Raw genomic sequence first — 119,759 nt, 5'->3', positions numbered from 1 at the left:
GAGATGTGGTTAAGCGGCAGCTGCGGTATGCCCCAGAGCGTGAGGGTGAGATGTTGTTATAAGCGGTGGCTGCGGTATGCCCCAGAGCGTGAGGGTGAGATGTGGTTAAGCGGCGGCTGCGGTATGCCCCAGAGCGTGAGGGTGAGATGTGGTTAAGCGGCAGCTGCGGTATGCCCCAGAGCGTGAGGGTGAGATGTTGTTATAAGCGGTGGCTGCGGTATGCCCCAGAGCGTGAGGGTGAGATGTGGTTAAGCGGCGGCTGCGGTATGCCCCAGAGCGTGAGGGTGAGATGTGGTTAAGCGGCGGCTGCGGTATGCCCCAGAGCGTGAGGGTGAGATGTGGTTAAGCGGTGGCTGCGGTATGCCCCAGAGCGTGAGATGTGGTTAAGCGGCGGCTGCGGTATGCCCCAGAGCGTGAGGGTGAGATGTTGTTATAAGCGGTGGCTGCGGTATGCCCCAGAGCGTGAGGGTGAGATGTGGTTAAGCGGCGGCTGCGGTATGCCCCAGAGCGTGAGGGTGAGATGTGGTTAAGCGGCAGCTGCGGTATGCCCCAGAGCGTGAGGGTGAGATGTTGTTATAAGCGGTGGCTGCGGTATGCCCCAGAGCGTGAGGGTGAGATGTGGTTAAGCGGCGGCTGCGGTATGCCCCAGAGCGTGAGGGTGAGATGTGGTTAAGCGGCGGCTGCGGTATGCCCCAGAGCGTGAGGGTGAGATGTGGTTAAGCGGTGGCTGCGGTATGCCCCAGAGCGTGAGATGTGGTTAAGCGGCGGCTGCGGTATGCCCCAGAGCGTGAGGGTGAGATGTGGTTAAGCGGCGGCTGCGATATGCCCCAGAGCGTGAGGGTGAGATGTGGTTAAGCAGCGGCTGCGGTATGCCCCAGAGCGTGAGGGTGAGATGTGGTTAAGCGGTGGCTGCGGTATGCCCCAGAGCGTGAGATGTGGTTAAGCGGCGGCTGCGGTATGCCCCAGAGCGTGAGGGTGAGATGTGGTTAAGCGGCGGCTGCGGTATGCCCCAGAGCGTGAGGGTGAGATGTGGTTAAGCGGCGGCTGCGGTATGCCCCAGAGCGTGAGGGTGAGATGTGGTTAAGCGGCGGCTGCGGTATGCCCCAGAGCGTGAGGGTGAGATGTGGTTAAGCGCCGGCTGCGATATGCCCCAGAGCGTGAGGGTGCGATGTGGTTAAGCGGCGGCTGCGATATGCCCCAGAGCGTGAGGGTGAGATGTGGTTAAGCGGCGGCTGCGGTATGCCCCAGAGCGTGAGGGTGAGATGTGGTTAAGCGGCGGCTGCGATATGCCCCAGAGCGTGAGGGTGAGATGTGGTTAAGCGGCGGCTGCGGTATGCCCCAGAGCGTGAGCGTGAGATGTGGTTAAGCGGCGGCTGCGGTATGCCCCAGAGCGTGAGGGTGAGATGTGGTTAAGCGGCGGCTGCGATATGCCCCAGAGCGTGAGGGTGAGATGTGGTTAAGCGGTGGCTGCGGTATGCCCCAGAGCGTGAGGGTGCGATGTGGTTAAGCGGCGGCTGCGGTATGCCCCAGAGCGTGAGCGTGGCAAGCAGTGCAAACCTTCACAGCCTTAAGACACTTGTTGCACTTTTTAAAATTTATTTTTATATTATTTTATTTTTGATGTTTTGTTTGGCATTTTACTAAAAAGCAGGCAGGTGAATATGTTGTTTAGGTTTTTGACATGAGTGCAACAAATAAAGGTTAAGTTTCCTTATTACATGGTTACATGGTTTTGAGTGTAGAGTTTGTTTTTGACCTGAAAAGTGGAAGTTTCATTCGTTGAGTGAGCAGTTAAGGATTTGTGTTTAGAGTTTTGGGAAATTGAGGCCCAATTTCAAGAAATGTGTTTTAGCAATAGAGAAAAACTGTAATAAATATGGTTATGAAATAAGTAATGAAATAAATGTTATGTTCTTACGTTCTTAAATACATGCTACAAAAAATAGCTGCGTGACTTTAGCTTGGAGTAATATGTGTGTCCCAGAGATCACCTTACATTCATTAGGCTTACATTTACTCAGGTAAAGTCCCTTGTAGAGTAGATCATTTACAGTGGATTGCATAGGCAAGGTGTCACTAAAATATACAGAGTACTTGCAATAAAACAGCCAATTGTGGGCTTTAAAAAAATAAAAATACAGCTGAAAAATATTTCATATATAAGACAGATAGATAACACCTATAAAATATTTCTCATTATTATTGTCAATCAGTCTCATATGTTTTGTACGGAAGAGGATTAGGGCCACCAAAAAATATTATTTGAATTCTGACTTTTTTCTCAAAAAAACTTTAATGTTAGAATTTTGACTTTAATCTCATAATTCTGACTTTTTTTCTCAGAATTCTAACTTTAATCTCAGAATTCTGAGTTTAGAAAAAAAAGTCAGAATTCTGAGATTAAAGTCAAAATTCTAACATTAAAGTCAGAATTCAAATAATATTTTCATGGTGGCCCTAATCCTCTTCCGTAGTTTTGACAGATACATGGTTATCTGAATATTTTTAAATGTAGGTACTGACAAACGGGTGAGGGCTGTTTACAAACAATGGATTTTATGTTTATAAACAGACATGTCGCAATTGACGCATGCCGCGTAGACAGATCACGTGGCATAGAAAGAAACCCATACAACGTTATCTAATCACGGGGTGCGTTTGAGGTGTGTCTGCAGCTGGCGTGACATGGACCGCAACCGCATTGCTGAGCTTCTCGAAGGCTCTTTTGTTTACGTCCGTTGGAATCCGCATTTTACCCTCACTCCTGACAAACATGCAATTATTGTGGCATTTGTTTAATTGTGTATTTTACTGGCAATTTCAATTTAAGTCACACAGCATTTTCTGCCATCAAAAAAATGGCAGAAAACTCTTGGAAATATATTGGATGACTCTTCTGATTGGTACATATTTTAATGGTGTGGGTGTTGTGTTTGATTACCAGTCCTGTCCTTGGATGATTAATATATGCAGAAAGGTGTTAGGACAGTTGTGATACCCTTTTCTGTGCAGCTCCTGGTACCGCCCACTCCACTGTAGACCAATGGTACTGGATGTATATTTGCATAGCATGACACAGTACTGTTTTTGATTTAACAGATTATTTTTTTTTAAAATCTACCACGGTTGTGATGAATAGGGCAAGAAAACAAAAAAAACCACAGAAATGGTTCTTGTGTGTTATCTTCTACGGTGTAAGTTGGAGAGAAATTGCTTGAGAGGAATTTTTTTTTTTTTTGTTCATTCTCCAAGCTTGGGCTTTCTAGGAAAAGCATCCAGACCTGTACAATTGAGAAGATTTCTTTGTGGTTACACATATATAGGAACAAATGCACTACTCAGAGCAATTAACATACAACAACACAGGAAATCTGGAGAAACTAAGAGCAACAGGTATTAAATACTAATATCAGTGCCATACCATCTTCAATGGTGGTGGATTTCTAAATGAAACTGAATATTTAATGAGCAAAGTCATTTGATTTGTTCTTCTAGCCCAAGTTGTGGTCTAAAAGCAATAAGGCCACCAATCATTATATCTGCTTTAGCAGAAATGCACTCCTTCCACCATTAAGATAGCTCTCACCTTTTCTCAGTTCTGCTAAATAATTATGATATGCACTCTAACAGAATCTAGCTTTGTAATCCATGTTTAGTGACTGGTGCAATACATTTTAGGCACTTTTACACCACATGCAGTTCTCAGGTGAGCATGACTGGCTCTTAACCTGATTGAAGAAACCTTTTCCATTTTGCTTAAATGAGAAAAGGCTATGTTGGTCTGAGTCTTTCTTATTATGGTGGGTTAGTAAAACACAGCAGCTAAATGCCCAAATGAGTTCAAATGAGTGCACATTAAAATGGGGCAGATATGGGCCACCCATTTTGGGCTTGCAATTTGGGAAGAGGTTGAGACACATTGTCTTAACACTCTATGGCAGGGGTATCAAACTGCAGTCCTGGAGAGCCAGAGCTCTGTGTTGCTTAGTTCTTTTCCAGTTTCACCATAAACGATACAGCTTAAGAGCTGTGTGGTAATTAGCACAAGGAGTTGAATCAAGTGTGTTACATGAGGGTAACTCAAAAACTGTGCAGGGCTCCGGCCCTCCAGGACTGGAGTTTGACACCTGTGTATTAGATTGACTACTTTAAGTTGAACTGCCTTGAAAAAATTAAGTGTGAAAAAAAGAAGTAATACTTTAAGTTGATCCAATGTTTCATTTTTTTCAGTGCAGTGGTATCTCGGTATACGTCCGCTTTGGAATAAGTCCAGCTTTTGGATGCGAAAAATTTGGCTTGGTATACGACCTGCTTGTAATACGACACGCGTCAAAGATCGACCCGCCCTGCTGCCAGTGTTACCGACAACACGGAGCCCCATCTTCCCTACACATTTACCCCCCGCTCTCCTCAATGTCTTCACCGGCGACCGAACTAATATCGGCGACGGGCACAACTCGTCCCCCACTTTCAGCCAGTGAAAAAGGAACGCTGTGTTAAACACTCACGCTTCCTATTCCACACCGTCCCGAAACCCCCCTCCCCCAGTCTGTCTCAGTATCCTTTAAGACATTCCTGAAAACATTCAGCTCGATCGTCAGTTACCGGAGGGCAGGTACTTTCCACACCCCCACCGTAGTACGAAGCTATAATTCCCTGTCTGTAAATGAAAGTGAAAGATTTAAAGCCAGAGTCACCATTTCAGCAAGGAACACAAATAAGATTCTGGAATAATATAAAGGTATTTGCATTGCAAGGTAAGATTATAGTTAACAGATACATCTAATACTAAAATAAGTGTTTTACCTGAGACGTCGGCAATTATTTTTGATTAGGGTGGCCATCAGAGACCAGTTATATATATGGGGGTTTAATACTTCCCAGCATAACTAGATGTTTATTGTAGTTCGATACACTGTAACTAAGTGCATGGAATAAATGTCATATTTTGTCGAATGTTAAGTGAATTAACACGTTTATATTGACTTATATTTAATAACTGATGCCCAAATATGAGTTCGTCTTAAATACAGTGTTGCCTAAACATGGAGCGTGGGACACTACAGGAATTAACAAGATAGTATTTTGAAGCTGGACGGCAAGGAGCCCCTAAAGTTCCATAGGGTGATTTTTTTTATCTTGTGCGCAAAAGTTATTTATCTTGATGGAACAAGATAACTTGTGCGCACAAGATAATTTACTATAAATTCGACTTCAGATACACTCAGACACCATGTAAGCGAATCAAGTTTTATTTTCACATTGCAACGCCAGGCAATGAAATTCTCGCTGGTCTTGTATGGGGCGCCAATTAAGTGTTAAGCGCTCGTTTTCATGTACTATATAAAAAGCATTTTGTACCACAAAAAACATTATTTCATGACGAAATTATTTTGTGAAAGAAATGCGTTCCGTGGTGCCTTTGCTGATTCAACAAAAAACCTAAATGCATTTAGTCGTAATACAAAAACATTGCGTGATTCCACAGAATCAATTTCGTCCACGAAAATTCATGACATCCATGTCACCAAAATGATTTCCGTTCACTCAGGAAATGCATTTTGTAAGCAAAATTAATTTACGTAGTTCACAAAGTGTATTTCGTCCACAAAATGACTTTCTTTCACTCAGGAAATGCATTTTGTACACAAAATGAATTTAGTTAGATGATAAAGTGCATTTTGTGAATGAAATTACTTTCTTCTGTACACGAAATGCAAGGTGCTGATATCCATGCTGTGCACAAAATGTATTCTACCTATTATATGGTCTCTGTATATGTATCTGAAGTTGTAAGAGATGCATATGAATTTATAGTAAATTATCTTTTGTGCACAAGTTATCTTGTTCCCACATGATAATTAACTTGTGCACACAACACCAATTTTTTATTATTATTATTATTATTATTATTAATAATAATAATAATAATAAATAATAAAAGTTGGCGATAACAGCTAGCGTGCCGAAGAACCCGGGTTCCAGCCTCTAGCCTAAGGTTTCCAGCTCCTGTGCTGGAGAGCTACTATCCAGTAGGTTCTCTATCCTGCCTGGCTTCTGATGAGCCACACCTGTTCTCAGGTAAATACCACGAACAGGTATTTCAGGTATAACAGGTTTGGAGGAATTTACCTGAGAACAGTTGTGGCTCATCAGAAGCCATGTACACTGTAAAACCTAATAGTACTTCTTAATGATAGAAGTAAGTTAATATAACTTAATTTTTCCTGAAAGTTGGATTCACTCAATTTGACTTTACTCAAAAATTAATTGTTGGAGTAGTAACTCAGTTCTTTTGAGTGTACTTAGATTTTTAAGTTGGGGTGATATAATTCCAGTTTGTTGCAGTAATTCTTTTTCTCTGAGTTGACTTTATGATCACTACTAAAACAATGAATCAGTCCAAATAATTATGTTCCTTTAAAATTATATTAATTTAATAGTCTTGTCTGTAATCATTTAACTGATTACTCAACCCACACATAATTAATCAGCATAAAGTCAGCGTGGACGTTGCATGATGTGGGCGGAGTCTGCGTGGGGGGGGGGGGGAAACAAACTGCAATGTTGTGAAAAAATGTGCAAAAAATCTGACAAACGTATTTCGGTCTGATGTGAATTCATGCTGGATCATCGGCGTGGCCAGACCCATTTTACTGGGGCACATTCAAAATATAAGGTGCACATTCTGCACAGCAAATGTGCCAGTGTTAAATTAACACTGCATGGTGTCTATATGGGTCCACACCATTCAGTGTTGCGTTTAACACTTTACAGTGTGCAGTGAGTGTTGTTTTTGCAGTATTTATTTACAGTATTTATTAACTCTTATAGTGTTCAATTTACAACATAGAGTGTTAAGACAATGTGTCTCCACCACTTCCCAACTTGCAAGCCGATATGGGTGACACACAAGCAGAGGCGCATCTTGTCATCAGGCAGGGCAGGCAGCTGCTTGGGGCCCCCAAGCCACTAGATGGCGAATGAGAGCTGACACTTTAAACTACGGTAGTGGCAATTATGTTTTGAACGTTCATTCCTATGAACTTTATCAGAGAATTTATTAACCTGCAAAACGTGCACATTATTATCAGTTATCAAAACAATTTACAAAGGCTGGTTTTGTTTTAAATTATTTTGCTATCTGCTATTCATCCTACAGTTTTCACAAACTTTAAAATGGTTTCATATTTTAAAGTCCATTAACTTGTTGAAAATGGTAACTTGTGAAATAAAAAAAGTTTACTGTTCACAATTTTTTGTTAATGTCAGATTATTTATTAAAATGATGACAAAAACTGGTTAGACGGGGGGCCCCCAGTGAATTTTTGCTTGGGGCCCCAACAGACCCTAGGATCGCCTCTGCACACAAGTACAAAAAGGGTAGCCCATATCTGCCCCATTTTAATGTACTCTCATTTGAACTCATTTGGGCATTCAGCTGCAGTGTTTTACTAACCCACCATAATAAGAAAGACTCCGACCAACATAGCCTTTTCTCTTTTTATGCAAGTCTTTAGTTTGGTTCTTGATAACCACAGTGCTGTGTTTATGTAGCTTAGAGAGCATTGAAAAGCTGTTGTTATAATAATATTTATTTAAGCATGAATGCGATAGCTTTCTTCAAGCAGACTAAGAAAGCACCAGTAAAGCTCTCCTGAGAACTGCCTGTGGTATTGAAGTGAGTGAAGAATATGGCACCAGTCACCAAACACAGATTATGTAGCTAGACTTTGTTAGACTGCATAACATAATTATTTAGCAGTGCTGAAAAAAGGTGAGAGCTATCTTAATGGTTGAAGGAGTGCATTTCCGCTAAAGCAGATATAATGGGTGGTGGCCTTATTGCTTTTAGACCACAACTTGGGATAGGAGAACAAATCAAATCACCTTGCTTATTTAATATTCAGATTTTTATTAAGCTTAATTTTTGAAACCCACCACGAGCGAGGCTGGTATGGCACTGATATTAGTCTGTACCATGTGTTAGCATTAATTTTTCTGGGTTTACGGATTGTAGTTGGTCTGAGTAGTGTAGTTCTTGTATATGTGCATTCCCAAAGAAATCTCCTCGGTTGTGGAAGTATATATGGTCTGAATGTTTTTCATAGAGAGTATACACTGAGAAAAAACCAACACCTTCTCTAGTTAAACTATAGAGAATGAACAATTATGCCTAGTCACTGGCTAGCATGCAAAAGCCATTCATCACAAATGCGGTGGGTTAAAAAACAAAAACGATTAAGTCAAAAACTGTACTGTGTCATGCTATGCAAATATACATCCAGCACCATTGGTCAACAGGGGAGTGGGCGGTACCAGGAGCTGCACAGAAAAGGGTATGACACCTATAACACTTTTACAGACATATGTTAATCATCCCAGGACAGGACTGGCAATCAAACATAGCCCAACACCATTAAAACATAAACCACTCAGAGGATGAGTCCCGTAAATCTCCAAGAGGTTTTCTTCTAACTTGATGTCAGCATCCTGTAAAATCACATACCAGGAAAAACAACACCAGGAACACAGCGCTCCAATCTTCAACATCACTCAGAACTTAATCAACAAAGCTTCAAAATAAAATAATAAAAAGCTGTAAGGTCCTTTTTGGTCAGAGTCTTTCTCATGATGGTGGATAAATCTGGGCTGGCTCTTCTGATCCTCATGACTTCTTGTGCGCATATTAAAATGGGGCAGATATGTGGAGGTGGAGACTCATTGACAACACCCTATGGTGTAAATTGAACACTATTGGAGTTAATAAAGATTAACACTGGAAAAACAAAACTCACTGCACACTGTAGAGTGTTAAAGTTAACACTCAATGTGGACCCATTTAAACACCATGCAGTGTTAATTTAACACTGGCACATTTGCTGTGTAAGGTTCAAGGCAATGAGTTTCTTTAAATGGACTGAGTAGCCACAACTAAGTTAACTAGAATGTAATAATAAATCTTAAAGGAAGAAAACTGAGTAAATAAAACTTAAATAGTAGCATTCACATAAGGAGGATGCATTTAAGTTATTGTTACTCAACTCATTTAAATCAAACTAATGAATGCAGCTGATGCTCTTAACTTGATTTAACTAAGTTGCTTAAATTATGAATAATTAAGTTACTTTTACTCAATACAAAAAATATTTTTACTTGAATTGTTTGAGTTCATAAACTTCAATGATTTAAGGCAATCGGTTTTCTCAAACAGCTTGAGTTGAACTAACTAGTCAGGTTTTACAGTGTAGGACAGAGAACCTACTGGATAGTAGCTCTCTGGGACTGGAGTTGGAGACCTCTGGTGTAGCTGGTCTGCGTGAGGTCTGTGATTCAGCAGGTCAGAACTCTTTTTTGTAAAAAAAAAAGAGAAGAAAACTGGCACGCTGTAGTTGCCAAAATAATTCTGTAAAAAATATGGCAAAACTGTAATCACCATTATGGAGCAATGTGTAAATTTAACAGTATAAAAATATATAAAGAACAGTTTAAACCAGTAACTTCAACATTGACAATTATGCTATTAAACCTGTTCTTTCAGTAAGATTTACCTCCAGTTATCATATCATGTGCATCGAATTCCTTTGAGTTTCACTGAAAAAGACCAAACATGCCATGATAGAATGTGTCCTTTGCATTTAACGTACATGCAACACAGCAGGGAACAGCTATTATTTACCACGCTGGGAGCAGTACATGAGGACGGTACCATACTCGGGGTACTTTGATGGTGGGGGATTTGAACCAATAGCCTTCCAATCACAAATGCACATCCCTAACCATTAGGCCACCACTGGCACTGTTTAACAGGAAAAGCCTCATTATAAGACTGTCATTTAACAGATTTTTTCTGTATGTGTTTCTTTCATGTTCACAGAGGTCTCAGCAGGAATCATCTGCTCTGTATCAACACCAAAAAATGGAGGAACCTGCTTCTGAAATGAGCCCCCCTGTGGGATATAAGGAGAGTGGAGCTGCATCTGAAATGACCCCCCCTGTGGAGTGTAAATCAAAGGGGCCTGAGAGGTAACAGTGTTACAGCCACTAGCATGCATGTCTCTGTGGGTCTATAGTTAGGCCATAAGGTAAAAGCAAACAGGGTTCCTAGCTAAGGCTGGGGGGCACATTAATATTTGTAGTTTAATAATAAAATACCTCAGCATTTTCTTTTTTTCCCCTTTGCTCCAAAATCAGCCAGTTATGCTATTTTAGAGGCAACCATCACATCATTCCTCCTACCCAAAATCACCACATATCGTTAAGTGGTAGAGAACAAATAAATATACAAACTTGAAAAAAGGAACAACAACCAAGTCTAGTGATGGAGGCTGTAACAGTGATAACCAAACCTTTCATATAGGAATCTTAATTTTAGTTTACACAGTTTATTTCACATGAAATCTAACTGTAAACAAGCCTGTTTGCATGAAGAGCTTCACAGCAGGTTAAGCAACTGAAGATGTAACATGATACTGCTCACATTATATGAATTATATTTATATAATGAGGATTTGTTTCCTCTCTGTCCACAGTGTCCTGATGGAGAGAGCAGGCTCACCTGCACCCAGCTGTGTTTCCATGAAGAGTGACCAGTCAATGGAGCCCCCACTCCTCTTCAGAAAGGGACATTTTCCTACAGATCAAAGGTAAATATGCATTTAAGGAAACACTCAGACTCTCAGCCAAAAGGCATGCAGGCAAATACAAAGAAGAAAAGTCATTTTATAATTAATGCATTGTTTTTGAATTTTCACAAATCCAATTGTTTTTAAGAATTTAAGTTTAGTCTGTATTCTATATAAATTGCATCTGAGGTAAAAGGATGAGGACTTCTGTACAAAGACTTGACCTCCTGTGAGCTGGAATTTAAAGTTAATGAATTGAAAATTGCATTTAAAATTTCAATTCTCAGCATAACGCTTAAAAAAGGAGGCTGACCTGCACACTGCTGTATATCAATTAAGAAAGACTGGACAACAAATTGTCTTCTTCTGGGACCTATGTTTGTGTTTTAGTTGTTTGATGTCCAGTATAGTTCTTTATGATGTGACAATTACACATGGTGCTGACATAACTGTGTAATTAATATTACATCCATTAACTGTTGTTGGAGGTATTAGCTTATTTTAGTTGTACCAGTTTGATTTTATCAGGCCAAAAGTATAGCATTTAGATGTGATTACTTCAATTAGTCATTAAAGTTTTTGACAAACTCAAAAGTGCTATTGTAATCAATTACGTAAGAGTTTTTAATTGGAAGGAGGAAATATTTTTACATTGCATCCGTAATTTAAGCATGGACATAAGATAAACACTCTTGTCTCGTTTCCACCAACGCAATCCAGAACTGGTTCCACCACAAAAAACTAACCCTGGGCCAGAAAAACGGCTCCAACATGGTACCGCAAAAAAGCTGGTCTCAGAATTTGGAACCGTAACGTCAGCGAAAGTGGGTCGGTCTATTGTGTCTGAACCTTCCGCAAACCCAGAAAATTTAGCCCATAACTGATATAGTTTTGTCTAACATCACCAGTGCAACATGAAACATCTTGGTTAATTATTAGCAGAATAACGTTACATCTTTTTTTTTAATTTATAGAAACGAAAGATCCATCTGCTGACCAGATTTAATAACAAATTATAAACATGTTGCAGGTCTAATAAAATATTGTGCCGCTCGAGTGGCAATGAGATCATGACAGTGGCAGTTCTAGCCTCCTTAGACCCAAGGGAAAAAAGTGTCCTTCAAATTTAGGTTATTTGTCTTTGGAGGAAATAAGACATCTTACAATTTAGATTTTTTCAAATTTATTTTTATTTTAAATTTCACAGCATGTCCTCTTTAGTGCACAATAGGAATAAATATGTTTCCTTACATCAGTTAAAAGATAGATGCAAAAACAAAATGTCCACTACAATAGACATAAATGAATGGGTGGGGTCTCAGGAGGCTAGACGGGGGGCCAGAGTAGTGCCAGTTGTTCTGTTGGGGTGGCAGATGCATTTAATTTTAATGTCCTCCAGTAATTACTTACGCTAGATTACCAGCATTAAGAAGCAAAAGGCAATTTTGAAAAAACCGATGTTATGCAATGATTTGCAGTCACATTTTGCGTTTTTTACAAATATGTAACTCATTCTGATTTCTTGATGAGACTGTCTTGCTTCAAGAAACCTGATTTTTTTTCTGATGTTAACTTTGCTTTTCACCAAGTGAAGCATGTCGCTCACCCAGCATTCCCATGTTAAGAGTCCGTCAAAAAAAATGTGCTTACATTTCTGTTTTACCTGTTCCCAGTGCACAGAATTTTAGTTTACATATTAGGTAAATAATAATAATAATAATAATTATTATTATTATTATTATTATGAATTTATTTGAGACCCAAATAACATGTATTTAGGGGGGCCATGGGGGAAACAAAAGTGGACACAGGCAGTAGAGACAGAGCGCAACAAGTCATGCTCTGAAAACATTTTTTGCAGTTCGGTAGCTTATAAAAACTCAAAATCCAAAACAGATCAAAATAAAAAGAAAACTGAATTCATATGAACCTTAACTTTACTCTCACTTCCGCATTCGTAACATTTCTGTTCCATTCTTATTTTGAAACTGGTGGAAACACTGGCAGCTTCTCAAAATGCACCAAGCAAGAACCTGCCCAGCATCGGCGCCAGCATTGACTCCGTGTTGGTGGAAACAAACATATTTTGCATCTTTTTAAGGTTTATTGTTGCTGTTCTTATACTCCAGGCTAGTGTATACCTCACTGTCAAAATGTGTTTGTGAAAATGCTGATATTGAGCTTCCTGTCAAAGACCATCATAAATTCAGGCTATTTGCACAGTTTGTTGACTAGGGATGTTGAATCAAATGCTGTTAGTTAGCTCTGCTAATCAAGCTGAAATCTGTTTCAAAATCAAAATCAAGTCACTGGATACCAAAGGCTACATATCAAACTGTCTGTCCTGCCTGCTGTATCTCATTGTGGTGGAGCAGGATATCACTGGTTCTCTTCTGCTGTTAGGAGACGATTGCTGTTATGAAGCTGCCCCAAATGAATAAAGCTTAAAAAGGCATCTTACGTCTTTTCAAATTAAAATACATCACTAGGTTATTCTGTGTTGGCAGCAAGAGCACTTTTATTGGGGACCATTACACACTTTCTGTTACACTTGTTTAGATGATCTGAGGTCTTCATATTTCTGTCTTATTCACAGAGACCAAATGAAAGAATGCAGTTCAGATCTACAGGAGAAACCGGTTTTATCTTCCATATTGAAGGTTTGTATTCATTGCTGATATATATTTTCTGAAGTGTTGTGTGAACTGGCTTACATTTTATACAGATGTACAATAAGAAACTAATCATGTTAAAGGAAAGATATTCAAACCTATGACACTCAAATGAACCTATGAAAAGGTTTGGTGCAAGCAGTAATAATGAACTGTGACTGTGGATTTTAGTTACTAGAGGAAAATGCTGTAAGGTTCCTGAAGGATGAGCTGAAGAAGATCACGAGGTACCTAGATCAGAATTACCCAGAATGCTCTGAGCCTCAGCTGGAGGAGGACAATGACCTGGACAGTGATGGTCAGATGCAGAAGACCTGTGGTAGAGAAGGAGCTCTGAAGATCACACTGTACATCCTGAGGACCATGGAGCAAAATGATCTCGCTGACCTACTGGAGAAAAGTAAGAGCTGAATCTCATTCTGTGTGTGTTTGTTTTGCCCCTAAAAAATATTATATGACATAAATAGTGTTCTAAATTTCAGTTTAACATTTAATTTGATTTAGGTTTGCTTGTGTGAGTGAAAAAATGTTTTTTGCATTTACCTCTCATTTCATTTCAGGGCATCTTCTGTCACAATGTCAGCGCAGAATCAAACATACCCTAAGGAAGAAATGTGAGTGTGTATTTGAAGGGAAAGCTAAGGAAGGACAGCCAACATTTCTCAATGAGATTTACACAGAACTCTACATAACTGAAGGTGGGACTGGAGGAGTCAATGATGAACATGAAGTGAGACAGATTGAAACAGCATCCAAGAAAAGGCAAACAGAAGATACTACAGTCAAGTGCAATGACATATTTAAACCCTCATGTGAGCGTGAGACACCTATCAGAACTGTACTCACTAAAGGGGTTGCAGGTATCGGGAAAACAGTCTCTGTCAAGAAATTTATTCTAGACTGGGCAGAAGGAAAAGCAAACCAGGATGTTCACTTCATATTTGCTTTTCCATTCCGGGACCTGAATTTGATTAAGGATGAATACAGTCTGATTGAACTGCTTCACCACTTTGTCCCTGATCTGAAATCATTTGAATCCACTGAGCTGTTTAGGTTCAAAATCTTGTTCATCTTTGATGGTCTAGATGAGTGTCGCCTTCCTGTAGATTTTCAGAACAATGAGAGCTGGTTTGATGTAACAAAGAAAACGTCATTGGATGTGCTGTTGACTAACCTCATTAAGGGGAATCTGCTTCCATCCGCTCTCCTCTGGATAACCTCCCGGCCAGCAGCAGCCAGTCAGATACCTTCTGAGTACGTCCACCAGGTGACAGAGATAAGAGGGTTCAGTGATGCCCAGAAGGAGGAGTATTTCAGGAGGAGATTCAGCGATCAGAGCCTGGCCAGTAGGATTATCACCCATGTGAAATCAACAAGGAGCCTCTTCATCATGTGCCACATACCTGTGTTCTGCTGGATTTCAGCCACTGTCCTTGAGAGGCTTTTTAGTGAGACTGACAGGGGAGAAATTCCAAGGACTCTGACTGAAATGTACACACACTTCCTGATGTTTCAGACAGATTTAAAAAATGACAAGTACATGAAAAACAGTGAACCTAAGCTTAATAAATGCTTTGAATCTGGTAAGGAATTCTTGTTAAAACTTGGTAAGCTGGCTTTAGACAACCTCGAGAAAGGCAATCTCATATTTTATGATCAAGATATGACAGAGAATGGCATTGATGTCACTGAAGCTTCAGTTTACTCTGGAGTGTGTACAGAAGTCTTTATGGAGGAATATGGGCTGTATCAGGAGAAGGTGTACTGCTTTGTGCATCTGAGCATCCAGGAGTATCTCGCTGCTTTTTACGTGTTTCTATCAAACTCAACAGCTGACCTGCTGAAGATTGCAGTGGATCAGGCATTAATGAGCAAGAATGGACACTTGGACCTCTACCTCCGCTTCCTCCTGGGCCTCTCAACAGACTCCAGTAAGACTCTGTTACAAAGGCTACTGGGAGAGACAAGAACCAGCTCACATAACATTAAAGAAACAGACAAATACATCAAGGAGAAAATACAGGAGAATTTATCTCCAGAAAGGACCATCAACCTGTTCCACTGTCTGAATGAATTGGGTGACAATTCTCTAGTAGAGAAAGTACAAAGATACCTGAATTCAGGACGTCTTTCAGCAGAATACCTCTCACCTGCACAGTATTCAGCTCTGGCCTTTCTGTTACTGATGTCAGATGAGGAGCTGGACGTATTTGATCTGAAGAAATTCATCCGATCTGATATGGAGCATTGGAGGCTGCTGACTGTGGTCAAGACATCTAGGACAGCTCTGTAAGTGATGATATGAAAATGTATATTACCTTGCAGTGACGCATTAACATTTTAAACAGTTTAAAATATTAACAGTTTAAAATTAATTAAACATGCAGTATATTCCTCCTCATGGGTTAATAACCAGGCTGGATTTGTTTTTTGATAATCTGGGACCGAGATTTTATAATGACTGAGGGTAGTGATGTAGTTAAAAAAACAAAAAGTTACATTTCCATTACCATCCAGTGTGCATCCTAAGCTGCTATAGAAATAAAGGGGGCTCTTTATCTGTAGGGATTATAAATGAAATGATTCTTCATTTTCACAAGTACAGATACAATGGAATGGTTTCTCTTCTCACTCTCCATGAGAGACACAGACACATTTACAGGTGACACCAAGCTTAGGGTCACAGCACAGGATCGGCTGGCATCCAGCAGCCCTGGAGCTGGGGGTTAAGGGCCTCGATCAAGGGCCCACAGACATTTGACTGTTCTGCTGAGTGTCTAACCAGCGATGCTCCAACCACAGGCACAGAGGCTTAGCCTGCTGAGCCACACACCAGCCCCATGGAAACAGTGTGTGAGTGTTATTGTCAGCAGGTGTGTCCATGTGATGGACCCCAGAGCTGGAAGCTTCCAGAAGACTGCTGTCTCTGGCTGCTCACTGACGCCCTCTGCTGGCCTCGGGTGCTCCTGGCTGAGGATGTGACAACACATCTAGTCTGGCAGTAATAGATTAACATTGTTTTAAGTAAATAATGAAGCTGTATAAATATACTAGGGCTGGGCGATATCAAATCGCGATTAAATCGCGCATGCGCAATAATCACTAGTACTTCAGATGACAGGTGCAACATTTGGTGGTGCGCCAGCTTTTCTGTGCTATACGGACATTTATTTACGGCCACAATATAAGCAGCTTAGTATGGCTAAATTATTAATGAGGCTTTGTATCAGAGCATGTGAGCGGAGTAGAGCTCACGAGGCTGTTGGCTCCGCCCGCTTCTCCACTCTAATTCCCACTAAGCCGCTCCGCTCAACACCGCTCCTCACTCCACTAAAATTTCCTCCCGCTCCAGTCATATCGCTTCACGCTCGCTCCAATTTAAAAGAGGGACAAATATTCTGCATGCCTAACAAATGTCACCTTAAACCGAAGCCTTATATAAAGAAATATGAGCAATGGTAACATTGCCACTCAGAAAATATTTATTTTTAAGCAACATATAGGCAACAACGGACAGGTTTGGCAATAGCATTCCACACAAAAATAGGCTTAACAATAAAGGAATCAGTGGGCTTAATAGCCTAAAGAATATACAGGCTAAGCATCCACGTTTTAAATTCCTCAATTTTTTTCTGTTGATGCTGCTGCTGCGTCTCTACAAAATAAAATTTCACTGACAGCGTTACGTGAAATTTAAAAAATCCTATTAGACCTACTTTGAATGACAAAACGAATTTATTTGATTAGCAATATTTACTTTATAGGCTTTTATACTTTAATTTACTTTATAGACTTGATATGCTACAACCATATAAAACTTGCTCAGGTTTTGCTTGCTTCCGCCTGTTCGCGTACACTGTAAAAAAATCTATCGTAAAATGTCAGTCAAAAGTCTGGCAGGTCCTGAAGACCAATAGTCCTGATGTATATTTGCATAGCATGACAGGGTGCTGCCTTTGTTTAAACTTTTTACCATGACGGTGTTGTATAGGGCAACAGTATAAATTCCCCAGCCACGGTACAAAATAATTTCTGCCACAACAGTAGATTCTCGTAAGATCTTTATGGGTGACAGTCGTAAAGACTTTTGAAGACAGTAATTAATGGAAAAATCTTCTCAATGCTTATTTTGATGCAGGTTATGAAGTCTGTTATTCTCTGCAGCTTCTGAACCTGCCCATTCTCATAAAGACCAATAGTACTGATGTACATTTGGTGAAAATGTTTTTCACCGTTAATAGGTTTTGTCTAGCACTTCTGCTGCCAGACTTTTGACTGTTATTTTACAGCAGATTTTTGCGGTGTGTGGCAGCCTCATTGCTTTTAGATCACAAGTTGGGACAGAAGAACAAATCAAATCGCCCAGCCCTAAAATATACCATTCATTAACATATAACATAACATTTCCCCTCTTGGATTAATAACCAGGCTGGATTTTTTTTTTGGAACCCCAATTTTATATTGACTGAAGGTAGTGATGTCATTAAAAAATACAGGTTTTCCATGACCATCCTTTGTGTAATGAACCACCAAGAGCCTGAATGTTCCAGTTTGCCTTAATACTGGGAAAACTACTCAGAAGTTAATTTTGGTTGTGGATACTGGAGGAAGAATTTCTGTAAATACTGGGAGTGGTATGTGACTCTGCGGGTTTGGACTCCGTGCCTATGAGTGGAAGGGTGCTGGTTCATATCTCCTGGCCAGCAGAGTGATGTCATCACTAGGCCCTTGAACAAGGCCCTTAATGCCAATCACTGCAGGGGTGCTGGATGCTGGCCAACCCTGTACGTGTCTTTGTGTTTTATGAAGAGTTAGACGGGATAGGCAAAAAGGCAATTTCCCCATGAATATACAGTACATCAATATTATGAAACTGCCTAATCCCATCTGGGGTTGTGGGGGGGACCAGAGTCTACTCCAGGAATAATGGGTGCAGGTGAGAACCAAACATGGGCAGTCACCAACACACCGCAGGGTGCACACACTCACACAGGGCCAATTTAGACTTATCAATCAACCTATCCTGCATGCTTTTGGACCATGGGAAGAAACCAGAGCCCCCAGCAAAAATCCACGTAAACACAGGGAGGGCGTGCGAACTCCACACAGAAAGGACCTAGGACCAAACCCAGGACCTTCTTGCCATGAGACAACAGCACCAACCCCTGCACCACCACCCCCATGAATATGAATGAATGAATTATCACAATTTATAAATATTTATTTTAAACAAATATGAAATCTGAAAGGATTGGTATTTCTGTGACTAGTGTGCAGGTAATTTTACAAGTTCCCAGGTACCGCAATACAGAAAAAAGGATTTCGTTCATGGGATCAGGAATTTAAGTGTAATTTAAAAAAATTAAGCTCCTCTGGACATCTTTCAAATCCCACATAAACACACACACACACACACACACACACACACACATATATAATCCCACGCAGGAACTGAACTCGAAACCCTACATGGTCGGCTGTAGTACTGATCACTGAGTCACAGAGCTGCTCAGAGCTTTATGAGATACAGTCGAACTTCGTTACAACGTACCTAGGGGGACATTAAGAATTTGTACGTTATAACTAGTGCTGTCAAACGATAATTTTTTTTTTATCAGATTAATCACAGGGTTGCTGTGGATTAATTTAGATTAATCACGATTAAATATCATTCATTTTTAATCTATATTAATCGCATTTCATTTTGCATGAGCAAACAGACTCAAAAAAAAAGGGAATATATATGAACTTAACGTGTTTATTGAACATCTTGAACACGAGTCGGATGCATTCCATCTGCCACAGAAGTGCAATACCATGGACCCATATCAAAAAGCAAGATTTTCTGCTTAGCCGGACAACTTGTTGGATTTAAGGTACCTCAGTTTAAATGGTCTTTATCTTCATTCACTTACAATTAGCCCGAACTACCGTAAATCCGACAAATAATACAACTAATCATGAAATCCAATTCAACCCGGTTAATTGCCATTGTTAGCAATATCAGTCGATAACACATTACGTGCTTTACGTATAAAACTCTGTAGCAACATGTCCACAGATAAGTTGGACGGTTTAGTGTGTGTGACCGATTTAATGAGCCACAAATGAGAAGTAGTGCTTAAACAGTATAAAACTACAACTTTCCCTTCTGTTGATAAATAATAATAATAATAATAATAATACATTTTATTTAAAAGCGCCTTTCAAGACACTCAAGGACACTATACACAAAAAGCAAACAATTTACATAATCTATATAAAACAATTCAAATTAAAAGGATAGAATAAAAGAAAGGTTATGTTGGAAAAGCAAATTTAAACAAGTGAGTTTTGAGTCTGGATTTAAAAAGAGAAAGTGAAGTAATGTTTCTAATGTCTGGAGGAAGCGAATTCCAAAGCCGGGGAGCAGAGCAGCAGAAAGCTCTGCTCCCCATGGTGGCAAGATGGTGAGAAGGGACAGAGAGAAGAAGAGAGGAAGAGGATCTGAGGCAGCGTGATGGAGTGGCGACCTGAACCAAATCAGACAAATATGGAGGGGAGAGGTGGTGGATGGCCTTAAATGTATACAGAAGGATTTTGAAATTGATGCGATCTTTAACCGGGAGCCAGTGAAGCTGCTGCAGAACAGGGGTGATGTGGTGGATAGAGGTGGTCTTGGTGATAATACGAGCAGCAGAGTTCTGGACAAGTTGTAGCTTATGGATGGATTTTTTAGGGAGACCAAATAAAAGTGAATTACAGTAATCGATCCGGGAAGTGACAAGGCTATGGACAAGAATGGCGGTGGCTTTTGGGGTGAGTGATGAACGGAGACGATTAATGTTGCGCAGATGAAAATATGCGGACCGAATGATATTATTGAGATGTGAATTAAAAGATAAAGTGCTGTCAAGGATGACACCAAGACTTTTCACATTTGGGGACGCAGAAACTAAAGAATTATCTATAGTAATAGAAAAATAATCAATTTTGGATAGTGTTGATTTAGAGCCAACTAGAAGAAACTCTGTTTTATTACTATTAAGTTTGAGAAAGTTTGAAGAAAACCAAGATTTAAGTTCAGCTAAACAGAGGCTAAGGGAAGGTGGAGGAAGAGTGAAGTTAGGTTTAGTGGACAAATAAAACTGGGTGTCATCGGCATAACAGTGAAAATGAATATTATATTTACCGAAAATATGACCAAGAGGAAGAAGGTAGATAATGAAGAGAAGGGGCCCCAGGACAGATCCCTGTGGCACACCAGTGACAACAGGAGAAGGCTGTGAAGTGAATGATTTAAGCTGGATAAACTGAGTGCGTTCAGGCAAATACGATTTAAACCAGTGTAATGGTGTACCAGAGAGACCAATGGAGGTTAACCTACTAAGAAGAACAGAGTGAGAGATAGTATCAAAGGCTGCACTCAGATCCAGAAGAATAAGAATGGTAAGAAAACCAGAGTCAGCTGCCATAAGAAGGTCATTGGTTATTTTTATGAGGGCTGTTTCAGTGCTATGGAGGGGGCGAAAACCAGACTGAAACTGTTCATACAAATGATTATTAGTTAAGTGAGAATGGATCTGTGTTGCAACTATTTTTTCAAGAATTTTTGAAAGGAATGGTAAATTTGAAATAGGGCGGAAATTATCAAAATTATTAGGATCAAGACCAGTTTTTTTCAATATTGGGGTGATAGCAGCAGTTTTGAAAGAGACAGGGACAGTTCCAGTGGTAAGTGAAGAGTGAATGATTGCAAAGATAAGGGGAAGCAAAGAGGGTAGACAATCTTTTACTATAGCTGTTGGAATAGGATCTAACTGACAGGTGGAGGATTTTGACTTACAGATGAGATCTGAAATATCAGAAACAGAGGGGAGCTGAAAAGCAGTAAAACAATGTGTTGGCAAGATAATTTCGAGGGAGGTACTACAAGATTCATCAGAAGCCAACTCCTGTGAATTTTGTGAATTTTCTCAGTAAAAAATTGCATTAGAGAGTCACAGAAGGAAGATGAATATAGGTGAACAGGTAGAAAATCCGGTGGCATGAAAGTAGAGTTAAGCAGTGAAAACAGTGATTTAGTGGAATCTTCATTAGAACAGATAATATTAGTAAAATAAGTGGATTTGCTTTGGTTAATGCATTCCTTATAATATGAAATATGATTATTATACATTTGTTTATGGATTGTGAGACCAGTTCTCTTATAAAGACGTTCAAGCCGTCGACCTTTTGCTTTCATAAGCCTGAGTTCAGCTGTAAACCATGGTGCTGACTGAGAAAATAATACAGATTTAGTTTTTAATGGAGCAACAGAGTTTAAAATACTATTAAGACTACTGTTATAATGGGAAACCAGATCATCTAAGGTGAGTAAGTTGTTGAAATCTGAAAGTCTTGAAAAAGCAACAGAAAGGGTGTTAGGATTAATTTTTTTGACATTACGGAAGGAGATGGTGCGAGGATTCTTGGATATAGAAAGGGTAATTTTAACATTAAAAGAGAGTAGCAGATGATCAAAGATTGGCAGTTCATCAGCCTTGCAGTTGAAGGGAGTTAGTCCAGAGCAGCAAACTAAGTCCAAAGTATGGCCCTTAGTATGAGTGGGAAAGTTTATATATTGATGAAAACTAAAGCTATCGAGGCAGGATGAAAAGTTTTTGGTGAGTGGATGATTACTGTTGTCCATATGTATGTTAAAATCTCCCAGAAGTATTATATTAGGAGATACAGTAGCCAAGTGGGTCAGCAAATCAGCAAAGTCTCCTATAAAATCAGAATTAGACTTTGGAGGGCGGTAGATAGCAGCTACAACAGTTGGAACAGGTCCCGAGAGTTGACAAACAACAGATTCAAAAGAACTGAATACAGGTACAGACAACGACAGAACTTTCCAATTCTCGCGATAAATTACCTCGAGACCTCCACCACGGCCGTACTCCCGAGGTTGACAGGTATAAACAAACCCCGGGGGAGTGGAGTCGTTGAGCTGGGAAAAATCTTTGGGCTGTTGCCACGTTTCAGTCAAACAGAAAAAATCAAACTTACGGTCGGTTAGGAGATCTTGGACGAGATGTCCCTTGCTCGTGAGCGAGCGGATGTTGAGCAGACCGAAGTTGACATTAGTGCTATTAGACTTGGCAAAAGTGTTAGTGTTAGCCGACCTGGTCAGGCTGGCTAATACACTGTGGTCAACAGCCCGGTCGGAGTTCTGTGGAGAACAGCGAGAAGTGGACCAGAATGACTGTATTGGTTTGGATTTGTCATGAAGAAAATCCTGGCGAGAGCCCCGATGAATATACTTTCGGCGAGGGAGGAATGCGATGTCTGTGTGAAGATGAAGCGCAGCCGGCGGTGGAGCAGCCAGATGAAAACGAAGTTGGAGGAGCTCGTCAGCTGTATACTGGTAAAGTCCAAAACCGGGTTGAAGGACCAACGACAGGAGAGTCCAGACAAATACGAACAGTACACCGATCCTACCAGACAACATCGCAGAGGAAGACGCCGGAAAACCAAATATAAAAATAGAAAAAGATACAGGTAGATAAAGATAAAGGGCGCAGGCATCTTGGATTCTTAACTCGGGATCCTCTGTGCTGCTCCGAGATATTTCTTGGATCTCCAAGAAACGGGAGCATGCATGTCGTCACTTCCAGCTTCAAAACTCGGAATTCGACTTTTACAATACAAGTTCCTAGGGCAAATGGAATGCACCAAAACTGGCCGAAATGGGTTGACAGAAACATTTCAGGGATTTTGACTCATTCTGTGCTGCAGATGGGTTAATTGCATTAAAACTTTTAATCAGATTAATCATGATGATGGATTAATCCGCGTTAACCCGTTAATTTTGACAGCTCTAGTTATAACCATAGTACGTTGTAACCAAGTCCCTCAAAATGAATGACAGAACACAAAATGTATATAAAAAAACTTTTATAAATCACCCTTCAAGTTGACACTATGACATACAGCTTGTGTAGTTTGAAGAATATAGTTCCTATTCTGAATAGGAACTATATTCTTCAAACTAGGTTAATATCAGTTACTCATAGACAGCCGACATAACGCAAAATCCACTGCCGGCTTATCATTCAAATCGCCTTACTGTAACCTAATGTCAAACCGAAATTATGCACCTGTATGATTCAATTGGCTGAAATAAATTTCGATACATGTGTTAGACATCTGTCTTTTGTTAATTTCTTTCACTATATGTCACACAATTACCCCAATAACCACACAGTTTCAGAACTTAGTTCGCGTCAGCAGTATAAGGCTGCCATGTATAATTCTGAATTATTTCCACCTTGTCGGTCAGCGAAATCCGTTTCCTTTTAGCAGGCATCTTGCTTGATATGCGGCAGCATGACACCATGCAAAACCATGAAAAAACGGGGGCTGCATGCAAGGAGTCCGGCCGGCGTGGAATGCTTCGTGAGGATAGGTTCATACAGTTAGGCGTTGCTAAGCGATGTAGATGGCCGGCAACAGCCGATTCTGAATTGTGCGCACACTCGGAAGATGAGGCTGTACGTTGTAACGAAGGTCAGTTTGCCTATTTTCCTCTGAAAATCATATGTTATATAGAAGTTTACGCTGTAAAGGTGTACGTTCTAAGCGATACCGGCAAATGGAATAATGCATTACGCGAATTCAGGACATCGAAATTTGAACGTTGTATTGGTGTAAACGTTATAAACGGGGTACGTTGTAACGAGGTTCGACTGTACTTATGCAGATATTAAAGGGTCTCTCAGTAATACCAGAACATTATGAAGGAATATGGTCTATTTCAGGGTTCACCAGCTCCAGTCCTGGAGGGCTACTATCCAGTAAGTTTTCTATCCTACCTGGCTTCTGATGAGTCACACCTGCTCCTGGTATTTACCTGAGAACTAGTGTGGCTCATCAGAAGCCAGGTAGGATATAAAACTTACTGGATAGTAGCCCTCTAGGACCGGAGTTGGTGACCCCTGGTCTATTTGATATGTATAGTGATGGGCAGGGTTCTGCTAATCTGCTAACCATTAATTAGTTTAACTTTTTTAATAAAAACTTTGAAAACCATTAACAGATCATTTAGCTTCTACTAAACTTAGTTCTAACTGTAAATCCACTATTATTTTGCAGGTAAAGTGAAGTCTAATGGTCAAAAACTTTTGTAAACGTACCTGCAGCAGTTCACTTGTCATGCTGTTAGCTGACTGCTTGTGAATACAGGATGTCATTGTTTGATAACTTGGTTTAAGGTTTTTAAAGTTGTCTGGGCTAAATGTAAGTGAATGAAGATAAAGTCCCTTTAAACTGGGGTATCCTGAACTCGAAGAACAGGTGCCTGTATCACACAGCTGGATTTCTTTCTTAGCTGAATTACAGAAACTCAGCCATGAAGTGGCAGACCATGTAATGTAACAGAGTGGGGTTGCCGAGTGTCAAAGGCACATAGTGCATGAAAATCACCAATACTCTGCTGACTCAATGACTGCAGAGCTACAGACTTCCTCTGGCATTAACCGCAGAGCACAAACTGTGCACCGTGAGCTTCATGGAATGGGCTTCCATGGTCGAGTAGCTGCATGCAAGCCTCACATCACTAAGCATAATGCCAAGCATTGGATGGACAGCTGTAAAGCATGCTGCCACTGGTTCCGAAGCAGTGGGAATGTGTTCTGTGGAATGACGGCAGTCTGGGTTTGGCAGACGCCATAAGGATGTTTTCTGCCTGACTGCACTGTGCCAACTGTAAAGTTTGGTGAATTTAAAGTTTGAGAAGGGATAATGGTATGGGGTTGTTTTTCAGGGGTTGGGCTAGGCCCCAGTGAAGGCCCGTAGTTCCAGTGAAGGAAACAGATATTTTGGACAATTCTATGTTTCAAACTATGTGGGAACAGTTAGAGGGAGGCCCTTTTCTGTTTCAGCATGACTGTGCCCCAGTGCACATATGAAGGTCCATAAAGACGATTATGTGAATTTGTTGTGGAAGAACTTGACTGGCTCACACAGAGCCCTGACCTCAACCCCACTGAACACCTTTGAGATGAATTAGAACAGAAATTATGAGCCAGGTCTTCACATCCAATGTCAGTGCCAGACCTCATAAATCCTCTTCTGGATGAATGGGCAAAAAGTCCCACAGACACACTCCAGAATCCAGCCTTTCCCGAAAAGTGGCAGCTGTTATAGCTGCACAGGGGGGACCAACTCCATATTGATTCCTATGGATTTATAATGGGATGTCATGAAAGTTCCTGTAGGTGTAATGGCCAGGTGTCCCAATACTTTTGTCCATGTAGTATATTCTGGTCTGAGTGTGTATAATAACACGGCTCCTTTTTCAGGCTGAACAGCTGTAATCTCACAGAGAAATACTGTGAGGCACTGGCTTCAGCTCTCAGATCAAACTCCTCACACCTGCGAGAGCTGGACCTGAGTGACAATGACCTGCAGGATTCAGGAGTGAAGCTCCTCTCTGCTGGACTGGGGGATTCACACTGTAAACTGGAGATACTGAGGTCAGTATTACTGGGTATTCCACACTGTAAACTGTAATTATTGAAAGGAGTCACATTTACTTAAAAGTAATTCTTGCATCGGTGAGGTGATCTTATATATTGTAGAGTTTTTGTCTGTCACTCTGCAGGCTGTCAGGCTGTAGAGTCACAGAAGAAGGCTGTTCTTCCCTGGCTTCAGCTCTGAGGTCAAACCCCTCACACCTGAGAGAGCTGGATCTGAGCTACAATCACCCAGGAGACTCAGGAGTGAAGCTGCTCTCTGCTGTACTGGAGGATCCCAGCTGTAAACTGGAGAAGCTGAAGTGAGTAGAGAGTGTGTCTGACACGCTTCAGATACTTATGCATGTATGTGAAGAAGAGGCACAAATAAATGGATACAGCAGTACTACAGTATGTCATTCTGCTTCTCCTGTAGTGTGGACCATAGTGGAGAGTGCAGGACCAGACCAGGCTTACAGAAATGTAAGTCTGTTTGCATGTTTTTATTAATAATACTATTATTCATACAGTTATTGTGATGAGTGTGTTTTTTGCACTGTATTTAGATGTATTTCAATCTTTGAGTTTCTGTGTGTGTGTCATTTAGAACATTCAAAAAAGAAAAACAAAATAAACATCACCAAAAACACTATTAATTCATTTATCAGTTTTTTTTAAACAAACTACCACTCAATATTTTCACAAGCTTCACAAAGTAGCGTATGCATTCGTTATTATGAACCATTGTATTTAACCCGAATTTTTAATAGAACAGGCTGTATGGCAGTCTGTTTGTAAGTACGAGCTGTCCGTAAGTCAGGCGTTCTTAACTCTGGGGCTTCCTGTACCTGAATTCCCTCAGGGGAAGCTGTGCTGTTTTTGTACGGTACAGGAAAAATTAATTACAGTGCTGCTCTGCCTGATGATCTTAGCGGCTCTTCCTCCTGCCTACAGACTCCTGCCAGCTGACACTGGACCCCAACACAGCACACAGACGCCTGTCTCTGTCAGAGGCAAACAGGAAGGTGACATGGGAGGCAGAGGAGCCATATGCTGATCATCCAGAGAGATTTGACCGTTGTTACCAAGTTCTGTGCAGAGAGAGTCTGACTGGTCGGTGCTATTGGGAGGCTGAGTGGGGTGGAGCTGGAGGCAGGATAGGAGTGACTTATAAAGGAATTGGGAGGAAAGGACAGAGTGCAGACTGTGCACTAGGAGCCAATGACAAGTCATGGATTCTGATCTGTGATCCTCACAGTTACTCTGTCCTGCACAATAATAAACAGACTGTCATGCTCATAGTGCCCTCAGGTTCCCGCAGAGTAGGAGTGTATCTGGACTGGGGGGCTGGTGCTCTGTCCTTCTACAGAGTCTCCTCTGATGGACTGACCCTCCTGCACAGGGTCACCTCCTCATTCACTGAACCCCTCTGTCCAGGGTTTGGGCTTTATATAAACTGCTCAGTATCACTGTGCATACTGGAATAGCTCACTGTGTGCTTGAGGAATAATTTCTTACTATATGACAGCGTGACGTGTTGCTGGTTCTCCAAGGTAAATGTCTGATTTTTAACATGAATAATCCCATTTTACTCTGAAATATATGTTAGACAAAAATAAATGACTGGGTTTAGTGAGTATGCAAAATAAACATTCAAAATAACTGGTTATCTTTCTGAGTAAAATGAACCAGCAAAATATAATCCTGATGCGTGGGGGGCTTTTCCCCTCCCCTGTATATGTTCCTTTTATACATTTAGGTATATATATTGTATTTCCTACCAGGATAAGGCGATCTATTGTATCTTATTGATGTCCTAGTTCAGCGGTGTCCAAAGCATAACTGTGTAACATAATCGAAGTGCTTTCTCTGGTAAATTAAAATAATAAATTCACTTTACTACTTACAACTGAAAATAATTAATTAGTCAACATATGTAATAATCGTTTAACAGGTGATATAACTGCGAAAGAAAGAAAAAACTGTAGAGTTGTTAACAAAAGAAAAACACATTAGATTCTATGAGCAAATTACAAGCAGGAATAACAATTTCCTAACTAAATCAGTGAACTGTTGTGTCATGTGGAATGAAAAAGCTTAAGTTGACTTAAATGTTGTACTTGAAAACCGACAACCTAATTAGCAAACGGCCATCATCTCACTCACTCATTTTAAAACACAGGGAAAGGATAATTAAAATGAACTATATTCCTCACTACGAAAAATGATGCCAAACAAACAAAACAGAACATCTTTACTATAGAGTTTAACCTGAGAAAGCAGAACTCGGCCCATGCACCCAACAACAGCTCTGCGGTGACTGATGGTTTCCGGCCGGACGCAGGATGTGAGACACCGTGTTCCCTCAATTACCCTCCCCATCGCAACACGGCAGAAACAGGAAATATGTACCATCTTTTTTTAATGTACCATTAAGCATCGAACTCATAAATACAGTATTATTGTAAAATTAAAGTACTACAAATAAAATTCGGTGAAGTTACAAAAATCCTTTTTAGCTTTGCTACATGATACATGCAAGACCATGACTCAAAACATACCTCCAGGCTATGTCAGAACTACATTTAGAGCAGGGGTGGCCAATCTTATCCGCAAAGGGCCGGTGTGTATGCAGGTTTTTGGGATAACCTGTAGGTCAGCTGTTAAAACCCTGGTGTGAGGACTCTTCAGCCAATCAGTCCTCTAATTAATGACCTAATTAGGGAGTTGCAGCGAAAACCTGCATACACACCGGCCCTTTGCAGATAAGATTGGACACCTCTGATTTTGAGAAATGAAGGTGGTACTCTTAAAAACATGGAGTGGCTAGCAGTCTCCAGACTAACTATGAGAATGGTCTTAGTTTGCTATTCTGACTGCAACTTTTCTATTTTTTATTGTTGTTTTATTTATCATTTATGTTTTGCTTATAAGACCAATATGAATAACTTTCTGATTTCACATGTTTGATCATCAGTGATGCACTGAATGTGATTCCAAATTACAAAAAATTGCATTTCTTCTCTTTTTTGGGAATCCTGATTTATTCCATATTGAGTTTATTTATTTTTTTTAATCCACTCAATTTAAGAATACACAGCAAATTTGCCAGTGTTAAATTAACACTGCATGGTGTTTATATAATTCTCACCAAATCAGTGTTACATTTAAGACTTTCAAGACTTCAAGACTTTTTATTGTCATTGTACAGTTGCCTGGACAACGAAATTAGCTGGCAAGACCACAAAGATGCAAGAAAGTGACAGCGTCAGTCCAAGATATAAGAACAATATAAAAACACAATATACACAATGTATGGTACAAGAGACATTGGGGGGGTATATGCAAAGGTATCATAAATATAATAAATAAGGGGGGAAGGGCTTTAGTCAATAAGAATAAGTGAAACTATTGGGTAGGTTGGTAATTGCACATTTGCTAAGATATTGCACAGAGCCATAGTCAATAGCAGCAGTGAGATGACTGTATGGAAGAAATCTACACACACACACACACAGACACACACACACACACACTGTGGGATTCAATAGAATTATTGTCGGAGAGAGTGATCAGCCCCCCCCGGCTGCTGGCCCACAGAGTATGAGACACGCGCTGTTTTACTTGCAAGGGTGCACACCGCAGTGTAGCTACAAGGGTGTGGCACCACGAGAGGGTTTATTTATACTTTAAGGTGATCAGGTTACATTGTGGGTGTGAACAACATTTCAAGTGGGATAGAATGGGATGTGGAAGTGGGAGTGGAAATAGGAACAACAGAATGTACAGCAGAGGTGGGCTCGTCTGCTGCACGTGATAGAAAATTACTGTTAAGCACTTACACAGTTGCCATATAAAACAAGTTATACATTCATAAGAATACACATGAGTGATAATATATACACAATCTCAACCCAACAATTATAAAGAACATACAATGAATAGAGGAAAATGAGAATATAGCTTAAAGCAGGGCATGATGAAAAGGGGGGGGGGGTTCATTCTAAAAAATGCAGTTAACTGAAACAAGAACTGACTGGCTCCGGCAGGACAGGGGGACCTAATCGGAACAGATAGAGGGAGCGACAGAAAACGTCAGCGGCCCCTTTATCTTTTAGCCTTCCAGAAGGACAAGTACTAACCGACTAACTAGAGCAAATGTCAAACATGTGGTTGTCACGTAGACGGAAGGTACCGAGAGAGGGGGGGAGATGCCCAAAGGGCTTTAAAAGGGATACAGCTGATACATATGGCAGAGCTTCCTCCTGTACATGCTGAATGTATGTCAGATGGTCGCTCCCTGATTATAATCAGTCAAGAGAATAAACCAGTGATTTGCAACTTCTCCCCGTGTCAGCGGTGAATCTCTTCTCATCCACGGACCCGGTGGAGATGGCATACTCCAACAATTTGGGGGCTCGTCCGGGATCACCAGGAGATTCGCAAGATTCGGCTAAGTGTTCACGCAGCCTACTTGGACACAGAGAACTGCAGGGCCCAACCAGAAGAGGTAAGCAGAGCCTGTTATATCTAAATCTGCACATTGGATATGCCAAATTGAGCAGTTTGAAGTGTCCAGTGGCCTGTCGGTAAATTACACTTTGGGTTATTTTGGTAACCCAGCGCTGGGTAAAAAAGGGACTAACCCAACGCTGGGTTATTTTGACCCAACAAGTTGGGTTACACGTTTAACCCACACTGTAACAAATTGATGTAAATTTACAGGATTTTTTTTACAGTTTCCTACTGTTTTTTTGAAATACTGCACATTACTGTAAAAGAAACAGCATCACTGTGATTTACAATATGTAACTGTAAATATTGTATTTACAGTTTAATACACCACAGTATACAGTATTTAACTGTAAATCGCAAAGGCTTTTGGTATTTTCTCTACACTGAAAAAAATTAAACATTGGATCAACTTAAAATATTAAAATAACACTCTATGGCAAGGGTGTCAAACTGCAGTCCTGGAGGGTCAGAGCCCTGTGTAGCTTAGTCCCTTCCCTGTTCCACCATAAATGATTCAGCTCAAGAACTGTGTGGTAATTAGCACAAGGAGTTGAATCAGGTGTGTTAAATGAGGGGAAACCCAAAAATGTGCAGGGCTCCGGTCCTCCAGGACTGGAGTTTGACACCTGTGTATTAGATTGACTACTTTAAGTTGAACTGACTTGAAAAAATTAAGTGAGAAAAAATGAAGTAATATTTTAAGTTGATCCAATGTTTCATTTTTTTCAGTGTACTTAGGATATGGAATGCTATGCTGTTTTGTTCATCATCTATTTTTTGTGGAATCCACAATCATCAGGTATTGTAAACATTCTATTTATGCAGCATTCGCCTTTTTCAGATGTAAATTAGATAATCAACACACTTTTGAAAACAAAACCGTTCTGTCGCACTTTATTGCGTTTGGTTAAAAAAAAAAATACAGTAAACAGTACAAAATCACAGTAATAAACTGTATATCAAAATACAGCAATGTACTGTAGTCTATTTCTACAGTACAAATACTGTAATAAAACAGCATTTTACTGGCAAAACTGCTGCCAGTAATTTACTGTAATTTTACATGACAAAATTTTACAGTGCAGCATGCTGGGTTGTGATTTTTAACCCAACTATTAGTTAAAAATGACTACACTGCTGGGTTGAATGTAACCAAAAATGGGTCAGAAATTTAATCTAGAAACTTTGGTGATTAAAATTACTAAAATAAAAACAATTCTACAGCAATACATACTTCAGTAATGGAATTTTATTTATGACAAAACATGTAAAAAATGTGTCCATATGAATTTAAGACATTTTTCCCATCTCCACCTCAGCATTAAGACAATTTCTATTAAAATGTATCAAACTATCACAGAAACACTGTGACTGAAGTCAGTAACAATGCATCAGACTGAAGTCAGACAAATTAACTTTAGAAAAACACAATTTGAAATATGAAAACTTTTCATAACATTTACATCATGCATAAACATTAATATATCCTGAGATATACAGGAATCATCAGTAAGAATCAATTGCAATGTAATTGCAGAGTAGAGGAAAAATAAAAGTATGTAGAAGTAATAATGAAAAAGCATCTAACTGACTGAAGTCAGAAAGATTAACTTTAAAATACAAATTTGTGCATAAACATTGACATATCCTGATATATATAAATCATCAACTGCAATGTAGAAAAAAAAAATATGTAGAAGTAATAATGAAACGGCATCAAACTGACTGAAAAAACAAACAAACAAAAAAAACTTAAGAAAATACAAATTTAAGATTAGGAAAAAATAGGAAAACATTTTATAACTTTCCCATTAACAATTATGTGCAAACATCAATATATCCTGAGATATAAAGTGACTGAAGTCAAATTTACTTCCAAGAAAATACAGTATGTATTTAAAATATGAAAACATTTCAAACGTCCACTGCAGCAAGTAATGTACTTTGCTCAAATGCTGTGCCATTTATTATAGCAAAGGGTTGAAAGCAGTGGTTGTCTCCAAGCATGAGAACATAAGAAAATTCAATGGACTCTTCTGAACGAAGGTACTCAGCCATATTGGTCCCAATCTGAAAAAAGGAAAAATAAATAAAAAAGAAATGGTATAGATTCATTAAGAACTCAAAAATGTGTAAAAGTTAAATATCCTTAGAGCTACCTTCAGAACACCTAAAAAACCTTTAGGAGCATTAAAGACCATAACACACCAAGCTATCAGCATTAGTTAACCACTGACCATGGCCTTAGCACTATGCTTAGAAAATGTCCGTCGAACATGCTTAGTTTCAAGCCTCCTTTAGCCTGAGCTGAGCTCAGACATTCCCGCCTGCATCAAACCATTTACAGGATTAAAGAAATTACATGTTTGTAGTAAATTAACATCGTTTGCTGTCGAATGTACAACTAAGTCAAACGAATTGAACGAAATGTACCTTACAAGCAGAGCGGGAAATTTATGTGGATGTGCTGACAAAATCAAATTAGTTAAGTAAACTCCGCTATATCAAAACCGTATCTAACACAGTAAATCATTAATAATAAACAAAGTAGATTTAACATATACAAAAGTAATATTTAAAAATTTTACGTTATCCTTTCCAAGCTCCCTCCGATGACGATGTCACGCGCGCTTTCCCGTCCACTGAGCAAGAGATCGGCCGTCGCTTAGTCGTTAGGTAATCTCAGTTCAACTGACCGAAAGCCTAAAATTTGCGTGTATATATATTATACAGTAAAGCAAATGTTTTATTTATTATGAACATTGTTAAATACACACTGAATAACTTACGTTTCAGACAGAATTTCACTGGCTTCCCTCTAAAGACGGCGCAAAACTCTGTCAACTCTCGCTGATGTCCCTGGATGTTGACGTGACGTGCGTGCTCTCTTTCACGTCCGCGTTCCCAACCCAGCACTGCTGGGTTATAGATCAAGACCGATTTTCAACCCAAATTGGGTTAAATCAACCCAACTTTGTTACCCAGCAGTCTCAACCCAGCATTTGGGTTGAAAAAACAACCCAGCGTTTTTTAGAGTGTAAGACGGAGGAGAGGTTGCACGCACTGTGTTTATATATTGGGTATGTCTATGTATTGTGTATGCATTGTGTCTAGGGATTGTGTGCAGGCATCGTGTGTGAGGAAGTAGAACGGGTACGGGACCCCCACAGGGAAATAGAACTTTAAGGAGCGGAGGGTACGGGACCCCCGCATTGTCCTTGGTGTGGCAAAGCCACTACTTGCTGACGAGCGGTAGAAAAGCTGGGCTAGAGGCCCGGGGAATTCAGGACCCCCAAATCACTAATTTGGCAAGAGGGAAAAAGGTCCCCCTCTTTAAAACGGGTTGGAGTCCCTGGAGTAAAGTCCCAAAAGTACCGGGTTGGAGTCCCTGGGTTAGAAACCCAAAAGTACCGGGTTGGAATCCCGAGACGAGGAGTCTCAAAACTATTTGTGTGTAGTTGTACTGATTTGTGTGTGAGCAACGTTGTGGGTTCTTCCTGTCCTGGGTGCTTATCACTCGCTCTCTGTTGGTTGAACTTGCCCGTGGCTCTGCTGTCACTGCTTGCGATCTTACAGTTTGTCAGAACCGAAGGGGAGTTCTCAGCAATTGGATGCCCAAAAGCGTGCCAGCCCGGCCGCACCCGCTGACTCAGTACGGGCAGGGCCGACAGGTACCTCGGGCGTTCATTACAACTGCCGAGCAGGACCTCGCCTAGGGTGAGTTCTAAGAACACCCCTAGCTTGGACTCTCGGGAGGGTGGGTGACGCCTAAAGGCTATTTTGCCGGCCCTGGTCGAGTCAGACCGGTAGTGCGGTCGATAAGCTGACTCCCACCTGGGTTGTCTCAGTTGTGCGTACAGAACACCCCCTTCCAAGTTGACATTGCTGGGGATCAGGGGGGTTTCGGCTGGGAGCGGGCCTGTCTGACTGGGATTGAGCTCGTGGGGCATGCCCTGTTCAGGAGGGACACCACAGTAAACTGCTTTGAATATAGTCTTATTGTTTTAGAAGTTGTTGATTTATGTATTGGTGGTGTTTGTTAGTAGGACATTCGACTAGGATAAGGAGGTGTACTAAGTGTAGGTACGCGACTATCCAGCGCTGCGCTGACCTAATCATGACGCCAGATCCGTGTGACGCTAAAAATAGATTTTAGCTGAGCGCTGTTTTTGAACGTGTTAGAAAACTTGCTCTCTTATTAGCTGGGAATGGGAAATCACCTCGGGAATCCCCTTATAACGTAGATGATTCACCCACGATCAGCCTCTTTTTCGAATTTTTTCCAATGGAAATAAGATGAACCATTTTACTAACAGCTTGAAGTTGTGATCCGAAATTTAGCCAAAAAAACGCGCAAAATTTGGGATGAAGGTGGGCACAAATGTTTTTTAGACTTATATAAATCAAATCTATAGGTATTTGTGCATATGTATGCTAATTTTGAAGGCCATACGAAGATTCCGAAGCTATGAAATTGATTGCGGAAAATGTTCTGTCGAACCAGAAATTTTCAAGATGGCGAAGTGGTCAGAACTGACATTGCAGACTGTTATTACACTTTCTGCATACAAAGACCACAAAATAGTATCAAAAATAGTAGACCTGCTTATTATATTTTGATAATCTATTACTAGAATGACATTGTGCTGAGTAGGGGTGTTGAAATTAATCTCATAATCGATGCATTGCGATGCAGACGTGGACGATTCTGCATCGATGCAGTGAGAACATAATCGATTATATCATAATGACATTGCTTGGTGATTTTCTGCCGGCGGCATAAAAATTCTAGTTAAAAAGTAGTCCTGGCTAAATCCGTAATCTGTCTTCTCTTCAAAACGTCCATTGTCGGAAGTATTAAAGTTTTTTTAATTAGGTTAAATCGGCAAAAAAGTAAACCATGTCATCTAACTTTGTTTTACCTGCATCGGGGGCGTGTAGTACCGCTGTCACCCGAAGATCGCTATTCAAATTTCTTTTGGTAAAAATTTCATTTGAATATTCCAAATATTAAGGAAGTTATGGCCATTTTTGTAAAACAATTGTGCGTGGATAAATCGCGCCTAATTGATCAATCTATCAATTAATTAAATTAATTAATTGATAATTAACTAATTAATTATTATTATCTTATTGTGCTTTCAATTAGCTACAAAGTGATACCAACCTTTTAGATGTCTGCCAGTTTTTAAGGGAACTGTGACCTTTTTAAGTGTGCACTTAGTTATTTGACATAGAAAAGTGATCACACTCATTTCTATTGTTTTCCATTAAAACGAAGGGGTCAAAACTGAGCCGACTTTCTAATCTTCAAAATATCATAACTTCCTTAATATTTGGGCTAGAACCAAAATTCAAAGACCATTTTTTTGCTTATTTCATGCTCTTTCCAGTAATGCCAGTTTTCTTACAGCTCCAGGAAGTCTCATTTTTTAGTCACATACCTACTAAGTGTGGGTGGCTGAACCCACATCTGGAGGCAGAAGGGCTGCTAGACAAGGGATCTAAACAGTCAGGACAGATTAAAAATGGACCGTGAGTTTGATTGGGAGCTAGATGACGGGGGATGGGCACCCCCGGAAAATGCAGTGTGGAAGCCACTAGTAAGGCAGATCCAGGTGGTGAAGGAAGCCATAGAAGGGGCAAGTGCTGAAGGAGATAAGGAGAAGGAGGTAGCTGATGCCGGGGAGCGTATGTGTGGGGCGGTTCGAAGCGCCGGGTGTCGAGTAGAGGATAAGCGCTCACTGGGAGAATTACTGTGGAAAAAGGAGAGAGAGCATGCTAGTCAGAGGGACGAAGCAGCACGCCAGAGAGCGAGCGCTAATTTGATGCAGAAGTGGGGAAAATAATTACGTATGCAGTTTTGGGCTAAATCAGGGGAAGCCCACGTATATGTTCAACGGATAAGTTGCAAGTAAAGATGTATAAAGCAGAAATAAGTACAAAGTAGAAGAGATCAAGTTAGCAGGGGTCTGGATAGAGCATTTGTGCATTTCCATAAAACGTCATTGACAGTAGTGGAAGTGCGGGTTGGTAAATTTAGAACTTTGATAAATCTTAAAATAATGTATTTGAATAAAATATTGTGATTAATAGATTTTATGGATTATAGAGACTAAGTTTAAAGATAAAGGGTATTAAAGCACATCTTTGTGAGAAAAATAACAGTTTATAGACAAGAGGTTTTAGTATATGTGTGCCCGTAGATAATTGGGTGCAGTGTTAGGGATTTTAGTTAGGAGAGGAAATAAGTAGAAAATAAATAATAATAATAATAAAAATAATAATAAATAATTTAGAGCCACACATCAAGGTGAAGTAGCTACAGTCAGGGAGAGAATTAAAAAAAAAAAAGAATAGAGCACGGGTTGACTGTGAGGAAAACAGTTCAAGTGACAGTAGAGTGCAGAAAAGCATTAAAATGCAGGCCCCGGTAAAGGCAGCAGAAACACCAGTACAGCGGCTGGGGAGAGAGCACCCCCTGCTTAAAGCGAGGATAGAAAAGATGTCTAAAAAGTGGGGGAATAGAACAAAGGCCCTGGTAACTAAGTGGCCTAAAGGGGGCACATGGGATGTGGCAGTGTGTGAGGAGATGGAGACTCTGATAAAGTATCATAAGGCTAATAAGAACACAGAAAGGCGTAAAAAGAAAAGGAGTGAGGAACTGGAGGTACTGAGGTTATTTAAAGCAAAGGGAGAGGCCTGGAGAAGGGAGCAGAAAGCCATGAGAAAGGCACTAAATGAGAAGAAGGGGGGTGAGAAAGAAGAGATGAGGCAGGAATAAATATGGCCACTGTCATATCAAAGTCAGTGTCCGTTAGTGGAAGCCCCCCCCCCCCCCTTCATACAAGCGTCAGTTTCCAGTAATAGAGGGGAAGGTAGAATTCAGAGGTGAGGTGACACAGAAGGATGAAGGAAGTAGGGAGCAGAACGGAACGGCAAGTTGTTTAGATGGATACAGGGAAGTGAGTGCATTGCTGCGGCAGGCAGTGCAGGAAGTACTGCGACGGAGTGAGAGAAGAACAGAAGGCCAGGCATGTGGGTCTGAGAAACAAGGGAGTGAGATAAAGGTGGGGTACGGGTGGTTCGGAGGGGGCGGTGGGGGTAGCCTCTGACTCGCCTGGTGCATTTGCTGGACAACCCTAACCCTCCATCTAAAGGATGGAGTCAGTTTCAGGAGAAGGAGACAGAAACAGAGAGTAAGGAAGGAGTAGAGGAGGATAATGCAGATCATAGAATAGTGAGAAGCAGGAGAGCTGTGAAGCCCCCCACCAGGTACACTCCGATGCTTCCGCTGAGGGTGAACGGAGCACAGACACAGTAGGTGCCGTGGGCAGGACAGGATCTGGAGGGCCTGATTCTCAGACTCCCAGTCCTGGCAGAAGGGGCCGGAAAATGGATAAAAGCATTTGAGAAGGAAACTATGGGTCGGCTCCTGGCGATTGGGGACATAAAGGCGGTTCTGGCTTGCGTTTTGGGGGTAGACGGAATGGAGAGACTGCTGCAAAGCAGTGGCCTGGCAGCGGCGACAGGGACTCCTGTGAATGATGCATGTCACTTTGACGGTTACCGTGCTAACTGCTGGCATCAGCTGCGACTAATGTTTCCTCCATGGCTGAATGTGGTTGAAATGAAGGTGGAGCCCATCAAGGAGGGGGAGAGCCCAGCTGCCTATCTGCAAGCTCAAGAAAAGCGGTGGCCCACTGAGACAGAGCAGGACCTGCAGAATCCGGCATTTAGGGGTCTGTACTGGAGGGCACTGCAGGACGCGCTCCCTAAGCCAGTGAGAAGCAGGCTAAGGCAGGTTGTGGGGCTCGTTACTATGCCTGAGGAGCAGTACCGTGAGCAGCTGATCCATACTATTGACTTGTACAGAGAGGAGGAGGACTGTGCTAAAGAGCGTGAGAGGGAACTGGCAAAGAAATGGAATCAGATGCAGCTGGAGGAGGTGACCGGAAAAAAGAAAAAAGTCCAGGCACCAGTGGTCTCTCCAAGCCCCGGGGGCAGCCTGTGGACAGCCGACAGTCTCCTGTCGCTGGGGCCCCCCAGGACACTAATTGGCCTCCGGTCCCTAATTGTAACAGAGTGAGTAGATACAATGGATGGGGGTTTCCTCAAAGGGCACCCATTTACCCACAAATTTGATGATCCCAGACTCTGGAGAGACTGGGGAACAGGCTGGTTCAGCTGGTGTGCTGGAGCTGTGATCAGCCAGGACACACCTGTATGTTCCAAAATCTTGTTTAGTGGAAGTTCAGATAGGTTACAAACATGTAAATATGCCCATACTAATATTAGAGCATATCCCAGTGAATTTGTCAGGCAGAGATGCTTTGTGTCAGCTGCAGATAGACATAAAATGTACAGAGGGGGGCGTAGAGGTGCTCAGTGGACAGAACAGCCTTCTGCGACAAAATTTGTTGTTCAATAGGGGACAGCATAGTTCATGGATTGAAGATGTTACTGATAAAGTTGGGGAAATTCTAGAACAGTGGGGCCCGTTTATACAGGAACAATATAGCAATAGGCTGAATTGGACATAGAACAAACATACTTGTTTGTTGCGATGGAGAGATTTCAGTGTGATGGAATGCAGGCTGCTACCGAAGGTGAGTTGGTGAGAGTCAGTTGAGTGCAGAGTATGTAGGAGACTTAAGAGGTTTGTGGCTGTGGAGCATGATAGGAGTGCAGTGTGAAGGGAAATAAAGTGTAGAGGAATGTTGGCAGCAGGCAAAATGTGGAGGTTAGTTTATGATTTGTGTGCAGCGAAATAGTTAGTGGAGGATCAATCAGTGGGAGATCCCAGTCCTCACACCCTGCTAACAGATGTGCCACCCAGTGCAGAGTGGTTCACAGTTGTGGATTTGTAGATGGCATTTTTCAGGGTGTCCCTAACACAACAGTCACAGTGTTTGTTTGCGATCACCTATAGGGGTCAGCAGTTCATCCACGCGAGGATACTGCAAGGATGTGAACACATGCTTAGGGCAGATTTGGATGGATTGAATTTAAGAAGCACAGGCACCAGGGCATCCCATCCCACCCTCGCCCTCACTCTGCCTGCTTGGGGACCTCATTAACATTAATATGGACACGAATAAATCTTGCATGCTTCTCACAGTACTGACCGTTGCCAAGAAAACAATCCTTCTGAACTGGAAGTCAAAGGAGAATTTAAACATAAATCTGTTCAAAAATCTACTCTTGGATTATGTTTCCATGGAGAGGATGTCTACCTGTAAGAAAAATCATTTGATCGATTTTGAAGATAGTTGGACTCCAATAATTAATTTTTTAATGTAATGTCATCAGGGGTGGTGGGGCCTTGCCGTCACCGTCCCGGGTTGGGGGCTGGGTTGTTGGGGTCCTCTGGTGTTTCTCTTGGCTGAGGGCGCGTGGTCAGTGTCTCTGGGTGGGCGCTGGCCTGGCCTGTTGGGGGTGGCGCGGGGGATGGGGGGTTCTGCCCCCGCAGGGTGGGTGTCGCGCTGGGGGGGGACCGGGGGGTGGGGCCTCTGGGTTCCGCCTGGGCCGCTGCACTGGGGTGCGTGGGTTTGGGGGCATGGGTTCTCATCTGCTGTGGCCGATGCTCCGGCTCCTGGGCGGATGGTCGCCCGCATGCTGGGGGGCCTGGTCTGCCCGGGCCCGTTGTCTGGTGGGGGTGCGTCGTTGTCTGCCGTTGGCGATTCCGGCGCGGGGCCCTCGGGCGCTGTGGGGTGGTTCGGGGGGGGCGGTGGGGGTAGCCTCTGCCTCGCCTGGGGTGGCCGGGGGTCACCCTGCCTGGCTGGACCGGCTCCCCGTTTGCCGGAGGGTCTGGGGTTGTCCTGTCCTTGGCTGCTAGCTGGGGTCTCATCGGGCGGGGTGGGGTGGGTCTCTCCCGGTCTGCGCCTGGGGGGGGGGGGGGGGCGGTTCCCTGCTGCCGGGCTGCCTGTGGCGCCCCGCCCCTGAACACCTCGGTTGGCCGTCCCTGCCGGCTGTGCGGGGTCGGGGATGGGGACTAATCGGGGCCAGTCGGGGATCTGACCTCGGTGCCGGGGGGGGCCCACTCCTGGCACGCCCTTATTGCGCCCCTGGGCCCAACACCACATTTCACACAACACTAGGGCCTTCAGGGGCAGTGGGGAGGTGCGCCGAGACACTGCCCCTCAATTTTTACTTGCATGTTAGACACCACATGACACTAGGGCTGAGGAGGTGAGTTGAGGCAGGTGGGGCTCTGCTGTCTGCCAGTGGTGGGGTGCCCATGCCTCAACTGCTCGCCCACTTTTTGCACCTTAGTCATATACACAGTCCATATTACATTAGGGCCTAGGGGGTGCGGGGAGGGGGATGGGGGACCATCTGCCAGTGGTGGGGCCCTCATACCCGAACTGCACCCACTAATTTTAATGCATTGTAGACATAAACACACAACTCTCTCAACCATGTACATGCACACTTCACACCAACATGGGTCGGGGAGGGGATGGGGGCCCTAACTCTCTGTCTCTGGCCCTGCGTGGGTGGGGTGGCCCGCCGGGTGGAAGATCCTTCATGGGGGGGTTCGGGCGGCCCGGGCGGGTGTGGGCGGCCTCCTCTCTTGGGCCGAGGGCCGGGTGGTGCTTGGCTCTGCTGCGCCGTGGTGGGGCCCTGGCGGGCAGTCCGGGAAATCTTGGGACGCTCTGGGTCCTGCTAGGCGGATTGGGGGTTCGGTTTGGGCTGGGTGGGGGGTCTGCCGCTCCCCGGTCACCGCGGGTCCGCTCCCAGGTGGGGGGGGGCTCTTTGTATGGGCCCCCCTTGGATCATCCTGCAGTGTTGGGGGGGAGGCGTGCCAGGTCGCTGCGGTGGGCGGCGGCCCGTCCTGCCAGGGGACGGGCTGGGGGGGCTGGGGCCCCTCCGGTGTGTGGGGGGCCGTCCACCGTGGGGGGGGGGGGGGGTTGGTGGTCCCGGTTGGTGGGGCCCTTCGGCCCTGGACCCGCCTGCCTCGGTGGGGGGGTTGCGGGTGGGGCTGGGGGGCTCGCCGCCCGTCCTCCCTCTGCAGGCTTCCCTGTACTACGGGGGTTGGCGCCCCCTTAGTCCCTCGCGGGCTCCCTCTCGGGTTGGGTGGGTGGTTGTCTCGGGGATGCGTGGCTGTGGGACCTTGTGCCGGGGGGGCGGCGGGGTGACCTCGGTTGCCTGGTTCTCCTGCCTTTGCCTTGGGCCTTGAGGGGGGGGGGGGGGGGGTGGTGCTGTCACTTCCCCTGACGGCATCAAATGCCAGCACATCCAATGACAAATCAGGTCACACCTACACTTGCACATACATACGAGAATGGTTGAGCGATCAATATCATTATTATTACTTTTTAGGGTATGTTATAGATATAGGAATTGAAATATACATATATAAGGGTACGATCACGTGTGTGTATGCTACATACACTCACCTAAACGATTATTAGGAACACCTGTTCAATTTCTCATTAATGCAATTATCTAATCAACTGCAAGATGCTATCCTATCGATATGGGCCAACATTTCTAAAGAATGCTTTCAGCACCTTGTTGAATCAATGCCACGTAGAATTAAGGCAGTTCTGAAGGCGAAAGGGGGTCAAACACCGTATTAGTATGGTGTTCCTAATAATCCTAATAAGGTGAGTGTATATATAATACCGATTTGTCACATTATTAATTATTATTATTATCACTGATGTTGTTATAATTCTTGTTGTTTGATGAGTGTTATGTTTCTTATGCTTGTTTGTATTCTGTATTCCTCTATACTTAATTTTTTCCATCCCACCTACATTATTAGTGTTATTATTTCTGTATACCTTTTTTTTTTCTCTCCCCATGGTGATTGATGCCTGATATTGTTACGCTTGTTGTTTCTGTATCCCCCCTGTTTTTCTTTTTCTTTTCCTTTTTCCACGGTACTGGTGAGTTCGGAGTGGCCACACTCTTTGCTCCTGAATTTAATGTAAAATAAAGTTGTCCTCCGAAGAGGGGGGGTGGTGGTGGGCAATAAATAAATTAAAAAAAAGAAGCCCAGTGATACAGTATGTGGGTGATCTGCTCTGTGTTATATGCACAGGCACTGAAGCCGCCGTTGCTGAAGGTCTTAGCGAAAGGGGGGCTTGAGGTGCCCAAAGCTAAGCTGCAATACTGATAAGAACAGGCTGCATACTTGGGGGGTGAGTTCAGCCACGGGAGGGGGTGAGTTCAGCCACGGGAGGGGGGGCCCTTATGAGGCCTCTGTGTGGAAACAAAGGGGATGCTAAGGACACTCATGGTCTGTTTCACAACCGTGATGGATTTTTGGTTGTGCCTTTGTCGTGTGGTTGACACCTTAATAATGCATGTGCATGGTCTTGACCATTGCGCAAGGGGGGAGTGCTATGAAAAGAAAAAAAAGCAAGGTTTATGAGTTGAAGTTGTACATGGGGTGTCTAACTCAAATATGCAAAGTTATTTTCAAGCAGGAAGAGGGGAAAGTATGATAGCAAGAGAAGAACAGACACAGGAGGTTTGCAGGCAGGGTATGCAGTGGTGGCCAGACAAGGCCAGGACTATGTGACCTTGAAGGCAGAAAGACTGGAAGGAGCCCAGTCAGCCCAGAGAGCCGAGGTGATAGCGGTTATCGAGGCCCTGAAACTAGCAGAAGGAGGGGCTGTGGCAGAGTAAGGAAGGGAAGCCCTTCCCCCAGGCCTTCGCCAGACAATCTTGGCAGAAGCCCACGGGGTGGGTCATGCAGGGGTGAGACAAATGTTAGAGAATCTGACAATGGGTCCCACTTTAAGAACGAGGACCTCCGGACGGTGGAGAAAGCATTGGGATTGAGACATGTGTTCGCAACTGTGTATCATCCGCAGTCCCCGGGAAAAGTGGAGCGAATGAACCTAACAATAAAATAAAAATTGGCAAAAATCTGCGCGCAGACCAAAATTAATTGGGTTGACGCTTTACCACTGACAATGATGTCAGTGAGGTGTTCCATAAACAGGGGGACCGGGTTCACCCCCTTTGAGCTTCAGGCAGGCAGTTCCCAGGACCCCAGAAAGGGTTAACCTGGACCCCCAACGAGAAGGGGGAGCAAAATCCTAGGGCATATTATGATTGTTTGCAAGGTCTCGTTGCAGATTTTTCTAAACAGATCCAGGAGGCGAGACCAGAGAACCAGCCGGCCAAACCACACACGGCGGAGTGGGTCCTCCTGAAAGTCATCAAACGGAAGTGGTCAGAGCCCAGGTGGACTAGCCCCTTCCAGGTTACGGAGAGGACGTCACACGCGGTTCGTCTGAAAGGCAAAGGCGACACGTGGTTTCACTGGAGCCAGTGCGCGGCTGCAGAGGACCCAGGGAGAACCACAGCAGAGATCCAGGAGGCCCTGAGGGAAGGAACCCAGAGCGTCAGTTCGGCTGAACTAGACGCAACTCAGGTCTCAACAGAAGGGGCAGAATAATCCCCTGACCTGAGCAACCAGAGCAGGGTAGTCCACCCCTGCTCCAATGACCAGAAAGAACAAAAGCACCTCATCCACTGCCAGACAACACTAGGACCAGGATGAAGATCAAGATAAAAAGGGAATGTTGGGGGAAACAAGTGTGTTATGTGTAATTCTTAAAGTGTTAATGATTAGTGGTTTGTGAGCCATGCCAGCCATGGACCCCGAAGGGGGGCCGCGCCTGTGGCGGGCTGGGAGTGGAATTTCCCTGAAGCTCAGGGTTTTTGCCCTCCTTCCTAGGCTGGATGGACAGGATTGTGTGTGGAACTCTTCAGAGTCCTAAAGGGGGGAGTGTGCGCTATGTTTGGGGAAGTATGCTGTACTTACATTCCTAATAACACAGCACCAGACAGCTCAGTGACCAGGGCACTCGAGGGTCTCCGGACCCTCTCCAAAACGATGCATACACACTCTGGAATCAATAACATCTGGGATGCTTGGCTGACCTCGGTCTTCGGACAGTGGAAAGGCTTAATGGGTTCGCTTTTATTATCCATTGCTACTTTTGCTGCAATTTTAGTTACTTGCGGGTGTTGTTGTTTTCCCTGCCTACGCACACTGTCAGTTCGTCTCATCACTACCGTGATAGAGAAGCAGGATGACTTCAAGACTTCACGACTTTTTATTGTCATTGTACAGTTGCCTGGACAGCGAAATTAGCTGGCAAGACCACAAAGATGCAAGAAAGTGTAAGTACAAGATATAAGAATAATAAACACAGTATATACAATGTATAGGTACAAGAGACATTGGGGGGTATATGCAAGGGCGTCATAAATATAATAAATAAGGGGGAAGGGCTTTTGTCATAGATAAGTGACACTATTGGGTAGGTTGGTAATTGCACATTTGCCAAGATATTGCACAGAGCCATAGTCAGTAGCAGCACCTTCTCTGCTGTTCTAGTGACCCCCTGGAGTCTCTTCAAAGCGGGCAAAGAAGTGGTTTAGTTCCTCTGCTAATGAGATGTCCATGTTTTTCGTTTTTGTCCCGTTGCCTTTGTAGTTGTGTGATGTGTTTCAGGCCCTCCCATACTTTTCTGGGGTTGTTGTCTGAGAGGTGATCCGATAGCTTATTTGAATAGTCCTGTTTTGCTTCTCTGATGCCTTTTTTGAGGTTTGCGCTTGCTCTGCTGTACATATCCTGGTTCCCAGATTTGTATGCAGAGTTACGTGCTTTTAACAGTGCCTGAACCTTAGCCATCATCCAGGGTTTACAGTTGGGGTAGACCCGGACCCGCGTTTCCACGGTGACAGTGTCCATCCAACGCATGGTGTAACATTGCAGCTGTGTGAGTCTCTAGGTCGTCATGTTCGAAGATACTCCACTCTGTGAGGGCAAAACAGTCCTGCAGCTGAGCCAGAGCTTCATCAGACAAGGTGTTAATGGTTCTGGTGATGGGCTTTGTCCTTTTCCTAAGTGGTGTGTATGCTTGGTCAGCAAGCAGGGAAAGGTGATCAGACATACCCAGGTGGGGAGGGGAACAGATCTGTAGGCTTGCTTGATATTTGTGTAAACATAGCACCTAAGTGGAGAGCCTGAAGCCGCCGCGTCTGTGCGTGCCGCCATCTTGGATACATCTCTTTACAAGACTTTATAGAGTGCAATGAGTGTTGTTGTATAATGTTACATTTTATTAGCTCTTATAGTGTTCAGCTGACACTATAGAGTGTTTGATCACTGTAACTCCACCTCTTCCCAGATTCCAAGCCCATATAGGTGGCACACAGGTGCATAATGGGTGGCCCCTATCTGCCTCATTTTAATGTGCATACAAGAACTCATATGAGGATCATTAGAGCCACCCTGATTTACCAACCATCATGAGAAAGACTCTGACCAAGAAGGACCTCTCAGCCTTTTTGTTTTCTTCATATCGTATGTTGAATTTTTTTTCGCTCAGTGTTGATTTCTTATTTTTTTTTTTAAGATCGTAGACCTGTGGGCTAATAAGTTAAAGGAAGCCTTGTTTTTCATGTTTTTTTTTTTTTTATATGTGATTTTAAAGTTAGAACGATGCTGTAATTGTATATTTTCTAATAGTGGTTGTGGCGTGTGGTATTTGTCGATGCAAGCTGAGTTTGGTTACCCGTTCTGATCTTGGTTGATGGGTTTTGTATATGGAAATGTGTTATGAGAGTTGTGACACCTTTGCTATGCAGCTCCTGGTATCGCCCACTTCCCTGTAAACCAATGATGTTGGATGTTTATTTGCATACCATGATATTGTACAGCCTATTAAGATATTTGTTTTTTTTTTTTATCCAGCAAGATAGTGCTGAATAAGGCAAGTATAAGAAACCTTAGTAAACTCTAAGTATCTAAGTATACAAGTATCTAAGTATACAGTTACTGAAATGGATTATTGCAGGGGTTTGTTTTTGTAGGCTTGATTAGTGATTGATTGATGCTTTTTGTGGAGGCTCCTTAGAGCTGGAGAGAGATGCCATGATAAGGCAAATGTTAAGTGATGACAAATCTGAGCTAATATATTTTCCAGGAAAAATACCAGCATTGCATTTGCCACACAGACCAGAACCAATGTAAATTATTTTGGGATCATACACCTACTATAGCCACTGTACCATTCAGACCATCTGGCATATATCAAACATAGCGTAGTAAGAAGACTTGAAACATCTTTTCCTGCTTTTGCATAATCTTCATTGAAATCAAGAACACATCTACCCTCTGCTGGTCTGGAGGAATATTATTGCAGTACACATGCTCCAACCGCATCCATGCTCATTCACAGCCAAATGTAGTATGAACACCACAGATATGAAAGACTAGATGCCTCATTGGGCGATTTGGAGTATGTCATCAGGGCCACCATTTTGGAGTGGTAATTGTGAAGTATAAGACTCATAGAGAGAGAGAGAGAGACAGACAGAGAGAGAGAGAGTTAGTGAACTGAATATTTTCAAGACAAATGCCCCTATATTGTGCAGCATCTGGCTGCAACAACATGAATAATGTTACAACTAGAAAACAGGGAATCACATTTCACAGATAAATAACCTGTGGTACGGTCAAATAAGATGTGTATTTTCTCATGTTCCCACGATGTCCATCAGTCAAATGCATAACATGTTTACCAGCCTATGACACTGACAGGATACTAGCATCACTCATCATTTTTGCATTAATGCAAGAAGTACTGTGGTAGAAAAATTATAAATCAACCTCTTTGATAACACAGAGAGTCACTTAGAATAAAAGTCTGGACCTCTCAGATTGGTGATTAAAGAAAATCTCTTTTATTCCAGCAATTTCAGCAAAGCGCTCCCATCACACTCTGGCACTTGGTACCAAGTCACCCCCAGCACACAGAGCAACCAGTTGATAAACCATAACTCCCAATTCCCAATAAGGACTTCTAAGTCCTGATTGGTCACAAAACACCAACAAACCAAGCTCAAACGTATAACAAACACAATTCTCCTGCTCCATTGGTTCACCATGGTAGCAAGGTAAAGTCCACCCGTTTTGCTCAATTTAGTCTTGGCTTCTAGACTCTACTCAAGAGATGTATATAAATATTGATGACACTGAATCACTATTAATGTTTGGGTGTTCCATTGATGAACGATTAACATATTGACGTATTTTCATTGAATCACTGCAAATACATGGTTAACATATGATTAGTATGATTAACATGGTTATTTATATATTTTCAATTGTGTAACATTTTATATATTGTCTACTGCAACTATTTTAAGCTATAACTCTTTGTGCACCAGTTAGGGCGGGTTCGAGTCTCTTCCTGCAGGTGGTTTCTCCCCCCCTTTGCTCCACTGTCTGTCTGCCTCTCCAAGGTCTGATCTCTCTTCAGGGTCTGCGGAGCCACCTGCAGGCAGCTATCACAAAGCGAGGTCACACAGTATTCAAAACAATCTCTTCTTGCCTGAGGCCTAAGACATAACAGACCCAATATGCCTCCCCTCCCGGGCCTACCCATGTCCAATTTTACTTCCACAGTACATTAATAAATCAATTTGCATGATTATTGTCATAATACATAATTATTTTTCACAGTGAAATGAAAGTACTGTGGCTATGAATGCTGAATATTGTCATCTACACCAATGTGACATCAGACTTGAAATGTCAGAATGATCAGTCCTAATATGACTGCACAATAATATTCATTTTAATGTAGGTTTTCTTGCGGTAAGGAGATCAGGAGAAAGTGGCAGGTTACTTTGAAGCCATGGACCATTCAGTACTGTGCAGCAGCATCTATATGAGTAACTGGAATTGAAAGAATCCATATAGGTACAGAAGAAGCCTGTTATTTATGTGTTTCATTAATTAATTCAATTAATTTTTACCTAATGTTCTCTGCTGATGCTAATATTCATTACTGATATTGTCATCTGTTTGTTTTTGTTGAGAACAGTGTCAACAGCACTACATACACTCACCTAAAGGATTATTAGGAACACCTGTTCAATTTCTCATTAATGCAATTATCTAATCAACTAATCACATGGCAGTTGCTTCAATGCATTTAGGGGTGTGGTCCTGGTCAAGACAATCTCCTGAACTCCAAACTGAATGTCAGAATGGGAAAGAAAGGTGATTTAAGCAATTTTGAGCGTGGCGTGGTTGTTGGTGCCAGACGGGCCGGTCTGAGTATTTCACAATCTGCTCAGTTACTGGGATTTTCACGCACAACCATTTCTAGGGTTTACAAAGAATGGTGTGCAAAGGGAAAAACATCCAGTATGCGGCAGTCCTGTGGGCGAAAATGCCTTGTTGATGCTAGAGGTCAGAGGAGAATGGGCCGACTGATTCAAGCTGATAGAACTTTGACTGAAATAACCACTCGTTACAACCAAGGTATGCAGCAAAGCATTTGTGAAGCCACAACACACACAACCTTGAGGCGGATGGGCTACAACAGCAGAAGACCCCACCGGGTACCACTCATCTACACTACAAATAGGAAAAAGAGGCTACAATTTGCACGAGCTCACCAAAATTGGACAGTTGAAGACTGGAAAAATGTTGCCTGGTCTGATGAGTCTCGATTTCTGTTGAGACATTCAAATGGTAGAGTCAGAATTTGGCCTAAACAGAATGAGAACATGGATCCATCATGCCTTGTTACCACTGTGCAGGCTGGTGGTGGTGGTGTAATGGTGTGGGGGATGTTTTCTTGGCACACTTTAGGCCCCTTAGTGCCAATTGGGCATTGTTTAAATACCACGGCCTACCTGAGCATTGTTTCTGACCATGTCCATCCCTTTATGACCACCATGTACCCATCTTCTGATGGTTACTTCCAGCAGGATAATGCACCATGTCACAAAGCTCGAATCATTTCAAATTGGTTTCTTGAACATGACAATGAGTTCACTGTACTAAAATGCCCCCCACAGTCACCAGATCTCAACCCAATAGAGCATCTTTGGGATGTGGTGGAACGGGAGCTTCGTGCCCTGGATGTGCATCCCACAAATCTCCATCAACTGCAAGATACTATCCTATCAATATGGGCCAACATTTCTAAAGAATGCTTTCAGCACCTTATTGAATCAATGCCACGTAGAATTAAGGCAGTTCTGAAGGCGAAAGGGGGTCAAACACCGTATTAGTGTGGTGTTCCTAATAATCCTTTAGGTGAGTGTACATGGGGGGTAGGAAGTAATAGTGGGCAGTAGGGATGGCTCGATACCACAATTTTGACTTTGGTACGATACTAGGATCTAATACCTTGGTATCGATACTAAATCGATACCATAGGTAAAAAAAAAAGGAAACAGGCAAATATAGGTGAATTGAAAACAGTTTTATTAAACACAGTGCTTGAAACTCTATGAACAACTGTGCAAAGAAATTGCTACAAAAAAATAATAAAAACTACAATTTTGATTTTAGAAGAAACAAAACTGAAGAGATATAATTAAAATAAAGTAATCTCTTAATATATTTTCAGTCTTTATCACAAAGAAAATGTAACCTTTATTGGGGTAAAGATATTCTTATTTGAGTATGAAGGGTAATTTATGGTAGGCAGTAATTATTTATTTAATTATTATTGGACTGCAGTAATATTATTTTATAATGACACATTTGTTATATCTAGTAATTATTTTATTCATACACTACTTTACCATATTGTATTATTTTGGTTCCTATGTGCTAGTGTTCTGGGGGTGCCGTTTGGAAGGCGACACAAGAGGGGGGGAGCTGAAAATAAAGCTGAGTCAAGGCCGTCCTGCAGTTGTGGTTATTCTGCAAGGACGACTACAAAAACATTATTAATACTCTTTACTTCATTGTAACCCGTTTTTTTTGTATCCACAGCCTCTGAGACTGGTGAGAGTCGAAATAATAGGGTTACAGATTGGTGGCAGCGGTGGTTTTTGTTAGTCTTCGTGCTTCGCTAATTAGCCACGGCAGTCGACTAGTTACATCGGTGGAGTTCACCGGGACGTGTGTGCAGCGCTATTTGTGGATATTTTTTTGTGCGGTCCCGGGCTTCGTCTGGTGGTTGTAGTTGGACGGTTTTGCATTATGATGGAGCAGCTGCGGCCGCCGACGTAGGATGCGGACGTTGAGGACAACGACTCCCTCGTTGATGGCGCCGCCGCCCGTGCCGTCGGGGCTCATGTTCAACAGGACAGTTCAAAGGTTGTAGTTCACTAACGAGTGGATTTGCCACCATGTTTTCACGGCAATGGTAAGAACGAAGAAAGTTTTGCGCTATGGAAAACCAGATTAGACCTCGCAGTAAAAGCCTGTGCAGATAGGCAGCAACTAGATATCGCTACAATACTTCCCACTCGCCTCGGTGGAGATGCGTTAGCTTACTGGCTGTCTTTACCACCGGAAGTGAAAAATGACTATGACCAATGTACAGCTAAACTGAATGATGTTTTTGGCAAGAAAGAATTTTTGCTTCATTTCCAAACTTTTGTTAATGCAAGGCAACGTCTGCCTAAAGAACCTCTTGAAGTTTATGCTGCTGAAATGACAAGGTTAGTTCTGGAAGCTTTTCCCAATTATGGCGAGTCAGCTATTGCTATGGAACGCTTTAGAAGGTTTGTGGCCGGACTGGACCCAATTCTTCAGTCAAAATGTCATGAGCACGGTGCAGCAACACTGGAAGATGCTCTAGCAGTTGCATGTAAGTGGGAACGTGCACAAGAGGCTTTAAAACTTTTTCCTCCTCCTTTTCCACCAGGAGCCCCACCCTATTCATCTCCACCCCTACATACACATGAACCACTGTCTGCGATGGTCTCCACCTAACGTGAAAAGAGCCATACGGAGAGATCTGATGAACTTATTGATGCAATTAAACAACTTTCCAAAGATGTGCAGGCTCTTAAACTACAGGTTGCTCATCGAGAGCATGATAAGAACTACACCAGTCCACGTCATGCATCCAGACGTGAATATGAACAATCCACCTATTTCAGAGGTGAAAGAGACAGAGAGGGATACCGCCGCACTCCATCAGTGTCTCCTGTTCGAGATGCTCGCCCCTCTACGCCCACCTATTATTGATCCAGCAGGCCACAGAGTGAGTACAGCTACGCCAGGCGTTCGCCAGACCACCGTGATCGCCGATATTCACCGACCCCTACATCTTCTCCATCTCGTCGCCATGACCACTCTCCCAGCTACGAGAAACGCTCCTACAGCCCAGGTAGCAGGCAGCTGCCTCGTTGCCATGGTGTCAGACCTTCACTTTATAACGACTGTGACCGTGACACTCCCTATGACTCAGGTAGACATAGGTCACTCCCTGCATACACAGGCCGAGACAGACGCAGACCATGTAACCGAGACCAGCATGTGACATTTGATGACGACCACCGTAGTCAGGGAAAAGAATGGTAGCAGGCACTGAGAGCCAAGTGTCTGCTTATGGTGATGAGGCCCATACCAACACAGCACCACAGCCCAGACACAAAACATTCACACGCTACATACTTGCCATTATTGAAAATGTTGCCACTAAAGTGTATATTGACTCCGGTTCCGACATATCACTTATTAGTGAAGCCTTTAGGATGTCCCTTCCCTCCTTGAGAATGAAACCATTGCAGCGACCTCAAGTTATCCCTAGAGCTGTGACTGGTGACTATCTAGACAACTTGGGCACTCTCTCTATGAGCATAAGGCTAGGTAGTGAAATGTTCACACACACTGTGCAGGTAGTCAGGAATGTTACACAGCCTGTAATTTTTGGCTGGGATTTCCTCCTCACACATTTTGCTGTCCTAGACGTGAAAGAAGGAGTCCTTAAAGTAGGTAACCGAACCAGCGTCACTCTTTTGAATTCTACAGAGGCTACTCCTGTAAGTTGCAGCGCCACTACTGTCACCCCGCTCATAGTACCAGCACTGTCACAGATGACTGTTATAGCTATGGCACAGCCCACTATTGGGGTACCTGACTTTGAAGCTGACTACACTGCAGTTATGGAGCCAGGACCGCCTAACGGCCGGGGTCTATTGGCAGCGCGTACTGTAGCTCCCGTTCAGGCAGGGATGACTTACTTTAGAGTTATGAACCCTACGACCTCTGACTTGCATGTACCGAGTAATACTATACTGGGTGATCTTTATGCTATAGGCCAGGACGATGACCATGACTATTGTCTAGTAGGGACAAAGGTAGACACAGTGACAACAGCGGTAGAGCCACCTAAACAGCAGATACCACCCGATGTTAACATAGATGACTCCGCACTTACCACTGAACAGCGACAGAAGCTTCAGGCCCTACTCCTATCCTATTCTGATGTCTTTAGTGCCCATGATCAGGACTATGGACGTACTGGCTTGGTTAGGCACAGCATCCGGACCGGTGACACTCCTCCAATCAAGCAGAGAGCATACAGGACATCGCCAAACATCAGGGCGGAGATCGACAGACAAATCCAGCAGCTCCTGCAGCAGGACGTCATCGAGGAAAGCTGCAGTCCTTGGTCCTCTCCTGTTGTCTTAGTACGGAAAAAGGATGACACCTACAGGTTTTGTATTGATTATAGGAAGCTTAATACCGCCACTATCAAAGATTCATACCCCCTTCCACGTCCAGCAGAGGCCCTTGACAGCCTGTCAGGTTCCTGTTGGTTCAGCACGATGGACTTATCCAGCGGATATTGGCAGGTGGAACTTGAGCCACAAGACAAAGAGAAAACTTCAAATATTCTGCATGCCTAACAAATGTCACCTTAAACCGAAGCCTTATATCATAAAGAAATATGAGCAATGGTAACATTGCCACTCAGAAAATATTTATTTTTAAGCAACATATAGGCAACAACAGACAGTTTTGGCAATGGCATTCCGCACAAAAATAGGCTTAACAATAAAGGAATCAGTGGGCTTAATAGCCTAAAGAATATACAGGCTAAGCATCCACGTTTTAAATTCCTCAATTTTTTTCTGTTGATGCTGCTGCTGCGTCTCTACAAAATTAAATTTCACTGACAGCGTTACGTGAAATTAAAAAAATCCTATTAGACCTACTTTGAATGACAAAACGAATTTATTTGATTAGCAATATTTACTTTATAGGCTTTTATACTTTAATTTACTTTATAGACTTGATATGCTACAACCATATAAAACTTGCTCAGGTTTTGCTTGCTTCCGCCTGTTCGCGTACACTGTAAAAAAATCTATTGTAAAATGTCAGTCAAAAGTCTGGCAGGTCCTGAAGACCAATAGTGCTGATGTATATTTGCATAGCATGACAGGGTACTGCCTTTATTAAAACTTTTTACCATGATGGTGTTGAATAGGGCAACAGTATAAATTCCCCAGCCACGGTAAAAACAACTTCTGCCACAGCAGTGCATTCTTGTAGAATCTTGTTTGAAAATCGATTCAGATAAGTTTTACTGCTGCAATATTGCGGTCCTCCTCTCGTAGCGAACTGTTTCAGGCACGTGAGCTATACCCCAAACGACCAGTGAGTTTATGTCTAGTGTTGGACTTACCTCTGCGCCCACTTATGTTTAAATTTCCAAAGCAGGCTGGATGAAGATTGACGTCACACGCAAAACAGAGTAGGATTACTCCTTGGTATTCACCGGCAATAATCAGATTGCTGACACTGAACCTGAGATTAAGAGCTATCAGGCTGGGCTGTTACATACCTAATAATACATGGGAGAGAGTAATATGTGGCATTCCATTTTCAGTTGCGGTGGGTTTATAAATATGGGCTTCCAAAAACCAAGCCTAATAAATTTAAATATTAAATGAGCAAATTGATTTGATTTGTTCTTCTGTCCCAACTTGTGATCTAAAAGCAATGAGGCTGCCACACACCGCAAAAATCTGCTGTAAAATAACAGTCAAAAGTCTGGCAGCAGGAGTGCTAGACAAAACCTGTTAATGGTGAAAAACATTTTCACCAAATGTACATCAGCACTATTGGTCTTTATGAGAATGGGCAGGTTCAGAAGCTGCAGAGAATAACAGACTTCATAACCTGCATCAAAATAAGCATTGAGAAGACTTTCCCATATTTATTTTCTTAAATAAACTATCTACTGTTGTGGCAGGAATTATTTTGTACCGTGGCTGGGGAATTTATACTGTTGCCCTATTCAACACCATCATGGTTAAAAGTTTAAACAAAGGCAGTACCCTGTCATGCTATGCAAATATACATCACCACTATTGGTCTTCAGGACCTGCCAGACTTTTGACTGACATTTTACAATAGATTTCTTTACAGTGTACGTGAACAGGCGGAAGCAAGCAAAACCTGAGCAAGTTTTATATGGTTGTAGCATATCAAGTCTATAAAATAAATTAAAGTATAAAAGCCTATAAAGTAAATATTGCTAATCAAATAAATTCGTTTTGTCATTCAAAGTAGGTCTAATAGGATTTTTTTTAATTTCACGTAACGCTGTCAGTGAAATTTTATTTTGTAGAGACGCAGCAGCAGCAACAGAAAAAAATTGAGGAATTTAAAACGTGGATGCTTAGCCTGTATATTCTTTAGGCTATTAAGCCCACTGATTCCTTTATTGTTAAGCCTATTTTTGTGTGGAATGCCATTTGCAAACCTGTCAGTTGTTGCCTATATGTTGCATAAAAATAAATATTTTCTGAGTGGCAATGTTACCATTGCTCATATTTCTTTATGATATAAGGCTTCGGTTTAAGGTGACATTTGTTAGCCATACAGAATATTTGTCCCTCTTTTAAATTGGAGCGAGCGTGAAGCGATATGGTTGGAGCGGGAGGAAATTTTAGCGGAGTGAGGAGCGGTGTTGAGCGGAGCGGCTTAGTGGGAATTAGAACGGAGAAGCGGGCGGAGCCAACAGCCTCGTGAGTTCCACTCCGCTCACATGCTCTGATACAAAGCCTCATTAATAATTTAGCCATACTAAGCTGCTTATATTGTGGGCGTAAATAAATGTCCGTATAGCACAGAAAAGCTGGCGCACCACCAAATGTTGCGCCTGTCATCTGAAGCCCTAGTGATTATAGCGCATGCGCGATTTAATTGCGATTTGATATCGCCCAGCCCTAGTTCAAAGTTATGCCTATGGGTCTGACCAATGCTCCACCTACATTTCAAAGACTCATGGAACTTGTCCTTTGTGGCCTACACTGGAAAGACTGTTTCATATACTTGGATGATGTGCTAGTCTTTAGCCGAACCTTCACTGACCATTTGCAGAGCCTTGGTGAAGTTTTTGACCGGTTTCGTTCAGCTGGTCTCAAACTAAAAGCCAAAAAGTGTCATTTAGCCAAAACTGATGTAACCTTCCTTGGCCCTGTAGTCTCTAGCCGAGGTCTTCAGCCAGACGCCAGGAATCTGGAAAAGGTACGTAAGTGGCCAACACCCAGGACCGCCACGGAAGTAACAGCCTTTATTGGATTATGCTCCTACTACCGTAGGTTTGTAAAAAACTTTTCCATCATTGCGGCTCCATTGCACTTATTAACTCACAAGGGCGCTATCTTCAAATGGACAGTTGAATGTGAGGATGCCTTCCGCTCACTCAAGCATGCTCTCACCAACCCACCAGTCGTGGCACATCCCATCTTTTCTCAGCCTTTCTTGCTATACACGGATGCATCTCTAGAGGGCATTGGTTCAGTGTTAGCTCAGCGTTGGGACAATAGAGAACATGTTATTGCTTATGCAAGCCACACTCTTAAGAAAATGGTCTACTTTTGACCGTGAACTTTTTGCGTTGGTTTGGTCCGTAAGACATATTAAGCACTTTCTCTCAGGCAGTTCCTTTGTAGTGATCACAGACCATAAGCCCCTACTGAGCCTCAAGAAATCCCCAGTAGACAATGACCCTACTGGGAGACAGAGTAGATGGATTCTAGAACTGGATATTTATGACTACACTATCGTTCACAGGCAAGGTAAACAGCATGCCAACGCTGACGCCTTGTCTAGGCGTCCTAGTACAGACAATCAGGACGACACTGAACAGGGTGTGATTGTAGCCATCACTGACACAGACACAAACGGCGATCCCATTCATCTTGCCATCGGTAACGCACTATCTATCGACATTGGACGCTTACAACAACAGCAATGGGCTGATGAATGCCTCAGTAGAGTCATTTCATGGTTAACAACCAGTGCTGGTAGGCCCCCTATTGGCAAACTGAGACATTGTTCCTCCTCACTACGAAAGTTGTGGCATGAGTATCCCAACTTAATTATCCGACAAGGCATTCTCAGTAGGAAGTCAAAACAGAGTCCCAACTCACCTGTGGACTTTCAAGTTGTTTTACCCTCCGCTCTCATTCCTGCAGCGTTAGCTGCTTTACACGGACATCAGTTTAGTGGTCATTCAAGTGCAGAGCGTACACTCCGGAGAGCTAGACGTGTTTGCTCAAATTTCTTGAGTTTTGCCAACTTATTCGGGATTACAGTGCAGTATATTGTTAATTTTACTGCAATAAACCATATTTTCATATGTTTTTAACTGTGAAATGTAAGGTCTTACTCTGTAAAACTAATTACGGTTTTTCACTGTAAATTCTAAGGTTATCGCATGTTTTGTGGAATATGGTTTTATCCGGTAGCATTTATACGGTATTTTACTGTTAAATCTACGGACATTTTTTACAGTGCAGCGTGCCATTATAGTTGCTAAATGCATTTTCGAAGACTATATCAGGCAACATGGATTGCCAGAGTCTATTCACACGGACCAGGGTAGGCAATTTGAATCAGATCTTGTACAGTATCTGTGTAAGGCGCTCGGGATAACCAAAACACGCACATCCCCTTACCACGCTCAGTCAGACGGCATGGTAGAAAGATTGAACAGGACTCTAAAGGACCAACTGGCTAAGTACATTGCACAGACTGGTGGTGAATGGGACACGTTCTTGCCACAAGTTGAACTTGCATACAACTCCAGCATACATTCTAGCACAGGATTTTCCCCTTTTTTTCTTGTGCATGGCAGGGAACCCAACTTACCCTTGGATGTTATATTGAACTGTAGCCCAGCCCTGACTTCACCTACCCCAGGTACACCGGCAGCTTATGCCACTCACCTTACTTCGCGTTTGACTCGTGCTTTCACAGATGCAGCTCGACATTCTACAGCAAGTAAGATACATCAAAAGGCCCAATATGACAAGAAAGTTGTGTTTCATCCTCACGAGCCGGGAAATCTTGTTCTCCTGGATGATCCAACGCAGAAAATGAATAAATTGGCTCCAAGATGGAAAGGGCCGTTTGTCATTTTGAAAAGTCTGACTAAGGATGGATATCCTGGTGTGACTTACGAGATCACAGATCCTAGGACCGCACATTCACGAACATGGATTGTACACCACAACAGACTCAAACCTTACAAAGGGACTTTGCAGAACATGCAGAGTCATGGACAGACACGTGCACCTGGATTTGACAGTGCCCCTCTTCCAGCCCCTTCCCTCACTGCTTTATCGGGGGCTTTGCCTTTTTGTCCTCCTACTCCTCCACATGTGCCTTCTGAAACTGTGCGGCCTATGTCGTCCACCCCTGCAGTTGGGATTTCTCCTCGGGGTGCCCCTCTTTCCCCCTGTCCCTTTGACCCGCCTTCATTGCCTACAGGTTTTGTGGCCCCATCACCTTCCCCAGTTGCCCAACCTGTTGTGTCTCGTTCTGGGCGTGTGATTCGTCAACCGCTTAAGTACAGAGACTTTATCACTTGATATGGTTTCCTTGCAGTTTGTGTACTGTGCTCTGTTGCTTGTTTGGTACATTCTGCTGTTTTTCTGCATTTTCCAGTTTATTGATGTTGGGTGGATTGCAGACGTTTCATGTCAGTTCTGGTTCCTTATCTGGTGCACTGTAGTATGCCATGATTTGTGTTTGCTTATTTTGTGTTCTCCCGTGCATTACTTCGGCAATTGTTTCTGAAATGGGGACATTTCAATTGGTGGCAGGGGAAGACTGTAAGCTTTATTGGGGTAAAGATATTCTTATTTGAGTATGAAGGGTAATTTATGTTAGGCAGTAATTATTTATTTAATTATTATTGGACTGCAGTAATATTATTTTATAATGACACATTTGTTATATCTAGTAATTATTTTATTCATACACTGCTTTACCATATTGTATTATTTTGGTTCCTATGTGCTAGTGTTCTGGGGGTGCCGTTTGGAAGGCGACACAAGAGGGGGGGAGCTGAAAATAAAGTCAAGGCCGTCCTGCCGTTGTGGTTATTCTACAAGGAAGACTACAAAAACATTATCAATACTCTTTACTTCATTGTAACCCGTTTTTTTTGTATCCACAGCCTCTGAGACTGGTGAGAGTCGAAATAATAGGGTTACAAAAATGTGAATGCAACCAGAATGCAACAACAACAACAAAAAACCCTACAGAGTAGGGTTACTAAAAATAATAATACTGATTTCTTTAAAATAAAAGTCTAAATTAAATCAGTTGAAACTCACCTGTTGTTCTCTTAACTTCTTGAACAAATCAGGATGGGCAAGTGACAAATGCTTGCTAAGATTTGATGTGTTGCCTCCCTTGGCAGCACATGATTTATAGCAGCGCTTGCAGACTGGTGCATTGAGGTCTGTGGGTTCACCCTTTTCATCACTTTTGTAGGCAAAGTAATGCCATATTTCACTTCTACCACTCTCGTTATTTATTAATTTCGGACGTGTAGAGCGCGTTTCATCTGTGTGATCCATCGCCGTTTGTCTGTTATCACGCTTGCCGGTTTTACGCCAGTTTGCGCAACACTGCCGCATAGTGGTGAAAATCGGAACAGCGGATGAAATACCGAACTGAGCAAACTTTTGATATTGTACCGTTTGAAAAATAATAAATACCAGTATTTTCACAGTACCGGTATACCGCACATCCCTAGTGGGCAGTGATGGTGGGCTTGCTTAATTAATTAACTTCTTAACATGATTAACAAAAATGTATGTAAGGTGACCTGTCCCTGGTGGTTTGCACAGCACTTACACCATACACACACCACGTCTTGTCTCAGTCCTCCTCCGTAATCCCCGTGCAGAGGCGATGCGGGTGCCCACGCACGCCATTGCATACTGGTTTCACATACCCCCAAACATATCCACTCCATTCCCCAACAGTAATCCACGCCGTGCATAGCAATACACACACACATATTAAGCTGTCTGTCGTTTTGTTTCGTATTTTGTATATTTACCGGGGTTCAGGGTTGTTGTCGGTCTTTCGCGTTGCTGTCCTACCATCGGCCGGCCAACCCGAGCGAACCCTGGCGGCCTGGCCATATAGTGCCAGAGGTACGATGCGCCGGCGCAAAGCAACCGGAAGCCGACTCGTCCATTGTTAGTCGGAAAGGGAAGTACGAACTTTTGTGTTTAGCTTGTGTTGTTTGTTATTTGTGTATGTTATTTAAGTCCACGATGACTAAACCAAAGAAGCATGAAGTGGATGTCCGGATGTGTTGAAATGTATATACTTACCATTCCATACTTCCCTTTTCTGTTTGTTACACTTGGTTTGTCCTGAGGGGGCGGGGTTTGAGTATAAAAGGAAGCCCCAAACCAGTATGGCAGGGCGGGTTTTGTTTATTACGTGCAATTGTGGTGCCGTGGGCGATATATAAGTAACTTGCGTGTACATACATTTATCTGGTTGTTTCCTCCCCCCCCCCCCCCTTTTTTTTTTTCGGTAGTGTTATTTTGTTATGTTGTGTATAGCTGTGGCTTTGTTTTCTGCTGGGACTTTTCCCACCTCTTGAGCGCTGTAATTAAATGATCTACTTTCACTTAACACCTCTGCGAGTATTGCCATCATTATTGGATTATTTTTACATTTTTTTTGGGTATCGGTGACCCCCTTTACTGGACGTTGGGCCGCAAAGTGCAGTCGTCTCACACTAATGTGTTGACTTTTTGTACAACAATAACTACAAATGTCTTGATCATTCCGGTACTGCACACTGTAGTAGTAATGATAACATAGGAAGCATCAGGGCTAAAGTGTATGTGTTTGAATGCTGGATGTTACAAATTAATTATAATCATGAAATTATGAAAGTATATTTAAGCTTAATTGTTGTCATTGAACAAACAACATATTTAAAATGTTAATGTGCTTAACCTGGCACGATTCATAACTATAGTTTCAGCCTCAGGATTCACTAATTTTACTGCGGTTAAAAGTTTAATAAAACTTTTAATAAAAGTTTTTATTTCTAATCAAATCATTGCTTCATAGTACCTGGCTATGTTTCTGTAAAACAAGTAACAGACATTTGTGGTGCCTTTGAGCTTTAAATTGAGCCACTACATAAGAAAATGTGTTTATTATTCAAGAAATTATGGCCAAAATATGCCTGGCATGTTGTTTGTTAAGACTTAAATACCGCTCTAAGACTGCAGCACTGCTGACGCATTGTCACAATAAGCGGAACAGCAAGATGCCATCTAGGCTTTCATATCTATGGGTGAATCTGAATAACAAGAAAAAGCACCCTGAGCGTTTCCCATCCTTGCTCTAATGTCTTTATGGACAGCGCTGTCCTTGCTGATAAGGCTGCCAAGGTAGGTGAAGTCCTCCACAAAGTAAAGTGGTGCTCCATTCACCTGGATGGCTGCTGTGGGGGTGGAGTTTATGCACATCACTTGGGTTTTGGAGGTGTTGATGTTAAGTCCGGCCTGTTTGGCATATTTGTTGAGCCTAACAGTTTTCAATTGCATGCTGGAGTGGTTTGTTGAAAGGAAAGCAAGATCGTCTGCAAAGTCAAGGTCTTCCAACTGAGAGGACGGGGTCCATTGGATGCCTCTGGGTTTGTCTGCTGTTGTGTTGGTTGTGATCCAGTCTATTGCAAGTAGGAAGAGGATGGGAGAGATGATGCACCCTTGTCTCACTCCGGACTGTACAGGGAACCATTCAGTGAGAGTGTTGCCCATATGGACACTGCACTCAAGTTTTTCATAGAAGATTTTTATGATTGTAATTATCTTAGGTGGGATTCTGTAGTACTAGAGTATCTTTCAAAGAATGTTATGATGGACACTATCAAATGCCTTCTTGAAATCGACAAAACTGATGTAAAGGGCTGTGTTCCATTCTAAGCACTGCTCTAGGATGTTTCGCAGTGTGCTTGTCTGATCCTGGAGTCAATGGCTGGCTCCATTCTGTTAAGGAGGACTCTGCAGAACACTTGGGATGGACAGAAGGCTGATTCCTCTCCAGTTGTCTCAGTTTTTGGCCTTTAGACCAGTCTTTGGGGATGGTATCACTTTTCCTGATGTTTTGGAAGAGATCAATAAGGACTTTAGTTGATGTTAAAATGTCAGCCTTCAGCATCTCCGCATGTATTGCATCCAGGCCACATGCCTTGCCATTCTTTAGGAATAGGACGGCAGTTTTGATCTCGGAAAGGTCAGGGAGGTTAATGTTAATATCTAGGATGTAGTCTGTTGTTGTGATGTTGGCAGGTTGTTTTGGCTCAGAATGACTGAGCACTTCCTGGAAATGTTGGACCCATCTGGCTGCTTGCTCATGCTCTGATGAGCAAATGTTGCCGTTCTCATCCCTAATGTGGGTGCTTTGGCTTGTGTGGTTTCCACAGAGTAGTTTGGTGATCTTATATACAGTCCCCAGGTTCCCAAAGGCTGCGGCCTTCTCTGCTTCCTTTGCCAGGCTTTCTGCAAAGGTCCTCTTGTCTCTCCTTACACTCCTCTTCACTTCTTTGTCCTTGTTTTTATAGGACAGCTTGGCTTTTTCAATGAGTTGTTGGGACTTGAGGCTTAATAGCTTTGCTTTTAGCTGTTTTCACTCCTCAATTTTCTGCCATGTGTAAGTGGATATCCATTCTTTGGCTCTTCTCTGTTTATAGCCTAAGACTTTTTGTGCTGTTTCAGAGTATATGTTTTGATGATGTTCCATTTGTGGTTTACAGAGATCACTTCTGTTGCAGAGGTAGCATCGTGCTAAAGCGGTTCTCCAGTTCCAGCACGAACTCCTTGTTTTTCTTTGGGTAATGGATGTAGGAATTAAAAGCTCAAATAAATTTTAATATTCTCCACCAATATGTTTGAATTAATTAAAGTTGAATTAATTATTATTTAATGCTGATTATTAATCAATTGTTATGCCGAATGGTCGGCTCCTCCAAACTCAATTGCGGTATCCCTGTGAGTCTGTTAATGTGAGACTTAAATGGGATTCACTAATTAGCAGTATCGCTTAGTAACCTGGGTTAGAAGGCTCGTCCAGCGAGCTGCATCACCAGGTAATGTACACGATTGGTAGCGAAGCTCCCCTCACGGCCAATGAGAGGGAGTCTCGCGATGTTTCAGGCGAGTTTGAGGTTCAGAGCGTGTAGCAAGATCGCACAGAGGCAGGAACTTAGTGTGAGTACTCAATGACGGAGGCTGAAGTTGTGTAAAAGACATGTATTTATTCCTAGCTAACACTACAACTAACATAAGACAGACATTACACCTAACAAACACAACAAATACGAAATAACGGAATAAAACAAACAATGTAATTATGAAAATGCAATGACCGGATAAAAACGAGTAACCTGAAATGGGAAATACTGTTCTGCAAAGCAAGCATAGTTTGTGGAAACACGACCCTAAAGTCTTATAGCAGGTTAAACAGAACAGCTTAAGTTGTTAGAATGAAAGGAAGTTGGTTTACTTGGTTGAAGAGTGGGGGGGGGGGTCTTGGCAGTTGATGGCAGAGCTGCTGAGCTGATGGCACTCAGGAAGGCGCGGCGTTTGGAGCAGTGGAGTGGAGTCCCTTTAGATTCTCTCTCCTGGTGAAGCTTTGTCTTGGGTGCTGTTCTCTGTTCAGCTGGGCCTTCACCGGAGGGTTCTTGTGGGCTTCTCTTCTCCCGGGCTGATGGTCTTATCTGCGCTTGATGATCTGTTTGCCCCGGCTGATGTTCTCCTTCGGGCTGGCGGTTATTCTCTGCGCTCCTTTGTTCTGAGATCCAGGTTTTTATGGTCTAAAGTTCATGAATAGGGATGACCAGGAATTCGACTCCTGGCCCAATGGCTGGCCATCCATTTGGTGGGCTTTCAGAAGGGGGTCTGTATCAGTCCTTTAGGGATTTATGGCCTGCCTGATTCTCCCTTTACTGATGATTTTCATTAAGCTGTTATAACTTTTGATACATCCACTTTTATGGTAATCACTGACCAGATTTGGAATCAGGGGTGATTAACAATCAGTTTGATACCAAACATGCCATACCAGCTTCACAGGTACATACCTCATACCATCTGCATTAATTGATTAAACAATTAATTATTGTATCTATGTGACTGATTCACATCAGTATAGGATACAGGTGTTTTGGGTTGCACCTCAACAGATGTTACACTTTGTGCAGATATTACATCGAATATTCCTATTACAAACAGCACATCTTATCCATAGATAGGCGTGGCCGTTAGTTTGTGGTAATATCAATATAAGTTGCACATCTGGAAACAACATATTTTGTTTGGTGTGGCTTGTGCCAATTCATCTTCTCCAGAATGGATAAGATACACCTTAATTCAGTTCTTTTAACATAGCATGGTAGAAACAAAGAAACTTGGTGACTGTCCACCAAGATCAGATAAGGACCACAAAGGAATGTTGGAAGAGAAGGGGGGGTTTTTAACAAAGCAGACACATTGATTACACGCACTTTCCAGATTCTTCTGGTATACCATGAGAACATACATACAATGGTAGCTATACCTACAGTATCTATTTATTTAAATTTATATGTGTTCAAGTGCAAAGGGGTGAAATAGGTGATACTCCGTGAACATGGTTATAAGGGTGGCACACAAAACACTAAGATTGTCTAAGGACACATACAAACATAACGTATCTGTATATTGAGACTAGTAGTCGTGAGTAAATCAATATACAGGGTATACAAAAGCCAAACTTAACTGAAATTTCCTTTAGGGTGTTCGTCTGTTGGGTGAGTGAGATGTAAGGCAGAATGTATGGGGAGGTGGTTGTGTGCCAAGTCGAGGGACCCCTGTTCGTGTCCACTCTGCTTGTCTGTAGGTCCCTAAATCTTTGGGCAATAAACGTTGGAGTGCTAGCCTCCCTGGTTATCTGTGTGTGTGTGTTTGTGTGTGTAACCCCCCTTTGGTGCCTCTCGTACCAGGCTCGGCCTTGTCTCAGGCCACCTGGAATTTAGGCCCTGTGATATGTGCATGTGTGATCCTACATGGAGCTTTGCGATATTTAGTATCTTCTGCTGCTGGCCTTGTGGCATAAACCTCTTCAGCTTGAGCTTGATGGTGGCAACGAGCAGGTAGTGGTCACTGTTGGTCTCTGCACCTCGATATGCTCTCACGTCTTGTAATGCCCTGCGCCACTTTCTATTGATAATGATGTGGTCAATCTGGTTGATGGTTCTTCCATCAGGTGACTTCCATGTGAGTTTGTGGATGTTCTTGTGTGGAAATATAGTTCCACCAATGACAAGGTTTTTGTTCAAACAGAAGTCAACAAGGCGTTCGCAATTGTTGTTTCTTGTGCCATGCCCATGCATGTGTGCCCATTGCCCTTTCATAGTTGGAATTGTAGGTTCCCACTTTGGCATTCATGTCGCCAGTTATCAGGAGCATGTTGTGTTGGGGTAACTTAGGCCCCGTTTACACTGCAGGTCTTGATGCCTAATTCCGATTTGTTGCCTATATCCGATTTTTTTGACCGTGTGTTTACACGGTCTTTTTAATTGTGACCCATATCTGATTTGTGTGTTTACACTTGCTATAATTTCGCGCATGCTCAACGGGGGTTTTTGCACGACACCGTAGCCAAGATGGACGAACGCGAAATTTGTTTTATGCTAGCTTTGCGATGTATGCGAAGTTCGCCGATTTTGAGGCGAAGAAGGAGGAAAAGGGCCATCATTGCAGCCGGCACATGTGCTTCAATTATTGTGTCCTCGACCATACAGAGGAATGTTTGGGTTCGAGAGAGATCTCAGGAATGGTGGGAGCATATTGTGACAGGCTTTACCAAAATTTTAGGATGAGCAAGACAACCTTTCACATGTTGTGTCAACGTTTGTCCACATTCCTCTCCTATGACGACACAACGTTTCGTCGGGCCATCCCTTTGCAGATGCGCGTCGGGGTTGCTCTCTGGTGGCTGGCAACAGGTGTGGGCTATCGCACGTTGGCCCACCTATTTGGGATCAGCAGCGCATCGGTGTGCCTGATAGTCAACGACTTCTGTCAAGCCATGCGAGACGAATTGTTGCGTGAGTACATCCAGCTTCCGCAGCTGAATGAGCTGCAGAACGTCATAAGAGGTTTCAAAACCCGCTGGGGGTTCCCTCAGTGCGCTGGGGCCATAGATGGGAGCCACATACCGGTGATCGCTCCATCTGAGGACCATACAGACTACTTTAATCGAAAGGGATGGCATTCCATGATTTTGCAAGCTGTCGTGGATCACAGATTTTGGTAAGGACAGCATTTAAAAAATAATTACACACACATTGTGAAATATATTGTTAAGCAGCCTTACATTTACATTTAGCCATCATCCTTAGTACAGCCTTTCCAGGTACAGTATATTATCTGTGCCTACCTTTTCATTTCAATAGTTTCACAAATATAAATGTTGGATGGCCTGGAAGTGTCCATGACTCCAGAGTGCTCAGGAACTCTGACATTTATGACAAGGCAGAAAGAGGACTGCTCTTTCCAAATGTGAGTTACTTTTCCATACAGTAAGCAGTAACATACTGATCAATTCTGATGTTCTAGCCATTACCCAGACATTATTCAATATTTTTACCATTTGTAATACACTGCACATTTCTGCTATTAAGATTTAGAATCATTATCTTTGTTATAGATCATGGTTCTCAAACTTTTTTATACCAAGTACCACCTCAGAGAATATTTGGCTATCCAAGTACCACCATAATGACCAGCATTAAAATACAGTAGTGTAGTATGCCTAATCATCTAATGTCATAATATAATTTTGTTTTTACTGTGCCAAAATATATTAAAAACTTGAACCCGAATTGTAAATACTCATGATCTGTATTTTTGATCTGTACATTGACTGCATTTTCTGATAATTTCACTCAGCTCACAGATGAGATCCAAGGCATACAGGTGCCCATTATGCTGCTGGGAGACCCAGCCTACCCACTTCGGCCATGGATCATGAAGGGCTACCCCGATACAGGAAACCTAACTGATGACCAGCGCTACTTCAACCAGAGGCTGAGCAGGGCTAGAATGACAGTGGAATGTGCATTTGGTCGCTTGAAAGGTAGATGGAGATGTCTAGCCAAACGTCTTGATGTTGACATAGCTTTGGTGCCCACTGTTATTGCTGCATGTTGCACACTACATAACATATGTGAGAAGCACAATGAAACATATGGTGAGGACCTCCCTGCAGCTGGCCCTCCTGAAGCAACAGGTGAAGATGGTGACCCAGTGGGTGCTGTGGACACTCAACCATTAAGAGTTCGAGAGGCACTGACCCAACATTTTGCTACACAGCGCTGAACATTGGAATACGGCAAATACCTTGCAATTACATGTTATTGTTTTGGATAATTTTACACTGTAGTGGTGGTGTACAATCCCACTCAAATTACCAAGTTATCTTGTGTAAATAAAAGACCACATTTATTCTTGGTGAATATGTATTTATTTCATCTGTATTCAGATGTAGGTCGAATGTTGAACAATGAAAGTGAACATGTTTATCTGAACTGTATTCAGATCTAGGTCAAATATTGACAAATGAAAGTGCATTCAACTCACAATTGATCGGAACAAAGCTAAACTTCTCTAGTTAGCTGAGATAGCTCAACTAAACATTGGCTACACATAATGATGAAACAAAAGGTTCCGAACATTCAATTCCCTGAGTACTGATAAATGCAAAAAGGGATGCTTTTTCAAAAGTATGAACAGCTGAGAAAACTAACTAAATGCAGTTCTTAGACTTAAACTGCTAGATTATCATTTCTAAACACTATCAGTTGTGGGTGTGGGGGATGATGCTGAAGACTGTTGAGGGCTGCCTGGGATGGGCTGAGAGTATGTGTGGCTCTGGTAAGAGGTAGAAGGTTGGGCATCATGGTGAAAGGAAGGGGTGTGTGTCTGCGGGTGTGAATGATGAGAGGACCCAGAAGAAGCATAACCTTCAAACCAGGTACGAAAGTTTGTAGCTTCACTTTGGTGAGGTGTAACTGTTGTGCGTGTTTGATCTGGGTGATAAGGTGCAGCATGTGTATGATCTGGGTGGAGGGGAGGAGGGCGTGTGTGATCTTTGTTGAAGTGATGAGCATTTGTATAATCTGGGTGGAAAGGTGGAGTGTGGGATTGATCTGGATAGAAGGGAGGTGGGCGTGTATGTTCAAACCAAGGGGGGTGCGCTTGATCTGGGAATGACCTTAGGACAGGAGGTCTGCTGGCAAGGAACTGCGTGAACATGCTCATCATACGTAACTCATGCGCATGCTGGGCAGCCTGCATTTTGAGCTGAAGCTCTGTGTCATCCGTCTGGGTTAGAGTACTGGCAAACTTCTGCGCAAACAGCTCCATTGTGGATTCCATCTTGTTTTTCCGTTTTTTCCGGGTTGAAGATGGACCTGTAAACAAAATTTTTTATTTATAGTTACAAAATTATGACATCAACTTTTTTTATGACTTACTTTTTTACTTTTTAACCATTGAAAACAATTATTTTAAAAGTGTACACACAATTACTGTCAAAATATAGTCAAACTCTACCAGTTACACCCTCCTGCTGGCGTGCACCAGTTGCTTCTCTGATGGATGAGGTAGGCCTTTTGTCACTTGAAAGGGCTGAGTCACTGATTGAGGTCTCAGGAGAATCATAGGGAACTTGAGGATCATCTGGATAAAAACAAATTCATTCTTGTCACATAAAAGTAACAACTAGAACAGAGAATTGTGCTATTTAATAGGTCAGTTTTGGATGTGTAATATATGAATAAAGCAAATTCAATTTCAAATGTATAATATGGATGGACATATTTTAGCCTAGGCTTTTGGTATAAAAATGTATACACACTACCAGTCAAAAGTTTTGAAATTGGAACAGTAAGAGTTTTATTGTTTTTTTTTTGCTTGTTTTTTTTTTGCCAGTCTCTTCTGCATGCATTTATTTGATCCAAAGAACAGCAAAAACAGTACAATTTTCACATATTTTTAGTATTTAAAATAACTATTTTCTACTTAAATATATATTTTTACTATCATTATTCAATTTAAAATGATCCTTCAGAAAACATTCTACTGATTTGCTGCTCAAAATTTCTTAATGTAAGAACTGGAGTAGAATTTTTAAATGTTTTGATAAATAGAAACTTCTGAAGAACAGCATTTGTCAGAAATAGAAATCTTTTGTAACATTCTAAATTTATCAATTTAAAGCATCCTTGATAAATAATACTTTTATTTTTATACACTATACCATCCAAACTTAGGAATGGTATAGTGTATAATGTTAAAAAAGCATTTTAATGCAGATAAATGCTGATCTTTAGATCTTTCTATTCATCAAGGAAACCTTAACAAATTATACTCATCTGTTTTCAACATATTAATAATAATAAATGTTTCTTGAACAGCACACCAGAATATTACAATGATTTCTGAAGGATCATGTGACACTGAACACTGGAGTAATGATGCTGAAAGTTCAGCTTTGTTCACAGAAATAAATTACATTTCAAAATATATTTAAATAGAACGCAGTTATTTTAATTAGTAACAATATTTCACAATATTACTGCTTTTGCTGTACTCTGGCTCAAATAAATAGAGAGCAGAATATAATTATTTGAAAAACATTAAAAATCGTATGTTCAAAAACTTTTGACTGGCAGTGTATAACGTTAATATAACCTGTAACATCAATGAACACATCACATTTTCCTATCTGCCAATAAGACGACAACGTGGGTTAGCAAACATTAATGTGAGCATGACAGTTCCTACCTGTAGAAATATCGGTGTCCTCCCTATCATGTGACTCTTCTTCGCGGGAACTGTCCAGAACATTTGTTGGTGTGACGCTGGGCTTGTCACCTAAAATTCTGTCCATTTGGTCATAAAATTGAAATGTGATTCGCCCATTACCGCTTTTACTGTTGTGGTCTTTCACCTCCTTGTACTTCGATTTAAGGGCCTTCACTTTTCGCTGACACTGGAGCCAGGAACGTCTGTAGCCCTTCTCCGTCATTGCAGCCGACATATCTTCAAAAACAGATTTGTTCCTGTAAGAACCTTTAATTTTTTCCTGAACTGATTCTTCTCCCCACAGGGTGAGAAGGTAGGCCATTTCAGGCACCGACCACTGCCCTACAGTTTCCTCCTCCATGTTTTGTGTGTTTGTTGAATGTTACGCTTGCACACGTACTTCCCACGTACTTTTCACGTACGCTTCACGTACGCAGTTCAATGACGTACAGAACGCAATGCCTCAGAAAATCCGATCTGCCTGTTTACATTACAGTCGCATTGGCCCATATCTGATTTATATCGGATTTATTTCCACATATGAATGAGGCCTGAAACCGATCTCGAAATATCCGAATGCATGCGTTTTTTTCCCGTTTACACTGTCACAGAACAGATCCGATCTGTGTCACATATGAGCAAAAAATCGGAATTAGGTCGCATTTAACAGACAGTGTAAACGGGGCCTTAGAGACTACCATTTGGAGCTGTTCATGCCAGTCCTCTTTGACCTCCTCCTCAGCCTCGTTAATTGGTGCATAGCACTGCAATATGGTAAGTTTGTATAACCTGGAGATGAGGCGAACTCGGATCAGCCTTTTGCTTACTGGTTCCCACTCCTGCAAGGTTTTCGCTTTCTTTTTGGAGATTATGTTGGCTACTCCATGTGTATGGGCGCTCTCATGGCCTGAGTGGAGGATGATGGATCCATCTTGTAGAACTTGGTGTCCAGAGCCCTTCCAGTGACTTTCACTAATCCCCAGAACGTCCAGGTAGCATCTATTCATTTCATGGAGGACTTGTGCTGTCTTTTGTCTGGCTACTCACCTAAGACCAATCTGTTAGGTTGGACCTGCTAGTCTCCTCCCAGCATAGCTTTTAGGGTCTTTGAAGCACACAAGCCTCTCCACCACGGCAAGGTTACATCACAAGGAGAAGAGTCAAAAAATAGTAAAAATTATTCTGAATAAATTGTGCATGTTACCTGGTTAACAAAAAAATGTATTCATTTCATCCAAGATGTGCCATGTAATAACTTCATTTTTGAATCACAAAATAAATCTAGAGACTAGTCTGCCTAAGTAAATCTATTTCAGAACCAATTTGGTCTTTATTTGTATTACACTATACTGATATTCAACCTCATAATTATATAAATTTATGACTCCATAGTAATTCATTTTAATCAATTTAAACATGGCATGTGTTTAGCTTTAATCACATTATGAAGCTCTCAACAATAATAATATATTGATAAGATGCAATAGTTACGCAATGTCTAATTTAAATTAAATGTTTTGCCAATTTAAAACAAAAACGTACTTTCAGAAAAAAAAACTATTTTTATGTGTACATCCAGGTGGCTCTACAGTCTGTTCAGCTTTGCTGGTTTAAAGTGAGAACAGAGCATGCAATGGTACACTGTAAAACCTGACTAGTTAGTTCAACTCAAACTGTTTGAGAAAAACGATTGGCTTAAAAGACATTTCTCCATCAGCAGCTTGTCAGTTACCGGAGGGCAGGTACTCTCCACACCCCCACCGTAGTACGAGGCTGATAATTCCCTGTCTGTAAATGAAAGTGAAAGATTTAAAGCCAGAGTCGCCATTTCAGCAAGGAACACAAATAAGATTCTGGAATAATATAAAGGTATTTGCATTGCAAGGTAAGATTATAGTTAACAGATACATCTAATAATAAAATAAGTATGTTTGACCTGAGACGTCGACAGTTATTTTTGATTAGGGTGGCCATCAGAGGCCAGTGATATATATGGGGGTTTAATACTTCCCAGAATAACTAGACGTTTATTGTAGTTCGATACACTGTAACTATAAGTGCATGGAATAAATATCATATTTTGTCGAATGTTAAGTGAATTAACACGTTTATATAGACTTATATTTAATAACTGAAGCCCAAATATGCGTTCGCCTTAAATACAGTGTTGCCTAAACATGGAGCGTGGGACACTAAAGGAATTAACAAGATAGTATTTTGAAGCTGGACGGCAAGGAGCCCCTAAAGTTCCATAGGGTGATTTTTTTTATCTTGTGCGCAAAAGTTATTTATCTTGATGGAACAAGATAACTTGTGCGCACAAGATAATTGACTATAAATTCGACTTCAGATAGCCTACAGAGCAGTACATGAGGACGGTACCATACTCGGGGTACTTTGATGGTGGGGGATTTGAACCAATAGCCTTCCAATCACAAATGCACATCCCTAACCATTAGGCCACCACTGGCACTGTTTAACAGGAAAAGCCTCATTATAAGACTGTCATTTAACAGATTTTTTCTGTATGTGTTTCTTTCATGTTCACAGCGGTCTCAGCAGGAATCATCTGCTCTGTATCAACACCAAAAAATGGAGGAACCTGCTTCTGAAATGACCCCCCCTGTGGGATATAAGGAGAGAGGAGCTGCTTCTGAAATGACCCCCCCTGTGGGGTGTAAGACAAAGGGGCCTGAGAGGTAACAGTGTTACAGGCCACTAGCATGCATGTCTCTGTGGGTCTATAGTCAGGCCATAAGGTAAAAGTAAACAGGGTTCCTAGCTAAGGCTGAGGGGCACATTAATATTTGTAGTTTAATAATAAAATACCTCAGCATTTTCCTTCTTTCCCCTTTGCTCCAAAATCAGCTAGTTCTGCTATTTTAGAGGCAACCATCACATCATTCCTCCTACCCAAAATCACCACATATCGTTAAGTGGTAGAGAACAAATAAATATACAAACTTGAAAAAAGGAACAACAGCCAAATCTAGTGATGGAGGCTGTAACAGCGATAACCAAACCTTTCATATAGGAATCTTAATTTTAGTTCACACAGTTTATTTCACATGAAATCTAACTGTAAACAAGCCTGTTTGCATGAAGAGCTTCACAGCAGGTTAAGCAACTGAAGATGTAACATGATGCTGCTCACATTATATGAATTATATTTCTATAATGAGGATTTGTTTCCTCTCACCATCCACAGTGTCCTGATGGAGAGAGCAGGCTCACCTGCACCCAGCTGTGTTTCCATGAAGAGTGACTGGTCAATGGAGCACCCACTCCTCTTCAGAAAGGGACATTTTCCTACAGATCAAAGGTAAATATGCATTTAAGGAAACACTCAGACTCTCAGCCAAAAGGCATGCAGGCAAATACAAAGAAGAAAAGTCATTTTATAATTAATGCATTGTTTTTGAATTTTCACAAATCCAATTGTCTTTAAGAATTTAAGTTTAGTCTGTATTCCATATAAATTGCATCTGAGGTAAAAGGATGAGGACTTCTGTACAAAGACTTGACCTCCTGTGAGTTGGAATTTAAAATTAATGAATTGAAAATTGCATTTAAAACTTCAATTCTCAGCATAACGCTTAAAAAAGCAGGCTGACCTGCACACTGCTGTATATCCATTAAGAAAGACTGGACAACAAATTGTCTTCTTCTGGGACCTATGTTTGTGTTTTAGTTGTTTGATGTCTAGTATAGTTCTTTATGTGTGACAATTACACATGGTGCTGACATAACTGTGTAATTAATATTACACCCATTAACTGTTGTTGGAGGTATTAGCTTATTTTAGTTGTACCAGTTTGATTTTATCGGCCCAAAAGTACAGCATTTCCTTCTGATTTAGATGTGATTACTTCAATTAGTCATTAAAGTTTTTGACAAACTCAAAAGTGCTATTGTAATCAATTACGTAAGAGTCTCCCCCTTTGTTCGTTTTTTTTTCTTTTTTCTCTCTCTCTCTTTCCTTCCTTCTCTTTAATCTCTCTCTCTACCTCTTTTCTTCACTCATTTTCCTAATCTATCACTCCCTTCCGGGCAGCACGGCAACTGGAATATTTTACATGTAATAAATAAAATACAATAAATATACGAATAAAAAGAAATTGACCAACATGAAGGGCCTATACAGAGTTTATAGAGAGTTTACCCTCATGGTAAAGCAAATATGTCTGACCATTCAGACCATTATTCTGCTTGCGAAAGCTGCCGGACAGGACACATTAAAAAAAAATAAAAAATTACGTAAGAGTTTTTAATTGAAAGGAGGAAATATTTTTTACATTCCATCCGTAAATTAAGCATGGACATAAGATAAACACTATTGTCTCGTTTCCACCAACGCAGTGCCGGTGCCAATCCAGAACTGATTCCACCACAAAAAACTAACCCTGGGCCAGAAAAAGCTCTTCATGCAAACAGGCTTGTTTACAGATCAAAAAAAAAAAAAAAAACTGAATTCATATGAACCTTAACTTTACTCTCACTTCCACATTCATAATATTTCTGTTCCATTCTTATTTTGAAATTGGTGGAAACGCTGGCAGCTTCTCAAAATGCACCAAGCAAGAACCTGCCCAGCATCGGCGCCAGCATTGACTCCGTGTTGGTGGAAACAAACCATATTTTGCATCTTTTTAAGGTCTATTGTTGCTGTTCTTATACTCCAGGCTAGTGTGTACCTCACTGTCAAAATGTGTTTGGGAAAATGCTGATATTGAGTTTCCTGTCAAAGACCATCATAAATTCAGGCTAATTACACAGTTTGTTGACTAGGGATGTTGAATCAAATGCTGTTAATTTGCTCTGCTAATCAAGGTGAAATCTGTTTGAAAATCAAAATCAAGTCACTGGGTACAAAGGGCTACATATCAAACTGTCTGTCCTGCCTGCTGTGTCTCTGTGTGGTGGAGCAGGATATCACTGGTTCTCTTCTGCTGTAAGGAGAAGATTGATATTATGAAGCCGCCCTAATGAGTAAAGCTTAAAAAGGCATCTTACATCTTTTCCAATTAAAATACATCACTAGATTATTCTTTGTCGGCAGCAAGAGCACTTTTAATGGGGACCATGACAGACTTTCTGTTACACTTGTTTAGATGATTTGAGGTCTTCATATTTCTGCCTTATTCACAGAGACCAAATGGAAGAATGCAGTTCAGATCTACAGGAGAAACCGGATTTATCTTCCATATTGAAGGTATACATTTATTGCCGATATATATTTTCTGAAGTGTTGTGTGAATTGGCTTATATTTTATACAGCTGTAGAGTAAGAAACTAATAATGTCAAAGGAAAGATATTCAAACCTACGACTCTGAAATGAAACTACTGTATGAAAAGGTTTGGCGCAAGTAGCAATAATTAACTGTGACTGTGTATTTTAGTCACTAGAGGAAAATGCTGTAAGGTTCCTGAAGGATGAGCTGAAGAAGATCACCAGGTACCTAGATGAGAATTACCTAGAATGCTCTGAGCTTCAACTGGATTTGGACAATGACCTGGACAGTGATGGTCAGATGCAGAAGACCTGTGGTAGAGAAGGAGCTCTGAAGATCACACTTTACATCCTGAGGACCATGGAGCACAAGGATCTCGCTGACAGGCTGGAGACGAGTAAGAGCTGAATCTCATTCTGTGTGTGTTTATTTTGCCACAGAAAAAATATTATATGACAAAATAGTGTTTTAAATTCCAGTTTATCGTTTAATTTGATTTATGTTTGCTTGTGTGGAAAAAATGTTTTTTTGCATTTACCTCTCATTTCATTTCAGGGCATCTTCTGTCATGTCAGCGCAGAATCAAACGTACCCTAAAGAAGAAATGTGAGTGTGTATTTGAAGGGAAAGCTAAGGAAGGACAGCCAACACTTCTCAGTGAGATTTACACAGAACTCTACATAACTGAAGGTGGGACTGGAGGAGTCAATGATGAACATGAAGTGAGACAGATTGAAACAGCATCCAAGAAAAGACTAACAGAAGATACTACAGTGAAGTGCAATGATATATTTAAACCCTTATGTGAGCAGAAGACACCTATCAGAACTGTACTCACTAAAGGGGTGGCAGGTATCGGGAAAACAGTCTCTGTGCAGAAATTTATTCTCGACTGGGCAGAAGGAAAAGCAAACCAGGATGTTCACTTCATATTTGCTCTTCCTTTCCGGGACCTGAATTTGATTAAGGATGAATACAGTCTGATTGAACTGCTTCACTACTTTGTCCCTGATCTCAAATCAGTTAAATCCACTGAGCTGTTAAGGTGCAAAATCCTATTTATTTTTGATGGCACAGATGAGTGTTGCCTGCCTTTAGACTTTCAGAACAATGTCAGCTGTTTTGATGTAACAAAGAAAACATCACTGGATGTTCTGTTGACTAACCTCATTAAGGGGAATTTGCTCCCATCCGCTCTCCTCTGGATAACCTCCCGACCAGCAGCAGCCAATCAGATACCTCCTGAGTGTGTCCACCGAGTGACAGAGATACAAGGGTTCAATGATGCCCAGAAGGAGGAGTATTTCAGGAGGAGATTCAGTGATCAGAGCCTGGCCAGCAGGATTATCACACATGTGAAATCATCAAGGAGCCTCTTCATCATGTGCCACCTACCTGTGTTCTGCTGGATTTCAGCCACTGTCCTTGAGAGGTTTTTTAGCGAAACTGATAGGGGAGAAATTCCAAGCACTCTGACTGAAATGTACACACACTTCCTGATCTTTCAGACAAGTTTAAAAATTGACAAGTACACGAAAAACAGTGAAACTAAGTCTAATAAATGGTTTGAATATGGTAATGAGTTCCTGTTAAAACTGGGTAAACTGGCTTTTGACAACCTTGAGAAAGGCAATCTCATATTTTATGAGCAAGATCTGACAGAGAATGACATTGAAGTCAGTGAAGCTTCAGTTTACTCTGGAGTGTGTACAGCCATCTTTAAAGAGGAATATGGGTTGTATCAGGAGAAGGTGTACTGCTTTGTGCATCTGAGCATCCAGGAGTATCTCGCTGCTTTATATATGTTTCTAACAAACTTATTAGTTGACCTGCTGAAGACTACAGTGGATCAGGCATTAATGAGCAAGAATGGACACTTGGACCTCTACCTCCGCTTCCTCCTGGGCCTCTCAACAGACTCCAGTAAGACTCTTTTGCAAAGGCTACTGGGACAGAAAATAACCAGTTCAAATAACATTGATGAAACAGACAAATACATCAAGGAGAAAATACAGGACAATTTATCTCCAGAAAGGACCATCAACCTGTTCCACTGTCTGAATGAACTAGGTGACAATTCTCTAGTAGAGGAAGCACAGAAGTACCTGAATTCAGGACGTCTTTCAGCAGAAGACCTCTCACCTGCACAGTATTCAGCTCTGGCCTTTGTGTTACTCATGTCAGATGAGGAGCTGGATGTGTTTGATCTGAAGAAATTCATCAGATCAGATAAGGAGCATTGGAGGCTGCTGCCTGTGGTCAAGACATCTAGGACAGCTCTGTAAGTGAGGATGTGAAAATATATCTTGGCTGGCAGTAACAGATTAACCCTGTTTAAAATGTGTAAAATATACATTTTATTTCTTTTTGTGGATTAATACCTGGGCTGGATTTGTTTTTTTTTTTTTTTTTTTTTTTTGATAATCTGGACCCCAGATTTTATAATGACTGAGGGTAGTGATGTAGTAAAAAACAAAGTGACATTCCCATGACCACCCAGTGTGAATCCTGACCTGCTATAGAAACAAAGAGGGCTCTTTATCTGGAGGGTTTATGAGTGAAATGATACTTTATTTGGAAGTACAGATACATTGGAATGCTTCTCTTCTCACTCTCCATGAGAGACACTTAGGGGTCACCATTATGAAATAGTATTTAGCTTAGGGGTCACAGCACAGGGTCAGCTGACATCCAGCAGCCCTGGAGCTGGGGGTTAATAATAACACGGCTCCTTTTTCAGCCTGAACAGCTGTAATCTCACAGAGGAATGCTGTGAGGAGCTGGCTTCAGCTCTCAGATCAAACTCCTCACACCTGAGAGAGCTGGACCTGAGTGACAATGACCTACAAGATTCAGGAGTGAAGCTGCTCTCTGCTGTACTGGGGGATTCACACTGTAAACTGGAGGTACTGAGGTCAGTATTACTGGGTATTCCATACTGTAAACTGGAGTAACTGAGGTCAGCATTACTGGGTATTCCACACTGTAAACTGGAGTTATTGAGGTCAGTATTACTGGGTATTCCTCACCGTAAATTTAATCTATAGCTGTCCAAACATTACCATAATACTATAAAGCATTTTATATCAAAGAAACCCAAATCAAGCGTTGCCTGTTTTAAAATAATTCACCCAATGATACATCCTTTTATTTTTAGTACCTGCTGCATGGGCACCTTCCTGTGTCACATCAGCTGCTTGTCAACTATGAGAGAGGAGTCACTCCTGTAATCAGCTCTCACTGTACTGTACAGATCTGTGTGGACCACAGCGTTTAAAATGTCTGCATTGTCTCTCAAACAATATAAATACAAAACAATACATGTATCAGCCAGGCTGGAATGAGAACTAACACAGCCTGACAGGCCTGCATTAGCTACTGGGGATGTTCACATCTCCTCCTTTCAGAATTACTAGTCAGTTTGGGGAAACCTGCCAGTAAGATGGCTGACGACTGCAGTGGAAGCTGTTTCATTGGTCTGAATATGATACAGAAGGATTCACATATTATTTTCACATTGCTTATCAAAATTATAAATCTGAACTTATTGACATTGTCACCACTTTATGTAAAGGCTGAAATGAAAACAGTGAAACAATGTCAGCTATATTTTGTGTGGAAAAGAAAGGGAACTGTTTTAAGAAAATGAATTAAAAACTTTTAGGTCTGTCCAGAGATACAATAGGGGTGTGTAAGCTTTTGACAGCCACTGTACACATATTCACCTGCTGCCAGTGATTTCACAGCTAGAACTGACAGACCCTGTACCCCCCCTCTTCTTGAGGTGATCATCAGTGACTCTCCTAGACAGTCAGATGGGGGTGATTCCCAGCTCTGTTATGATCGTGGTTCTGGATGTGAAGGTTAATCTTTCCCAGGTTAGTCCCCTGTGGTGGGTAAGGAGACAAGAGACACAGGGTTGCAGTGGACACCCCCAAAGGGGCAGTGTTTCTTTTAGGGGTGAAGAGGGTACATTTAGAAGAGCCAGCTTAAGGGCAGCCAGAGTGTGGAGGCTATAGCTCCTTGCTCACGCAGCTGGGCCCGGCTCCTTGGCCAATGGCTGAGCTGGCGGGAGGCGGCAGTACCTTCCCGGGTGGTCATCCTGCAGGCGGTCTGTGTTCAGAGAGACAGAGAGTGACGACAAGCAGGCTGCTCACCAGTCATCCTCTAACCTTCCTGCCCATGATGCAGGCTTTGAGCCATGCTGGGGGAGGCGATCCCACCCCCTCTCTGGGGCTATTATCAGCTGTCGGCCGCCTCCTGTTGGCATTCCTCACTTCCTCACGGTGGTTCTGTATCTGACCGTGGGGATCTTGTGGTGTCTGTCCAGAGTGGTGCTGATCGTTCCCCTTTGGGGTTTAGCTGACTTTCTTGCACCTGTGATGTCACACTGTTTGCTCTTGGCATCACTCCAGAGCCTCATCCTCTCTGACATCAGTGCTCTTCTTGTGGCAGGACTGTGGATGAAGGAGTCCAATTGTAGTAAGTTTTATGCAGTGGGTCACTGTTACTGGATGGTTTAATTTTTAACTGAGCTGACCATTTATGTCTGTTACTACTCAGTCACTGAGAGTAAAAGGTGACCTTCAGTGGACAGTGTGTGGTGGCTGCAGGATCAGAGGCACACAGACAAACCTGTGTGTAGAATATTTCCCCTGAATGGTAGCTATTTATCAGGAACATGGAGAACAGGGATGGAGGAAAATAGGGAGGTGCTGAGGGATGTTTAGTCTGAGAGATCCAGGCCAGTCGCTGGTCACAGTCAGGCCGTGGCTTTGGGCACGTCAGCACTGGCATTTTTACAATTTGCTGCCACCTGTACTTTGTCCAACATTTTCTGATTTCCTTTCTGCAGGTTGTCAGGCTGTAAAGTCACAGAAGGAGGCTGTTCTTCCCTGGCTTCAGCACTGAGGTCAAACCCCTCACAGCTGAGAGAGCTGGATCTGAGCTACAATCACCCAGGAGACTCAGGAGTGAAGCTGCTCTCTGCTGTACTGGAGGATCCCAGCTGTAAACTGGAGAAGCTGAAGTGAGTAGAGAATGAACTCAAACTTCTTTGTAAACTTCTAAGAACATTTTGTACACCAAGGTAATTAAAAAACACTTTACAGAAAAGAGAAATAAAGTACATGAAGTAAAAACAGATAAAGTAAAAGCGCAGGAATAAATATGAAAATGAGAAATTAAAAGAACATACAACAATTAATAACAGATATTAAAAGTGACAAAGTGCCAGACACATCAATTCTGATGACATAGTCAACCATTGAACTGTGGCCTGTGATGCTGTGGTGCCAGTTGCACTTATGAATACCACTATGGTGTTTGTTATGGACAGACTGTGTTTCGCACAGGAGTCCAATAATAGAGCACCGCACTGGTTCAGATCACCCATGCTGTTCCTCCCAGTCACACCCCTCCAGGTTTCACTGTCGCAACCCATATGAGCATTACAGTCTCCCAGTAAACAGTGGAATCCCCAGAACGGGGTACCTTCCTGCACCCCATCCAAGATCTCCAAGAAGAACCCACTGATATAATACCACACTGTCATGGCTGAGAGCCGACCATTGTGGTTCTAACCATTATTAATGGTAATTAAAGATAATCATGCCATTACTTTAGCTAAATACTATTTCATAATGGTAATGGAATGTATTTGACATTATTAATTTTTTTTTACTTCAGTTAGTTTTGGATGCAATCGTGTTATTTTGTTTTATTGTGTTATTCTTTTGTTTTATTGTTGTATCTCATCACTTTATGAAAATCCTTTCTTATACTTTTAATTTTACTTTTTAATTTCAGTAATATCTCTGCTACAGAATACAGGGCCCTCAAGTCTCATGCATTGACCGTGAGACACACCCATTTCAAACAGGTCACACACACACACACACACACACGCCACACCTTGTGTTTCTCATGCTGAGCAGTAATGGATTACGCCCACCAAGGTATCCTGTTATAAAGAATTAATGGACGCTACTCAGGCAAACGGAGTGGAGTTTTCTGCCGAGTTCATAACTGTTCATAATTGTCCTGAGTTATACAGAGTTAATAGCCAGCTACCAGCCAATCAAAAAATAGCATGTGTTGTTTCCAGGTAAATTCCAAAATATTTCATGTATTAATTTATTTTTATCGGTTGTATATAGAAACAACAATGACAAATAAACAAATACATAACAACTTCCATCATGTATGACCGAGCTTATTAAAAAAAAACATTACTTTGTGTAAGGTTTGTAGTTAACCTTTAATTTGAAAACTTTTGTGCTGACAGTCTTTATTATCTTTACCTATAGGTTTGTAGTCTTTATTATGTTTATTAAAAAGTCTTTATTAAAACAAGCATATCTTCTAAAAGTCTAGCATTTTTGCTCACTGCTTCCCCTGCAAAAAGAAAAATGATACAGCACAGCTATCTACACATGCCTTTCAAAAATGTATTAATGTATTTTAAATGCATTCTAAAAGTATCCTTAATACCTTAGTACCCTTAATGCATTCATGGCAATGTATTCAGTATTAAGCCATCACTACTTTTTCAAATTATTTTGCCCAACCTTGTAAACAAACACAAACAGCTTCTTTTTTCTTCTCCGTACTTCCTTATATCCCACAAGTCTATCAGCCGTCAAACCATGTTAGACGTAATTAAGCAGTAAAGCAGGAAACCAGTCATTCTTAGCTCACGGTTTGTGTCAGTTAGCAGAGCTAATAGACAAAGAAAAGTGACAATTATGTTGCAATTTAGAACTTAAATACGTATGCTGAGTTTAACAAAAGTTTTAGATAAATATATAATTGACACCAATCAAAACTAGGGTGATTATTAAAATGCTTTTTAGATGCTGTACAATAAATTGTCTTTAAAAATCTCTTTGTGGACTTTAATGTAACATACAGTGAACCAGTGCAAAAAAGTGGTTTTATAAGTGTTTCATTTTCTGAAGGGTGGACCGGTGTGAACTTACAGAGAAATACTGTGAGGCACTGGCTTCAGCTCTCAGTTCAAACCCCTCACACCTGAGAGAGCTGGACCTGAGTGACAATGACCTGCAGGATTCAGGAGTGAAGCTGCTCTCTGCTGGACTGGGGGATTCACACTGTAAACTGGAGATGCTGAGGTCAGTATTATTAGGTAATCCACACTGTAAACCGTAATTATTGGAAGAAGTTACATTTACGTAAAAGTAATTCTTGCATTGGTCAGGTGATCTCATTCATCTGAGAGTTTTTTTCTGTTTCTCTGCAGGCTGTCAGGCTGTAGAGTCACAGAGCAAGGTTGTTATTCCCTGGCTTTGGCTCTGACGTCAAACCCCTCCCACCTGAGAGAGCTGGACCTGAGCTACAATCACCCAGGAGACTCAGGAGTGAAGCTGCTGTCTGCTGTACTGGTGGATCCCAGCTGTAAACTGGAGAAGCTGAAGTGAGTACAGAGTGTGTGTCTGACACGCTACAGATACTTATGCATGTATGTGAAGAAGAGGCACCAATAAATAAATGGATACAGCAGCACTATGTCATTCTGCTTCTCTTATAGTGTGGACCACAGTGGAGAGTGCAGGACCAGACCAGGCTTACAGAAATGTAAGTGTGTTTGCAGGTTTTTATTAATAATACCATTAATACTACTTGATGAATGTATTTCATATACATTCAGTTATTGTGATGAGTGTGTTTTTTGCCCTGTATGTAGATGTATTTCAGTGTTTGTGTTTAGGTGAGTTTCTGTGTGTGTGTCATTTAGAACAACATTCAAAAGAGAAAAACAAAACAAATATCACCAAAAACACTATTAATTCATTTTCAGTTTTTTTTTTTTTTAAACTACCACGCAATGTTTTCAGAAGTTTCGTAATTAGCGTATGCATTCGTTATTATGAACCATTGTATTTAGCCTGAATTTTTGATATAAGATGCTGTACGGCAGTCTGTTTGTAAGTACGAACTATCCATCAATCTCTAACATTTCTATGTTAGAAAAAGAATGTTTCAAAGTTTCATTATTAGTTTCTTTTTTAAGCATGACTAAAATAGTTTCCTTTCACCAGTATCCTCCTGAGACCCATGGTCCTTCAATTTTAGGTTATTTGCCTTTGGAGGAAATAAGACGTCTTACAATTTAGATTTTTTCAAATGTATGATACCACTCTTGGGGTAAACCAGTGAGAATCCACTCTGAAGCACCGTGCAAATTGCCATGTGTTCCTAATGACAAGACCAAGACTGGTAATAAAACTAGCCTCTCAGCAGGAGTGTTAGTGTACCAGCAGTGCTTATTGACACAGATAATAAAGCTTGTTAGAATGCATAACGTAATTATTTAACAGGGCTCAGAGAAGGTGAGAGCTCCCCTAGTGGCTACAGGAGTGCATTTTCCCTAAAACAGATATAATGGATGGAGGCCTTACTGATTTTAGACCACAACTAGGGATAGAAGAACAAATCATATTATTTTGCTCTTTTAATATTCAGATTATTATTGGGCTTAAATTTTAGTTCTAGGATGGTATGTCATGGATATTAGTCTCTACCACATTTTGATGCTATGAATCTGGGCCTTTTTTTTTTTAATGCTTCAGTTGATGTATGCCAGGTGGTCTGAGTAGTATAGCAGCTCTGCTAGGTGTCTGATCCTAAAGGAATGTACATTGGTTCCGTTCCATGTGATAAATACATGTAATGCTAAGACTTTTCCAGGAAGGTAGTCTAGCTCGGACTTGTAGCTCAGATTTAAATGTAACACTGATTTAGTGAGAATTATATAAACGCCATGCAGTGTGAATTTAACACTGGCAAATTTGATGTGTGAATTCCCATTTTCTCGGGAAGCTGTGCTATTTTTGTATTGTACAGAAAAATAAAGTACAGGCTAAAACGCTGCTCTGCCTGATGGTATTAGTGGCTCTTCCTCCTGCTTACAGACTCCTGCCAGCTGACACTGGACCCCAACACAGCACACAGACGCCTGTCTCTGTCACAGGCAAACAGGAAGGTGACATGGGGGGCAGAGGAGCCATATGCTGATCATCCAGAGAGATTTGACCGTTGTTACCAAGTTCTGTGCAGAGAGAGTCTGACTGGTCGGTGCTATTGGGAGGCTGAGTGGGGTGGAGCTGGAGGCAGGATAGGAGTGACTTATAAAGGAATTGGGAGGAAAGGACAGAGTGCAGACTGTGCGCTTGGAGCCAATGACAAGTCATGGATTCTGATCTGTGATCCTCACAGTTACTCTGTCCTGCAAAATAATAAACAGACTGTCATGCTCATAGTGCCCTCAGGTTCCCGCAGAGTAGGAGTGTATCTGGACTGGGAGGCTGGTGCTCTGTCCTTCTACAGAGTCTCCTCCGATGGACTGACCCTCCTGCACAGGGTCACCTCCTCATTCACTGAGCCCCTCTGTCCAGGGTTTGGGCTTTATATAAACTGCTCAGTATCACTGTGCATACTGGGATAGCTCACTGTGTGCTCGAGGAATCATTTTTTACTATATGACAGCGTGACGTGTTGCTGGTTCTCCAAGGTAAATGTCTGGTTTTTATCATGAATAATCCCGTTTTACTCTGAAATATATGTTAGACAAAAATAAATGACTGGGTTTAGTGAGTATGCAAAATAAACATTCAAAATAACTGGTTTTCTTTCTGAGTAAAATGAACCAGCAATTATGTAATCCTGATGCGTGGGGGGCTTTCCCCCTCTCCTGTATATGTTCCTTTTATACATTTAGGTATATATATATTGTATTTCCTACCAGGATAAAGGCGATCTATTGTATCTTATTGATGTCCTAGTTCAGTGGTGTCCAAAGCATAACTGTGTAACATAATCAAAGCGCTTTCTCTGGTAAATTAAAATAATAAATTCACTTTACTACTTACAACTGAAAATAATTAATTAGTCAACATATGTAATAATTAGGGGTGTAACGGTTCACAAAAATCACGGTTCGGTTCGATACGACACAGTGGTGTCGCGGTTCGGTATGTTTTCGATACAGCAAAAATAAAAAAAATGCCAGATAATTTCTTTGATTTTTTTCACTTTTTTATTTATTAAAACATCAAAAAAGTATAATCTTGTTTTTTTCTTTTACTTTAAACAATGATGAAGCTATTCTTCACCCATCTTCTGAGGTTTCTTTGTAGCAGCAAATAAAACAAAACCTCCTTTATAACCAAAACCAAAAATCTCATGATAAAAAAATTTACTGTAATATTGTAGTAGTTATAAACTAATAGAAAGAAAAGAACAATTTTGTTTTTATATGGAACTCAGTTTCAATCAATTTTTTAGTTTTTTTTTCAGAAAGATGAGTGTGTCCACATTTTCTTCAGACAGCACAGATCTGCTTGATGTGACAATGTCACCTGCCATGGAAAACACCCTCTCACTAGGGACAGATGTTCCAGGCACAGCCAGGTAACACCGTGCCAACATGGCAACATGGGGTATAGGTACTTGTGGGTTTTCCACCATTTCAGTGGTTCTGCATCCAAAGGAATACAGTCCACTGCCCTGAAAAACTGCATCTCCTCCTCTGCCATTTTGGCCACAGACTTGGTGCTTGACTCATGATCATGGGTCCTGAACAGTCCTCCAAACAGCTCAGTCATGGCCGATTTCTTTTCTTGTGGAGGTGATGTTGAGGGCTCCAAGTCCACTGTCTGAGTCTTTATGGAGGTGGCTGGCTCTGTGGTGCCTGTGGCTTGACCCTGGAGAAATATAATAAACAATAATCTTACACTAGTAAAATATAATGACCAAGTGTTGGCAATCAAGTGTAAACACAATTCTAGTAAGATTGGGAATGATTGAAGAGTTGTGAGGTAGATGCCTATAACGCATAGCATGGGACTCACTACAAAAGGTTAGTATTAATTACACATAGGAATGTCATAGACAGGGCCATGGAATACAACAATACAGAACAAATTATAATGAACACAACCTCAAGATGTACTCACAGTGTCATAAATATTGTGATGAAAACATCATTTTTAGACAAAGTCACAATGTCTTTAACATTTTTCTTTACAGCTTTGTCTGTCATTGCAGAATACACTGCTGTCTGCTGCTCAAGATACCTTTCAATCATATCGTAGCTTGAATTCCATCTAGTTGTTATATCTTGGATCAGTTTGTGATCAGGAAGCTTCAGCAACTCCTGTTTTGTCTTCAACACGTGGGCCGCTGTTGTACTTCTGTGAAAGAAGGTCACAATCTTTCTGATCTTTGCTAGGAGGCGAGAGAACTGCTGCACCGCCATTGCTTTCTGAGATGCTAGATTAATGACATGGGCAAAGCACCCTATTTGTGGCCCAAGTCCAGCAGCTCCAACAGCATTAACTATACTGAACAAAAATATAAACGCAACAGTCTTGTTTTTGCTCCCATTTTTCATGAGCTGAACTCAAACATCGGAAAATTTTTCTACATACACAAAAGACCCATTTCTCTCAAATATTGTGCACAAATCTGTCTAAATCTGTGTTAGTGAGCACTTCTCCTTTGCCAAGACAATCCATCCCACCTCACAGGTGTGGCATGTCAAGGTGCTGATTAGACAGCATCAATATTGCACAGGTGTGCCTTAGAGTGCCCACAATAAAAGGCCACTCTGAAATGTGCACAATTTTGCTTTATGGGGGGGGGGCAGAAAACCAGTCAGTATCTGGTGTGGCCACCATTTGCCTCACGCAGGGCAACACATCTCCGTCGCATAGAGTTGATCAGGTTGTTGATTATGGCCTGTGGAATGTTGGTCCACTCCTCTTCAATAGCTGTGTGAAGTTGCTGAATATTAGCAGGAACTGGAACACGCTGTCGTATACGCCGATCCAGAGCATCCCAAACATGCTCAATGGGTGACATGTCTGGTGAGTATGCTGGCCATGCAAGAACTGGGATGTTTTCAGCTTCCAGGAATTGTGTACAGATCCTTGCAATATGGGGCCGTGCGTTATCATGCTGCAACATGAGGTGATGGTCGTGGATGAATGGCACAACAATGGGCCTCAGGATCTCGTCACGGTACCTCTGTGCATTCAAAATGCCATCAATAAAATGCACCTGTGTTCGTTGTCCATAACATACGCCTGCCCATACAAAAACCCCACCATGGGCCACTCGATCCACAACGTTGACATCAGCAAACCGCTCACCCACACCCACTGCTATCTGCCCTAAACAGTGAAAACCGGGACTCATCTGTGAACAGAACGTTATATCTGCCGTTATATCTGCTTTAGCAGAAATACACTCCTTCCATCATTAAGACAGCTTTCACCTTTTCATCCCTGCTAAATAATTATGTTACACAGTCTAACTTCATAATCTGTGTTTGGTGACAGGTGCCAAGCATTTCATACACTTTTATATAAGAGGCGGTTCTCAGCACAGTTCTTTGGTTATTAAGAGCTGAACTACAATACAACTCACATAAAAAGAGAAAAGGCTTTGTTGGCCTGAGTCTTCTTATTATGGTGGTTTAGTAAAATACAGCAGCTGAATGCCCAAATGCGTTCAAATGAGAGTACATTAAAATAGGGAAGATATGGGCCACCCATTTTGTACTTGTGTGCCACCCATATGGGCTTGCAATCTGGGAAGAGGTGGAGACACATTGACTTAACACTCTAGGTTGTAAATTGAACACTATAAGAGTTAATAAATATTAACACTGTAAAAACAACACTCACTGCACACTGTAAAGTGTTAAAGGTAACACTGAATGGTGTGGACACATATAGACACCATGCAGTGTTAATTTAACACTGGCACATTTGCTGTGTAGTACTGTTTCAGTTGTGATTTTTTTTTTGACTGCTAATACATACAGTCAAAGTAAAAAGTATGTGAACCCTTTGGACTTATCTGGTTTTCTGCATGAGTTGGTCATAAAAAGTGATCTGATCTTCATCTAAGTCACAGGTACTGATATACACAATGAGCTTAAGTGAATAATCCACAAAAAAATTCTACTCTTTCATGTCTTTATTATACAAACACATTCAACGTTCACAGTGGTACTGGAAAAAGTAAGTGAACCTTTGGATTTAATAACTGGTTGACCCTCCTTTGGCAGCAATGACCTCAACCAGGCGCTTCCTGTAACTGCAGGTCAGACCTGCACATCATGTGGGGGGAATATTAGCCCATTCTTCCCTGCAGAACTGTCTTAACTCTTCCATATTCTTTAGTTGTCTTCTGTGTATGGCTCTCTGCAATTCATTCCACAGCATCTCAATAGGACTGAAATCTGGGCTCTGACTGGGCCACTCCAGAGGCGGATTTTGTTCTTCTGAAAGCATTGTGCTGTGGAATTGCTGCAATGTTTTTGGTCATTGTCCTGTTCCATCACCCAGCCTCTTCTCAACTTCAGTTGATGAACAGTCATCTTCACATCATCCTGGATAATTTATTGATAAACTTGGGAATTCATTTTCCCCTCAATGATGGCAATCTGTCCAGGTCCTGACACAGCAAAGCAGGCCCAACTCATGATGTTCCCTTCACCATACTTTACTGTAGGGATGATGTTTTGATGTTGATATGCAGGTGCCCTTTTTACGCCAAATGAAGTTCTGCTTGTTCCTCCCAAATAGTTCAATTTTGGTTTCATCACTCCAGAAAACATTTCCCAGGACCATTGTGGAGTGTCCAGGTGCTCTACTGCAACCTTCAGGTATGCAGCAATGTTTTCTTTGACCGCAGTGGCTTCCTCCTTGGTGTCCTCCCATGGACTCCTTTCTTGTTCAGTGTGTTGCATATTGTTGAATCATGAACAGAGATGTTAACCGGCTCTAATGACTTCCTCATGTCATTCGCTGTCACTCTAGGATTCTTCTTTACCTCATTGATGACTTTGCATTGTGCTCTTGAGGTCGTCTTGGCGGGGAACCCACTTCTAGGCAGAGTAGCCATGCATAATACTAAATTGTCCTCATTTATAGACAACTTGCCTAACAGTAGACTGATGAATACCTAAAATATGACTTTGTAACCCTTTCCAGCTTTATGTAAATTAATAATTCTTGATCATAGCTCTTTTGTGCGAGGCATGATTCCCATCTGTATATGCTTCTATCCAAAGCTCAAATTCAAACTTTTCAGTGTTTTTCATCAATCAAAGTAATCCTAGGCCACACCTCTGACCTCTTTTCATTAAATGGACTCCAGGTTTGCTAACTTCTGACTGCAATAAGCTTTTTAAAAAGTCATTAGCTTAAGGTTCACTTACTTTTTCCAACCTTCAGTTTCACATTTTGAATTAATTATTCAATATGATCAAAAATTCTCTGAAAATATGTGCATCTTTAGTTATAAGAGACTGTGTCTGTTCATTATTGTGACATACATGGAGATACGACCATGTTTTATATGGGAATTACACATGAATATAGTAAATTCCAACGGGTTCACAAACTTTTTACTTTGACTGTACTTACTACTCAGATAAATAGCTGTAAACATTTTCATTGGCTGCCTGAGACTTTTGCACGGCACTGTACAGTACCCGTCCCTCCAGGAATGGACACCAGGCTGAACACTGGATACAAACCATAGGAAATTTTATTATTATTAGTTGCATCATTACATTAATTTTATTGTCTCCTGTTATTGCGCACATTTTTGCCTACACATAACCTATCCTATTCACATAATCAATGGTATCAAAAGTGAATTTATTCATTGTCCTATTCAGGGTTGCAGGGGGTCCGGAGCCTATTCCAGAGGCTATGGGTGCTAGTCAGGGAACAACCCAGGATGGAACGCTGGCCCATTGCAGGGCACAATCACACACCATTCACACACACATGCACACCTATGGGCAGTTTGGTAACTCAGCATGTTTTTGGACTATGGGGGGAAATCGGAGTACTCAGAGGAAATCTCATGATGACATGGGGAGAACGTGCAAACTCCTCACACATAGAGCCATGAAGACTGTGAGGCAACAGTGATAACCACTGCACCACCATGTGGCCCCTCAAACGAGAATCGCTTCAGGAAATGTTTAAACAAACTCTCTACCGGCAGTCATGCACTGTAAAAAAAGATACACCACATCTAATTAGTAAAATTAAGGCAACAGATTACAAACGATATAATTAAGTAAATATAACTATGTATGGTTTTAAGTAAAAAATAAATAAAATAAGATATTTTATAACTATAGAAAACCGGAAATTTGAGACTCTTCCCGTTGATGTAGAGTGGTTGGCCGTCTGTTTTATTCCTCCTGAAGACCACAATCAGCTCCTTGGTCTTTGCGGTGTTAAGGATCAAGCTGTTGTCCCTGCACCACCTGGACAGCTGCTCCACCTCATCCCTGTAAGCCGACTCCTCCCCCCTGGAGATAAGTCCAACCACCGAGGTGTCATCTGCAAACTTTACTATAGTATTGCTGGGGTGGGCGGGGGTGCAGTCATAGGTGTACAATGTATATAACAGGGGGCTCAGCACACAGCCCTGTGGGGAGCCAGTGCTTAGGCTGAGAGCTGTGGAGGTGTGTGGGCCTACTCTGACCCTCTGGGAGCGACCTGACAGGAAGTCCAGAATCCAATAGCACATGGATGGTAAAAGGCCCAGGACTGTCAGTTTGAACACCAATTTTTGGGGCAATATGGTGTTAAAAGCTGAGCTAAAATCCACAAAGAGAAGCCTTGCATAGCTCCCACGCTGCTTCAGGTGGGTCAGGGTAGCATGGAGAGCTGTAGCGATCGTGTCCTCTGTGGATCTGTTGGCCCTGTACGCAAATTGGTACTTGTCCATAACTGGTGGCAGGCTGGCAATTATATGACTCCACACGAGCTTCTCAAAACACTTCATAATAATTGGAGTGAATGCCACTGGACGGTAGTCATTTAAACTGGTTATTCTGGGTTTTTTGGGTAGTGGGACTATGACAGAGGACTTCAGGCAGGGTGGTACGGTAGACTGGGATAAGGAGTGATTGAGGATATTTGTAAAGACCGCTGCCAACTGGTCTGCACAGTCTTTCAACAATCGTCCAGTCACCCCGTCAGGTCCTGGGGCTTTCCTCATATTCACTGCTCTCAGTGTATGCCTCACATCATACTCCTCCAGTGTTAGTGTGTTGCCGTTGCTGGTGGGTGGGTATAATGGATTTTCCTTGGAGTACACATCGAAGCGGGCAAAGAAGTTGTATAACTCCTCTGACAGTGAAGCTTTACCCTCTGCAGCAGATAGGTTGCTGGACCAGTGACATGCTGAACCCCCCGCCACACCTGCCTGGTGTTGTTACTGCTTAGTTGGTCCTCTATCCTCTTCCTGTATGCTGCCTTAGCCTCTTTAATGCCCCTTTTCAAGTTGGCTCCAGCGCACAAGAATAAATGCTCACTACAGCGTGGGCTACACCGTAAGCTCTACGTAGACTCGACACACCAGCGCACAAGTATAAATGCTCGCTCCTGCATAAGCTCTGCATAGGCTCGACATAGTACTAACCTAAAGTTATGATTTGATTGTCTTTGGGGCTCTCATGAAATGGACTGAAATAGCCAATAGCACTAAATCATGACATTTAAGTATATTGTTGTATATATTAAGTATATAAAGTGTATTGTAGGTGTATTACATATTATGTGTATTAGTGTATTATGATGTGTGTAGCAGAGAGGGGCGCAACCGGGGCATGTGAGGCATGGGCTCCTTTCGAAGGGCCGACCCCTCATGGATTCCTGTCCCCGCCCAGCCAGACGACCCGGACTGCCACGGGATGCCAAGAGACAGCTCAAACGGAGGGGCCACCCACCCCCCACAGCAGCAAGCCAGTGGGACGAAGATCCGCCACGCACGACGGGGCCCAAACGGGCCCCCAGGACCAGGACACCCCACACACCCCGGCAACCAGGAAGCCAGTTCAGTCAGGCAGGGCACCCGCCACCCCCCTGGCATCTCACCCCCAGACGGGGAGGCAAAGCCCCATCCCTCATCACGGTCCCCCCCAGACCCTAGGACATTCCCATCTCCGGCAGACTCCAGCTTCCCGGAAGCCAGCACAGGACTCCAGCCACCAAGCCCAGGCCTTGGACCCGCCCACACCAGCGAGGCGTTGCAGACAAGCCCGACGGCCCCCCCATTCCACATCCCCCAGAGTGCACCCCCACCACAGAAGGCAGAGCCCCTAAACCCCCAACGCCTCCCCCCACAGGTCAGACCCGCAGCCACCCAGGGATAGCGACCCCGTGACCCCGTGACCCCAGCCGGCGGGAAGCCAGAGACCGGCAATAGCCAGAACGCCCAGCTCCAGCTCGGCGGCCGGAGCCGTAAACCCCCACTACCCCCAACAACACTACGTGATGAAATTAATTATTGGGGTCCAAGTGTATTCAAAATCTGTCAGCTGATTTTTTGTACATGCAGACATTCTCTCCATAGAAATGTGATCAAGCAGTAGATTTTTTAAAATTGCATTATGGTTAATTTCTCTTTTGACTTCCAGGTTAAGAGGATCGGCCAGAATTTGTTAACAGGTGCTCAGTACCACATAGCGTGCAAATAATTATCGAGAGAGTCATTCATGCAGATTGCGCATCTATCAGTAACCCTGATACCCATCTGGAACAGCCTTTGTCATGTGTAGTTTGTTCTATGAGGAATCTTATACTGTATCAGGTGTAAGCTGGCATTCTCAGTCATTCCCAATGTGTTTAAATTTTGGACACAGATTTGCTCAGAGTCTGTGTTGAGGAGTAAATCTTTCTCCCATTTGAGGGTCGGGATAAAGGATGTCATCAGCGTACAGTATAACGCAATTCTGTGATATATTTCTCCTGGTTTAATACCAGTTATTTCCCTTTGTCTTCTAAGCCTCTTCCAGTGGCTCTGTGAGGGACCAGCAACCAGACTCAGGGGCACAGAATTAGTTACTAACCAAAAACTTTACTGAAAATCGAAAAATCATCAAAATACAAAAAGCATATCCAACAAAGGAAAATCCAGGGCCCAATAAAATGAGGTCAACCAAACAGAATGAAACCAAAATTAAAGCAAAGCATAACCCAACCTACACTGAACATAACTGACCTCACAAATAACACTGGGGAAACATATATACTGGGTGATCAATCCAGCAACACACACAAGGGGGGAACACTACCATAACATTTATACCTACATGCCACTAACTAAATAAACCCCATAACATATTGAGCCCATAAAATTATACAAACAATTTTATAAAGAAAAACCTAAATCAAAAAATGTTAACAAAGAAATAAACAACTATGCCACAACCCAGCTCCTCATCCCCCTACTGTGGGCACCTGTTGGTACTGCCAATGGGGATTAAAAGGGAACCATGACCATCCAGGCCGTTTGTCCGTCGGACCAATAAAATGCATGCACCACTTCCCGTTTCACCCCAGGTAACTGCAACATGTTGTTATGGCCATCTCAGGCCATCACAGGCTCCCCCCCTTCCAGACTCTCGCTGAAACAGCGAGAGAGATAATCCGCCATGATGTTATCCTTACCAGGAACATGGCTCACTGTGAACCGAAAAGGCTGCATTGCCAAGTACCATCGTGTAATTCTGCTATTGGAGTCCTTCATCCGTTGCAGCCATTGGAGGGCTTTGTGATCTGTCTCCAAGCTGAACTCCCTACCCAACAGGTAGTACTTAAGAGAGTCCAACGCCCATTTCACAGCCAAGCATTCCTTCTCCACCGTTGCATACCGGACCTCCCTGGGGGACAGCTTACGGCTAATGAATGCCACTGGATGCCGATTATTCACGGATCCCTGCAGAAGTACGGCCCCAATCCCCCTCTCTGAAGCATCCGTCTGTAGAATAAAGGGCTGATTAAAATCTGGACACTGCAACACAGGGTCCGTACCCAGAGCATGCTGGATGTCCCGGAAAGCAGCCATTGCCCCCTTAGTCCATCTCAACTGGTTAGGGCATCGTGATCCCACCATATCTGTTAACAGAGCAGCCCTAGCAGAGAAGTTAGGGATAAACCGATGGTAAAATCCTGCCATGCCGATGAAAGACCTCAGCTGTTTCCTAGTCTGAGGTAGGGGGCAACTTTCAATGGCCTGGACCTTTTGGACTTGTGGCCTAACCATCCCCTTGCCAATAACAAAACCCAAGTACTCTACCTCAGGCTGGGCAAACACACACTTTGATGGATTCACGGTCAGGCCTGCCGAACTAAGACGCCCCAGGACTGCCTTGAGATGCTCCAAATGTTCTTCCCAGGAGGCGCTGTAAACCACAATATCATCAAGGTAGGCTGAAGCAAAGTCTGGCACACCCAATAACACTTGGTCAATCAGTCTCTGAAATGTTGCCGGAGCCCCATGCAAACCAAATGGAAGAACTGTAAAATGGTATAGTCCCCATGGCGTCCGAAATGCAGTCAACTCCCGTGCTGATCCTGTCAGTGGGATTTGCCAATACCCCTTACACAGATCAATGGTAGTTAGATATTTTGCTTTCCCCAATCGTTCAATCAGTTCATCAATCCGAGGGGTGGGATAAGAGTCAAACTTGGAAACAGAGTTGAGGTACCGAAAATCAATACAAAACCGTATCGCGCCATCTTTCTTAGGTACCAGTACCACAGGGTGGCACCACTCACTCCTTGAGGGCTCTATGATTCCTAGGGATAGCATCAACTCCACCTCTTCCTTCAAAGATGACTGCAGCCTTTCGGGGATCCTGTAACTCATGCGTCTCACCGTGACATTGGATTTCAATACAATATCATGTTCAACCATTTTTGTACGACCAGGCGTCTGTGCAAACACCTCAGGTGTACATAAAGCTTCCACCTGAGACTGCTGGTCCTGAGACAAATGTCCCAATTCCAAATCCCCTATAATTGACTGTGGCAAGTATTGATCCTCAGTTTCTTCATCCTCCTCCACCTTCCTTATTAATAATACCTCTTTCTCTGACCTTGAGACCCATTCCTTGAGAAGGTTCACATGAATCACCTTGCTGGAGCGCTTCTGTCCTGGCATCAAGATTTTATAAGTGGCTGGCCCCATCTTCTTCTCCACTTCAAAAGGCCCTTGCCACTTTGCCAGCAGCTTACTCTCCTGACTTGGCAACATTACCAGCACCTTCTGACCAGGCTCAAAATTCCTTTGGCGAGCTGACTGGTCATACCACCTTTTCTGTGCCTTCTGAGCCTCTGCCATGTGCTCCTGGGCCAGCACTGTCATTTCCTCCAGCTTATCACGCATCTGTATTACATAGGAGACAATGTTGACCTGCTCTTCCTGCCCCTGGTGTCCCTCCCAAGCATCTTTGAGAAGAGTCAGGGGTCCTCTGACCTCCCTGCCATATAACAACTCAAAGGGGGAGAAACCTGTAGAGGCCTGTGGTACCTCTCTATATGCAAACAAAAGGTATGGCAACCATTGGTCCCAATCTGAGCCCTTATCATTCACAAACTTCCGTAACATTTGTTTTAACGTTTGGTTAAACCTTTCTGTCAAACCGTCTGTCTGAGGATGATATGGTGTCGTCCGCACACCCTTAATGCCCAGCAACCGATAAACTTGCTTAAGCAATGTAGACATAAAATTTGTACCCTGGTCTGTCAGAATCTCCAGAGGAAGTCCTACCCTTGAAAACAACTGCACTAAGCAAGATGCCACATGCTTAGCTTTAACAGACCTCAAAGGGAAGACTTCTGGATACTTGGTAGCATAGTCTGTGATCACTAACATAAACTGATTCCCTGACTTACTCCTTTCCAGAGGACCTACTATGTCCATTCCCAGCCGTGAAAAAGGAGTACTAATGATGGGAAGAGGCTGAAGAGGGGCTTTTAAGGGGCCCTTACTTGAGGTTTTCTGACACTGAGGACAGCTTCTACAAAATTGTGCTACCCCTACCCGCAAACCAGGCCAGTAAAAGTAGCGCTCAATGTGTGCGGTGGTTTTGTGTTTCCCCAGGTGGCCAGCCCAGGGAATGGAATGACCTAAAGCGAGCACAGTCTCCCGCACCCCTTGTGGAACCACCAACTGCTTAACTGACCCTCGTTGACGGTAGAGCACACCCTGCTGAACAAAGAAATTCTGTCCAGCTATCAAATCCCTCTCTGCCCCTTTCTCCCTAGCCTTCTGAAAACACCAAGTTAAACTCTGATCTTCCTCCTGCATTTTACCCACATTGCCAGGTAGCTTCAGACCTAAACACAGTTCAGGTTTGACCTCCCCTGTTGCTCTGGTGGCCGAATATTCCAACTTCTCTCGCCTCTTCTGCCTTCGTGACTTGCGAGACCTCCCGGGTACAGTCTCCAGGTCAGCATTATAAAATGGCAGAACACCAAGAGTTGAGGATGCCTCCTGAGACGGCTTTGCCTGTGATCGAGTCACTACATTACACATAGGGGTCGGTTGCAACAAATCAAAAAGCACTGGCAAATCACGACCTAATATTACCGCAAAGGGGAGATTTTCAGCAATTCCTACCTTTAAAAGATAGGTCTGCCCTTGTACCTTAACATATACATCAGATGTGGGAAGGTACCTTTCATCCCCATGTACACAGCGAACAGGGACCCTTTCTGTAATGCCCCCCACATAAGGTGCATATTGTTGATGAACAAGAGTCTGATCACTCCCCGAGTCGATAAGGGCTTGTAACTTCTTCCCATTTATTTCCACAGCTATCATCCTCATAACCTGTTCAGCTCTTGGCTTTAGCTGTGCCTCCTGCCTAGGAACAAAGCACATCTGAGTAATCTTAACAGTGTTCTTGGGACAGACGGGTTTGGTATGGCCTTCCTGGCCACAGAGGTAGCAAATAGGTGGCTTACCTAGGCCCCTTGAAACACTAGCTGGAGGAATTTCCTTTACAGAAGGCCTACCTACACCAAAATTCAGCCTCTGCTGATGTGAGGGGATTGCCTTACGAGTATCCCTTCCCATCCGCCAAGCATTTTGGGTCCATGGCTGGCCTTTTTTTCTGGCTGCCACAAATGCCTCGGCTAGCATCGCTGCCTCTGCTGCAGTCCCAGGATCACGCTCCTTCAGCCATACCTGTAGCTCAGGGCACAACATTCTCAAGTACTGTTCCAGGACAATGATTTCCCCAACTTCTTCCACCATTTTCCCTTTAGGCTGTATCCACTTCCCAAACAGTTCCTTCAATCTGACATACAATTCTCTAGGACTCTCATGTCCTTCCACCTCCAAAGAGCGGAATTTTTGCCGATAGGTTTCAGAATTAATGTCATATTTCTTCATTATAGCAGCCTTTACCTGATCATAATCATTTGCTTGTTCCAAATCCATGTGCACGTAAGCACTCCTAGCTTTACCAGTTAACAATGGGACAAGATGAAAAGCCCAGTCAGACCTGGGCCACCGACAGGCTCCTGCAATGCGCTCAAATGTAATGAGAAAGTGCTCAATGTCATCAGAGTCAGATAATTTCTGTAACTTGGGTTCTCTATACATTTGTGACTGACCTGGCCCAGTATCCTGGATGTGGAGACCTTTCACTGGGGCTTCCACTTGAGATGGTAGATGCTGGACATTGGCTTCCACATCCTCCAAGGCTAGAGGGTCTGCATCTGCTCGGCATGGACCAGGAACAAGAGAGGTGCGGGCCTGAACCTCCAACTGCAAGAGGCTGAACTGATGTTGCAGAGCCTTAAACCTCTGCTCTTGCTGTGCCAGTTCTCTGCCACGCTGAGCCTCCAGTACTTCCTGCTTCCCCATGTATGCCCGGAGAATATTAGCTAGATCCACTATCGTTGGACTCCGTTCTTCCTCCTCTGGTCCCAGTACTAGCTCTCATGGCATTCCCAACGAAAACATAAAAAAATGCTAAATTGTGCCCCTAGCTGGTTTGTCCCACTTCTGACACCACATGTGAGGGACCAGCAACCAGACTCAGGGGCACAGAATTAGTTACTAACCAAAAACTTTACTGAAAATCGAAAAATCATCAAAATACAAAAAGCATATCCAACAAAGGAAAATCCAGGGCCCAATAAAATGAGGTCAACCAAACAGAATGAAACCAAAATTAAAGCAAAGCATAACCCAACCTACACTGAACATAACTGACCTCACAAATAACACTGGGGAAACATATATACTGGGTGATCAATCCAGCAACACACACAAGGGGGGAACACTACCATAACATTTATACCTACATGCCACTAACTAAATAAACCCCATAACATATTGAGCCCATAAAATTATACAAACAATTTTATAAAGAAAAACCTAAATCAAAAAATGTTAACAAAGAAATAACAAACAACTATGCCACAACCCAGCTCCTCATCCCCCTACTGTGGGCACCTGTTGGTACTGCCAATGGGGATTAAAAGGGAACCATGACCATCCAGGCCGTTTGTCCGTCGGACCAATAAAATGCATGCACCACTTCCCGTTTCACCCCAGGTAACTGCAACATGTTGTTATGGCCATCTCAGGTCATCACAGGCTCAATTGCCATTGCAAAAAGGAGTGGAGATGGGGGGCAACCCTGTCGCGTCCCTCTACGAAGGGGGAGTAATTCGGAGGCACATCCGTTGGTAAGTATCCTGGCAGTGGGAGATTTATATAATACACTTATCCAGCGGATGTAGTCTTCACCCAGTCTAAACCTCTGCAGAACATCAAAAAGATATTCCCACTCAACCCAGTCGAACGCCTTTTCCGCGTCTAAGGATATTACCAGGGCCTTGGTCTTATGGGTTTGGGAAAACTGTACAACATTCATTAAGCGTCGCATATTGGCTTTAGAGTACCTTTTTAATATAAAACCTGTTTGGTCTGGATTAATTAAAGAGGGGAGAAACCTTTCCAATCTAATTGGCAGTACTTTCGCCAGAATCTTTCAGTCTACTCCAATTAAGCTGATGGGTCTGTAAGAGGCACAATTTTTCAGAGGCCTGTTCTTTTTATGAATTAATGCGATATTAGCATTATAGTGAGTTGGAGGTAGACATCCTTTCTCAGATGATTCAGTCAACATCCTAGTCATTGGTCCAACTATTACATTAGGCAGTTTTTTTTTATAAAATTCTGACCCAAATTTAGCCCTTGGATAACTTTGAGAACCTCTTTTTCGGTAACTGGAGCAGACAAGGCTTCTCTGTGCATCGGAAAGGGTAGGCAGTAGCGCTGTAGTTCTCCAGACTGATCTTGGTCTCGAGACCGGTCTTGAGGCCAGTTTTTTGTGGTCTCGGTCTTGTCTTGGTCTCGACCCTATTTGGTCTCGGTATTGTCTTGGTCTCGGACATAGCGGTCTTGATGGAATGGGGAAAAAAGAGAAAATAGCACATCCTCACAGAACAGTATCATTATTTATTACGCGCCTCAATTCAAATGCAACCAGTCAGATGCATCGACTTTAAAAACGTTATATTGTATACATGTTCTCAATGGACACTGCCAGTGCTTCACAGTCCACACACTTCATACACATCGCATGATAGCGAAGTTGGAAAAGAAATGTTCCAAAACGTCACCACGCGTCACCATGTCACATGGTACAAAATCTTCGCGAGAGCAAGACGACTTGAGACAGAGCGTGCAGCACAAACTGGAACCGCCTCCGTGACGACACAACTTTGCCCTTATTGGCTGAAGATTTTAGTGACACGCATGACGTTTGTATCCCAGGAAGTTCCAATGCGTTATCTGCTATTTCTCCCGAAAAGCACATAAAGCAGTGAAAACTGGTTTCAGTTCATTTACCTGGTAAAACAAAGTTAAATAAATTACATAAATGCTCTAACAGTACACGTAAGTTAGTGGTTTATTTATTGTTAGTTACTGTAATGTTGTGCTGCTTTATTTGTTTAATCGTCCAATCTTTGAAGAAGGCATGCAGGTGATATTTGTATAGATTTATCTACACCCTTCTGGCAGTGCTGCCATTGCAGTCAGGTCTCACAGACTACGAGGAGTAGAAGTTGTCCGACTTGGCTGCAGTCAGTTTATACTCCACCCCTGCAGCCGCCGGCAGATCGCGCTCCACGTTGTGTCAGCTGCAGACAGACTGTGAGGGACCAGCAAGCAGACTCAGGGGCACAGAATTAGTTAATAACCAAAACTTTACTGAAAATCGAAAAATCATCAAAATACAAAAAGCATATCCAACAAAGGAAAATCCAGGGCCCAATAAAATGAGGTCAACCAAACAGAATGAAACCAAAATTAAAGCAAAGCATAACCCAACCTACACTAAACATAACTGACCTAACAAATAACACACTGGGGAAACATATATACTGGGTGATCAATCCAGCAACACACACAAGGGGGGAACACTACCATAACATTTATACCTACATGCCACTAACTAAATAAACCCCATAACATATTGAGCCCATACAATTATACAAATAATTTTATACCGAAAAACCTAAATCAAAAAATGTTAACAAAGAAATAACAAACAACTATGCCACAACCCAGCTCCTCATCCCCCTACTGTGGGCACCTGTTGGTACTGCCAATGGGGATTAAAAGGGAACCATGACCATCCAGGCCGTTTGTCCGTCGGACCAATAAAATGCATGCACCACTTCCCGTTTCACCCCAGGTAACTGCAACATGTTGTTGTGGCCATCTCAGGCCATCACAGGCTCCCCCCCTTCCAGACTCACGCTGAAACAGCGAGAGAGATAATCCGCCATGATGTTATCCTTACCAGGAACATGGCTCACTGTGAACCGAAAAGGCTGCATTGCCAAGTACCATCGTGTAATTCTGCTATTGGAGTCCTTCATCCGTTGCAGCCATTGGAGGGCTTTGTGATCTGTCTCCAAGCTGAACTCCCTACCCAACAGGTAGTACTTAAGAGAGTCCAACGCCCATTTCACAGCCAAGCATTCCTTCTCCACCGTTGCATACCGGACCTCCCTGGGGGACAGCTTACGGCTAATAAATGCCACTGGATGCCGATTATTCACGGGTCCCTGCAGAAGTACGGCCCCAATCCCCCTCTCTGAAGCATCCGTCTGTAGAATAAAGGGCTGATTAAAATCTGGACACTGCAACACAGGGTCCATACCCAGAGCATGCTGGATGTCCCGGAAAGCAGCCGTTGCCCCCTTAGTCCATCTCAACTGGTTAGGGCATCGTGAACCCACCATATCTGTTAACAGAGCAGCCCTAGCAGAGAAGTTAGGGATAAACCGATGGTAAAATCCTGCCATGCCGATGAAAGACCTCAGCTGTTTCCTAGTCTGAGGTAGGGGGCAACTTTCAATGGCCTGGACCTTTTGGACTTGTGGCCTAACCATCCCCTTGCCAATAACAAAACCCAAGTACTCTACCTCAGGCTGGGCAAACACACACTTTGATGGATTCACGGTCAGGCCTGCCGAACTAAGACGCCCCAGGACTGCCTTGAGATGCTCCAAATGTTCTTCCCAGGAGGCGCTGTAAACCACAATATCATCAAGGTAGGCTGAAGCAAAGTCTGGCACACCCAATAACACTTGGTCAATCAGTCTCTGAAATGTTGCCGGAGCCCCATGCAAACCAAATGGAAGAACTGTAAAATGGTATAGTCCCCATGGCGTCCGAAATGCAGTTAACTCCCGTGCTGATCCTGTCAGTGGGATTTGCCAATACCCCTTACACAGATCAATAGTAGTTAGATATTTTGCTTTCCCCAATCGTTCAATCAGTTCATCAATCCGAGGGGTGGGATAAGAGTCAAACTTGGAAACAGAGTTGAGGTACCGAAAATCAATACAAAACCGTATCGCGCCGTCTTTCTTAGGTACCAGTACCACAGGGTGGCACCACTCACTCCTTGAGGGCTCTATGATTCCTAGGGATAGCATCAACTCCACCTCTTCCTTCAAAGATGACTGCAGCCTTTCGGGGATCCTGTAACTCATGCGTCTCACCGTGACATTGGATTTCAATACAATATCATGTTCAACCATTTTTGTACGACCAGGCGTCTGTGCAAACACCTCAGGTGTACATAAAGCTTCCACCTGAGACTGCTGGTCCTGAGACAAATGTCCCAATTCCAAATCCCCTATAATTGACTGTGGCAAGTATTGATCCTCAGTTTCTTCATCCTCCTCCACCTTCCTTATTAATAATACCTCTTTCTCTGACCTTGAGACCCATTCCTTGAGAAGGTTCACATGAATCACCTTGCTGGAGCGCTTCTGTCCTGGCATCAAGATTTTATAAGTGGCTGGCCCCATCTTCTTCTCCACTTCAAAAGGCCCTTGCCACTTTGCCAGCAGCTTACTCTCCTGACTTGGCAACATTACCAGCACCTTCTGACCAGGCTCAAAATTCCTTTGGCGAGCTGACTGGTCATACCACCTTTTCTGTGCCTTCTGAGCCTCTGCCATGTGCTCCTGGGCCAGCACTGTCATTTCCTCCAGCTTATCACGCATCTGTATTACATAGGAGACAATGTTGACCTGCTCTTCCTGCCCCTGGTGTCCCTCCCAAGCATCTTTGAGAAGAGTCAGGGGTCCTCTGACCTCCCTGCCATATAACAACTCAAAGGGGGAGAAACCTGTAGAGGCCTGTGGTACCTCTCTATATGCAAACAAAAGGTATGGCAACCATTGGTCCCAATCTGAGCCCTTATCATTCACAAACTTCCGTAACATTTGTTTTAACGTTTGGTTAAACCTTTCTGTCAAACCGTCTGTCTGAGGATGATATGGTGTCGTCCGCACACCCTTAATGCCCAGCAACCGATAAACTTGCTTAAGCAATGTAGACATAAAATTTGTACCCTGGTCTGTCAGAATCTCCAGAGGAAGTCCTACCCTTGAAAACAACTGCACTAAGCAAGATGCCACATGCTTAGCTTTAACAGACCTCAAAGGGAAGACTTCTGGATACTTGGTAGCATAGTCTGTGATCACTAACATAAACTGATTCCCTGACTTACTCCTTTCCAGAGGACCTACTATGTCCATTCCCAGCCGTGAAAAAGGAGTACTAATGATGGGAAGAGGCTGAAGAGGGGCTTTTAAGGGGCCCTTACTTGAGGTTTTCTGACACTGAGGACAGCTTCTACAAAATTGTGCTACCCCTACCCGCAAACCAGGCCAGTAAAAGTAGCGCTCAATGCGTGCGGTGGTTTTGTGTTTCCCCAGGTGGCCAGCCCAGGGAATGGAATGACCTAAAGCGAGCACAGTCTCCCGCACCCCTTGTGGAACCACCAACTGCTTAACTGACCCTCGTTGACGGTAGAGCACACCCTGCTGAATAAAGAAATTCTGTCCAGCTATCAAATCCCTCTCTGCCCCTTTCTCCCTAGCCTTCTGAAAACACCAAGTTAAACTCTGATCTTCCTCCTGCATTTTACCCACATTGCCAGGTAGCTTCAGACCTAAACACAGTTCAGGTTTGACCTCCCCTGCCTAGGAACAAAGCACATCTGAGTAATCTTAACAGTGTTCTTGGGACAGACGGGTTTGGTATGGCCTTCCTGGCCACAGAGGTAGCAAATAGGTGGCTTACCTAGGCCCCTTGAAACACTAGCTGGAGGAATTTCCTTTACAGAAGGCCTACCTACACCAAAATTCAGCCTCTGCTGATGTGAGGGGATTGCCTTACGAGTATCCCTTCCCATCCGCCAAGCATTTTGGGTCCATGGCTGGCCTTTTTTTCTGGCTGCCACAAATGCCTCGGCTAGCATCGCTGCCTCTGCTGCAGTCCCAGGATCACGCTCCTTCAGCCATACCTGTAGCTCAGGGCACAACATTCTCAAGTACTGTTCCAGGACAATGATTTCCCAAACTTCTTCCACCATTTTCCCTTTAGGCTGTATCCACTTCCCAAACAGTTCCTTCAATCTGACATACAATTCTCTAGGACTCTCATGTCCTTCCACCTCCAAAGAGCGGAATTTTTGCCGATAGGTTTCAGAGTTAATGTCATATTTCTTCATTATAGCAGCCTTTACCTGATCATAATCATGTGCTTGTTCCAAATCCATGTGCACGTAAGCACTCCTAGCTTTACCAGTTAACAATGGGACAAGATGAAAAGTCCAGTCAGACCTGGGCCACCGACAGGCTCCTGCAATGCGCTCAAACGTAATGAGAAAGTGCTCAATGTCATCAGAGTCAGATAATTTCTGTAACTTGGGTTCTCTATACATTTGTGACTGACCTGGCCCAGTATCCTGGATGTGGAGACCTTTCACTGGGGCTTCCACTTGAGATGGTAGATGCTGGACATTGGCTTCCACATCCTCCAAGGCTAGAGGGTCTGCATCTGCTCGGCATGGACCAGGAACAAGAGAGGTGCGGGCCTGAACCTCCAACTGCAAGAGGCTGAACTGATGTTGCAGAGCCTTAAACCTCTGCTCTTGCTGTGCCAGTTCTCTGCCACGCTGAGCCTCCAGTACTTCCTGCTTCCCCATGTATGCCCGGAGAATATTAGCTAGATCCACTATCGTTGGACTCCGTTCTTCCTCCTCTGGTCCCAGTACTCCACTCAATGGTTCCCCAGTTGTTCCATCTTCTTCTGTTGTCATCTCTGCTGCAAGTTCTTGCATGGCTACCCCCCGGCTTCCCTTTCCTCTTCCTCCACGGCTCATAGCTCTCATGGCATTCCCAACGAAAACATAAAAAAAATGCTAAATTGTGCCCCTAGCTGGTTTATCCCACTTCTGACACCACATGTGAGGGACCAGCAAGCAGACTCAGGGGCACAGAATTAGTTAATAACCAAAACTTTACTGAAAATCGAAAAATCATCAAAATACAAAAAGCATATCCAACAAAGGAAAATCCAGGGCCCAATAAAATGAGGTCAACCAAACAGAATGAAACCAAAATTAAAGCAAAGCATAACCCAACCTACACTAAACATAACTGACCTAACAAATAACACACTGGGGAAACATATATACTGGGTGATCAATCCAGCAACACACACAAGGGGGGAACACTACCATAACATTTATACCTACATGCCACTAACTAAATAAACCCCATAACATATTGAGCCCATACAATTATACAAATAATTTTATACCGAAAAACCTAAATCAAAAAATGTTAACAAAGAAATAACAAACAACTATGCCACAACCCAGCTCCTCATCCCCCTACTGTGGGCACCTGTTGGTACTGCCAATGGGGATTAAAAGGGAACCATGACCATCCAGGCCGTTTGTCCGTCGGACCAATAAAATGCATGCACCACTTCCCGTTTCACCCCAGGTAACTGCAACATGTTGTTGTGGCCATCTCAGGCCATCACACAGACCTAAGCCCAAGTCGAACGCACCCATTGCTTCTTTAAGGGAGCATGGGCAAAATTACAACGTCGTCGGTGATTGGCTGTTATGCTGCCGTTCAGTAAACCTCTGCTCGATAGGCCATCGATTTGTCTGTATCAGCGCATTCTCTAAAACGGAGCAAATTTGGTTGATCGAGTTTTATAGTCTGTGTGTATCGTGATCATCCTTATTTTTTATCGATAAAAAATCGAGATCGTTTTATCGCCCAGCACTAATAGCATAGTTATAATTCAATTAAATTAGGTATTTTACATTCATTAGAAAGCACGGTCTTGGAGGTGCAAGTCAATCTGGAGGCTCATTCTCTTCAATTCAAAGTAGAGGATCATTACATAGCCATATTAATAGCTTACCTGAGGCCTCTGTCCCTGGTATAAGAGACTTAATATGAACATCTTTCTGGTACATCCCATCTCTTTCCCTTGACGAGGTCTGATAAAATGGTTATAGGAGAGGATTGCTGAGAATATTATTTTCCATCAGTCCTCAAAACTATGACAAATCTGGGAGATTATAAATGTAGCTTTACACTTTACAGCAATGCCTTTTTTCTCTACAGTTGATCTGAGTAATGTGATGCCGATTCTAGCCCTAGTCTGTTTTCGGTCTTGGTCTCGACCAGTCTTGGTCTTGGTCTCGCCTTAGTGTGTCTTGGTCTTGGTACCCTCAAGTCTCGGCAGTGTCTTGGTCTTGATACCCTCCAGTCTCGGCAATGTCTTGGTCTCGGTTTAGGTGGTCTTGACTACAAAACTACACTGTAAAAAAAAAATGTTCAGCCAACTCAAAAATTCAAGGCAACATGTTGCGATAACATTTTTGAGTTAAGCTAGCCAACTCAATTACAGAAGTTTAACAAACCTATAGATAGAGGTTCAGCTAACTTTGACTTCAGAGTTAAGGCAACACTGTAATACAAGTTAGATTAACCTAGGTACAAAGTTTCAATAAACTTGGATTGTTAAATTGTCAACACTATTTTGCAAGTTCGATTAACATAGGTACAGAGGTTTAGTCAACTTTGTTTGAGGAGTCAAATTAAATACCTCCTGAGACCCAAGGAAAAAAGTGTCCTTCAATTGTAGGTTATTTGTCTTTGGAGGAAATAAGACATCTTACAATTTAGATTTTTTCAAATTTATTCTTATTTTAATTTCACAGCATGTCCTCTTTAGTGCACAACAAGAATAAATACGTTTCCCAACATCAGTGAAAAAATAAATGCAAAAATACAATGTTCACTACAATGGACATAAATGATTAGGTCGGGTCTCAGGAGGTTAAATAAACCTGCCTTGTTTAGGTGACATTTTAAGAGTTAATGTTTTCATTAACTTTTTTAAATAGCAAGATTCAACTGTAATATTTCAAGTTGCCTTGTTTAGCGTAATAAAAAACTTATATTACCATTAGAACTCACTGAAAAAAGTGTCACAAGTTTCACGTAGGATTGATGTATAATTTTCTTTAATGTGTTCAACTTTCATTTTTTAGCTGCCCCATTTTAATATGCGCACAAGAAGTCATGAGGATCAGAAGAGCCATCCCAGATTTACCCACCATCATGAGAAAGACTCTGACCAAAAAGGACCTTGCAGCTTTTTTTTTTTTTGTCTTATATTGAAGTTTTGCTGGCTCAGTTCTGACTGATCTTAGAGGTTAGAGAGCTGTGGTCTTGGTGCTTTTATAGCATGTTGATATCAAGACAGATGAAAAACTCTAGGAAACGTACTGGGTGTGTCTCCCGAGTGATTTGTATTTTAATGTTGTAGTGGTGTATTTGATTGCAGGTCCCGCCCTTCGATGATTAACATATTTGGAAAGGTTTCAGGACAGTTTCTGTGCAGCTCCTGGTACCACCCACTCCCCTTTAGACCAATGGTGCTGGATGTATATTTGCATAGTATGACACAGTACTGTCTTTGACTTAAGATTTTTTTAATCCACCATGATTGTGATGAATAGGGCAAGAGAACAAAAACCACATAAACAGTTTTATTCTGCTTGCCAGTGAGTAGTTCAGATGGAGCATCCTCTACGGTTCAAAGAAAATGATATGGAAAATGATTTGCTTTGCTTTGATTCACAGCCAAGACCCTCTAGGAAATGCATCCAGACCATACAGTATGTACCTCTATAATTGATATACTTTGAAAGAATGTGTTGCAAAGCACACACTGTAAAAAAAAAATGTTCAGCCAACTCAAAAATTCAAGGCAACATGATGCAATACATTTTTGAGTTAAGTCAACTCAGTTGCAAAAGTTCAACAAATTACCTATAGACAGAGGTTCAGCTAACTTTGACTTAAGAGTTAAGGCAACACTAATACAAGTTATATTAACCAACACTGTAAAAAAAATGTTCAGCCAACTCAAAAATTCAAGACAACATGCTGCAATACATTTTTGAGTTAAGTCAACTCAGTTACAAAAGTTCAACAAACCTATAGTCAGAGGTTCAGCTAACTTTGACTTAAGAGTTAAGGCAACACTAATACAAGTTAGATTAACCTAGGTACAAAGTTTCAATAAACTTAGATTGTTAAATTGTCAACACTATTTTGCAAGTTCGATTAACATAGGTACAGAGGTTTAGTCAACTTTGTTTGAGGAGTCAAATTAAATTTAAATAAACCTGCCTTGTTTAGGTGACATTTTAAGAGTTAATGTTTTCATTAACTTTTTTAAATAGCAAGATTCAACTGTAATATTTCAAGTTGCCTTGTTTAGAGTACTAAAAAACATATTACCATTAGAACCTACAGGCTAAAAAGGAAACATTGGATCAACTTAATTTTTTCAAACTCTTTTCAAGTTTGGTTAATATAATTTTTTCAAGTCAGTTCAACTTAAAGTAGTCAATCTAATACATTAGATTTTTGCACTTAAAACCAATAAAACTGGTCATGCTCAATTAATGAATATAATTTGGAACAACTAAATAACCCAAAAGCCAGTTTACTGCAAAAGTCCACTTTATTACATCATTTGTTGCATCCTTGCATAAATAGCTATAAACAAGATACAGTGGCCAGAAACAGTACCTTTGGTCTTTAGACCACAACTTGGATTGGAAAACCTATGAAATCATTTTGCTCATTTAATACTCAGATTTTCATTAAGCTTAATTTTTAGAAACCACGGTTGAGGATGGTATGGCACTGATATTAGTCTTTGCCACATTTAACAGCTATATCTTTTGGGTTGATGTCTGGTAGTTGGTCTAAGTAGTGTTGTTCTTATGTATATGCATCCCCCAAGAAATCTTATTATGCTTTGCAGCACATTCTGTCGTAGTCTATCAATTATGGAGGTATGTATGGTCTGGATGTATTTCCTAGAGACTCTTGGCTGAGAATAGAAGCAAAGCAGTTCATTTTCCATATTTTCTCTAAACCATAGAGGCTACTCCATCTTAACTAGTCACTGGAAAGCAGACAAAAGCCATTTATGTGGTTTTTGTTCTCTTGCCATATTCATCACAATCCTGGTGGATTAAATAAAATCTTAAGTCAAAGACAGTACTGTATCATGCTATGCAAATATACATCCAGCACCACTGGTCTAAAGGGGATTGGGTGGTACCAGGAGCTGCACGGAAAAGGGTATTACAACTGTCCTGAAACCTTTCCGCATATGTTAATCATCCAAGGGCAGGACCTGCAATCAAATACACCACTACAACATTAAAATACATATCACTCTGGAGACACACCCAGTACATTTCCTAGATTTTTTCATCTGTCTTGATGTCAACATGCTACAGTATAAAACCACCAAGACCACAGCTCTCTAATCTCCAAGATCAGTCAGAACTGAGCCAGTAAAACTTCAATATAAGAAAAGAAAAAGCTGTAAGAGTCAGAGTCTTTCTCATGACGGTGGGTAAATCTGGGATGGCTCTTCTGATCTTCATGACTTCTTGTGCGCATATTAAAATGGGGCAGCTAAAAAACTGAAGTTGAACACATTACAGAAAATTATACATCAATCCTACGTGAAATTTGTAGGTCAGACCAGCTACACCCTTGTGACACTTTTTTCAGTGGGTTCTAATGGTAATATAAGTTTTTTATTACTCTAAACAAGGCAACTTGAAATATTACAGTTGAATCTTGCTATTTAAAAAAGTTAATGAAAAATTAAAAATTAAAATGTCACTTAAATAAGGCAGGCTTATTTAAATTGCCAGCATGTTGCCTTGAATTTTTGAGTTGGCTGAACATTTTTTTTTTACAGTGAAGATAATGCAGGACAGGTGAAAACAACCAACAAGGACTGTTACAGGAAAACGGGAAACAGGTGGAACTAATAGTAATTAAACACAGAAACTCGAAAACTAAACAAATACCAAAAACTAGAAAACATTCACTGGGAATAAAACACTAGGAACAGAAGACAAAGGAAAAGTAAACATAACCAGATAAGAACAAAACAGAATACAAGCAGGGAAAATGTAGGACATGAAAACTAATAGATCTATACAAAACAGGGGTGACTGGACTCAAACACAAGACTAAAGGATTAGTAGCTATACACTCAGCTCTTAGCACCACACAGCAACCCAGGGAGCTGGGGAAACACACTAAGGACTTGGACAAGAGGGAGGACAGGATGGCCAGCGACACCTGCTGGCAAAAAGAAGAGGAGATACGAAAGGCTGGGACAGATGGGTGCTGACCCTGACAAATGGTGCTGATTGTACTTTTCATTTTGGTGGCACTTAATTTGTTGGTGGAATTATTTGCTTATGAGTCATGAGTAAATTGTTTTGCATAAGTAAAGGCCTGTACAGCTAAACCATAGTGCTTTGCTGTATGCATGAATTGTTTGAAAAATACTCCTATAGTCTTGAGAACGTAAGGTATGTTTCATGAAACTGCCAAAGCAATCAAGAAAAACTGTAATACATACTTCCGTAAGTTTATCTTAATAACCGAAAATAGGAACTGCAGGTCCGTGTTTGTCCAAAAAACTGTGCAGGTACGGCTGAACAATTTGGGGAAATATTGCTATTTTTCTGACAGATATTGCTATTACGATTTGATTTGCAATAACATTTTTTATACATCACGTTTCAGATCAATATTCAGTGTGTAATAGACTTAAAACATACGATACAGCATTACCAACTGTTCTATAGTCTTATGCAAGGATTAAAACATAAAGATTTGAAGATTCAAGAGGTTTATTCGTCACATACACAATTGTACACAATCAACATGTAGTGGAATGTAACCCTGGTCACTCTGAGCAGCTGTGCATGATAACAAAATATAGAGAAAAAATAATAATGTAAGATAAAAAAATATATGAAACATTCAGCTGTACATAATCTATTCATAAGTGAAAGGTATAAGAGGTATTTTACTGTGCAATATACACTCACCTAAAGGAATATTAGGAACACCATACTAATACGGTGTTCGACCCCCTTTCGCCTTCAGAACTGCCTTAATTCTACGTGGCATTGATTCAACAAGGTGCTGAAAGCATTCTTTAGAAATGTTGGCCCATATTGATAGGATAGCATCTTGCAGTTGATGGAGATTTGTGGGATGCACATCCAGGGCACGAAGCTCCTGTTCCACCACATCCCAGAGATGCTCTATTGGGTTGAGATCTGGTGACTGTGGGGGCCATTTTAGTACAGTGAACTCATTGTCATGTTGAAGAAACCAATTTGAAATGATTCAAGCTTTGTGACATGGTGCATTATCCTGCTGGAAGTAGCCATCAGAGGATGGGTACATGGTGGTCATAAAGGGATGGACATGGTCAGAAACAATGCTCAGGTAGGCTGTGGCATTTAAACGATGCCCAATTGGCACTAAGGGGCCTAAAGTGTGCCAAGAAAACATCCCCCACACCATTACGCCACCACCACCAGCCTGCACAGTGGTAACAAGGCATGATGGATCCATGTTCTCATTCTGTTTACGCCAAATTCTGACTACCATTTGAATGTCTCAACAGAAATCGAGACTCATCAGACCAGCAGGGTTCCCCCTGGAGTTTGATTTCAATTCTTCACTTTTCTTTGTATTTTTGCTTCTACTAATCAAATTCTTCACTTTTTTTTCAGTCACTTTCTCGCCGCTTCTTAATAAATTAATCATTAAACCCATTGAATATACATCTCTTCTGACAATCACACTGTGATTGGTCAACTAACGGCATGGGCGAGTCACGAGTCTACTTGATAAGGTTGGGAGAATCGTGAATACTGTGTAAAAATTTGCGTGCTGAAAACGTGATGTATTGTACGCATTTGGGAAATAATGTTCTAATTACTATATATATATAAGGTAAGCTAATACTTTCCCGGTGTTTCATAGTACCTTTGAGAGGGACATTCTAAAACGCTTAATATGAAAACGCTTAATGTGGTTTAATGTACGAAAATAGCGACCAATAATCACCAAATTTCGCACACACACATCTGGTCATAAAGACTTTCACCTGACAAAAAATAAAACCGAAATACAAGGAATATTAACTTTATTTTACGTTAAGCGTTTTCCCCTCCATTGACGCCCATTATAGGAAAAGGCTTAATGTAACTTAAAGTACCAAGACAGCCACCAAAAATCACCAAATTTCTCACAGACATATCTGGTCATAAACACTTTCACCTGACAAGAAATCTAAACCGAAATGCTAAGTATAAGGACTTTATACTACGTTAAGCGTTTTCCCCTCCATTGACGCCGATTATAAGGAAAAGGCTTAATGTACATTAAACCACATTAAGCGTTTTCACATTAAGCGTTTTAGAATGTCCCCACACCGATCGATAACATTTGCTACTTTTAGAACGGCCCATGCTCATTTGACATGGATGATCAACGATCGTGTGTCCGGGGCGCCGGGCCAGTTTTGATTAGGCCCTACGGGTGCTACGGTTGAAAATTGGGGAAAAAATGAAATTCGACTTTTCAAAAATTCAAAATTCGTCATTTGAAAATTGAATTCGCCAGAGTGACGATTTGATGCCGTTTTTCTTCGTCACCATGGGTTCCGTTTTCGTCAATGACGAGAGTGACGAGCGGCAGCGGGAACCCTGGACCAGGCAACATTTTTCCAGTCTTCAACTGTCCAATTTTGGTGAGCTCGTGCAAATTGTAGCCTCTTTTTCCTATTTGTAGTTGAGATGAGTGGTACCCGGTGGGGTCTTCTGCTGTTGTAGCCCATCCGCCTCAAGGTTGTGCGTGTTGTGGCTTCACAAATGCTTTGCTGCATACCTCGGTTGTAACAAGTGGTTATTTCAGTCAAAGTTGCTCTTCTATCAGCTTGAATCAGTCGGCCCATTCTCCTCTGACCTCTAGCATCAACAAGGCATTTTTGCCCACAGGACTGCCGCATACTGGATGTTTTTCCCTTTGCACACCATTATTTGTAAACCCTAGAAATGGTTGTGCGTGAAAATCCCAGTAACTGAGCAGATTGTGAAATACTCAGACTGGCCCATCTGGCACCAACAACCATGCCACGCTCAAAATTGCGTAAATCACCTTTCTTTCCCATTCTGACATTCAGTTTGGAGTTCAGGAGATTGTCTTGACCAGGATCACACCCCTAAATGCATTGAAGCAACTGCCATGTGATTGGTTGATTAGATAATTGCATTAATGAGAAATTGAACAGGTGTTCCTAATAATTCTTTAGGTGAGTGCAAGTGCAATGTGCAAGAGGCCTGAGGTATGTGCCAACGATTTGGACAGTGTGAAGCAGTACCTACTGTAGAAGCACTGAGTATTTTCCTGGTTTAGGAGCTTTATGACCAGGGGGAAAAAGCTCTTCCTTGACCTTTCCATTCTGGTCATAAGGCTGTGGAAGCTTTTGCCATTTTTTTAAAAAAGAGTAAACACAGTTGTTTCACAATTAATGGCTTCAGCTAAACACTAACCATGAGTGAAAGAAAAGTTTTTGTGTTATCATTCATATTCTCTGAAAAATGGTTAAGAAATTATAAATTCTGCAAGGGTATGTAAACTTATGAGCACAACTGTATTGTCATTTTCATTAAAATACAATGGACAGTAGAGCCTTTTGTTTTGAGCTTTGAGATTTTGTTTGAGTACATATATCTCATGGGGATTTTTTTCCCTTGACTATACCGAAAGGCTTCATGTCTTATTCCCTACTTTATTTTCACTGCCACTGTCCTAGTTCAACAATTGTAAAAAAATATAAATAAATGTATATATCATCAGCAAACATTGCTTTTGTGATCAATTTTCAAGTTTTATTTAATTTTGTGCCAGAAAATCACCCTTGTGTTGGGATCAGGATTATCCTGATTTTTTGGATCAAATGTCTCCCAACTGAAACACAAACTTTTGAACAACACAAAGTGAAGGTTTGATCCAGATTAAAACTGAGATTGGATTAGGTGATCTGATCTGATTTCAGAATCCCTCTTTTCACATTTTCAAGATTCAATCCAATCCGTTTTTCTGAAATCCCATTGGATTATTTTTTTTACAACTGGGCCCTGGGGTCTTCCTGTAAGAAAATCCAGCATCCATCTGCTCAGCTGGTCCCTCAGTCCTAGATCCCTCAGCTTGGTGAACAGTCTGAGAGGGACTATAGTATTGAATGCTGAGCTGTAGTCTATAAACAGCATTCTCACATAATTTCATCCACATAAGTGAGGGTAGTGTGTAGGACATGAGAGGTTGCGTTCACAGTGGATCTGTTGGTGCGGTAGGTGAACTGCAGTGGATGGATGGAGTTAGGGATGGAAGAACAGATGAAGTTCTTAACAAGTCTCTTGCTTTCAACATGTATTTGTTACTTATTTAAATTAGAGAGCAGAGAACAATCAAACATAAAACATTTATCACAAAAGCTGTGACTGTTACGTTAAATTAATGCCTTGTCCACACGTACACAGATATTTTTTAAAACTGTGTTTTTCCTCCTCCGTTTAAAATAAAAAAATCCCTGTCCACACAAACACTGTCTTCTAAAAAATTTCCGTCCACATGAAACTGCTAAAATGCGCTGTCAAGAGCATGCCAAAACAACAGGCTGCGATATAACTCTCATCGTACTGCCATGTTAGCCAATCAGAAGCCTAATTGCCAGTCCTGTTAAGTAGAAAACCATGGCGCATGGAGGAAGAGGTGAATCGTGCATGTGGACTGACAATGAGGGAGTGTTGCATATAACAGTGACTTCCGTAGCACATTCCGACACCTGTGTTGATCAATATAATGCGAGAGCGACTCAACATTTATCTGTAAACATGTAAGAAGTCCTGTCAGGAAGGTTAGCACAAGCACTATTTCAGCTAAGTCCATCATTGCTCAAACTCGCCTAATGTATACAGCAAACAGAGCACGCTCTGATGTTAAACAAAGTGGACAACGGCGTACAATCTGACGTTTCAAGCCAAACGCTGAAAACGGAGTTTCTTAAAATCTTCATCCTGGATGGAGTTTTGCAAAAGCTCAGTGTTCAGTGACCTGAGACGCTGTTTATGTGTGGACAAAAGCCCAAGACGTATAGAAAAAGGTATGTTTTAAAATATACCCATGTACGTGTGGACATGGCATAAGTAATAATGATAAAAATAAAACAATAGCCCCCCTATCGGGCCTTTTTAGCCTGTGGGACTCCAGAGGCAGCTGACAGGTACCGGCAGGCCAAGTGGGGTGCGGCTTCGGCGGTCGCTGAGGCAAAAACTCAGGTATGGCAGCAGTTTGGCGAGGCCATGGAAAACGACTTCCGGATGGCTTCGAGGCGATTGTGGTCCACCATCTGGCGGCTCCAGGTGGGAAAGCGGTGCAACATCAACACTGTTTATGGTGTGGATGGGGTGCTGCTGACCTCAACCCGGGACGTTTTGGGTCGGTGGAAGGAGTACTTCGAAGACCTCCTCAATCCCACCGACACGACTTCCGATGTGGAAGCAGAGTATGGGGACTTGGGTGTGGACTCCCCTATCTCGAGGGCAGAGGTCGCTGAGGTGGTTAAAAAGCTCCTCGGTGGCCGAGCCCCGGGGGTGGATGAGATCCGCCCAGAGTTCCTTAAGGCTCTGGATGCTGTGGGGCTGTCTTGGTTAACACTCATCTGCAGCATCGCATGGACATAAGAACATAAGAACGTAAGAACTATACAAACGAGAGGAGGCCATTCGGCCCATCGAGCTCGCTTGGGGAGAACTTAACTAATAGCTCAGAGTTGTTAAAATCTTATCTAGCTCTGATTTAAAGGAACCCAAGGATTCAGCTTGCACTACGTTATCAGGAAGACTATTCCATACTCTGACTACCCGCTGTGTAAAGAAGTGCTTCCTTAAATCCAGTTTGAAATGTTCTCCCGCTAATTTCCACCTATGGCCACGAGTTCTTGTATTGGAACTAATGCTGAAGAGCATCCAAACCTGTTAGAATCTTATAGACCTGGATCATGTCCCCCCTCAGTCTCCTTTGCTTGAGGCTGAACAGATTTAGCTCAAATAACCTTTCCTCGTATGACATTCCTCTAAGACCAGGAATCATTCTTGTGGCCCTACGCTGCACCTTTTCTAAGGCCGCTATGTCCTTTTTAAGATATGGTGACCAAACCTGTACACAATATTCTAGGTGAGGTCTCACCAAGGAATTGTATAATCTTAGCATTACCTCCCTTGACTTAAACTCCACACACCTGGAGATATACCCCAACATCCTATTGGCCTTTTTTATTGCTTCCCCGCACTGGCGAGAATGAGACATGGAAGCATCAACATACACACCAAGGTCTTTCTCATAATCAGCTACCTTTATTTCAGTAGGTCCCATAAAATACCTGTACTTTATATTTCTGCTCCCTACATGGAGTACCTTACATTTGTCTATGTTAAATATCATCTGCCAGGTGTCAGCCCAGTCACTAATTAAATTAAGATCCCGCTGTAGCTGCTGAGCCGCTAGTTCAGTATCTGCTACACCACCCACCTTGGTGTCATCTGCAAATTTCACCAGTTTACTGTATATTGGTGTCTATATCATTTATGTAAATTAGGAACAAAAGTGGTCCTAAAATTGAACCCTGCGGTACCCCACTATGAACGCAGGCCCACTGTGACATTGAGCCTCTTATAACTACTCGCTGCTTCCTATCCGTTAACCAGTTATCAATCCAGGTCGCTACAGTTCCTAAAATACCTGTCGCTTTGAGTTTAAGTGAGAGCCTCTTGTGGGGAACAACATCAAAAGCCTTTTGGAAATCTAAGTAGATGACATCATAGGCCTTCTTATCATCAACTTCCTGAGTAGCTTCCTCAAAAAACTCCAACAGATTTGTTAAACAGGATCTACCTCTCCTAAATCCATGCTGGCTATCCCTCAAAATGTTATTTGAGTCCAGGTAATCTACCATTTTCTCTTTGATTATAGCCTCCATAACTTTACCAGTTATACAAGTTAGACTGATTGGCCTATAGTTTGACAAATTACTTCTATCCCCTTTTTTGAAAATGGGCGTTATGTTGGCATGCTTCCAATCAGAAGGTACCACACCTTCAGATAAGGATTTTTGAAACAGTAATGTTAAGGGTCGGCAAATAATATCCCTCATCTCTTTTAACACTATAGGTAAGATGCCATCAGGGCCCTGTGATTTATTTATTTTGAGCTTAGCTAGGCTTTGCAAAACATCAGCTTCAGTTATATATATATTAGTTATAGACGATGTTGGATTAGTAATAAGAACTGGTAAGTTACTAGTGTCCTCAACAGTGAATACCCGTGCAAAACTATCATTGAACTCATTTACTATGTCAATGTCGTTTTCAATTATAAGACCCTTACTATCCTGCAGATTAGTAATTTCAGCTTTTAGAGCTCTTTTAGAGTTAAAATACTGGAAGAAACTTTTAACGTCATCCTTAGCCTCCAATGCGATCTTCCTTTCGACATTCCTTTTAGCTCGTCTAATGTCATTTTTAATTCAGCCTGTAGATTTAGATACTCTTGCTTTATTATGTCATCATCAGTTATTTTCCATCTCTGGAACAAAGCCCTTTTCCTCCTTACTTTATACTTTATTTCCCTATTAAACCACCTAGGTTGCAATTTCCTAGATTTATTCTTGCTGGAAACAGGTATGAAGTCCTCTTGCACTTGCAATAATGTGCTTTTAAAAAATTCCCATGCCTCCTCAACAGTTTTGTTATTTAACTCCATCCAGTTCACAGTTTCTAGTTTTAATCTCATACAATTGAAGTTAGCCTTCCTAACATTATATATTTTTGATTTGGACTTTGCTCTTCGGGCACTAAACTTAACCTCAAATTTAACCATGTTATGATCGCTACTGTCAAGTGGTTCTAAAACGTCTAATTTACCAATCCTGTCCTGGTTATTAGACAAAACAAGATCAAGAATGGCATCTCCCCTGGTAGGGGTGTTAACAAACTGAGTAAAAAAACAATCCTGTACTAATTCCACCATCTCAAGTTCATTTTCAGAAGAGCCAGCAACAATGTCCCACTGCATCCCCGGTAGATTAAAATCACCCATAACTACCGCATAATTTTTATTGCTCATAATCCTAATATCACTGTATAACAATCTGCTTTCTTCAGCAGCTACATTGGGTGCTCTGTAACAAACACCGACAATTAGGCTATTTGAGTTTGTAGCATCTAATTTTACACATATAGCTTCCGTACTTTTACTTATATCAGTAAGCTCCCTTGCCTGCAAGTTTTCCTTTACATATACTGCAACACCACCTCCCTTCTTACCTATACGGTCTTTACGGAACAATGTGTAACCATCCATATTATATTCTTGTCCATCCTTATCACTCAACCACGTTTCAGTTATTGCTATAATATCATAAGAGTCTGATGAGATAAGAGCCTCTAAATCATGAATTTTATTCCTAATACTTCTGGCGTTTAAATACAGACAACAAAGGGTAGGCCTATTACAGTGCCTACTTATAATATGATTTTTTGGGGCTTTCCGTTTCCCCCCAGTTACATACTTAACTAACCTCCCTGCCCCCCCAAATCGGGGGCAGTGCCTCTGGACTGGCAGACCGGGGTGGTGGTCCCCCTCTTCAAGAAGGGGGAATACAATTCAGTTACTCTTTTTCTCAGCAACAAGTACAAGTTACCTTTACCAGCGACCGCATTAGGCAGTCTATTCGGAGTCCACGAGATCCAAGGCAAAATGTTGCAGTTTATAGTAAATCCTCTCTTACCGTGCCGTGAATCCACTGGCATCGATTGTATCAAAAGCATCAGTCAACCAACTTCCAGCTTTGCTGAATGAGAATCTGTCTCCTCCAAGGTGCTGGAAATCCCAGTCAGTGCGACGTGATGGTCCAGGTGCTTTCAATGTGGGTGACTAGCCATCATAGTCGATCCAAGTCTATGAGTTTAGCATGGCCTCCAAACACTTCACTACTCGAGTAACACTTTCGTTAAGAAATAACGTCCAACATAACCACAGTCTATCACTAGACAGAAAGCAACACAAAATACTTCCAAAGCTGAAAAATAAAGCAAAACAACGCTCATTTTTCTCCTTCTTTTGTTCACTGGTTAAACTACAGAGCCCGGTAGAGAACATGGGAGAAAAAAAACAGCAAACAAACTTAATTACGTTTTGTTTTACACTCAGAATGCATTTCTTTAAATAAACATTATTTATTGTAGAATGAACATATTTTCATACAAGATGTTAACACTAAAAATTACTGTCTTTGGGTCCCGCTCTCTCTGTTCTGTAACTTGCTTCCCACACAGGGGCTGAAAGTTACGTTGGCTGAAAATTATTTCCAGTCAAGGATATGATGATATAAATATGTTTAATGGAAATTGCTTAACTAACATTAACTGAAATACAGGTTTTGATATCTTTCCTTACTTGTTTCAATGTTGTTTCAACGCCATGCTCCCATTTGAGGCGGCAGTAAAATTATACCGGCAAAACCATGTTTTAAAGACTGCGCATGCGCAAATCACACTCAACCTAATAAAAGTGCTTTGATCAAAATGAAAAATTTCACGTTTGTTCCCTGGTGTCAGTAGCATTATAGTAAAGTAAAAAAAACAATTCACCCATAAGCATAAATTAAACAGCTTAGTTTAAAAGAGCAAATTAATATTTTTTTAACTAATGAAATGAGAAAAAACACATTAAACAAACGACAGCTATGGTTTACTTTTTTCAGTGTGTTGAATCAATATTGGGTTATAATTGTTTCACAGTGAATTAATGTTGAAATTATGTCCCAGATAGCACACATATGTTGAAATGACATTGATTCCATATCAGACAAAGAGGTTGAAACAACGTTGATCTTCAATGTTGATTTAGCATTCATCTTGCTCGTTGTAAAGGCCATCTATCCAACACTGGAAAATCAACCATTTGTGATAAGAATTCAACGTTGTTTCAACACTTGTTTGGCAACTTCTTTATCCATTGATTTAATGTTGAATTAGTGTATGTTGAATCAATACTGGTTTATAATTGTTTCACAAGTGAATTAATGTTTTAATGAAAAATGGCAGGACCACAATTCATGTCAGTTAGCATAGCACCACACTAGCATACCATAGCTGTTTGGGTAAAATTGTTCTAGAAGATGTTACACAGCAAATGTGCCAGTGTTAAATTAACACTGCATGGTGTTTATATGGGTCCACACTATTCAGTGTTACCTTTAACACTGTACAGTGTGCAGTAAGTGTTGTTTTTACAAGGTTAATATTTATTAACTCCTGTAGTGTTCAGTTTATAACCTAGAGTGTTAAGACAATGTGTCTCCACACCTTCCCAGATTGCAAGCCTATATGGGTGGCACACAAGTACAAAATGGGTGGCCCATATCTGCCCCATTTTAATGTACTCTCATTTGAACTCATTTGGGCATTCAGCTGCTGTGTTTTACTAACCCACCATAATAAGAAAGAGTCAGACCAAAATAGCCTTTTCTCTTTTTATGCAAGTATTATTTCGGTTCAGCTCCTGATATCCAAAGAACTGTGCTCATGTAAATCACCTGTCACC

General features: G+C 42.1%; 1 protein-coding gene and 1 long non-coding RNA gene across 3 annotated transcripts; both read left to right on the top strand.

Moving 5' to 3' along the window:
* The first annotated feature begins 4,652 nt into the window (after positions 1–4,652).
* Positions 4,653–84,087, top strand: LOC111845458 (NLR family CARD domain-containing protein 3-like). Of its 2 annotated transcripts, XM_072706800.1 has the most exons (13): positions 4,653–4,741; positions 9,878–10,026; positions 10,533–10,646; positions 13,222–13,285; positions 13,469–13,697; positions 13,858–14,996; positions 75,600–76,744; positions 77,204–77,377; positions 79,319–79,492; positions 81,423–81,596; positions 81,725–81,898; positions 82,013–82,059; positions 83,397–84,087. In XM_072706800.1, the coding sequence occupies exons 1-13, from the start codon at positions 4,667–4,669 to the stop codon at positions 83,927–83,929; spliced, it is 4,191 nt and encodes a 1,396-aa protein (XP_072562901.1). In that variant the 5' UTR covers positions 4,653–4,666; the 3' UTR covers positions 83,930–84,087. The 2 variants fall into 2 exon arrangements, with proteins under 2 accessions (XP_072562901.1, XP_072562902.1); XM_072706801.1 differs by lacking the exons at positions 75,600–76,744; positions 77,204–77,377; positions 79,319–79,492; ... (2 more) ...; positions 82,013–82,059; positions 83,397–84,087 and adding exons at positions 25,621–25,794; positions 25,923–26,096; positions 26,210–26,256; positions 26,728–28,389 and having other exon boundaries at positions 4,669–4,741; positions 13,858–15,586.
* LOC140582460 (uncharacterized) lies at positions 29,943–49,976 on the top strand. Its single transcript, XR_011985431.1, has 2 exons — positions 29,943–30,283; positions 43,374–49,976. It is a non-coding gene; the product is annotated as an uncharacterized lncRNA (long non-coding RNA).
* Positions 84,088–119,759: the final 35,672 nt, after the last annotated feature.

This window comes from Paramormyrops kingsleyae, chromosome 24 (genome assembly GCF_048594095.1).
Source record: "Paramormyrops kingsleyae isolate MSU_618 chromosome 24, PKINGS_0.4, whole genome shotgun sequence".
Lineage (NCBI taxonomy): Eukaryota > Metazoa > Chordata > Actinopteri > Osteoglossiformes > Mormyridae > Paramormyrops > Paramormyrops kingsleyae.
This window is presented reverse-complemented; position numbering and strand designations above follow the sequence as displayed.

What these genes read in the sequence shown, in the direction of transcription:
- LOC111845458 (XM_072706800.1), top strand. Translation starts at nt 4,667, where the DNA reads ATGAAAGTGAAAGATTTAAAGCCAGAGTCACCATTTCAGCAAGGAACA. An exon ending in AAATCAAAGGGGCCTGAGAG is followed by an intron (nt 10,027 to 10,532) that starts GTAACAGTGTTA and finishes CTCTGTCCACAG; the next exon opens with TGTCCTGATGGAGAGAGCAG. An exon ending in TTGATGTCACTGAAGCTTCA is followed by an intron (nt 14,997 to 75,599) that starts GTTTACTCTGGA and finishes GATGTAACAAAG; the next exon opens with AAAACATCACTGGATGTTCT.